This window comes from Sinohyriopsis cumingii, chromosome 11, assembly GCF_028554795.1.
Source record: "Sinohyriopsis cumingii isolate HCF-2022 chromosome 11, ASM2855479v2, whole genome shotgun sequence".
NCBI lineage: Eukaryota > Metazoa > Mollusca > Bivalvia > Unionida > Unionidae > Sinohyriopsis > Sinohyriopsis cumingii.
Window position 1 is genome coordinate 106243013 of NC_142971.1, and position 144179 is coordinate 106387191.

General features: G+C 37.2%; 1 protein-coding gene and 2 long non-coding RNA genes across 3 annotated transcripts; 1 reads left to right on the plus strand and 2 right to left on the minus strand.

The window, feature by feature from the left end:
• Window positions 1–24248: 24248 nt before the first annotated feature.
• Window positions 24249–25480, minus strand: LOC149789225 (uncharacterized). Its single transcript, XR_016424332.1, has 2 exons — window positions 25041–25480; window positions 24249–24689 (listed from the first exon to the last, which is right to left on the minus strand). It is a non-coding gene; the product is annotated as an uncharacterized LOC149789225 (long non-coding RNA).
• A 1014-nt stretch (window positions 25481–26494) lies between these two features.
• LOC149789226 (SCO-spondin-like) lies at window positions 26495–86263 on the minus strand. Its single transcript, XM_089973592.1, has 23 exons — window positions 86166–86263; window positions 83465–83551; window positions 83090–83127; window positions 74832–74969; window positions 73572–73766; window positions 71423–71626; window positions 70571–70762; window positions 69797–69988; window positions 68114–68308; window positions 64804–64995; window positions 63573–63761; window positions 62785–62973; window positions 62378–62572; window positions 60895–61002; window positions 55949–56096; window positions 38230–38325; window positions 35861–35898; window positions 32189–32383; window positions 30638–30829; window positions 29758–29952; window positions 29358–29552; window positions 28154–28261; window positions 26495–27251 (listed from the first exon to the last, which is right to left on the minus strand). The coding sequence occupies exons 1-23, from the start codon at window positions 86234–86236 to the stop codon at window positions 27097–27099; spliced, it is 3507 nt and encodes a 1168-aa protein (XP_089829718.1). The 5' UTR covers window positions 86237–86263; the 3' UTR covers window positions 26495–27096.
• Window positions 86264–86628: 365 nt separating this feature from the next.
• Window positions 86629–88777, plus strand: LOC149789227 (uncharacterized). The gene is made up of 3 exons (XR_016424331.1): window positions 86629–87137; window positions 87875–88123; window positions 88456–88777. It is a non-coding gene; the product is annotated as an uncharacterized LOC149789227 (long non-coding RNA).
• The last annotated feature ends 55402 nt before the right edge of the window (window positions 88778–144179 follow it).

Below are 144179 nucleotides of genomic sequence, written 5' to 3' on the forward strand. Positions count from 1 at the left end.
CAAAATCTAATCCTATACAAGAGGTAGATGATGGGTAAACAAAATCTAGTCCCATAAAAGAGGTAGAAGATGGATAGTCAAAATCTAGTCCTATGCAAGAGGTATATGATAGGTAGTCAAATTCTAGTCCTATACAAAAGGTAGATGATGGGTAGTCACGATCTAGTCCTATACAAGAGGTACATAATGGGTACTCAGAATATACGCTTATACAAATGGGTTTCTCCACTGATAGGAGGAGTATGACCTTTGTTTCCGCATCACTCATTCCCTCCTAATGAACACTTGAATTGCATTAAAGACCCTTTATTAATTTTTTAAAGTGGATCATATTTAAGGTTGGACATTGTTTACTCGATTCATACTAAACTGAATATGGAAACATAAAGTGTTGATACTTATAGTCAAAATTTATATCTACGGAACAGAGAACATGCAAATACTTCTAAAACGTATAATAATTTGGCCATTTTAACCACGTATCACCGTACATGAAGACATGCATATTAGCAATCAGAAATGCGCATGGAGACAATGATAAGAAGGCAACAAGTTGCCTGATAACATGGAGCAAACTGACTCTTGATCACGCAGACGTTATATGTGTATACTTCATTATAGTCCAAGTGCCCAGCGTGAAAAGATAGGTGAGACGTTACGTATAGGATTAAAATCAAAATTAATATAGTTTTTTTTTCTTCTCTATTACTTATAATTTCCGGAAGCAGAAATTTTGGAGTAGCGCCTACTTTTCCTATCTGGTTTACAACATTCTCATGTGAATCAAAATGATTTTTTCCTTTAGTTCTTGCAAGCTAGTCTGCCGTACTTGAACTGGTATATATGTCAACTTTAAATGATACATGCTTTCACACAAAGAGCAATGGGGAGCGAGTGGCCTTTGTTTATGGACAAGATTGATGCATAACTCAATGAATCAATCTCAGCACAAGCTTTAGTTTCAACCAAGTTTTCCCAAACTATGACGAACTTCTACTCTCTTAAGTACTAAAGTCTACAAACAATTACTTCAACCGAAATTACAACCGAATAGAATCTTAAGCTCTTTTGCTTTCCGATTATGCCATGATTTAATTCAAACCATGAAAATACGGCTATAGATCTCGATGCAAAGCTTGTCCTTAGTATAGGTCTCGATGCAAAGCTTGTCCTTCGTCTCAAGCCATGGGCGACAATTCGCTATCCTCGTTGCTCACCCATGACTGCCTGTGCTAAGATTTCTTAGTTTTTTATGAGAACGCGTAGACAAAATACACCAGAGCAAAACAATGTATCATATAGCACGATTACGCAAAGCATAGGGGCCGTCGAATTATATGTTTTGCACAATAAGTTAGGAACACATCGGTAGGCTTTGCATAGGGGCCCGCATAGGGTTCGAAATATCCTAGCTACGTCAATGTAAATATCTTATACACCTCTAAAGAACTGTGTGTTCCAATGACCGATGACTACCTATTTAGAAGACAAACAATGACTGCCTCATATAAAAGCGTGAAAATCATGCTTGGTCGAAGTGCCGATAGAATTTTATTTGCGCTTGCAATAATTGATTGTAGGCTTATGCATATTATTGTTGTTGTTGTTGTCGTTGTGGGGTTTAACGCCATTTTTCAGCACGATTGGCTATACATGGCGGCCAGTATTAATGGTGGAGGAAGAACCCGGAAAACCCCGGAAAGAACCACCGACCCACGAGAAGCTACTGGCAAGCTTTCTCACATGTCCACATTGGTTGAATCTTAGACTCGAACCGCCGCAGACAGAGGTGAGATGGCAGTGATCCGTAACGAAGAGCGCTTTAGACCACTCGGCCACTCGGGGCCTCGCATATTATTGAGAAACAAGTAAATCACACTACAGTTTGACACGAGTGTATATAGAAACGTAGCTGATTGCTGCCAGTGACTTGTGACAATGAACCCTGTATAAATGCGAGGCAAAATAAACTATTCAGCCTCGCATAAATAATAGATTCATCTTGGACTTATACGATATTATAATATTAAAATATGCACGTGAAAATATAACAAGAGCATCTGGAATATCGTTGCCCATGACTGAAGCTCTTTCTCTCGTTCTGTCTCTGTTTGTAACTCTCTCTCTCTCTCTCTCTCTCTCTCTCACTAAAATGATGTTTATTCGCCAGAAACTTTACCTGAAACTAAATTTAATGCAAAAGAAAGACAACTGCACTGGAGCTTCTATCGTCACATGGTACATTGGGTAACCTCCCTTTCGACAATGCACGGTGCCTTACATGTAAACTAGTAAATATTGTACAGACCATACACTTAATTAGAATCAGAATTTTCATATAGCGTGTGTGGTTTCTAACCTTTTCTCTAGTAGTATCTCGCTATCTAATTCCAAAGTATAAAAGGAGTTGACATGGACAGTTTATGTTTGGTTGGTAGTAGAAATGACTTTGGCTAATAAACATCGGACAGTAAAATACGTCAACAAGCCTCTTCAAGTGGATATTTATATTTACGTTATTGGGTTAACCTTCATCTATTGTTGTATAGTTCTCGTAAGTCACTTCAACTGTCGATCTAAACTACTCTTACAACATAGGCTTGAAATGATGTGCAGGACTTTATTTAGGAATTTGTCCCATTAGATGAATTGTTGTAGCAGAGAACATCTAAATATTGACGGACGTGAGGAGCGTGCCACTCTGCATACCAATCAAGCTTAGGATTATGCCCATAATGTGAGATAATATAAAAGGAACACTTAAACTAAAAAAATCAAACCTGAAGATATCACTGGTCGCAAAATCGACAGGAAAAGAAACCGAACAAATTACAAGAAACGTAGAACAAAAAAAGCTTTAAACACGATTTTAGAGCCATCATCATCATCATCATCATCGTTATTGCCATTTCATAATGGATGTGAAGAATACTTACATTTTCCAATAGGAGGAAAATGTTGCGGTGTAAATCAGTGGTATATTTTCTGTTTTGTTTCACGCTCGTAATAGAATAAAATAACGCTCCTTTTAGCTTAGTCACCCCTGTAGCTATTAACTTTACCGATTTCGCCAACCCATCAATATATATACAAATAAAGACTGTTATAGTATACCAGCTTATTTCAATTTCAGCAGCAAACGTTTGATTTACTTGGAAGTTAAATGAAATGATGAAAAATATTTTACATAAATATACTAACTTTTGGACACGGAATAATCTGTACTATTTGTCAACCTTACTTACTTAGCAGTAACCAATACTACTTAAGCGGAGACAGTGCCCACCCCCACCCACGGCCACCCCTAACGAGAGAGAAACAACCTAAACGAGTCCTAACCTAAACGTGGTTCACTGCTAGATGGATAAGAATATGCCTTGGAAACGCATAAAATGCAGGAGCTTCTGGGATCGTGGCCTTCTAGGACCCCAGATCACTTTTCAACTTGTTTATATTCCCACATCTTTCCTTAGCCCTTCTTGGGGTGCATACAAACGCAACAATTCTGAATAAAGATGGGAATGTACATTTGGCTTACAACGTATGAAAATAGGTTGAATATTAAAATAAATTTAGCAACACAAAGCAAAATTATGATCACAGTTTGAGACATTTAGCATCCACATTATTCAGTCCATATATGGTCCATTTGTGATACACACATCTATAGTAACTGCATGTAAATTCAAGAAAGCCTGTTCATTTCTGATATTAGCAAAAAGCTAAAATGTACATAAATCGCTTTTCCAATGGCAAGAAAGGCCAGACATAATTCCAAGCAAATCCATATTTATTTTCAAATTTTCTGTATCTAAACTGTATTTAAAAAAGAACATATTTAATTTTTAAGCGCTCATGAACAGATGTTTAAAAGCCTTACTTTCATTCAAGAATTCAACTAAAAGTCTACTGAAGGCTTAAACGTAATAAAATGCCCGTGACCGTTGACTATATATTTAGCCGCCATTGTGAATTGCAAAAATCACCTGGTTTTCATACTATTGAAGCTCTTAACGTCATGTGGGCCTTATATCACCAGAAAAATAAGAGTAGTATAGTGGGGCACCCTAAAATGACGTCTACGAATACCGGGACCAACAATGATAATTGCAAGCCGAGTGTAAAGTGAAGGGATTGACTCTCAATTATCGCATTAGTCAAGCGGTGAAATTTGGGGTATTGAAAGAATCTTTGCAGTCTGGACAGGATGGAAACTTTAAAGTGATTACCTATGAGCAGCACAAGATTGTACGCTTATCCATACACAAAATCGTCAGGGGGCCCATGGAAAAAGTGTTTCCGACTGTGTACAGAAGCGAGTACGGTTTCCCAGTCACTTTAATTTACCGTAAGGACGCGTCGATATTGGTCAGCATATAAAAAGGGAAAACGTCCAAGACCGATAGTTTATTGTAACTACCAAGACCAAGCGAGAAAGATGAATAATTTTAAACAGACATCATTCAAGTTCGGGGATTCTCACGTGGAGTGCGATGCTGTAACTTGCGATTGTATGTATGCCGTACGCTGTGACCTCAGCGATTCAGTATTACATCATGCGAACTTTGCACTGACTACTACTACCACTACACCTAATATGGAAAGTGATGCTATGCGTGTCAAACCTGATGAATGCGAAAGCGATGCCACTCGTTGCAGAAGATCTGGTCACCTTAATGGTTTCCATTGTCAATGTCATCCTCCACGTAAAACCATGCACCTATCACCCTACGGATGTCATCGAAGCCTGAGGAAAATCCTATGGATTTCACCGTACCCTCATCAAAATGAGCCTGTGAAAGTCGAATATTCGGTCCCTTTGCGTTTGCCTGAATACTGCAACTTTGAAAGTCGATTCCAAACCTTCAAAAGAAAATGGCCTAAATATCTGGGAGGACCTACCCCCGAATAATTAGCCTGAGCCGGATTTATCTACTTGGGCAAAGGGTATAAAGTCAAGTGCTTTAGTTGTGGTGTGTCACTTCACGAGTGGAAACAGAACAATTCGGGTTACCTGGAACATGCTTGATGGTTTCCGTATTGTACCTTTAGTAGGACCCTAGTCATTGGCTTGGCATACCATGTCGTTTAAAAATCCAGCTCGGCTAGGAGACAAACGATTGACAACACATTGACAAATATTTAAACCCCATTTCAAAAATAATAATCAATGATTACCAAACGAATTGCAAGAGGAGATCTACACGGAAGTTTGGCAGGGACTTGTCAGATCAAAATCTCAATAGGTGACTGAGGAACGTGTGTTTTGAGAAATTCACAAGAGGAAATTGACAAAACAAACTCTCTCAGATTTTTCTGGATAAGTCTGCGTTCATCCGATTATTCCGCTTTAGACCCTTGACATTAGAAAATATTAGTACCATTCTTGACCGTTACCCTGAAAGGCATTGGTCAGAAATTACTCACTATGTCCATTGCTTTCGCTTTAGGAGAACATTTAAAATAAAATAGACACAATTAGAACTGACCCCAACGTGGGTATAAATTCTGACTGACATGATCATGGATACTTTACAAGAGAGCAATCGTGGTTTTTCTGTTGAGTTGAGAGAACGCATTTACCGAGAGCTGGTTAAAATACAAGTGAAACGCAAGGAACAATTGCATCCGTTACGTCACCGATGTTTAAAGAACTGGTACCTGAATGCTATGAGAGGACTGATTCAGATGAAAGTATTCCAGTGGTCAGATGTTGTTACACTGGACGTGGGCGAGAACTATTGGTTTGTTGTGACGCATTCATTTTACTAAAAGTTAGATATACTGCAACGAATTCCAGAAGAAGAGTTAGAGGATTGCCAAAATATTTTACACGATGTAACCTTAGTTCAAGAGGAAATTTCTGAACGGAGTGATGTGGAAGTTAGTGACTAAACCTTTAGATTTGCCACTGGTGAACGATCATCTCTGTGCAAAATGTAAACTTATTGCCGCCTACAAAAAGAGGTATAAAACGGGCTATCATGCCACGACCTTTATCAGTGATGATATAAAAATTCCGTGGACGGAAATAAATTGGGTATTCAAACAATGGAGGATTACCAACACTTATTACGAGAACTGTGTCCCATGAATCGGGGTCGACGTATGGGCTTTCAGGAGCACGAAAACACTGATCCACATCCTTTACTGATGGTCGTTGTTATACTGGAATGTGTCGCTATTGATTGTCTTTACATCGTATTAACTTCATGACAGGCATGACACGTCGTAGAGGGGTTTTCAAAGCACTAAATCGGGACAGTTCGTGCTTGAATAAATCCAGTAATCTCTGTAACATGAACGATATCTCTTGGACATTGAATTTTGGGGTGGGTAGATTGTGAGCAGCTGCTACTGCAGCTAAAGATGTGGAGGGTGTCTGCTGGAGAAGTTCTTGGAGACGCGGGTTTCCATTATTTCATCAAATGTGGAAGAACGGGTGTCAAGCTGGGCCTGGCAAGCATCACCAGCAACGGACACGTAATCCAACGAACCCGAAGCTACTGGAGACCTGTTCACCGTCACTGCATGTCGCGGTTTGCTAATGTAAGCTTGCGTCCTAGCCGAAGGGCCTCTTTCCCGGGTAGAAGCTGTTTTCTGGGGTATTGTCTGGGGACTTATCTTTTTCTTTTTCTGTGCGCTTTTCTTTTGCTGGGGCTCTGACCCGGTCTTGACCCCGTTGCTTTTCTTTTCTTCTTTTGGGTCTGTTTGGCTTTTATGGGAGTGGCTTTTTTCTTGGGGAGGACTTAGGACGCACTAGGATCCCATTTTAAGAGGGAGCGAATGATGACATCTCCTAGAGAACCGCTACCTGCAGGATTCAAAATGTTTTTTTTCTCCACCTATGCGAGGATCGGCCAGTTGCGTCAAGGCTACTTTGTTTCTTTCAAAAACAATTTGATGTGGAATTTGAATGATGCCTTGCAGTAATTGACTTGCTGTCATCATAAACCATCGTAAGACTGTTTTGAGACTGGCTTCTAATACAATAGCACGTACTTTTGGAATTCTTTCGCGACTAATGCCGTACAAGGCACAAATCAATTTGATGGGAAGAAGAGACAGACGGAACGTCATGTTGACACTTTGTGAAACATACCCAAAGTGTCCGAGGTCTTTATAGATTGTTTTGTTAAGTCGACGACGGGACGTATACACAACAGGCCTTCCGTCTTGGCACCAGTGGTGAAACAGATGGATACGAAATCGCAAATAATTCAGTGGGTGGGGTGTCGTACGCATGAGTCAGCCAAAGCGTTCTTAACTGTTTTACTAAGACTTGTACTTGCGATTTATCCATAAGGATTTTTAACAAGACTACGTAATGAGAACTGAGACTGATGGTGCGATGGGCTTTATTTTCTTGAAACAGATTTAGGGTGATGTAAATTATACCGGCATTACAATGATACCCTTTGCGCATAAACCACAGTTTGAGTTATTATTCTTCTCCTAAGACGTCGTCGTAGATGACCAGTTGGTTCTGACCCTGGTCAGACACGACCCCGTCGTGTTCGTCAGGAATGCCTTGTACAAACACGATGGAGCCGATTTGACTTTCTCGCAAGAGGCTGTAAGCCAATTGCCACAATTCTTACACCACAATATCCGTTGAGGTGAAAGATCGATCAAGTGATGTTTATGTTCGATCAAACATTTAACAAATTCGGTTTTGCCTGAACCGCTGGGTCCTGCAATTAACAATTCCTCCCACGTCCCAACTAGCACGACCGAAGTGTTCGTCTATGCCTTTGAAAGTGGCGTAAGAAGGAGCAGAGACAGTAGAAAAAGCCACAGTGCAGGGAATGTCAGATTTGACACGAAAACATACAAGATAAAGTTTTTATACTTTTTCAGGACACGTTTATTGATTTCATTAAAGTGGATTAGCACGAAAAACAAAAATACATAAAAGCCAAATGTCTACGTACAGCTATAAAATACATATCAGAACGATCAAAGTGGAGTATAAACATGTCTCTGTATAACGTGTTTTTGGTAATAAAGGTGTAATGGGGACAGTGTGTACTGTTCGTACAGTGTCAACATTGGGTATAGTCATGCCGGTGTATTCCTTGAATGGCATTTCGGGTATGTCCATGTCAGTCATGTCCTGAAGGGAGTGGTTGTCCTCGGTGCCGGTTCTACAACTCGCACTGTCACTAATAAATGTTTTTAAAATTACCTTTTTCACTGGACGTTTGAATTTAGGTTCACAACTCTTCGTCATAATTGACCATTTCTTTCGTAGAAGTCTCTAATCCCCAATTTTTCCAGTCACGTTCATCTGTCCAATGATGGTGTAAGTCTAAAGCTACACACATCGTCATTCACATCTTCAGTACTTAAAAGTTGACGAATCTTTCTTTCCGAGGTCGAGAAGTATTCAAATAAAAATGCAGGGCTTTTGACAAAATGAGTCTCTCGTGAACATTTAATGGGATCAATTTCATGGTTTATTTGGTGGCAAGTACTGTTAGTAAAGAGTCAACAAGAACTCGAGTAGTAAACGAAGTCCCAGAAACCAAGTCAGTAAGACACACACCAAAGATGTTCCCTCAAAGAAGCGCACACCGTCTCGATCGACGTTCTCCTGTCCAAAACGGAAATAGAAAAAGACAACGACAGTCTCGCTATCAGAAAAACGTTTAGACAAGCATCGATGTCAGCCCCAGAAAAGTCCCTATCGTCCAAAGAAAGGGAGAAGTCAGCAAAGGGGAGGATGTTTTGGCATAGAACATATGGTCATTAAATTTAAACAAATCCTTGAATAACAACTTATATCGATAAAAAGATAAAAGAACTCGTGTCAAGCCATGAACTTCAGTACATTTTTATGTGTGCTTCTGAACGCCCAAACATGTCCCCTCAAAGTCGCGCACACCGTCGCCATTGTCGTTCTCCTGCTTAAAAAGGAAATAGGAAATAGAAAAGGACAGGCTTGTAATCCGAGAAAACGATTAACCACACATCGATGTGACCTCCAGAAACAACACAGTCGTCCAAAGAAAAAAAATGTGCAACCAAAGAAGAAAACTCTTTGGAGATTTTGGAAAACACTTCGTCACCTTTTTTCTAATCGATAGTCAAACAAAGATAAAAGGGCAAGTGCAAAGTAATCGACGTCAGTGTATTTCTTTTGCTTGCAGTAGAACCGACAAACAAAAATGTCAACCCATGTAAACATTCTTTTTCACTCCCTAAAGAAACGAATAGGAAAGGACTGCTTCCTTTTGTTGTCAAACATGGGGACATGTTGTCCGTCCTGTCCAAAGCTTCTCCACCTATACAGAAAAATCATTCAAACAACCTCCAAAGACGTTATCGATACCGTGTGCGAATGTTGTTTGAATGTCTTTAAAGGCACAATATCTTTCCGTCAAAAGAAAAAGATGGTAGTCCAATACGTAGGATTTTTTTTAACCCTGTTAGGGACTCTTGTCAAAGGAATAGTAGGACCCACGTTGGTGCTGCTGGCAAGTATTTTATCCATGCTTCCAGGAAGATAAAAGTGACCTCAGGAGTCAAAAGATATTAGATGTGACCATTGAAATCGAGTGGAAGGACGAAAACTGACTTTAGTGCCTTAAAAACGATGGATGGAATACCATCGTTGGCAAGAACAACGTACCGCGCATTTGCCTATCAATCGTCATTTGACCGAGATGTCCCAGTTACAACACGAATTGCAATCGTTGGTGGATCGCAACAGTTTGCCCGACTCAGGAAAATTGCAAAGGTACGGTCAACTATTGCAACGACTGCAACTCTTTCACCAGAAACCTGTTTACGAAACAGCTCAGCCGACTCATCCTATCTGAAGAGTCTTCGTTTACCTCAAGTGCAGCTATAGTTACAAGAACAAGCCACGTACAGTTTACACAAATCCATTCGACGAAACTTTTTCAGAAGTCGCACCCGAGTTGAGGGAATCGATCATGGATCATCAATGGCAAACAGATTGAGCCGATGTCTCTCATTTGGCCACCTACAATCGTGATTCAAATATTTGTTTTGTGTCAACGACGTCTTTTCAAATTTGCCTAGGTCGTGCCATTGACTTCCAAATCGAGCAATGAGTTTATGCGAGCCCTCAAACTGGTGTTGAAACAAAGTGGTTGTCACCCTCGTCGATGGCAAACCGACACAGGTACCAAAGTTATAAACCAAGCTATCCAAAAAGAAGTAATGAATCATAACATTCAGTTTTTCACCACCGAGAATCCGGAAACCAAAGTCAGCATCGTCGAGCATTTTCAACTCATTTTGAAAGATCGCATGTGGAAATATTTTACGCATCAATACACTCTCAAGTACATCGACGTCTTACCGCACTTGCTTCAAGCATACACCAATCTTACCATCGGAGCATCCGTGGTGCCCCAGAAAAAGTGACCTCCGACAACAAAGTGACCGTTGTTGAGCGCCTGTTTGGTACGTCACCGACGGTGGATGTCCTCAAGAAATGTGGAGTGTTTTCAGTAGGAGAATTGGTGCGCATCGGCAAAACCAAACGCATTTTCGACAAAGGTTGCTTACCAAACTGGACCGAATTGTTTCCTATCACTGGACGAGTGCGTAGTCGTCATTCTGCCGTATATACATTAGAAGACATGAACGTGGAAGTGTTCAAAAGTAACGTCTCACTTCCCCGTGTTACAACGCGGGACTAAAAAAGATGATGATGTTTACGACATTGAAAACATTCTCGAACGAAGAACACGAAAAGTAGGATAACGACATGTCAAAGAAGACAAAGTACGTTGGAAAGGATATCCTCCCAAAATTGATTCTTGGATCGACGTTTGGCAAGTCATCGACTACAAAAGAAATGACCATCAACTCCCTTCAACACAACCTCAGCTAGCGCTGCCACTGCAGTGACCACTCCTTCACCTAGTTCTTCTCTGCAAGATCTAGAAAAACAACCCTTGTTGGTGTGGTGTGGAGAACGTGTGCCTAAAATGCAAATCGTCTTTTTCTGCCAAATCTTTGTGCTGTATTGTGTGATCGGTGCATCCATTGCCAGTTTGCAACAAGGAGGCAAACATATGTCGACCATTTTACTAACCAGTTGCATCGGTTACCTTCTTTCCAATCATTCCCGGATATCCTCCTCGAACTGGAACAACGGTAGTCTTGTGTCCAACGCCAGTCACTCTTCCAAACAGTCGCTACTCCGAAAACAACTATCCTCTTTTAGACTCTTTTATGACTTAAAGTGACCCATAGGACATCAGAACTCTGGAATTTTGACTAACAACAACCAATTTTACGTTACGTTACCCAGTGACAGTTCCATGGAGGTGTTTCCCCACAACACTTTGCGTTGTTACACGGCCAAATTACCTCAGGCCATACAATTGCATCACGAAGTCAATTGAGAAGTGGAAATTATTCACCCTACACAAGTCCTAAATGTCTCCCCAAATCAGAACACTTTTAAAGTCGAAGTTCATGACTATCCAGTGCAACAATATTTCAATGAAAACCTAGCTACAAGTGACCATGAAAACATTGGACGCCAAAGCTAAAAGGTTCACCTATCTGTCAATTTCTACAGCTATCATTTTAGCGGTCAACATCCGATGAACGCGATGGCTGCCAGGTTCAGTGCACTGTTTGGCAAACCCTTGGACAAAACCTAAAATGTGTCACCCTCATGTACCATAAAATAGCTCGTCGCCTGCTGATGAAATTTTTTGAGGACAAAGTGTCGTCTATTGCATTTTGTCCTGAATTGTATGACATTTTGTGTGGATACCCCAAGATGATCATGATTAAAAACGACATATCAGCCATTAACAGCAACTTGGATTTCGTAAAGTATAAATTGCCATGCCGCCCACTATGATGACGATGTAAGATTCCCAATGGGTAGAATTTCATCCCGTCTCCTCTTTGACGGATTCACCTCTGATTGGGTTTTGTGATCAAAGGAAAGCCCGAAAATTACGTCGATTTTAATAGCACTTACTTGCACTTGAAAGTAGTAGCTGCCGTCAACCATTTCATGCATTCCTTGTTCAGCAAGGTGGATTTTAGCTGCGTAAGTCTGGACTTGAATAATAAATTCGTCATCACCAGCATGGATATTTACCCTTCTCGAGCGTACCTGGAAAATTTTTTGACGTACGAAAAAGAGGCCAAGAACACTCATACAGATGATTGCGTGGTATGGAAACATGGTTCAATAGCATTACGATTGCTACGACGAAAGAACATAGATAGAAGCCATAGTTTAGAACTGATGGATCGCTTGCATTTGCTGAATGATGTGAATGTCCTCCTGAGACTGAATCTCAGCAGTGACGCTTTCCATTTGAAGGCTGCAGGTGAGACCGCTTACAAAACTGTCATCCAAGAAGCAAGACTTTACGTGCATCGCGTGGAAGTGTTGCCTAAAGTGGGAAACGACACCATTTCCGCTTGTCATATGTCCATGATCGAAGATCATCTGTTTCAAGGACAGTTACCCAAACGTTTAATTATTGGTATTGTCATGAATTCAGTCTTCAACGGAGCCTACAATGAAATTCCTTTCCAGTTTCATTATTGCAAAGTAAACAAGATGGAAGTCAATCGCGATGGAAAGACCTTGTGTATCAAATCTTTCGAACCTAATTTTGCTGACAAGAATTACTTGAGGTCGTACTTGTCCCTATATGAAGCCAACAGAGAGTTAGGAACCAACACCAGTCACGGCATTTCGTACGAGGATTATGCAGGATCCTATGCTTTGTGGGCTTTTAATTTCACTCCAGACCAAGGTAGCGACGAGGGACATATCCACCGTACACAATCCAGATTCGTGCGGAAATTCAGTTTATAGACCCCCTAGGCGCAGGCAATACGGCAAACGTCCTCTTGTATGCCGAATTTGACAATGCCATATAAATCAACAGTTTGAGAGAAGTCATTATATACTATTAGAAGTTATGGAAGACGGTAATACCCCTCTTTGAATAGTGAAGAATATGTGGAAATGAAATGGGATGGTATCGTGGAAGAAGAATCCCAAGACAAAGACGAAAAAGACATATGATGAATTCCAGATGGCTAGAACAAGAACAACATTTAGTCAACTGTTTTGCCAAACACCTTTCAGAACAAATTACGGAATTTATCAAGAAAGATTGTTATGAAGATCAAAACGATCATCCCAGTCAAATTCAACAATATAAATACCTGATGCTAATCAAGAAGGAAAATTGGACGAGTATCTGTACGAAGCTTGGAGTCTCGTCTCGGAAGAAGCCGTGTTGCTTCTTGGAATCCTGTCGTGTGTGTTAAAGACGAACTGCCTCATCGCAAACCTCAAGACCATCAAACGTATGTCATCAACACGGACGACAGTCATCTCACAAGAACCCACTAGGTAGCCGTCTACTTTCCACGTGATGGTTGTGTAGACTATTTTGATTCGTATGGATTGCCACCTTTGGAAGACATCATCACTTTATGAGAAGAAATGCCCAGACGACACGATTCAATAATGTGAAATTACAAGGCACAGATTACATTGTAAGTGGACAATATTGTGCATATTTTCTTCATCAACGCAGTATTGGATATTCTTTAGAGCATATAATGACTTATTTTTAGCATGACTCTTCCAGAAACGATCGTAAAGTAAATAGATGTTTGTTATTTTTTTACCATTATGGCTATTTTTTGTCTTTAGCTAGGAAACGTAGTGTACATCAATTGCCCAATGACTTTCATCAGCTGATGTCTAGCTTAACTTCACAACGTTGTCAACCTTGTCAGAAATAGTTTGTTATTAGAACAATGTTTGTTTGAAAACAAAATGTTTCTTGGGTAATTGTTGATTGTTTGCTGTTTGAATAAAAAATCGTGTTTGAAAAAAAAGCGTCTGTCGCTTGTTTTAAATTTGTATCATTATACATGCTCTTTGACATCTCTCTACACCTCACTCTAAAATCAAACTATCATAGCGTTCCGACCCACCAAAAAATCGTAGGAATGTTTAATATCGCGTCCGCGCTTGAACCATATAAAGCGAGGTGGTCTACAGTGTGATCATACACTGTTGACTCGTCTATTGAAGATGTATTCAAGACTAGCCAAGCTGAACGAAGCTTACGTGAATTAACATCGTGTCAGGCAAAGCTTGGCACCCAAACCCGAGGAGATAGAGAATGACAGAATTTTGAAAGTGACCGAAGACCTGATAGAAGAGCTTTCAGTGAGGAAATAAAGAAGAAGCAAGAAAAATGGCCTGAGAAGTACAGACTTCAGAAGCAGAGAGAATATAGAGAACATCAGCAGCAACAGCAGGAACCAGACAGAGGATTTGTCGACTGTCGTGTAGACAAGAAAGAGTTCTCCTTTTTCCGAAGAAACAGACCCTAGCCTGTGGGGAAGACTGCCACCAGACGGGGACGCAATCTTAGACGATAAAAGATTGCCATAACTCCCCATCCACAAGAAACCGCCTTTACCTGTGTTACCCCACTACTCCTGAAAAGAGTTACTACTTCAATTGCCAATTGTATGTTAGCAAGATAAAAAAGAAGTGTGTCTATAAGCACTTTATTTCTTTGTTTTATGTAAAACATAAAGGTGTGTCTATAAGCACATCGTTTCGGTAGTTTTTCAAAGTATAGTCTGTGTGTTTTTGTTTGTAGTTAGAGTTTGCAATTAAAAAGTGAGTTAGTGTTTCTTTTACGTTGGCGCGTTCCATGTTTTTGTGATAATATGGGTCTTGTAAGTGTTGGTAACAGGGGATCTTTTCCTTCAAGTCCGCGCTTTACACAAATAAAGCGAAGGTACTCATCAGTCTGGCTACCCCGCGTTCGCTCGTTAACAATGAGGATGATTAGAATCAGCAAATTATTGGAGCTTCAGATGCACCTGGAATATGCCAGGCGCCTCCTGGACGAGCTAGCCATGGAGACAATCCAGAAAAGTACGAGGCTTGAAGATGAGGAGGAGAAGAAAGAGAGAAAATAAGAGAAGGAACAGAAAGGAATTATCTTACCTTACCTGATGCTAAGACAGAGCTGTGAAGTCAAAAAGCTGGTGAGGACACCTCCAGAGAGATGTACATCACAGCCACTACTAGCACAGAGACCCGTGGTCCCACAAATAGAGAATTGGGACCAATAATTGGAGAGGTCAGAGCAGGAACCTCAGCGTCCGCAGGAGGTAAAGAGGCTGCATCACCCACGGCTGCAGAATAGGAGAAGAAGGGAAGTCTTCAGGGTCCAGCAAACTGAAGCTTGGGACAATGAGGCCACTCAAGCTTGCTGCGCACTCACAGCAGCAACAGTCAATTGGGACAATGACTGAAGCGGCCCTTGTGTCTGTGGTGCCAGGCCTGGGAGATGTAACTATTAGCCAGGTTCAAAACAACAGCCATTTTCAGAGGTGCATATGAAGTTCAAAACAACAGCCCTTCTCAGGGCTCACCAAATCTCTAGAAAAGAGACTATTCAAGTTGCCAATTTGCGTGAGTGTGGAGTAGTGGGATTATAAACACTCACTTTTTTCCAGATGTGTGAATGTATGTGTGTGTTTGTGTGTGCGTGTGTGTGTGTGTGTTTGTATGAGTTCGCGTACGTTTGTGTGGATAGTAGAGTGTGTGGTTTATTCCCTTCCTTCTGTGTGGATAGCAGATATTGTGTTTGTAAAAGTTCGCGTATGTTTGTTTGGATAGCATATTTTAGGATTTTGTTTCCTCTTCCCGTATGTGGACAGTATATTTTGGAGTTTGTGGATAGTACATAGCAGCTTTTTTTCTTCTTCTTCTCTGTCTCTGTGGATAGTATATTTTGGGGTTTGTATGGTTTCACGTACGTTGGTCAATTAATCAGTAAATTAAAGGATTTAAATCGCCTACGCAACTAATACTTTCGGAACTGGTTAAGTCTCAAAGGTCGAGATTTTCAATTGATATGGTCTGTAGGAATGGAGCCACTACAGTCCCGCTTTTATGTGCGAATGTTGCACTTTTTTATTCAGGAACATGTCCGGCCGAGGAAAAGAGGCAAGGGAACCGAGGGACGCAAAACGCTACAGGAGAGCTGTTCGCCCAGAAACGGCAAAGTGCGTAAGATCAAATTAAGTCCAGTTGTACTAGTGGACAGAAATCTATTCCAATGGTGTGTAAGCCACTCGTGTAATTTTCCTGAACTTTTGAGTTGTGTAATTTTATAACTATATTTAACTAAAGTTGGAATTTGGTGTATATGGTGTACTTTTGAGTTTAAGAAATGTTGTTAATCAGCTGGGTGTTAAGCACCCTATACAGGTTTGGGTCACGCTGTGTTTATTTTTGGTTTTCACTTTTGATGTTTGTATACAAAAGGATCGAGTTAGGGTTGTGGGGATAAAGCTTTTATCGAAATAGGTCTTCAAGAGCCGAAGAAAGAACCTCATATAAATTGGAAATTTGACAGTCGATGTCCGTTTCCTTCTTTATTCCTTCTTCATTCTGTGTTACCCTCTTTCTTTCTTCTTCGTGATGTTGTAGTGTTTGGCTGTTTTGCTAGAGTTTGCTGTTCTGCTTTCACTCGACTCCCATTGCCTTTGATCTTGATGTTTGTGACTGGTCTTTTATCGCCATTATTCTTTGTGTAACAGCTATATTGAATTGGGAAGGTATATTGTGCTCTTTTTGTTGTATAAATTAGTATGTTTGGTCTGAGTATCAGTGTTGGATTTACATGTCATGTTAGTAATTGGGGATTGTTTTGTTGTTGTTTATTTAGTTCCGCTCTGTGTGGGGGCCTGGTGAATGGGCTTAGGTCACTTTATATTCCTAAAATGGTTAGTGCCTAAGAATTGTTTGTGTTTATTTATATCTTACCACTCTTGTTGTCATGTGGATCTGGGCCTGATGGGGGGGGGGGTGTCACCTTTATAATATGTATACATAGTTATTGGAATATATGTGTTGTTTTTCTCAGACCATGATGGTTAGTATTATGTTAGCTGAAGGCTACCCCCCCAAAAAAAACAAAAAAACCACACACACACACACACACACACACACACAACAACAACCGTGGGCTTGCTCTTCATATATCAGTCTTACATTACTGCTTTAGCCCTTCTATTAATTGTTATTATAATTACTTGTGAGTGTATGTATATGTTGCCATGTTTTTTAATGTGTTTAAGGTACCTTATTATGTTCATGTATGTGGTATTGATGCTTTTGTTGCTTCCCTTGTCCACAACTTCAGGGCATGTTGTAGGGGAATTTATTTTCTTTTGGTAATCTTGGAAACCCACTCGCTGATTATGGTGTCTGGGATAGGTGTTGAATACGTGGTCCAGTGTTTCTGCAGCAGGATAATGTGAACAGTTAGTAGTTTGGTTCAGTTCCTTCCTGAATTGTTTCCCAAAGCTGTTTCGGAGTAAAGTTTTTCCTGTTTTGATCCTATTGATGATTCGGATGTCCACGATTTCCAGGATTTTATGCGTCTTGATTACCCTTGTGGCCTCTTTTTGCAGTTTGTATAAATGTATGCCCTTGTTGGTATTGTCCCAGTGCTGCTGACATTTCTTGTTAATTTTGCTTCTTATCTGGCTATATATCTCATACACAATGTAGTTAAGTGGCTTATTGCATTGTTCAGGATATTGTATTTCGCCCTTCGGTCAGATTTATCGTTGCCAATCAGATTGATGTGAGAAGGTACCCATAGGAATTCGATGGTTTGTTGTTTATCTTCGATCTCCCTGGTGGATAACATAGTGTCGTCTAGCATATTTGCTCTACTTTTTGAGTCGCCAGTCTCTAGGAATTTGAGTACGCTCAGAGAGAGTCTGTTTTAATGACGTACAGTATGTGGTTTTGGTTCTTAATCCATTTGAGGGCTTCCTTTATTGGCCATAAGTCTGCTGTGTAGATGGAGCAGCCATCCGGGAATCTTGCACCAAATTCAACTTGTTGTTGCGGCACCACTATTGCAGCAGCAGTTCTGTTTAGTTCTTTCGATTTAGATCGGTCTGTGGATTTTAAGAAATCCAGAGTAAGTTTATTCGATGGTTTTCTGGATTTCTGTTAGTAGTTTTGGTGGATTTTGTAGTTTGGATCCTAAGTTCTGGGCAGACAGGTTTATTTTGGGCGTGCAGTTTTTCCAAGGGGTAGGATCATTGATTTTGTATTATTCTGCTTGAATTCCGGATAGTTGAATTTCATTACAGAGTGTGGGTATTTTCTTACCTGCTGGGTGGTTTAGAGCTCGTATTTGCGTGAACGGAATGTTGGACTTTTTAATCATCATTTTGGTTGGGTTGGTGTCTTGATGTATTGAGTTTCTGGTAGCATATCTCAACATGTACTCTTCTCGTCTGAGGTGCAGCGGTAGTACTCCCGTCAGTAGTTGTAGCTCCTCAAGTGAGATGTTACTTAGAGTCCCCGTACATAGTCTAAGTGCATTACATTGTATGAATTCCAGTTTCTTAAGCAGGTCCTTGTTTGCCGATGCATACAATTGGCAACCATAGTCCAGTTTAGCCCCGATTAATGATTTGTTGGGCATCACCATAATTTGTTGGTCAACACCCCACGTTGTCCCCTTGATATATTTTAGGAGGTTGATGTGTTTTTGGCATTTTATGATTAGGGTTGTTATGTGTGTTTTCCAATTAAGTGTTTCAGTAAGTAGCATTCCCAAAAAGTATGTTTCTTTTACGAATGCGATTGGTGTATTTTGAACGTAGATTTTTGGGTATGTAGTAGGTTTTCTGTTTGTTGGGGAGATACTACTGTTGTAGTATCAGATATTTTGAATCCATTAGTTCTCTGTTCATTTGCTGATGACGTTTATGCCTTGTTGTAGTTGCGTGATGTTGTTTTGGCTGTTGGGGTTGCCTGCCTCCATATTCCAATGACATCAACAAATTAGGACAGTTCAACTAGTTTGTTGTGAATATTGTTGCAGAGGTTGTTGATCATGAGGTTGAACAGTGTTGGACTTATTACGCTTCCCTGGGGAGTTGAGATGTCCAGAGTGTAAGTCGCGGAGAGTGCATCGCTTACTCTTGTTTTGATTTGCATGCCCGTTGGAAAGTTTGAGATCCAACGGTGCATTCTTCCGGTTATGCCGAATTGACTGAGTTTGGAGATGAGGCCTTTAGTCGGAACCATATCAAACGCTTTTTCGAGGTCTAGGAATACCACAATTAAGTGCCTATCGTTTTCCGTTTGGCATTGAATGCAAGTTTAATGCTGGTTTCTAGTCGAATCAATGGTGAAGCGTTTGGTTCTAAATACACTTTGATTTTCAGTAAGTATGTGGTTTTCTTAAAGGTGGTGCCTTAACCGGTTGTTGATCATTGTTTCCAATACTGTGCAGATGGTATTAGTCAAGGAGATGGATCTATATGATGCTTTACGGTCTTTTCCTGGTTTGGGTATGGATATGACCAATGCTTGTTTCCATAATGTGGGTGTGTTTCCAGTATGCCATATTAGGTTTATCATGTCAAGTATGATTCTTTGCATATTTATCGGGAGATGTTTATAAATATCATAGCCGAGGTTGTATTCACTTAAGCATGTGTTTTTCTTTTTTTTTTTTTTTTTTTGTTTGTTTGTTAAATAGTGTTTTTCTCCATTCATCGAGGTTGAATGGGTCATTTAGTGGTGAGTCATTGTTGGTTTGGTCCATGAATATGTGAGGGAATTTTTCATCGAGTGCCCGTCCTTGCTCCATAATTGTTTGTGTATGATTGTTATTACTGCTAGAATTAGCAAAATGTCGTGCCAGCTGTTCTGCTTTGTTCTGGTTGGTGTCGGTTTCTGATATTTTTGGTGATGTTATCGGGACCTTCCCTTTCATGGCTTTGAATTTTGCCCAGACTTCTTTAGAGTTGGTTTGATGGTTGAGTGTGGAGCAGTATGCTCGCCATGAATTAGTTTTTGCTTCCTTTATTACCGTTCTTGTGTTATTTTCTTTTTGCTTATATATTATAAAGTCCAAAGCTATTTTTCTGTGTTTAAAACGTTTGAAGGCTTTCTTATTTTCCTTGATGGATATGCGGCAATTGTCTGTCCACCATGGTATACTATTGTTGTTGGATTTCCCGCTTGTTTTAGGTAGAATGTTTTCTTCCGCTTCATTTATACCCTGGGTTATGTTGTGATAGTATTGATATGCATCGTTACTTGGAAGTTCGTCAAGTTGTATCTTGCTCAAGGCTTCTTGGAAGAGGTCTCAATTGGCATGCTTTGTTTTCCATTCTTGAATGGTTACTTGTTGCGTTTTTGGACTTTGTATATATATTGTTATACATAGCGGGAAGTGGTCACTACCAAGTGAGCTTTGTTGTAGCACTTGCCAGTCAGTGATAAGTGTAAGGTTTGGTGTTGCGAGTGTTAAATCAATAGATGTCACTTTTCCGTGGATGGGGTCTATTCTGGTGGGTATGCCTGTATTTAATATTACAATTTGATTCTCTCTAGCATAGTTTTCGATGCTTTTCCCTCTTGTGTCTATATGGTCACCACCCCATTCAGTGTTTTGTGTATTAAAGTCCCCACAAATTAGGCTATTTATAAACTTCCCTTTGGTGCTACAGATATATATCGTTAGCTCTGATTGGTGATAGTGGTATTTAACGGGTTTGGATTTTTCTTTATGTTAGTATTCTCCATATGTTGTGTTGTTATTTCCCCTTGATCTTAGGTGGCTGATGTTGTTATTCTTGTTTTTTTGTGTATCCATGTTGGTTTTATTGTTGTCCTGTCGTTTTTTGACCGGTTGCTGTTTCTCATCTGTTTGCTGTGTGTAGTTTGTTGTGATTGTTGTTTTTTTTTTATATGTTGAGTTCCTTTGATTGGTTTTTCCCCCTTCCCTCTGATGCTTGTTCTTCGTACTTTTTTGTTGTCGGTTTTATAGTTTCGGTCCAATATTTTCTATGTTCAATTCCCAGAGCTGCCCAGAGTGATTTTAAAAACCTTGAGGCTAGAGTTGCCCAGGGGTGGTCTGTAATTTTGTTTCCCATTGAGGTTAGGGTGTCCCACTATATTAATAATACGGACGTTTGTTGTTGGATTGTCATAAAGTGTGATATTTCTTCGTTGCGATTCACAAAGTTCAAATTCCCTTTTCAAGCTTCATGTGCTTCAATATTATAACAGTGGACGTTTGGCGCATTAAATTTTCATTTTTCACCAATGTCCGAATCCAAGACAGTAAGAGATTAGACTTTTCTATAGACCGCCACCTTTTCATTCCCATAACTACGAATGTGTTAATTTAGATCAAACTTTATTTTTAAGAAAATAAGGTCTACTACGTGATGCACGATTCATCAAAACAAATATATAGCTCTATTCATTTCGAATATTTAATGAGTATTTTACATCACGGTTTACAAAATCAAAAGTCACCTAAGTTAAATTCGTATCAGCTATATAACCGGTCTTATGTTAAGTACATATGTTTATGTGTATAATCTATTCAGCAATACTTTATTTAAAGCCAGTTAAAGACGATAATATTTGATATCATACACATGAATATACTTGAAAATAGGTACTATACGGAGTTATTTCCCTTATCCCATGCACTTTGCTTTCACCATAGTGGAATTAGTCATTTTGTTCATCCACAGTCAATATCCTCTAGTAGTGGAGTAACAAATTATTAACTATGTCGCGGCATAGGAGGACTTAAAAGGAGAGGTGCGACATTGTTACTTTTTCTTAAAGAAACTCTTTATATATATATATATATATATATATATATATATATATATATATATATATATATATATATATATATATATATATATATTCCAGATGCGCATTTTGTTAGGAATTTATAAATAGAAAACTGAAATTAATAGTATTAATATATTTTCATTTAATAATAGAATGATAACAAAATTTACTATGCAGAAACGATTTGTAAAAAAAAAAATTTTGACTTATCATGACCGTGACCTTTCTTCTCTCGTCCTATTATACAATAAAATTTGTTTTTCTCTTAAGTGCATGTCATTCCAAAAAGTTTGGTTCAGGAACTTACTGTAGAACAAGAGTTATTATGCAGAACTCATTGTCGTTAAGTCACAGCAACCTTTTTTTATGACCCCCAAATCACTAGGCCTGTTCCACGCCTTAACTGCAAGACCCCCACAAGGTACATGGTCGAGAACAAAAGCTATTATGCAAACTAAATTTTGTTTCTTTTTCTAGCTTTAGTTTAATGATTTTTTCAAAATCAATAGCGTCTTACTTACCCGACGTACAAAATAGACACTTCTGTGAAGACTATTTGTTTTATTTCATTCACTATACTCCTTACGTCTAACATTTCCACACCTAAATTATTAGAATTCATTTTATCTTAAATATAAGTCAATCATGACGTTGGTCAAGATCAGTTATGTAGAAAAGAACTGACGTTATTGACGTTATTGTGTAGAAACCACTTTTAATTTTTCAGTCACAATGACCTTGACTTTTTCAACCACTTGTTTTCGGCAGCAGCACCAATTAAATAATATTTACTCATATACTGATAACATCAATACAAGAGAAAACCTTTTTCATAGTCATTCTCATGGGCAACTTTGTTAAGCAAGGAAAAGACTTTCAAATCCAAGTTGACAATCACCGGTACCATGAATTCTGAGGATACACGTTTATTGCCCAGTACCATGACACAGATTAAAAAGGTATTTACTTTGATGCAAGAACAAACCAAACGTTTGGAGATACATATATTTGCATCCATTTCGACAGCTTATGCCTTTAGAAAATTACAAGTCACAGTAAAACAACCATAACCATTTTTCAATTTCTGTAACTATGCGTGGACATTATGCATGTGCCTACTACGATATACTGATATCGCACATTTAAGTTGTATATGCTAAAGCAAGTGTGTAAAAGCTCTACAGCATTGAAGGATCAGAATTATCTTTAACGGTTTAGGCCATGGTATCTCACTGACAGTTTACCAATGAATTGTGGAATGTACAGTTCGTTTGTGTCTCACATATTAGACAATCTACTATCCCGGCTTCCTGCAGTAATATATTTTAGAACGTCTTATGTTGAACCGACTCTCTTGACCTCACGGAAGGTCATCTCAGACACATATTCACTCGAAAATCAATCATAATATACGGGTTGAATAAAATAACGGATTTGGCATCTTATTCATTCTTATACTTTATTATTTCTTTCAGTAAAATTTGATTTTAATTATAGGAGATGGTAGCTCAAATACCACATTGTTTGTGATAAGGAAACATGGGTCTTGAACACTGTACATATTTTGTTTTCATGTAGTATATTCTTGTAACAAAACAACACAACCAACTAAAATCAGGGTTTCAAGCACTAAGTGATCGACATTAGATATTTAATATGCACATAATACTAATGTGAGCTATAAATGCAGCTTTCAATGAGATTTCCATACGGAATTAATTGATTAAACTAATTATATATATATGTCCAAATATATATATATATATATATATATATATATATATATATATATATATATATATATATATATATATATTGCGATTTATGAATAAACGTGATCGTGGACAAATAGACTAATTAAGCATGGTTTCAAGCCCTGTGCACATTGGTGTACCCATTTATAGAGACAGTTTGTTGTACGATGTTGACTGTTTGGTCATCTCAAGTTTGTAACAGAAGTTTGAAATGTAAAAACATTTGCTCATGTAGGTAGTGCATCGTTGTGTCCAATTAATGATTACTAGTCGCAATTCAGTTTGGTAGGATAAGTTTATGAATATAACATTATGTTATATGCTACCATTAAGAACAGGGTTCAGCATGCTTCTCCTATTGTAAGGATTGGATCACACGGGTAGGGCTAATGGCTTTTATTGGACTCGCACACAGAAATGAACAATACAACGTTGTATTAGTGAATAAAATGTAATGACAAGTGTCAGTTAAAAGATCTTTAGTGTAATTAATATTAGAGAAAAAGATCACATTAATATTGTGACAAGCAATATTTCAAGATAGATGTTTTGTGTGCATGCGTTTGGTTGAAAGTATATATTGATGGATAGTGAGGATAACCTTTGTCACAAATTAATTATCATTTAAACTTAAAACATCCACTTCCTTAATTATTTCTTTGAATATGCCTGTCAGGATCCAGGTCCTGAGTTATAAATAATCCTGCAGATGATTTACATTAATACATTTCAAGCGCAAGTCAGCGAACCTGATATCCTAAATACATAAAACAACTTACGATTGAATACATACACGTTTTATTGGATTTAAAGAATCAAATTAATAAATATATTCGCCTAATGTCTTCCATTTATGCTCAGTAAAATCGACAGTGTCCTGGTTTATCCAGTTCTTATTTAAAAAGTCAATAATTCAGTCAGAATTTTATGATGCACATAATACAGAGTAATTAAACTTTTTGTTGTCTCCAACTCATCTGCTTCAGTCTTTCAAAGCCTTCCTGTCTTCCTTTTTTCTTCCGTTTCCACCTCTTCCTCTTGTCTCATTCCTTCCAGATTACTTCATTTTTTCCTACTCAAATATTTTCTTCCTCTTTCATTCATCTCTTGACTTCCCTTTCTCCGTCTTCTACTATTGTGCCGTCTCTTGCGCGCAACCTGGAATCAGTGAATCTCTCACAGACCTTCCGTCGGATTATTTGGTTACCAACCTTACAAGGTCCCATCTGCAACATCAATTCTCAGCTTAAAAAACTCATGCTTGCATTGAGCTATTACCTGCGAATAATATTACTTCCATGAATATGGTAACACACGAACACCATAGTTAATTAAGTAATTATTCATACTGCATACATCATAATAATTAAGAAATATATATCTAACTCGGGTCTAACTTCGCATAACCTTCAAATCGTCGCTTACTAGATTCTAATAAATACAGATCCGCATCTTAACATAAGCATTCTGATAATGCAAATACACGTCATAACTCAATTAAACATAACTAAAATAATTGAATGTAACAAAACGCTAATTAACTCAAGTAAAACATCCAGACAAAGATATCATCTTACCATTCGAAGCCTTTGAATCCAATTATAATTCCCCTTTATGAGATAAGTCACTAAGAATTTCTGAGTGTCCTTTCTTCTCTTTAACAGTTTCCCTTCATAGGACACTGAACCATACTGATGCGTCTGTACCCTCCATAATCCGCAGCATACTGAACTCTTAGTGAAGTCTTCCTATACAAATGATGACCACACACCCCATTCTGTTTGAGCCCTCTAATCAACTACAGTTGACTGGTCCGTTCTCCCAACATGACTGAATTATTTATCTCAGTGTCAAACGTCCCACTCTACGCGGATATAACACGGAGAATATAAGACACCGACAATACCGACGACAATACTACATGCTAATCAAAGGATAATGTTCCTCTGAAGCAACCGACTAGGTACATATAAATTAAAACTTTTGACACAAACGGAGTTCGTTACATTGTCCTCAAACACGCTAGACTGTATAATGCACATGCTTATATATATATATATATATATATATATATATATATATATATATATATATATATATAGAGAGAGAGAGAGAGAGAGAGAGAGAGAGAGAGAGGGAGAGATAGATATAGATACACACACACACACACACACACACACATACATATATATATATATATATATATATATATATATATATATATATATATATATATATATATATATATATATATATATATATGAATCATTACTTTCATTACATGGTCATCGGGACAAAAACTTTTAATAGTTGCTATTTATGAAATTTATGCGTCCATTATATTAGGCCAGTACATATTGTTCTCGCTTCAAAGTCGTTGAATTAGTTTGTATTTGTTTTAATTTCGTATCTTATACAATCTAAGATACACCTTTCAATTAATGTTTAAAATCACTTTAAAAAATGATTATTATTTTTTAGAGTATTAATTTAAATGATTTTTAAACAATAATAGTGAACTATTAATGGTCAAGATTACTCACGTGTACTTCAGTGTCGCTATTCCTGTCATCAAAATACCACACGATCCAATTGTTGCTTATTAATAACCTTTTTAAACAACGTTGTAAATCGTTCATTAATGAAGTTAAATTTACATTTACAAATAAGGTAGCTGATATTGAGAAACCTCAAGGCTTCATGACCTGTGATCTTTATGGTTTTCCCAATTAGGTTTGTTTTTAATCTATTGAGCTATTTGTAATTAATTCCATTAATTAATCCGAGAATGTATGTGAAAGGAGAAACTATATGTGAAGAGAATAGTTGTTTGCCAGCACAGACGTTACGGAAGATGTGCATTCTAGTTTGACACTATACAATTTCAGCGCTAAATGGCCCATGAAGCAAACAGTAATCACAAGTACTTCAAACTATAAAACCATGAACACTAAACGACACAATATTGCTACAAATACCGGACAAGCGCCTCAGAATTGATATAATACTATACACAACGAAGCAAAGCATATACAGACTTCAATTTATATTTCGCTTGCATTATTTTGAAATAGGTGCGTGCATGAAAAAATGATGACATTTGATTAATATTTCTATCTTACAATATATCAAATTGGCACCTGCTTTAAATCATATAATACGCATGTACTTTATTTGATAAAAATCCTATTGTCACACCGTCACACATTAAGTGCATGTAAATTATAGACACCATGTGTCAGGATGGTGTTAATATAAAAAAATTAAATAAAATATGCATTAATGACACACCCAGCCTGAGACAAATGAGACAAATATAATACGTTTCTCAGATTATCCATGACAACGATATTTGCAATATATATATATATATATATATATATATATATATATATATATATATATATATATATATATATATATATATATATATATATATATATATATATATAAGGGAGCAATAGATGGATAGATATATATAGATAGATCGCAAGTTGTGGACATCAATTGAGAAATAAAAAGTTAAGTTTGGGTATTTCATACAGAGTATTAATTGCACATGAATGTCCAATTACATTTCATTTCTCGTTCAAAAAAGTATTCATTCAAAAATTATTTGTGGCGACGGATTGTTTAACAAGAGCCTTCTTCACATCTCAGGAGGCTCTGATCCCAGTATGTTCCATTCTCACATGTGTAAACGAACGTCGTGTTCCATGCACACAGGACGAATTTCGTGCAATAGGTCGGATGCCTAATGTATCCATACAATATATCATCACAAGTACCTATAATTGAGAAAGAAGAACGAGAGTATATTGTCAGTATTATAGAACAATGAGTATTTATATTTCTGAGTTTTTTTTTTTTTTTTTTTTTTTTTTTTTTAATCACCGTTATACAACGTGTATTTGAAAACTATACGTGTCATCAAGGGAACAAACTTGATTACAAGGACATTCAATATATGTGTCACTGGAGGAAACATGTATGTTGGCTGAACATTAGAGATCAATATTATTGTTCTCCAAGAATTAGAACTCTAATGTGATTAATGCAGGGGATGTGAACAATTAAGACAGGTGAAAAATAGAACAGTAATTGTGAAATTGACAAGAGTATAATATCAAGGAACACACCGTGAGCAGCATCTGCAGCCGTAATGACAGAATAAAGTTTTATCACATTTACTTGTAAAGGCTACAGCAAAATTGATTTTAGGCATTACAGGTGCCTATTTGTATTTCTTCATGTAAACGCATAATGTGTTGTCGTAATTAAAACAGGCTCAAGAAAGTTCCACTCCTGTCAGACGATATTAAAGTTATATCACAAGTTCAAAAGGAAGAACAAACGTGCAGAAGTACCAAAAGTTTATGATATGTCATAAAAGAAATAGAAAGAAATTCAACATGATCCCAAACGGCTACTGTATTCAAACATACAGTGCTGCAAAGGTATGTGTTTATTATTAACATTGAAAGTAAAGCACGCATTAAACATGTTTATAACCCTACTTGAAATGGAATACCCGCGCCAATATAAATACATAACCGTCAATATTGACAAAATGGTAACATACAGAAGTGTCAGTTATATGGTTATAGTATTACCCAAACTGGAAGAACAACAAATGCTATATGGACTGAGCAATACATAGATGATATTTAGATGGATCAGATATACTCACAGTTTGACGAATTGCAATCGGATCCACCGCTTCTAGAAGCCTCAACAGTTCTTGTCATTGCACTAGATTGAATATTGCAGTTAATAACGTTATCAGTCCAGCTACATTCTGGGGAGAAAAACAACATCTTCGAATAATTTCAGAGTAGTCTCCACGCACATTTAGGCACCCTCAGAGAAAAACATTGACACATGACTACCCATCCTCAGTCAATTTAAAATCAATACATTTCGCTACTAGATTTTAATACGCTTTTGAACAAAGACTTGTTAATACGCTTTTGAACAAAGACTTCTTAATATACTTTTGAACAAAGATTTGTTAATATGCTTTTGAACAAAGACTTGTTAATACGCTTTTGAACAATGATTTGTTAAGCCAATTGGCAATTGCTTTTTCGTCTAAGCTGCATAATACCCTTGCATCGGCTTTCATTTTAAAAGAATGTCTACCTTGTCCACCTCCTTGTGTAAAGCGAAAATAACGATACAAATTTGAAACAAAATTAATTTTGCAACTTTTATATTGACCCAACCAAATCTATCTCATACCAGCTCAGTTTCAACCGATTATTTGTTTGCCATACCTGACGTACCCTATCGGTAAACCAAAAATTGATTCTTAGCGGTTTCCGTACTATACCTACATCTTTTAACTAGGTCAAGTGAGAAAGAAATGTTCAACACAAAGAGCCGAATTATCCATGTTTTATCCATAAATTTTATTAGTTTTTATGTTTTCTGTCATTTTAATGTTGATATTAAACCCAATGCTATTTGCTTCCGCCACTTCGTCATTGGAAGAATTGGTGTCTTGGAAGAACAAGTTGTAGCAGGATCTCTTACCCTGAAGACATGTTTGTGTTGCACTGAATGGTTTTGTATTCCATTAAATTGCCACCTGCACTGTGGTTCACCGTTCTGAGGAATATGATAGGTGTAGTCTTTACCTCAATTATCTGCTATTAATCGATACTATCTGTATTGTTCGTTAATATATCCAGCTTGACTGCATATTGTTGAGAAGTCATACAATAATTCGCATGGGGGGGGGGGGCGCATTTTATGAATGTTGTTGACTTAGAACACGGCAAGCAAAAGTTGATTTATGCCACATTCTTATTTTATATAGTTTTCTATACGACTGATATTTACTCTAGAGGTATAACATACCTTTAAATTTGATGTAGGGCAGAATACCTTACCTGGAGGACAAGTTTGTCTGTTGCATTGAATGATTTGCGATTCCATTTCATTTCCATTACACTGGCTTCCACAGTTTCTGGGAATGGGATCGGTGCATGACCGAATCCTGGTTTGATTCCTTGTACCTCTCCCACACGTGCCGCTCCATTTTTCGTTAGAAGTCCAATCAGTCCAAGCATTCCAAAGTCCGTCCACTAGTTAAAATCAGATGAAAACGTATGGAAAAAGTGAGCGTGAATAAAAGAAAACATCACTGAGAAAATATTTCAAATGAAGAAAGATAATCAGGAAAAATGCATATGCTACACTAAGTAACATTATTTGTTTTGTCGCATATCCTGCGACAGACAGGTTTTCCCCTTAGGTAGTTGTAGTAGTTTTAATAGTAGCATCACTTACCTCGAGAACAGTTTTGCGTGTTGCACTGAACGGTTTGAGATTCAGTCGAAATTCCATCACATCGTAAACCACCATTGTCTGGATGAGGATCTGAACATGACCGGGCCCTTATTTGTGTCCTAGTACCTCCACCACATGGAACACTACAAGAACTGATAGACGTCCAAGGAGACCAAGCACACCATTGACCATCCACTAAGTTTCCGTATGGAAGTAAATAAACAAAATGCAAGACCAGATAAATGTCAGAAGATGAAAAGCAATTTCCCGCATACATAGGTTAAATAATTTATGTTAGACTGTCCTGAAATGAAGATGGAAATAATCGTTGAGTGCACGGTTATCATTTTCTTTTCATTTAATATCGTAAATTATGATACTAATTTTAAAATAAATATTTACAAATATTAAACTGACCTAACAACAGTTTTGTCTGCCTTGCCTGTCTCAGACCAGTGTTTCGTTTGCTACACCCTCTTTTCAACTTTTCGACTATATTTGTATTTTATCGCAGTTTATATCCATGCCTTTATCGTTAAATCAGTTTGCTCGGGACATAAATTTGCATAACTTCTCAAATTCACAGGGCCAAGTGTGTTCACTCTATACAAACGCGATCAGGTTTGTTCTATCTAATCATATGTGACTGGTTATGTTTGCGATATCTGCAAATCTCCAGGTAGTTAAATACATTTGCAAATGGTTTGTATGTGCTGTCTACACCATCAAAACATTCTGAAGAAAACAAAAATTTGTCTAACTTTACTTGAAAAATAGCTCCATGTGATCAGCTTTTTGTTTCTTTTTTATGACTGGCGTGATTGTTCACACTAGAACATTCAGTCTTCTTTTCAATTCAATTATCAGCAAGAATCCTTACCTTGAGGACATATTTGTGAGTCGCATTCAATGGTTTGAGATTCTGTTGAAGTTCCAATGCACAGTTTTCCGTTATTTTGGGGCCTGGGATTAGAGCAAGTCCGGATCCTATTTTGAGCCTGTAAACATCCACTACATGTTTCAATACAGGTTCCATTTGATTCCCACACTCCCCAAGGGCTCCAATTTCCATCTGCGGGTTACAGTTACAAAATATATGAATATAATAGGAATACGAAAATAACAATTTCGCTATGTTTGTTAAAAACGCGTAGTGCATACGGTATATTACAAATTGTAATGAACAGATCGTAGGTCGCTAATTTAGAAGAACCCTTTCTATGAACAATTGGACTATCAAACCATATTTTAAGCGATTGCTTAAAATGAGGCGTGTAAGCCATTTATTTCAGCTGCAGCGTCAATAGTGCGTGTGTAACAAAAAAGCATCTGACTGATCTAACAGCGAGCATATAAATATATAACTAACAGATCTCGGAATTCAATAACTGAACTTAATGAAAAAATAGTGTTTTATTCTAAAGTTTGTAAAATAAAATATGGCACTGTACCTTGTTTGTCAAACTGGGTAAATCTACCTTTACAAACCCAGGCATTTATTGAGGTTGTGTGATCGCTATTTCTTCGATGAATTATACTGATTCTATAACAAGGCAATTTATTTATAATACGTTTGTTATGCGTGTCTATAATTCGCATTCATTTTTACTAGTGTTTGATTTTACTACAATATCATATCTTTCTGTTACATTACAATGATGCATTTGCTCGAGGAATGGTTTGCTTTATATGATGAAAACAGTATTTAACTTTTGGATCTCATCAACACCTAAATGGATTGGTTTATCGTTCTAACGTGGTAAAAATGTAAGTCTGTGATGAGAGAAAAGTAGATTCCAAGATTTACTTCCTTTTTTAAGGCAATGACTGTTCACGCACACCTTTTTTATTAACATATGTCAGGCATAACCCTCTAAAGGAAGAAAGACAAATGATACCGATTAAATATGAGCACATTTAATGATGCTTGGATAAATGCAAACCTTTTTTAATGTTTTTACTTGCACTGTTAATAACTGTCCTGGATTACGTCCCGTCATCAGAGCCGTGTTGCAATTTGCATGGCATATCATTATAAAAAAACTAGAATATCTGTTAGGGATATATAACGACATTTCAGAGATATCTTGATTAGGTTGTGTTCTTTAGGTTGCCAATTTTCATGTCATTCATCTGTACATCTCCAACCTGTTTACATGCCTTATAATTTTCATACATGAATTTTACCATCTACAAAAGGATCAAGGCTATTTCCGTATTACGTGTAGACATTCTGTTCCTACATACACCTTCAACACATTTTGCAGAGGAGACATATTTGTATTACTTTGTTGAGTAAAGAAACACTTTTAACTGCAATATTCCAATCGTTCTTATCTTAGCTATTTTTCTTTCTGATAATTGACTGAACTGTTTATTCTACAATGCTGATATATTTCATTGCTCTAGAAGCAGCAAAATACTTCCTTACCTATTGTGCAAGTTTGATTGTTGCATAGAATAGATCGGCATTCCGCTGTTGTTCCACTGCATTTAGAGTTACTTGGCGAAATTATATTGATGCATGTCCTGTTTCTGCTTTGGGCCTGTGAACCTCCGCCACATGTGACGCTGCAGGTTCCTTGTGAATTCCAGGCATTCCAAACGCTCCAAGTGCAACCTTGGCCTTAAAAGTAGCCGAGTAACAGAGACGATATAACAGTATGAAAAAGCAAACAAACTGTGTATTAAGTAAAATGTAGTTGATACGGTATATTGAAAATCATATAGTCCTCTGATTTGCTGAAAATAATTAATGCGAATACATTTCATGTAACTTTGAAGAAGTATCGTGTACATGGGTCAATTTAATTTAAAACTAGGTATCTAGAGAACATAGAAACCTTGCTGTCTAATGCAGTTTTCAACAGCATTTATATTCATGAGCGTCCCATCGAACATGTATGTTCTAAATTTGAGCAGATACATGTATAATTATTAATTCTCGGTTTCACAAGTGGCGCTGGATAATTGTAATTAACAAAGGCTAAAGTTTAAACATTGGACAGTTTGAATGCTAAAGTCTGTATCAAGTATTGCCTTTTCCCCTTTTGTGGCACACTGAGTATATCCACACAGACAAATGCAAGCCACCAAATCAGGCTGCATAATCACAATATGAAGGTTTCGTATCTTCCTTCTTTAACATCGCAATGATTTGATAACACTTCTATGTGCCACGTTTCTATCTTTCTCATTCTTAGCCTCAAGGTTTTAACTGATTTTATTATGATCATAGCTCTCTCTACCCCGCTACAATATCCCAAATGTTCCAGGAATCATCTTCCATTCATGAGCGATACAATGTCATTAACACCGAAATAGAATGACTTGCTTTTCAACAATGGTGAAACGTCTAGTCTGTGAAGAAAAATGCGCAAATTCCAGGATTTACTTCAATTCTCTAAGGCGAGCATATAATGCGCACACCTTTTTCATATACGTTTTCCAGACAACGGCCGCTAAGGAAGACATGTAAATGATACCATTATTTTATGCAAACACATTCAAAGACGTTAGGTAAAATTATTACCCAGATGACTATTAATTGCCTAGATATTATGTTATAAAACGGGACATTAGAATGCAGTTTGATCATTTCTTTCGTTTCTAGAGGTTTCTTCGAAGATATTTCTTTGCCAGGATATAAATGTATTTAGCATATCTTACCTCGAATGTACAGTGATGTGGCATAACTTTTACGTTATGGTCAATGTAAATACAATTAGTTGTATATATTTTTGAGCAAAAGACACAAATAGTGAATAAGGACCAGGATATAATACCCACAATTCCTTTTTCATCGATTTTTATCCATCATTTAGCATGAATTTGTACATTTAAAACTATCTGCTATGTACATTTTAGACGTTTTTACTTACATAACCAATTTTCAGAAGTGCTTTATGTTGAACACATATATCCTAGTTATTATTGCCGAATGCATTTTGGCAGACACGCTCCAAAATAATCTATTCGTTGTAAATTCGAGCACATTAATATGTACTAAAGAATTATTGTTTGTTAAAAGTGGAACCGTCTCGGTTCTATTATTAAAGGTTTTTGAAGAACAGTTTTTATACGGATGTTTGTCTACAAATATTGTATTTGTTCCTATTTTCTCAAATAGGGTACATCTAACACTCGACCACTAAACGAGCTAACATGATCACTGTCAGATAACTTTGGAATCATGGTTCTGTAACCTAGTAGGTTGTCAAATTTTGCTGTCTTCCAATTTCTGATAGAAATCACCATATTGTAATTTTGGTATTACTATTTACGATGCATCTAAAGTATGAGCTAATTAGAAACTGGTACAAAATACATTGGTTCCATGGGGTGAATGGTCGGTACTGTAGGTCGCCATGTCATTGTCAATATTTAACTTACTATTGACGCCCTGCAATACCGGTCCATTTGTATCACAGTTATGCAAGTATTCCGTAATTGCAATGGTATTACAATTATCAGAACCGCTTTGGAAAATACGAAAGGACTCCTTGCCAAGCTCAACTGAAATATAGCATTGGTGTGTGTAATTGTTCTAGAAGCACCGGGTCAAATAGAGAACTCGTCGAGTCAGCATTAACATACATTCTCAGCAACTGCTTTTTATAATATGTCATTTATGCTAGCACTAGTGCAGAGCAGCAATATTACTTGCGCAAGTACTTCGCAAGGATACTTTCAAAATCATGGGATTCTAAACTAGGTGCAATGTGCTTCTTCAAACCAAACAGGTGGAACACTCTTGAAAACCGCATCGACACAGTCGCCTTTAGCAACGGATTTAATAAGGTGTTTTAAGCACATTATTTTTGTACCTATAATATGTATATCATTTTCATAATAATAGTTTTTATTTAGTTATTGACATATTTAATGATAAAATCATATGATTGTAGGTTGTACTTTAAAGACGACTCATATATCAAATAGGGTGATCCATTTAATAATAATCTCCAACGCTAAGTCACACTATAGAGGTACAAGTACACGTCACGTTATGTGAGTGGAGGTCGTGGAATTTCTGGAAAGGGGTTCTTGTCCTATTCCTGATCACCTAGCGTACATGACCTGACTTCCATTCTGTAAAAGAATATCTCGAAATGCATATGTGATTCATGCGATTCTTGTATTGCGTTTTATTCTAAAGCGCAGTGACAATTTATATAAAGGACTTTACGCGGAATTGTGGATTTTTAATAGAAACATCAGTCTTGGAGAGGTAGACAGGACTGACTGATTTATTTTTTTAATATAATCATTCGTTGGAATTGCAGTGCTCTAACATTAATTTTAGGACTATATGAATTTATAATATCTCAAATATTGTGAAAATAGGTTTTTGAAGAAAGAGAAGCTAGTTGGATGCTTTAATTCCCATAAATATGGTTATATATATATATATATATATATATATATATATATATATATATATATATATATATATATATATATATATATATATATATATATATACACCACAATCAATGTCGTTAAGTAGTTGTTTGAGAAACGCAATATGTGTGAAAATTAATATCAGCTGAGAGATACAATGCCTATCCATTTAAAGAGCGTACATACTCCTTTTTGATATATTAAGAATACTCAGAAAGAAGATATTTTCTTGTGGAAAATGTTGACAGTTTATCATAACAGCAGGTTAGCAAACTTTTAATAAATCTATCGATATTGTGAAAACAGCATTTGGGAGTCAACTATGCTTTTGTGGGATGTTTCGAGGGAGATTGCTGTTGACTGGCAATATTTATTGTGAAAGGTCATATGAAACTAATTGTTTTATGAGATATAGAACCAGTCTATGTGTGGTTTTATCATTAAAACCATATTTTAAAGAAAGCAGGTCATTAATTCGACAAAAAAATAATTATTGGAACATTATTGCACAATTTTCAAACAGAGCGAATGACACAGAGAAAGATGGAAAAGATGATATAAGGATAAAATGGATACAGAATACAACAACAATGGTCACCATCGTAAATTATATCGTTCTGTAAAAGAAATATGCACATGTATATTAATGGTGATGTACAGGCACAATGAGGAGAAATCGCTATTTGACTGTAGTACTTACCGCATACGGCTACCTCAGAACAGCCCGATGAAAAAGCTCTGGAATATAAAGAACAAATGGAAAGACACATTTGGTAACTTCTTCTATCAGACCACTTTCTTACTCAAGATTATATAAATCTTATATGACAGTGCTGAACAATCAATAAAGTGTAACGGGTTTATTAATGTCGGTATTTATTCAGTATTAAGGGGCGTGGATTAATCATCTGAGGAAAACATTGCAATTTGTTTGAGAAAAGCAAAAATTCGGCGAAAGATAGCAAGAAATTAAATCCCTTACAAATAGGCAACTTGCTCATTCGGAACTTATAAATTATAGCAAATACAACTTACTATTTATTGGTGCTAACAAACATGCAGTAATTGCAAATATTTCAACCCCATAATCCACATGATACTTCGTATTATTTATAGCTGGTAGAACGACCATGTGTACAAGCAACTGTCACTAAAAGTTTTGAAAAATTAATAGCATGTATCACCTTGCGAAAACTCAACAAATTTCTATTTTCAAAATATACAAACTTACAGATTGAAGTTAACACTGTTACCTTGACTGAATGTGGAACAAATGCCCTGCGCATATCCAAAACATTGTCAAATAAAAAATCCGTTGTAATCAAGAAGCCAGTAGTAAAAATACAAAATACAGCGCATTATTCAGAGGAAAAATCTTTAGGAAAAAACAAAGACGAATTATATGTTTATCTTACATCTTACACAAATTTAATTCCCTATCTTGAATGAAAATTTGACTATATTAAATGGAAAATATATTGATGGATATAAAGTGTAATGAAAAATATAAATATGGAAAGTCTTGAAATCTAAAACTAGAAATTGAAAATACAAAAATTATATTTTTATCTTATGTTTTCTTTACGAAGAAAAAAATAGATATAGGCACACATATAGCGTATATATGTTGATGACACCGAAATAAGAAACAAAACAGGATGTGTTATGCATTCGTTTCTATATATAATAATAATTGGACGTTATTGTTGTAAATATTAAGATAAATTGTTGATATCATGCAAGCGATTTTTAATTCAAAATATTGATGTCACATGCCATAGTGTTAACATCGGAATTAACGATCGTTCAACGAATGTAACAGCTAATTATTAGATGCGTGTATTACTGTTTACCAAGTACACATTTTTTCATCTTGATTGCATGTATTTCGTTCGTTTTATTTATTTATTTATGGTCGATATATATATATATATATATATATATATATATATATATATATATATATATATATATATATATATATATATATATATGGAATGTTTCAGAGTTAAATATTATATAAGATTAAGGTTAATCAAAACGCCATGCGTCTTTGAACAATCTTATCAATATTTAATTTTTGGCTGTAATATGCTGTCAATGTTCATTTCAGAAGGGTTTGCTCTATATCAAAAAGCAACTGTGTACTGGACCTTTTACATCCTTGTCAGTGGGCATATCTGGTAATTCATTTTTGTGCTGTTGTATTGGCGTATTATTTTACACGTTTTGGAGAATATTGTTTTACAGAAGCAACAAGCGCATACATTTTAATCAAAAGTTACTCTTTTTCCATGGCGTATACTAGTTTTAATTGAAGCTAATTATGTCAGCAGAGACATATACCGGATTGTATGGTTGTTATTATTATCATTACTATTAATATCGTGCATGAGTACATGCATGCTTACATGCATACTATGTTAAGTCTGCTCTAAGGTGAATCTTGGCGTGTAATGAGCAGGCAATGCCTTGAAAGCATATCACCAAATTTGCCAAACAAATTTTCAACGAAAAATGTATAAATCTTCCGTAAATGCCAATGTGAGAAAAGCAAGCTATTATGTGAATGAATTCAAGCTAAAAAGACATGTTTTTATTCTTTTACAATCTTTCGTCATTTCTCTGAGGATTTAGTCTTTGTAGAGTGCACCCTGATTGATATCATAATGAAGATAATTAATGGAAGATCGATGTTACAGATCTTGACTGAACAACCGTTCAGTAAACACTATGTAAAATATATAACACTATGTAATATTAATACATGACGTTGGTTTGAACAAAACATGAGGCTTATTTAAAATCAAATGAACTAATGAGAACAGTTTAAGTTTCTGGTATTACTAAATATAGTTTGTTCTTATTAAGCAGACAATATATGTTTCGTCTTGTACAATAGATGTTTCGTCTTGTACAATATATGTTTCGTCTTGTACAATATATGTTTCGTCTTGTACAATATATGTTCCTCGTCCTTATCATTCGGTGCAAATCTATAACCAAATAGCAGAGTTAGAAATTGAAATGAAAACACTATAAAGAATTTATAAAACTTTGAAATCTTACCCATGAGGCATGGACACAAACACTGCCCATGCAGCAAGAAAAGGTATGCCTTTCTTTGTATATTGGTTCATGTCTGTTTGTTTAGTGTAATGCGATTATTACAAATAAATAGTCGACTGACTGTGATTCTACATTTTTCTCGTTTCAATATTATTTGTATATATGTTGCCACTCCTTGTTTGCCTTATATGTCTTGAAGGACAAATAAACGTCAGTGGAACAATAGGGAACATCCCACTGCTGATTGACAACCTAAGTAAACCGCTATGTACCAGTTCTTTTCGGATTGATTTTGAACACTTTGAATCATAGGTATACGAAAAGTAGACATTTTCATAGACTCTGTTTTTCAAGAAGTTAAATAGTTAAATATGAATTCAAGAAAATTAATTTATTTTAAAGTAAACTCAATAAAAAATACATACTTACCTAATGTAACATGTGTAGCTGAAATATACATATTCAACTGTCAACTTTACTGTAAGACTTTACAATATAATTTGCACACCTCATTATCATGTGTTGGTCCAGTAATTGAAACAAGTACATCGATGAGATTATACACAACTGATCTAGCAGGCAATCAAAGCCCCTGACAGTATACTATTTAAGTCACTTGTTACCATTCAACTAATGATTGTTTAGTGCAATAGTACTATTACATTAATTCTTTAGCTTCGATCAAACAATCGCTGTGAATAAAACTGATATCAAAAAGAACTGATCCACCAGAACGAGCACATCAAGCACAACAAAACGTGAACAACTGACACAGGTTTTATTTCAAACTGTTTCTAGAACATACCTGTCATTTTGTTGTTTCTTTCTTCAGCAATTTGGCAAATAAGAGTTCAAAAATTACTGAAATAAAATATGTGACTTGTTTTCATCTGCATCCCTTTAATGTTACGTGCGTAAAATCGAATTAGATATATAGATCACATCGATTTAGACTTTATTAAATTCATAAAAGATAAAACAAATATACGTTAAGAAGTGGATATAGATCTTAATTTATTATCATTTGTTTGCAAACATATTGAGTCATTTGATTGACTGATTAACTTTAAAAATATAAACGCTGGACTGGAGCCTATAGCTTAAAGAGAGAGAGAGAGAGAGAGAGAGAGAGAGAGAGAGAGAGAGAGAGAGTAATGATGGAGATCTGATATAACAGATATAAGTCAACAACTTTAATAAATGGTAACGCTAGGAAAGCAGAATACCAGAACCAATATGTCGTGAACAATAAAATAAATTTTAAGAAGTGCACTGTCTTTTAAATCGCTTTACAAAACGTTATATTTTTCTGTCCTTTTCTCGGAATCGTTGGAACAGTTGCAGCAAAACTGTTGATGAATATGACGTTGTTGATAGCAAGTGGGTAAAATTAATTGTCATGAATATTGATCTTGTTATGTCTTCTTCATTTTGTCAATATTAAAAAATTGCTCTTTTAAATATAAGTACCTGTATAGTAATAATTGTGGCCCTGTTATTTTGAATTCCTATTCATAAATGCAAAACCTTACATCGTTTCTGCTTTGTATTCAGTATTTTCTTTCTAGCTTATGATCCATAAACGTATTCAGGTAGTTTGACCAATATGATCACAAAAGTATGCCAGTTATACAAATATTGATTCCCAAGAAATAATGCATTTCAATAACCCACATTAGCACCCACATACAATATTCGCAAAAGAGAATACTGTCTTAGAATATTTGATGATAATTATCTCCAAAAACAAGATATCAAATGGGATGGGAGGTCTCTATTCACTCACGCCCACAGATATCGTTTTAGCAGGATAGTGGGGCATAATAGCTCGAAAAACAAGATATAATATAGTAAAGGAGGAGGACATCACGTGACACTTGTGGCTAGTGACATGTGCAGAAGGAAGCAGATTGATCTTTCCATACGTGGCAACATTTTGATAGATATAGAAAATCTCTCTAAAGAAATCACTTGTGATGATGCTTAATCCCATATACCTAAATATCGTGATGTTTGGAAATCTTTTATTAGTGGAAAGTATTACCATAAGTCTCTTCTAATGAACTTTTATTATCATTTCAATAAATATAATAATAATAATAATAATAAATGCAGTGAGTTGGCGGTACGTCCATATTTTGTCCTGAATACATGCAAACTGTACGTGTCTGTTTACAGAATTAAATAGTTAATTGCTATTTCGTGATATAGGCACCTGATCTCGATAATATCAGACACTAATCTATCTTTTACTCGTCCACAAGTATATCGTATGAATGACCACGACAGTCAGGTCTCTAAATATATGACTCTTAAATATTAGTAATATAATATCTGATATCTAATTTCTTTTACTATGAAAAGCAACATTAAAACTGTGCGTGTACAATGTTGTTCTGGCATTAAACGCAAGAACTAATTTGCTCCAAATACCGCACCTTCGAAAACCTACTCGGAATGCTCAACCTCACGCTGATAGCGTGCCAGTATCAAAGATCAATACTTCGGACGAGATTTTGATGTCGTATTTTGGATATTTAATATCATACTTCTTTGTGTTGAATCGGGTCAAAATTAAATAGAGACAAATATTTGATAAAACCTGGAACATCTTATTTAAAGATATTAATTGAAATATTTGAACATATATAAAAACTTGCATGATCATGACAACTAGTTTAGTCTTGCGATAATCGTGTAACTTAATGAGACCGACTTCTGTACGCATTGAAATTTTCCGTGACCGAGGGGTTTACCTATCCAGATGTCCAGATTTAACTGATATGAACCTCAAGATCAACGGGTTGTTATTTGTCTTCAGTCTTTCAGGAATATAATACTATCTTTTCATATATCATCTCTTGCTTCATTTTAAAACATATTGCATGTAATGTATTGTTTGATCTTCTATAATTTATTGTTACATTCATCAGAATCGACGTCTTGTTTTTTTGTATACTAATCACCTGAAACAACTGAATACACGCCAAATGCTAGCAAAGCATATTTGTTTTTATAAGTAGGGCGTTTTGAGTGGTTGCTTCCAAAATAAAGTATTGTCTCTGATTTACAAAACGGTTGGGAATACATCTGAAACTATGTGACAGCAACGCACACATCCTCACCACCATAATCAGTATGTGAGACAACTGGAGTTTTACTTTATTATACATATCTTTAAATTGAGAATGCTTGTTTTAAAGCATGATTTTAACAAGACTTTCTTGCCTTCAAATTCATTTAATGGAAAGAACAAATTAGAAAATTAAAAGAAAGAAACACATTACGATTACTGAATGCATATTTTGACACACACACACATACACACACACACAGACATACATACATACATACATACATACATACGTACGTACGTACGTACATACATACATACATACATACATACATACATACATACACATATACATATACATACATTTTCGAAAAGAATAGCTGGCCGCAGAACAACCAGATTTAAATATAATCTTCTCCGGCAAAGTCACCTGGTAGTTGTATTAGGATTCTTTACGATCTTTCTAGCTTCAACGTTGATTAATCTTTTATTGCAAAATTAGCTTTAGATGTCCTACAGATTGTGTGACTGCAAAGTCGAAAAGCTCCTGTTTTCACTTTTCGTCGTATTTAGACTGTTGAATTTTCCTTACAGTAAACATGCTTATTTCATCTTTACGATAGAAAACCTGGTTTTCCGACTGGTCTTTGACCTGGCGTCAACTTGTCTGCTCAGTATTTATTTAGGTTGTCCGGTACAATGGATTATTCTATTCCCAGACACACATGCACATACAAACATGGACACAGACATCTACATTGAAATTCATTAGCTGTAGCATTTATCTGCTCCATAAACTTTTACATTGGTAGAGTTTTAAATTGCATATCAAAATAACGTGTGAAAGCGTGCATGTGTCTTATTATTTTACTGAATAATCCATGTTATGGTGGCTTCTTTGTGTTTCATTTTTTTTATCTTGACCATCAAATTCGGTAAACTCCGGGATATAAATGTCAGTCTTTCTTTATCTGGAGAAAGTACACGTTTTCTTTCCCTATATATTCAATACTGGGGTTTGTTTCTGCACTGAAATACCTTGTGCGTCCAAATTCAAATACTGTTAAACGATGTGTTATTCAAACTTATTTTAATTCAAACCTACAGTGAACTCTTTACATTGATTTGCGTGCAGTTTAGTGAATGCTTTATTGGATAATGCTCCTGTGGTAATAACTAATATGTTGAGTCAAGCTACACAAAATTATATTGGACGCTTCAAGTAGTAGATATTATATACAACCTGGAAAAGATATTCTATCTTCGCATTATTTAAACGACATTTTTTAAAAATTTAAATGGAAAGAAATGTTTTAAACAATCATATATTCTACAAAAAAATTATCTGGACCGCGTTGTGAGGCTGTGAATGAGACTAAATGGAAGAAGAATAAATTTTCAATTAAACATACGCGTCTAGCACTTTTTATTAGGATTATCACTTACACACACATTGATATATATATATATATATATATATATATATATATATATATATATATATATATATATATATATATTAATGTGTGTGTGGAAAGTTCAATATATCATTAGAAATCGAATTATATAATAAAACTTGATGGTGTATATAATACGTATAACTAACTATACATACATACATACATACATACATACATGCATATATATATATATATATATATATATATATATATATATATATATATATATATATATATATATTAGATCAGGTTCGTTTGCTCATGTAACATGTTACGCAAAAAAAGGAAGACATGACACCAAATGATGATTTGATGATGCATACATACAAAAATGCATACATACATACATACATACATAAATACATACATACATACTCAACGATACAAACATTAGCACCATATTTCTTTGAAAATATGACTCTGTGGGTCCCAAAACCTCTTGTTTTCAGTTTTCGTTGTTTCAGTTGATTTTACTGATTTTCCATACTTGCATGCATGCTTGCTTGTTTTACCTTAATGTATGCAAACCGGTCAGTCTTAACGAGACACACACACACTCACACACAAGCATGGACACACACATACACACAAGTTCTTCGTTATTAATTAGTTGTGACCTTTCTCTTCAGATTTATTTAGATGGATACGGCTTTTAATTCCAATGCAAAATAACAAAAATCGTTTACTAAGTATAAAATAAAGTCTTTGTAGTTTGTCTGACGTATAAATTTGAAAACCAGTTTAATGCTTTCTTCTATTAAGCGGAAGGTACTCAACAAGCTTTGATATAAACCAAAGGAAACATCGTTTTGAAAATAGACATACATAAATGATCTGTTAATGCACCTGTTGTTGGAATTGTAGGCTAGATGTTTCACTCAGTACCTGCATTTAAGAGGGACATTTTATTCTGTTAGATCACGCTTTTCCCAGACATGTTGTGTCAGCAAGCACGGGTATACAATATATTTGAACTAAGAAAATACTAGAAAGTTTGTTATGATAAAAGATTCTGCTTTTCCAGCGGAAATGTCATGCAAATATATTTCTAATTATTTATTTGCTTTTAATTTAGGTTAAATAGAAACTGCGTACATTTTAGCAGAAAGCATAAATAAATTGGACATTCTAAACAAGTGAATATGCACCTGACAAGAAGAAAGGCAGCCATTATGTTCCTCACGGAAATCTGTACTTGGAACGTATATTTTAACGTTTCCACCGAACACTCCTACAAAGAATCTACGGGCACTTCTTTCATGGGATAACTGCAATCTGCGTAGGTTTTATTTGTGGTTTACTAGTTTACTTGCATATGCCACACACAAGTGCCCGCATTGAGAAACCCGATTTTCGTAAGCTCCCTGGTCGTTCATTTCACCATAAATAGGGTACTTAGTGCAAACCCTAGTAGTTTATCATAATACAACGAGTTTTGCCAGGAAGCATTCTACTTAAAGCGTGTAATCTTCAGCTGTAGAGGTATATGGGATATAAAGTTGCATTCTCTTTGGCTATCAGAATTAAGTGATACAATTGTTTTGTTTTATATTTCGATGATTCATAAATTATTTTCACTTTTACAGATGTCAGACTTATGCCATATTATCCAATGATATCAGATAGACTCTAGTCTGACTTAAGTTAGTCTTTTTATAAATAAACAAACTGAATCCATTTGCACGTTGCTTTTGTTAAAGGATGCACAAATGCACAAGTTGCTATAATTTGGTATGATTATTCTTGTCGGATTCATGTACGAACCTACCGCTCCTGTGGCCTGGTGGTTAGTGCGTCCTTTTCCCGGATGCGTTCCAACATCAGCAAAAGTTAATAAAAGGTTCTTTGAGCCGACGTCGAGAAGTTGGGTTCTAAACACGTGGACAGATGCGGGCTTTGATGTATATTATGGGCCGTTGGGGTATTAAATTGTATGCATAGAAAGAGGTGATATTATCGCCTCCGTAAAGACTTTTGCCATGAAAGCTTCCTTGAGATATTACTTCCAAGCATATTTTCGACTAAAGAAAGAACATTTGACGAGTTTTCTCTAGAGAAATGAGAGAAATAATAGTCTACTGATGTGTATCGGGTATGCAATGCAGGTACAATACCAGTCGAATCAATAAATGCTTTTGGACTAATTGAATGAAAAATTAGATCTTGGCTTCAACTCCTTTTGCACAGTTTCTAGCTAGGCATGCATTTCAACATCAAGTTGTAAGTGCAACAAAGCCCACAAGGAGATTATCTCTCATGTACATATATTGGCCTTACTGTACACTAAGGAAACAATTCTGACATGGATTTTTCTGTGCTAATTTGTATGTAGGCTATCCAGAGCATTATGATAATTAGGAAGGTTCTTTATTGATACTGAGACTTTTAAATTGTTACAGTTTGACCTTCCATCTCCCTGATTCTTTTCAGACAGAAGTGTTGTGCGTTGTTGAGCTGCGTGTTAAAGCTCTTCAGTGGGTAGAAAGACGTCAACTATGCAATAGGCACGCACCTCTAGCAGCTGTGAGGAGATATAATTAGATTACATGGCTTCCCTAAACTGTTATGACCCCTGTTGTGACAGATTCGTCGGAGAGGTCAGCAACGAAATTGGCCAGGGTTAAAGCCATAAAGCTATCTATTCAAAACGGTGGTGTTTATGGCCAAAGAGTTTCATGCGGCACGAGAAAGAACAAGAATTTCCGGTCTCTGATGTGCGGGAAAGTGGAGTTCTCGTGTCACAAGTACAAGAGCTGAATTCCACACTGTGTTTGAGATGAAACACCGTTTGTTGCAGCAAAATCACGGTAATCCTCAGTATGCTGCGGGTAGTATTTATGAGCTCCGTTTTCGCCAATGCTCGATGAGAATACGGACTGACCGCGCTATCCCGTTTTTTGGTTATGACAATCTTGCACAAGCAGCTTGTATCCGTTGCTCGTGTCAGGCGACCCTAATGCTAGCTGCTGACACGAATCATCGCCGCAAATGCCTGGTCAGTTCTTCACAGCTTTGTTGTTACGTAAGCACGGTCTACTTGCGGAGACGGAAAGCGATAAAAGAGGATAAGGTACCGGTTCCCTGCTGAAGGACATTGACGACTTTTTCGGCTCTGCTTCCTGACCTACAGTGTTGTATTAGACCAATAATTCATCATTCATGCGGATCGAATGGGGTCCATCCTCCATGGTGATTTACTAAGTGACATTCCACAACCGTGACGGTAAAGTGTCGCTTTTGTTGCTGGGGAAGAAATCGCTAACGTTCTGCCCTGCGTCCCTCTAGCGAAACACCCTAAGCTTTTGGCTTCATAGATGGACCTCAGCAGCATTTGCAGGTAAGTAAAAAACCGTATCTCTTGGCGCTACCTGATGTGCCAAACCAGCGAAATCGTCTTGGATGCATACTGGAATACATCACCAGGCAGGCGACCAGCTCTTTGTTAGCGTCCATAGATGTCTACATGCATGCTGAGAGAAGCGCATTGATATCGCCGATCTGTTTAGTTCACAGACGCAATTGTGGGTACACTCTTCATTCTTTGACTTGGTGGTGGTATTTATCTTATCTAGACCAATATTATGATAAGCAGCGAAAGCCCGAAATCTTAGGTATTTATATCAGAGTTTGCTCGACTTAGATATAATTACCGGTACCTGAGTTTGGGGGGCAATTAATAGCCACCATATAATAAAAGAAAATGTCATCCTTTGCCTTACCTGGCTTTCTTTTGGAGAACATAATGATACCGCCATCGCCTCTTGCACTTTCACGGCACATGCTTGAATTTTTTTGACTCGTTGCCAGCTGAGGAATCCATGATCTAATAATACACATGGATTAAAACATAGTAGATCTCAGACTAGGCCCCATCACTCGCATCAAATAAATGTGTGTAAAGGCTCTCTACTCTTTCTAAACGAGGATTCCCCCTGGAGCACATCAAATAGATCACGATATTTCTCGTCCGCGTAAGAACAGTATTCGTAATAAAGAAGACTGCGAAGTTGGAGCGTGATGTAACCCAGTTGACACAAACATTTGTTTCCAAGCCTTGCTGGGTGTTGGGGTATGCCAAAATGTGGTCGCACTTCTTGGTAACTATTATTCTAAGGTCACACCCGCATAATAGAGTTTTCGTTTCGTAGCCGCATTGCGATTTCTGATAGGGACACCCAAGCGCATTTATATTCTTAGATGCCATCTTTATTTCACATGTTGATAGTTGTGGAAACTGTAAAGGCAAATTATTTCTCGACACACTCTGTTGCAATTTAAGCTAGCCTCAGAAATGTGTCGTCTGTGTTTAGTTTTCTTTCAGCGTTCTGGTCGAAAGACTAATTTCTTTGTGTCCTAATCATATCAGTAGGCATATATTTTGTCTTTGATATTTTCACAATCAACCGCTTTGCCTAGAGCCCTCCATACGACCTTCTCAGCCTGCGCCTATCAAACGGTTTTGAGCCCCATCGCGTAGTGTCTTCAGCGTTAACATATTTAAGGTTGCAAGGCTCCTCACTATGACTCAAACGCAGCGAATAAACGTCTACACCAGAGCTGCTTATGTTTCAGCAGTGTCGGTAATAGAGCGAGGTCATTAAAAATACTTGTAGTTCACAAACAGAGCCAGCACTGTCAGGGCCATCGTTAGGGCGTACTCTTTCTGCTTGCGTCAACAACTGTTCTCGAGTAAGGCGCTTGTACCGTAAGCAAACCTGTTTCAGACAAAACGGAATCCGAGAGTCATCCAGGACACCTGACATATGTTAGCTTCCAGCTTTCCTACACGTCCATCGACAAGTGGCCGTAAATCGACCCCATAGCTTTTATCCAGACATGCAGTTGAATTCAGGTTGATGAAACCCATCGGCTTGCGTTCTTGGGAGTTCGCTCGTTGCCCTTTCAATAAGGTCGCGACGACGTGTCGTGGCGCTGAACGCTGATCTGCCAGGAGAACTGTTCCTTTACCGTGGTCATGGACTAAAAGACTGCGGAGTTAGTTATCCCTTACATAATGTTGATGTTAATGTTGAGCAGGTCGATGACCTACTAGTAATTTCATGGCTTTGTGAATTTCGAGTGTTGTCTCCAATTCTGACGCAAACTCGACTTTGGTTGTGCTGCTGACAATTTTAATTTACTGAACCAGCATAAATGACACCTATTTTGATTATGTTATCTCGCGATACAACCTTCTCCGCCAGAAATTGAACATATTTCTTTGTCTGTGGCGTGTAACTTCTATGCAGCAGCCATCTTGCCTCCGAGTTTTTTCTGTCTTTGTGTACCATCCCCCCCACCCACATACCTGATACAGACTTAGCAACACTAAATAGTTATGCCCTCTACGTCGGGCAATAGACCCAAATAAATATCTGGTGACCATATTTTCATGTTAATGCTTTTCATCGGTCAGAAAGTAATAATATGGTTAGGTCAAGCTGCTTTCATTAATATACAAAGTGAAGAAAAAAACATTTTTTAGAAACAATTAACAACATTTATAAATATAATCAAGGGCATAAAGTAAACGCAAACACTGCAAGAGAAGGCAGAGGCACTGTTTGCCTAAAAATAATATAAATATTGAAACAGTCTATTATGAAAAAATAAAAGGAATATATAAAATCAAATAATTATTTTATGCTATTTATTTTAAATACAACCGATCCATTACTTTACTCCATTTGAGATAAATCTTGATCTAAATGTTGCAAGAACGCTATGCTAGGGTAAGTGTTTGCTGGCTTTCTGCATCGAACCGCAAAGTCCGGTATGACCGAATTTAAGGGGTTTTAGGTAAATGTGTCAGTTGCGATAGATGTCCTACACTGAGGCACTAAAGTATTGACCATTCGATATCTGACATACAGTATTATTTGGATGTCATATAAGATCCTTTATCATATATATATATATGTATGTATGTGTGTGTGTGTGTGTATATATATATATATATATATATATATATATATATATATATATATATATATATATATATATAATAATTATAGACGTTTGAAGAGGGTTGGTGATACTAACTGTATTCGAATAATGAATGTTGCACAACACATTACAATTTTAATGTGTTAAATTCGGCAACTGACAATTTATGTAACGATAAACGCACACAAGTTTGAACTCTTAATCAGCCATCTCAAAGTTATAAACAAATGTTTTGTAGACACACCTTTTACGTCGTATGGAAGCGTATACTTCGTCGTTATTATGTGACTAGTTCAGGTAGGGAATGTGATTTGCTTTTCTAAAAGCTTTTGTTTCATATCTACCTCAACACATCTTTATCTTGTACTAGATTATATTTTGTCCTTTAAATGTTAGATCGGAATTTCGTAATGACTGACATTTTATTTTTCCATTTACATGCTAATTAAAACATTTTGGTTTTATAACATACCTGAGGCAACTATACCCCACCCAAACGATGAAAGTTAAATTGTCGATACCTTACTATTCATAAAAAGAAAATCCAGGAAAATGTTTCTGAATTGTAAGCAATTTCGGAATACATTAAGAACTACGACTAATATGTAGATCTCAACTGGGATAACGCACAAGGCACTAAAATCACTCGTTATATTTATTATAGGGAATAATGGATGCGCCCTAGTCCATTATCAGTATCATGTATCAGTTGATAACGTATAGCCACAGAATAGTCTTTATCTCAACAGCTTATGTCAAGCTACGGAGAACAATTACAAAAATACGTCGATATATGAGCTCCCAAGTTTGGCAGTTTATTCATCGCTAAGATAATTTTGTTTTGTTTTATTTGATTTTTGTTGGATTAACGCCATGTTTTAGAATATCCTATGCTATATATGGTAGACAGTATATTTGGTGAAGGAATAAACCGGAAAAACCACTAACCCAAACGAAGCTACTGGCGAACGTTCTTACACACCCACTCTGGAGCAGCCGACAATTTAATCCACGCGACAAGGATAGAGGGGACATAGGTGCATGACCTGGAAAACTAGCGTTAGCCAGTTTTGCCAGCTATCATCGATTAAACAAAGAAAGGTAGTATAAGCCATAGTACGCGTCAGGTGTCGAATGATGCATTTATGTACTTGGAGCTGTTAAATTGCTTCATGAACAGATACAGGAGATGGAACGTAATCAAAACAGACGTTTAACCTAAATAAGTCGAATCGACTATGTGGGGCATACGTGAACTTACTTTGGGACGTGATACAACTAAGTCAGCTTTGGCTACAATATATCTCGTCTCAGGCTAAGCAACTTCCCTTTTCAGATACACATATCTTCAGAAATCGAAACACTACTACATATTTCCAAAGTATTTCCATTATTTCGTTTTTGTATGCAAGTGCATGTAAATGTCTTTACCTGAAACTGTTCTCAGTTTTGTTTTACGTAAATTACGTAGCGTAATTTTATTAAATTATCTGGACAAATTCTGTTGTTTTTTTAATTTATTTTATGCCTAATTTATATAATTTGAATTTCGTTTACGTTATAAGAAAGTTAGACACTTGTAGAAAAAATATGATTATCGTAGTTACAGCTAAATCACGTCGACTCATGAGCGGAATTTTCCGAATCTGCCATACTCTTAACAAGAAATATATTTGTGCGTGTTTGCCACACGATAAAATACAAAGGAAAAAAGTAGGGAAAATATCCTTTAGCTAGTTACAATATTGCATTATCCAATTTAATTTAAGAAATACTACATTTCAAATGTATTTTATGTAATCATGAACAAAAGTTTAAAAGTCGCTTCCATTCAAGTACTCGTGACAGTCTTCTCAATGCTAAGACGTCATAAAAGTTAATGAACTTTATTCCTATATGTTTGGCCGCCATATTGAATTGAATGTTTCCCTGCAAAAAGTACTTAAATATTTAAAGCTGAAGGCTTGTAGCATTCAATTCTCATTGATTTCACATCGGTGACCCAATCCATGACGGAATGCAAGTAGACTTTTCCATAGACCACAGTCATTTTGTACCCATAACTACGATTAATATGCACACGTAGATCAAACTGTCTTAAGAAGAAAATGTATATTACTAGATAACATGACAATTAACCAAACGTGCAAATTTATTTTTGTCGGATATTTAATGAGTATATTGCATCTCGCGTTACTACATCAAAACTCATTCAAACTGAAATCGTGTCAGCTAAATAACTTTTATTGTCAAGAAATGAGTACTGGTCATGGAACAGCATTATACAACATAATATTCTCAATTGTTTTAAACAGGCGCAGTGAATTTTATAAGAACACATAAATAAATTACCTTTTATTATAGAATGTATTGTTTTCTCCCATTTTACCTCAGTGTTGCTGCCCATGCTTTCGTTTTTCAATGCAGAACATGGAGAATAAACTGACAAAGATACCGTTTTCCATCTTTCATAATATATATATATATATATATATATATATATATATATATATATATATATATATATATATAGAGAGAGAGAGAGAGAGAGAGAGAGAGAGAGAGAGAGAGAGAGAGTGAGTGTGATATAGATTTTTGACGTAGCTTTCACAAATGTTCAGTCATATCGATACGGTGTCTGCAGCGTGGCACATGTTTTGATGTCTAGCACTGGGGCATCATGCCGCAGACATGTATCATGATGTCCCACTCAGTCACATTATCCTGAGACCAGGCTGTCAAGTCCTAACATTAACCTCTTAATGCTGAGCGCCTAGCGAGGCAGCTGTTAGTACCATTTTTGTAAGTCTTTGGTATGATTAGGCAGGAGAGAGAGAGAGAGAGAGAGAGAGAGCTTTGTTAATGTGAAAAATATCCATGCAACTCTTAAGTGAGCAACAAGAGGATCCAGTTCAATAAACTAAATGTGATGTTCGTTCGAGCCTCAACATTAACATTTTGTTTCGCAGCAATATGTTTATTTCAACGATGCTTATGTTGCGTCATTTTAAAATATCACATATGAATTATAGCACTTGTTTGTATATCTGATTCAGTTCGTTTTCCGGCGTATTGCTTTTACGACGGAGTATTATATTTTGAGCGAAGATTTGTATGCATGGTTCTTGATGAGGTATCTGATAGTTTTTAATGTCAGAAGGTTTATTCACCACTTTGTGAAGTTACAGCCCCTATTGGTCACTCATTCTAATTTTGATTCTTTAGCATATGTTTACAATTTATACAATTAAATGTCAATACTTTTCATTACGTAAACTATTTGATCGGGAAACGGGAACACCAGCAAGTACATACTCTTATCCTACCCTGAACATTTAACAATTATGATCAGAAAACAAAAGGAACTAGACTGCTGCTTGCAGTTTACAGAAACTATTATTTTGCTAGAGAACTTATGAATATGTCTAGCAGTTATTAGAATTAATAATGCATCCTGCAAGAGTTGCTCGGCTTTCGTGACCAAAATCTTACCATTTATTCGCTTTAGTTAACAATATTAAGTCGACAAAAATTCTTTGAACAGGATTGCATAAGTCTGAGGAAAGTTATTCAGTTATTCATATGTTGAAGATAGATTTGTCTGTAACATGAATTATTTGGACCTTGGCAATCCTTGGATATAAATATAAGATGTGCTGATTTAAATTATAATTGGTATGTTGATCTTTATTTTCTATTGAATTTGTCTCCATGATTGTAGATTGCAATGATCATTTATAACAACATATTGCATAAATAATTTTTTTATCCGTAAGTAAAGATTCTATTTTTCAGATAATGTGCTGAAAACAGGTTGTTTAATTTGGTTGGAGTTATATAGCCAGCCTTGATCATAATCGTAGAGCGCTCTAGAAAATGAACCTGTGTTCAAGGTGGAGCAATTTTCCTATTTGATGGTATTTGGTATGGATGAAATATGATTGGATTGTTGAAATATTGCGACATATGGCAAGCGGGGATGTAATGTGACAGATACAGGAGTATTGGACAATAGAGTCGTGGGATGTACATAGAGGGAAAGATATAAACCGTAGTCCTGTTGATTCTCTTGTTTTTATTTTAATAGAAGTCTTTTAGTTTTGTTTAGTAATTATTAGAAAGCACATCTTATTTATTCATTTATTTATTGTCTAAAAATTGCAAAGTGCTCATTGATTTAATACTAATCACTATATATTTGGTGTTGCTGTAAATACCTTCAGGAAATTCCAGATCGTCTTTTTGTCATACATCGCGAATATTAGCACATTCGCACAATCGGGGCTACACGTACATGATTACTTTCAAGATTGGGATTCGTTCGGAACACCACTTGAATTCCCTGGGAACATTCCAAAATCTGGACTCCTGATAATTCTTTTAGGACTTTAATTGACAATAACTAAGTTCCAGTCAAATATTATCCTTGTATTCTGTATTCTTGGGGATCAAATTATTTGTTCAATTTTTCAAAACGTGTTGATTTTTGATGTTTAGTTTAATACCATAGTATTGTAACATAATTTTCAGGTTATAATAATATGGTATCCGTCGAATAAACCGATATATATATATATATATATATATATATATATATATATATATATATATATATATATATATATAAGTATTAGTACAAATGATTTAGTATCGACCTTTGGCTTGAATACAAGATTGTGCCCTCTTCACGTACTGTTATATATGTGTTAAAGTTCATTTCATTCTCGCGCTTATTCAAGCCTGGACGTGACACTTAATTCATATAATATGCTAAGTAAATTAGGTTTCATAATTTGAGTTCTAGTATAACAACGGATGCTAACCTTAGTAGCATGTAATGATATAGCACATTTGAGACGTGACTGTAATAAAGTAGTTACAACTAAATGAAATAATTTTAACATACGTGACTTTCAGGCATTATGCTTTAGAACTATGTGGGTAGGGGGTTTGAAGAAGGTTTCTCATCACATGTTTATCTACTTAGTTTTAGAACCTAATTGCTAACTTGCTTACTTGCCGTTATACTTACATTTATTTAAACACTATGCCTTGCTAATTAGTATTCGATTAAAACAACATGCACCTAAAGGCAAATAAAACCTTGCCTGGGACCACTTACTGGCCGCTACGTCATGGTTTACAAGCAGTATAGTCCCTCATTTTCTGACTCAATCCCTTTTGTTTCTTAGCCAAAATCAGTTATGATCATTGGTTTTCATCCAAGACTTGCAGTCCACTTTTTTGTGCTGATGAGCAAGTGGCTAGATTTCAAAATCGGTCTTCGTTTGGGAAAGAGGTTGACTCTGATTTACAAACAAAATCAATTTCTATTCCGCACAATATCTCCAAAGATAGTATTGACATTCAGCCAAATAGTCTGCGCCATATATTAATGAGACTGGGACCGAGTCTGAGTTCGATCGTGATCATTCAAGGTCGTGGTTTTGCAGAGTTATATAACCAGATTATGAGGTTAAGCGTCTTTCTTTTGACTACAACCAAAATGTCATGATGCTTGATATTGATGAACAATTGCATGACGACGATTGTCAGCATTCCGCGTCATCGTTTACAGCCGATAACCACTTTAGTTATTAATGGAGTTCAACCAATATCTGTATTGCCCTTATAAAAAACAAAAAAAACCAATTGTTTTTGTTTCTACACAATAACGTTCTTAATTAATCTTAAATTGCAACCAAATTATTATTGTAAACTTGTGATCGACAAGCGCGATACATGAATTTGTAGAATTTGCTTTTTTATGTAAGCTGGAAAATAATGGCTGTTCCGTAATTAATTTATGTTGGAATCTAATACAAATCGGATATAACATAGTCTATATTCTTTAAGACAAAATTTAGCATCTCAACCACTTTGATGTATAGTAACGGTTTACATTATTGCAAAGTAAGTAACATTTGAAATTGTAATATCCATTTCGTTAACCATAATAAACATTGGTTTGAAAATGGCATTGAAACACGCTAGACTGTATAATGAATCTGCTTATATATTTCTGCCTTACCGGTTTGAATCATATCACATATGAACTCAGCTAGCTATTTCCTGAAATTTACTTTCATTTCGTACATTTCTATCGTTCTAGACACAATATATTCCTGGTTACTCTTTAAGAAAAGAAGATATATTAGTTTAGACTGAGTATAGTCTGATTTCGTTTCAGAGTCATTGAATTAGTTAGTACTGGTTTTGATTTAGAATTTAAATTTGTGCCATATATAACACTTATAAGCATTTGTTGTTTGTCTTATTTCACCAAAGGCAGTATCATATCAATTTTATTATGTCACTTGTATTTTATTTACAGTTACAAAGAATGTAGCTAATGTAAAGAAACATCAACGCATCATACTCTATAAATCTGTGATCTTTTCGATAGTGTCAGATACGTTTCATTTTCATGTCATTAAGTATGAGTAAGTAGTTCAACTAAATTAATCGGACATAATAAATATGTGACAAAGGAAACGACATATGAAGTGAGAAGTGGTTTAAAGCATCTTCCTGGTCGGTGTGCACATTATCTTGACACTTTACAAATGTCAACGTAATTAATTAAATTTGCAAATAGTAATCGCAAGAAATGTAATTATAAAACTATCCAAATAAAACGGAAACAATTGAAAGAAAAATTAAATAAGACAGAAAAAACTGATACCATACTTCACATGACAAAACAAAAATTAAATAAACCCTGAAAATTATATATATATGTGTGTGTGTGTGTGTGTGTGTGTGTGTGTTAACGGAATTATGCATTTCGTCTGCATTATTTTAAAACAGGAGTGTACATGAAAACTTAAAAATATTTTTTGCATAATAATTTTATAAAATATGAAAACATTTTCACATAACTTAGATACTTTGAAATGACTATGTAATTTGGGTGAAGAAAAGTCCATTCTTTGCACCGCCCACAGTTTTAAGCAATTATAAGAAAACGTGGGTTCGCATTGTACTAATATGTTTGTTTACATGAAATATGGAAAAGGACTACCCCATGCAAAACTAAATTATAAATCATTTCTAAGCTAATACATAATAACGAAAATTGCAATTTGTATCGCAACGTATTGGCGCTAATTGAGCACAACAGAGCGAATGCTGAAAATTGCATGGAGAGTTTGAATTGCACTTTTATATACAGATAAGTTTTATTATTTTTAAAGAGGCTTAAATTAAGACTTATTCGATGCGTCAGAATGCTTAACACGTGCCACGTCTACATGTTTGGCGGTTTTGATCCCAGTAGGTCCCCTTTGGACATGAGTACACGAACGGCGTGTTCCATGCACACTTGATGTATTTCGTGCAATCAGCGGGGTGCATAATATACCCGTGAACGATCGCATCACAAGTACCTGTAATTGAGAAAAGAAGAAAAAAAGCGTATATATTCGGTATATCTGGACCTTGAGTATTCACGTTTTGAAGTTGCCTTTCTACGTCACGTATGTACAATATTTATCAAATTTTGCCAGTTGTATTTCTTCACACAAGAATTTTACTGCAAATTTGTCATTATGGCAATGAAAAGTACATAGAAGTATATTTTGTTGCGAAAGATAATTGATGATAGAGGAACGAAACAGACTTTTTGCTGAACATCGGAGATCAATATTGTTTTTTTCCAAAATTTAGAACTCTAATTTGATATATGTAGCGAGGAAATAATCACTGGCAAATTTCCTAATAGTCCAAAAAGAATAACTTCTTTAAATACTGAATACAAGTATAAATATAAAAGGAACACGTTATGTTTAGCAGCTACTTCCGCAATGAAAGTATATTTTATCACATTGATTTTAGGGCATGGACACCTGTGGATTCGTTTTATATTCATTCGTTGAGGTCTCCACACAGGCCAATAAATAAGTTCTTTTGCCAACGGCCTTGAAGAGTAGAGTTCCAAGGTCTGCATCATCAGTAACAACATCAATAACAATAATACAAATTGGTTCTCATAACTCTGCGTGCCATAGGTCGACAATACAGGCCCCTCCGTATCAACTCTAAATACGTTAAGATCTTTATCCGCTGGAGATAAAGGTGTGATGGTATGCATTGATTGTGCATGCTGGTACCTTTCCTGAATAATGACACTATGATTTATTCACGCCACTCGTCACAAAAGAGAGAACGGATTATATATAAATTATGTTCTTTCCATACTGTTAAAACTATTCGAATTACAGATGTATGTGCCCATTGTTATTCCTTGTTATCAACACATAATGTGTTGTTAAAAAATATACAACTTTGAACAGTTTCAAATATCTGACACAACTTTAACAAATATAACTAATTATTTATTTTAGGAAATAGACACATTGAATCTTTTAGGAATGTTGATAAAAGACTTTGTTAACAAAAACCCATTTGGTCGGTCTGATCGTTCACAATATTCTACAACAAGAATTAGGAATTTATGGATGTATAACACTAACCTTCTTTTAGAATCTTACATGAAGAAATGATCTAAAACATTTGTTTTATTGGTTTCTAATTGATCATTATATGTTATTTTTTTATTTCTTTTAAGGTTAATTTCAATATCACTTGTCATTGTGCTGTTTATCCCTGACCTGACCTCCCCTAGGTATCTGACCAAGATATATGTATGTGGATGACACAGCTGTTAAAGTTGTGAGTTTAAATATCTATCACATTTAGATCAAGCAAAGTGCGGACATAATGTGTGCATAAAGTCTCAAAACTCAAAGATTTTATTAATTAGCACTACTCAGCATAATACAATAGAATGCAAAACTATATACCCATATATTAAAAAGATGACACGCTTTATTATTTGGAGTCACAGTTTGGAATAAAGAATTCAACTCTGGACGTAAATAAAATTATTTCAAAGCGCCAAAAGCAAGAATTATGTTTTACAATTGCTTCATGTTGCCTCATTTTAATCACATTATTATTCGAATATTTAGGGATATTGCTAGGTTTATCTTTTAAAATACATCGCATGGCTGCAGAATGTTGTGGCCATAACTCTTTCGGATCATACATATCTAGTACATAGTAAATGTGCGTATAAATCCCTTTATTTATTAAATAAATGTAAGCGGGTTTCGTTGTTTTTGTTACAACGATACCCAAATTTGATTTATATATATGGCACAATATGTCGAACCAATGAGTTTGGTTCATCCTTTGCCGCACGTATGAAGAGCTTTCGATGTGACAAACCGAATACATCAAGACCACAGGTAATGTAAGAAGGCTACACTGTCGTTGTATTAATGCCTCAACGTAAGAGGAAATCTTTACATTACAGAACGTTTTGTCAGTGAGTAGTCCACGCAAGGACTTGCACATAGTCAGTTGTAGATGTACGTGAGTTATTTATTAATTTCTAATGTATATGTCATAAATATTAGTACTACCACGTTTTGTGCATATTTAGATGTAACTCCGGCTTGCGTAGTGTAATGCAAATATTTTCTATTCTTGTATGTGACTTAGCAAGAGATTTATATTTGCAATATAAACTTTCATTTTTAAGAAATGCTCAGTACTATAGGATTCTTATCGGACACAGGTATGTTCACTTCTGAACCTGTTTATTGATTTGTAATGTGGTGCCGATAATGTAATTCGTATGGCTTACCGTACATAACGGCGTTACGTGTTATCGTATATGCCTCTGTCAATCATAGTGCACGGTGTTAGATTTTTTTTCAACTGATCGGAGCTGACCTTGGTGATTATAGCTGACCGTGGCAGCTGTGGAGTTGATGTATGGTGATCAGAGCTGAAGGCAGCTGTGGCGCTGACCATGGTTGTGACGGTTGACGGAATACCATCTGTAGAGCTGACAGGAGAAGTTGACCATGATGGCTGTGGTGTTGGCTATAGCGGCCCTGGAGATGGCGACCGAGCTGGTCAGACGTCGGCCGTGCAACGAAGTGAACAGTGTTTCTGGTCGAGTATCAGATGATCGGCTTTGCTGACCGATTGGTGGGCGCTGATTGCTTGATTGACTAAGGAATTGTATGGTGGTCGGTGACTACCTGTAATGCTGACTGCTTGACTGACCAGTGTGACTAATAGCCAAGTATTCTGGAGACGGAATATTTTTGGTAACTTACATGTAATCTTTTAGCTGTGTGCTAATTTTTGGGTTTGTTATACCCATTGTTTTGTGACTATAAAGATATTTGTATGAAATATGTCCCTTTGTTTTCATTTTACCTGAGTAAAGTACCTTAATTTTAACTGAGTGGATACATTTTACTTTATGAGTAAAGTACATTATTTTTACGATTTGAATAAAACGCATCATCCTTTTCGTCATGTGAAATTACTGTGAATCCTTAACCTTTGTCCTTGTACTGTGTAAGTTTAGTTATTTGTATTCACATTTATGATTTATGTTTTGCATTTTTAGGTTCGTGCGGATTGTATTAATTTTTCCAGTTTTTGGATCTTATACACGCAAGTTTTAATCATAGATAGTTTGTTCCTTCGAGTCATTCATCAGTAATCATTGTATTTGTGTCACCATCAAGTGTTATGTTACAAATCCGAAATCCAACCCTGTTATCTTACAACAATTACCTTTTAATAACGAAGAAATTCTCCAAGATTCAGTGCTCATAAGATGGGGTTAAAAACAATGTTACACCAGCTTACCAGAACATTTTAACGTCATTCTAAGAACTTCATGATTGAATGACGCGTTCGTCTACTAAAATTGAAAGACGTAAATAAATATGAATTTCCATGGTATGGTATTTCGATAAAAAAAATGTCTTAATCGATGATATTAAATCATATTTCATCTATTTTGTTTTGAAGAAGAAATGTAAAATATTTGTTTTAGTCCCCAAAGGAACTTTTTAATTGAAATTCTTGATGAGCTTGTATTTTTAATTCCCTCCTATCCATCACAAAATTGATCTCGTGTAGCTCATTTTTTTATTGTGCCAAATATTAATACTGTATATTTTATTACTACTTTTGTTTCAGACAATTCTTTGGTTAAATAATCCATCGAAATAGAATAAAATCATGTATTAATATTAATAGTAGTATTGGTAGTATCATTATATATAAGTAGTAGAGTTCTGATGCGAATAACTTTATTCTTCCAGACAATGCACAGATGTTCATCCACATCAGTACCTTTGCAAGTGAGCTAAAGTTTATGAATATTGCACAAAAGATCATACTGATCGATTCGTATAAAAACACTTTTTATTTGTTTCCCCACACTGATGAACGTGTATCTTAAGTCATTTAGGCATTTACTGTACTGTATGGTGAAATTACTATTAGGTTTCAAGAAACTTGACAATAAAGTTTGAAAGGACTATTGGTAAGAGGTTATGACTATTACCCATACAATTTACAAACATGCATGAATTCAGGAAAACTATATTCAGAGCTATAGGTATAAAGCAATATCTGCAGACTCAGATGTGTGTTAAGGACTCGCCATAGCAATGCCATTGTAATAGTTTAAATGTTTGGGATGAAACATTTTAGGTCTCAGTAAATTCTATTACATTTGTTTAGAAGTATTTTAACACCAATGTATCAGTACTTTATTCTATATTTTTGCGACCTATGGCTAAATGAAAGTTTGGATATATAATATATATATATATATATATATATATATATATATATATATATATATATATATATATATATATATATATATATATATATGAAGAACGAACAAATACATATTCTTCAAACTGTTACTGACTTTGTTATGACTATTATATTAGATTAGAGATGAAAAACATGCGCCTATTCTTTGTAAATTATTCTCTGACCCCTATCTTTTTGAAGTTGTTAATACGTTTAAATGAAAGATTTTGTTCTAAAGGAAGACAGTACCGCTTGTTTTTGTAGTGTCCCTAGACTGATATGTTCCAAATGTATCTATCATCGGACTGAAAGGAACCATTTGAACAAGCTTGAAGCTGAATTTATAAACCCAAATAATGACATCAACACATGATAGTTTGCATCAAAGGTCCAACTTACTATTTGACTAAAATATTGTCAAAGTGCTGAACAGACTTGTGTGTATGGCATCTGCATATTCTCATGGGACCCAAGCTTGAAAAAACAATTACTGGTTTCCCTAAGCAATACATGGATGATATTAGATTTGTCATCTACACTCACAGTTTACTGTATTACATCCTGATCCACCACCGCCTGAAGCCACGACAGTCTTAGTCATTGCAATAGAGGGAATACTACAGTTGACAAAGTTCCCCGCCGATTTACATTCTGGAAGAAACAAAATGTCGTACACGATTATCAAAGTAATTTCAATGCGCATTATAGCTCCCATCAAAAGGAGCACTGACTCCTGACTACCTATCATCAATCAGCAATACATCAATAAAATGTCGCTTTTAGATTTTAATACACTTTTAGACAATGCATTGTTGAGCCAATGTAAATTGTTCTATCATTTGAACTGAAAAGACCATGGCTAAGGAAATCGAAGTATTTTTAAAACAACACAATGCCCGACCACTTTTGTTGATCTTCCTGCATAGTAAAAGTACAAGTTTTAAAAATTCATTTACAACTTGTATCTTAAGCAAACAAAACCGTTTCCTTATCCGCTCCTTCTGACCGTTTATTCATTCAGTATGTGACATCCACATGTAAAATACAACATGATTTTTAATAGATTCCTTCCATTGCCTTAATCTGTATAGTAGTTGAAGGCAGATAATTTATCGTTGCTTAATCAAAATAAACTGTATTATTTTACTAATTTGTCATTTGTATTCTGAAAACCAAGACCATTGTTTACTCTGAAGCATTCACAATCATCAGAATGACAACCTTGAAGACGAACATTGTTTTTTTTTCTTTCCTTTCGTCTTTGTCAGCTTATCTTCTTAGAAAGTCTATTTTTGTGGCAGAATCCCTTACCTGGAGGACATGCTTGTGTGTTGCATTGAACGATTTTATATTCATTAAATTGCAACGGCACTTTTTTCACCGTACTGAGGAATATGGTTTGTGTCCGCTTTGTCTAAAATAATTATCCTACATATTTGTACTGTTTTTTAATGTTTCCAACCTGTATGTTTATTACTGCGCATGCATTAATTATGAGAAAATTTTGCGAGCCATTGGCTCTTAGCGCCTCGTCTTATAGCGTCAGTGTATTAGATATTGTTGTGGCCATTAGGAAATATAAGTATGAATCTGTATATAAAAGACATCAAATTAAGATTAAGATTGGGCATACGAAGAAGAAAAGTTAGTTTGTTTTAAATCGTCTAGCATTCATCTATTGTATTGTTCATATTATGTTCCAAAGATGCAAATATCTGTCCCTTTAAATTTATAATTATTTTATATTTCTGGCTAAAGTGTTTACATGAAAGTAAATATAGTTTCATGCGTTTTATCTTTAGGAAAAATCCTTTGATTTGTACCGTTTATATCCTGTTCCTTGACATTTAAGGTAGTTCGCAGGGAAAAACGTTTATAACTGCGTGTTGCTAGATAACGGCAAGTTATGAATAATTTAAGCCAGTTTACTTTTACATTAGTTTTATTTTGCGATGACAAGCCATGCTGTTTACACTTGAAGATACATCTGCTCCTTTACAATAAAAGTAGGAGAAGAATCTCTTACCCGGAGGACACGTTAGTTTGTTGCATTCAATGGTTTGAGATTCCTGTGAATTTCCATTACACGGGCTTCCACAATTCTGAGGACTGGGGTTGGTGCAGGACCGGGTCCTGGTTCTGGTCTGCGTACCGCTATAACACGTGACATTCCAGCTTCCGTTTGAAGTCCAGGCAGTCCAGACAGTCCAGCCTCCGTTCACTGTTAAAATGGCGTGATAATATAGACAAAAAATCAATTCGAATATAGGAAAGCGTTTTGTTTAGGAATAATTTTAAATGGCTAAAGACAAAATTAGGGTAAATTTTTATTCCAATGAATAAATTACTTATTTTATTCGAAAAGAAATAAATTAGATTTGTCCCCTTATTTGGGAGAATTGTAATAGCAGTTTTAGTGTTAAAATCACTTACCTGTAGGACACGGTAAAGTATTGCACTTCTCTTTTTGATGTTCCGCCGCACTTCCATTACATTCTCTCCCACCATATCTTGCCCCACTACAAGTTCGCGTCCTTGTTTTTGTCTTAATACCTCCACCACAAGTAGCACTGCAATCGCTATTATATGTCCATGGGCACCACTGACTCCATACTCCATCAACTATTGTTCGATTAGGAAAGAAAATCGTGGATGATTAACAAGTGCAAATGTAAGGAAATGTTAAACATGGAAGATGATCAACAGTTATCTATCTACATGGATGAAATATAATACTCGTTCGAATATCCTGAAATGAAAACGCAACATGCACGATTGAATGCCGGACTATATTTTCCTTTTTATAAAATATCGTGAAAGTACAATACAGATATTTGAAAGATGTGCAAATGTTAAACCTTTTGGATTGTTATAGCTGTTCCCCCCCCCCCCGTCTCTCTCTGTTCAAATATAGCTGCGCTTTTAAATGTGTATGCCTTGTCCCCTAATCATTTACGAATGTCCCTGCCCATCTCTAACCGATATAAATGATTGTTATTTGCATACTTTTTATATTTTTAATCTTCACCTTCAAAACAGTCTGCAAGGAAACCATCCTTGTCTAACTTTGTTTCAGAGATTTGTTTCATGCTATCGGATGATTGTCTAAACTAATTTGGATCGTTTTCTTAGATTATTTTCCTTTCCAACTAATCACCTAATATCCATATTATAACTTCCTCATTCTTATTTGCGATGAAAGTAATAGCCGGAATCCTTACTTGGAGGACAAACTTTTGAGTCACATAGAATGTTTTGAGATTGATTTGAAGCTCCAGTGCACTGTTTGCCACCATTCATGGGACTGGGATTGGTGCAGGACCTGTTTCTGCTTTGAGGCTGTGTACATCCATCACATTTGTCATTACAGGGTCCACTAATCCAGCTACTCCACATGCTCCAGTTTCCGTCTGCAGGTTAAAATGAGACAAGAAGCGAAGACAAAATAAAAATGTGGAAACAATGAACTAATTATGTTATTAAAACTTTGCAGTAGATGCGATATATTAAATATCGCATTAAAAAGAATGTAGGTGTTTGATTTCGCAGTAACTATTTTTAGCCAATCATATTACTCTTGGAAGGCCTCTAGAATATGGGTAAATTGGATTGTCAAGCCAAATATCCAGGGATTGCTTAAAAAATGCTATGTAATTAACATGTTTAGCAGCATTATTAACAATGCGTGTCACCAAATCCTGTCTGTTGTAATAGAGAACATGTACATGTATAATTAACAAATTTCGGCATTCAAAAGAGGAACTGGATTATATAGTTTTCTGTAATAACATCTGTTTGAAAATTATCAGCATTTCACTAGTCTGCGTAAAAATATTCAATTTTCCGAAGTGTTTATGACTGGGTAAATCTACAAGGAAAAATCAAGGTCACAAAATGAGGTTGCATGATTATTACCTGTAATGTCTTATATTGATATTGCTTTATTAAATGTTTGACAGATTTATTTACGTGTTCTTTCTGCATTGAATACTCAAGGAATTTTTTCTCTTTAATAAAACAAGCATTTAACTTTGTCGATTCCAACATTTCTTTCAGTTTCTACTGTATTCATTGTGCACTCGCATCTTTCTGTAAACAGTTGCCCGACATCGTCCCCTAAAGGAATTAAGGCCGATGATACAAATTTTATGCAAACACATTCAATTAGGATTCGAGAAACGCAAACACTGAGTAATTGATATCACTTGAGGTGTAAATAATACTATTAGAGTATTTCACTTCATCAAGGCCATGTTGTAATGTGCGTAGACGTTCATTCCGCCCAAAATGCGCATTACATATCCACGTCCAAAACATGATAATCCGTTTTGGATTTTTTTGAAATTTCCGAGTTATTATTCTTATATTCTCATTGTACAGATTTTCATGTCATTTATCCGCACATATTCAGCACGATAAAATGGTTTCCTTATTACAGTTTATATTCTGTACCTATAGGACAAGCTGTTCTGTTGCATATATTTTGTAGACATTCTGTAGAAGTTCCATTACATTGTCTTCCTTCATTCTGGGGTATCGGATTGTTGCAGGTCCGAGTCCTGGTTTCAGTTGTTATACCTGTACCGCATGTGACGCTACATGTTCCATCTGAAGTCCAGCCATTCCAAATGCTCCAGCTTCCATCTGCAAATTAGAGTTAGAGGAATTACAATAATACGTTTAACAATGCGTGACCGAAAACACATGCTTGTCCTAAATGTGCTCACATACATATAAATCATACATATATATGATCAAAAATTATCAGCTTTCAAGACTCAAACTGGCTTATTCCAATTAATAAATTCAAGGGTATACACAAGCACTCGCTATGATAACTTTTGCATTGAAATATTGCATTTTGTCTCTCTTATTTGTTAGTCATCGCACAGGAAAAATCTAGGCCACTGCATGAGGTTGCATGAACACTATATCAGACGGTGTCGTATTTTGCAATTGTAATCAGACAATTTATAATAATAATTTTGCGTTCTCTTTTTCTATAGGTTTTATCCATTTTCTCAAGTGTTTGGCTAAAAATAGTATGAGTCGATCTCTAAATAATTCGGGCACCGTAGTTTTACTTAAGGTACACAACATTTTATTTTCGAAGTCATTAACACCAAAGGAGATAACTTTGTTTCTCAAACGTTGTGAAAAGTGTAGTCTGTGAAGGAGACAATTCCAAGATTTACTTCAATTTTCTGTAGCAATAACTGAATACATAAACATTTCTTGTAAATATTTGTTAAATAGTTCCCTCTAAAAGAAGAATGGCAAAACATACCGATTTAATTCGAAAACATTGACTTAGAATAATATTTTGGGAAACGCAAAAATTTCAATATTTTATTTCAACTTGCAGGCTATTTAAGAACCATTGGCTACCTCTCTTTGTTATAGTTATAGTTGAAAATCATTTAGCCCAACATATTCATACATATCAACACAGGAATCAGAATACTTGTTTTGGGACAAAGTATACAATTCAGAGTTTGTTTTTCTTTTTTTTTTGTGTTCTTATGTACCAATGTGCATGTTATTTATTTACATAACACCCACATGCTTCTATTTTAATTAGTTTTCATAAGAGTCTGACTTTTTCAATGTGTTTCCATCTCAGAATGCTTCGTTATTACCTTTTTTTACTATGTGCCAACACCTTTAAAACAGTTCGCAGAGGAAATATATTTGCATTACTTTGTTATGTTAAATAACGGTGTGAGATTAATGATTACGCCAATTACCTTTTATTTGTTTCTTGGTTGCCTTTTCTTTTTTAACTTGGCATTTTATGTATAATCATATTTGTACTTGTCTATAATTTTCATCCATTTTATGAAGTGTCGAATAATCATCTTCCTTTGTTAATGAGAAAACTTTGATTTCACTAACAATGAAAGGGACCGATTTATTTCTTAACCTTAATCGAAATTGAAATCTGCAAAGGAGTCCATTCTAAGCTTACATACATTTTTCAATTTTCACCCTTGTACGGAAATTATCAAAGGCTATTTGAAGTAAAAAGGGTAGTTTTGTGTGACGTTTCCACACAAATATTGCATTCCTTGAGCTCATGTCAAACTGGGTACATCCACTCAGACAGATTCAGGCCATTATTCATGCTGAATGCATGATCACTACAATACTGTCAGGTAATTCGGCGCACTTAAAGTTACCGTCTCCATAATTGAAACAAGACGCATACCGAATTCGACCGATTGACTAAAATAAAATACAGCAATGCATACCATTTGAAAGAAGGCAATTGTCACCAGAATATTCTGTTCAAAATTATATTAATTTTGGACACAGGGGATACCACCCCCGTGTTTTCCTGACTCGTGAAATGTCGGCCTATTCTGCGCACAACTTTGAAAAGATGTAATGTTTATCCATCAGGCTATATAAATGAAATACATTACTTTGGACTGTTTCTGTCAGCATTTCACTCGAGTAATTACGTCAGGTTTACAGCTAGTTTTACAAAATTCAACAATGCCAATAAATGGCAATCGATATTAAGCCAACTAAACCGATCTTGTAAAAAGGAATGTAAAGTTCAACATTTTATATAAAAAATAAGCTATTATGTGGAAGAGAAACAACGAAGAATAGTATGCAATGTGTTTACAACGTCTTTTTGGTGGGGAAACATTAATAAAGAATTTAGAAACAGACTATACGTCGGGAAATTTCTTGATAATTTATGTTCTAGAGTCAAGTTGATACGTTGGGTAGCAGACGATTTTGTAGGTTTTTGACAACTTCTTGGAAAATTGGAAACTTTGATTAAAATGCAGTATTGTTTAAAGGTATACACTTCCATCTTTTATATAATGTATTTATTTGCATGATTCTAACAGATACATAGCAAATTGGATTTTCTGGGTTACCAGTTCAAGAAGGTCATGGAGTTGGGTCTTCATGTTGACATTTAGAAATCAGTTTCATATGCATTTCGAGTCGAAATGCGGGATATTGTTTTACACTTTATGAATACCACTTTCCTTACTTAAAGTACGATCGTTCTTTCTTGATACAAAATGGATTTGCTAACAAAAATAACACGTGACCCGACGTTTACAGAAATGACGTATCGTTGCGCAGATTTACCCGACGTGCAGAATTAGCCGACATAGTGGTATAAGCAAAGTTACACTGTATGCGCACATATTTTATTATGTAAACATGTCCCATTAAAGAACAAAAGTCAACTGAATAAGATTTTATGTTAGCATATTCAATGCCGAAGAGGTATGGTTAAATCAAAAGAAACATTGTGAATATTTTATATCGAAATGCAGAAATACAAGGAACCCCTGATTATCTACGTTGTCACACTCGTGTTGTAATTCCGGATGACCTTCGATTAGTTTAGATATACACACCATATCAACTTTACATGGATGGAAGAATATTTATATTTGGATATAATACGAATTTCCAGAGATATCATTTTATATATTCGTTCACTGCATGCTTCGTGCCATTTATTTACATATCTCCCACCGGTTTACATGCCAAATAGTTTTCACAAGTATTATAATATTTTAATGATTTCGCCATCAAGAGAACAGAATCAATACTGGTTGCCAATTAACTGTTCATAGTTGTGTTTTTAAACTTTTAAAATAGTTCGCAGAGGAATTATATTTGTTTAGCTTTGAGACGTTAGGTCAAAGTTGATTTATGCCACTTCACATTACTGTTTACTGTAAGACATCACCACCTTCTTTATTGTCGTAAGAAGATTCCCTACCTATAGGACAAGGTGTTGTTGTCAGGCATTGTGCGGCTTGAGATTCCGTTGAGATTCCAATACATTGTCTTCCATCATATTGTGGACTTGGTTGAGTGCAAGCCCGGTTCCTGGTTTGAAGCAGCACACCTCCACCGCACGTGACGCTGCATATTCCACGTGCTGTCCAGCTATTCCAATCACCCCAACATCCATCTACGTTTTTAAAATTAGTTGCATAGCAGATAAAATAGAAATATTACAAAACGAACGCATTCTGATTTATAACATCATATCAATAATGGTATATTAATTATCACATTGAAAATAATGAAGGCTGCTGACTGGCTGAAAATAACTACAACGGAATACATTTGTTTACGTTCTGGGAGTAAGCTTTCATGTGGGTAATTTGATTTTACAAATCGGATATTAAATGACTACTTGAAAATGCTGTCTAATGCATTGTTTCAGCAGCGCTATTAATAATTCGCATCCGGAAAACCTGCCTGTTACAAACATAAATGCATACATGCATACTTTATAACTATGCTTTCAGCTTTCAAAAATATAACTGGATGAGGAATGCAATTTGGTGGTTAAGAGATATGCAGTTGTTATACTAATGTGTCCATAACATTTCGCCCTATCTTGTGAAACTTGATAAAATCCCATGCCACTAAATCTGTATACGTAAGACCCCATTTTAAGCTACTTTAACTTGGCAATTTATTTGCGACAATTTGTTTAATCTTTTCTTCAACTATTTTCTAAAGTGCTTTATTTTAGTACGGATAAATATCTCTCACTCGGATAAGATAACCCAAATCGAGAAATCATTATCCTTTAATTATGTGTACAAAATTTAATTTGATTATATTAACACTGAAAGTGACAGGTTTGTCTATCGATCATTTCCAAGCGTGTAATTTTTTCTTTTTTTCGAGAACTATACACCTTTGATACAAACATTGCCAGACATCATCTTCTAGAAGAGGGAATGCAAATATAACTGATGTATAAACGTACGATCAAAGACGTTAAGTTAATGCTTGGGGAAACACACATGTTTCGAATATGTTATGTTTACTTGCAGACTATTTAAGAACTACGGATTACGTCCTTTTCCAGATTCATATTGAAATAAGCTTTGAAATTATACCTACATATCCACATAGGCAATAAATTATGCGAGCTTTTGGACATATTGTAAAGTTTTAGAGTTATATGTCATTGATATTTTTGTTTCGAATGTGCATGCCTATCTCTCGCCTGATGCCGTGCCAAATAGCTTGAGAACGCGTTAGAATATTTTTAACCCATTTTGCTGTCTGCAACAGATTTCGTTTTCAGTACAATCTTTATTTTATCGTATATGCGTGTTAGCAGTGCGCATGCGCAGCTATCGCCGGCTAACATGACAAATAGTTTGTAAATGTACTAAAATATTTAAATGCTTTTTGCTATCTCCATTATAATCAACATAATCTCAGCGTTACAATTACGTGACTTCACCTTTAAAACGTTTCGCAGTGGACTATTGCTGTTTTTTTTAAATTAGAAAACAGCATGTTAAACCAACTAGATTTATGTCCGTTCATGCGCATTTTACTTAGCTGCTTTTATTTGCGATGCTTTGTCCGACGTTTACTTTTCAACATCCAGAATCTTCTTTACTGCAAAAATTGTAGCTTGACTCGTTACTTATAGGACAAGCTTGTGTGTAGCATTCAGTGCTTTGAGATTCCGTAGAAGTTCCAATACACTGTCGTCCACCATACTGGGGATATGGATTGTTGCAGTCCCGGTTCCTGATTGCAGTCTGTATGCCAGTACCACATGTGACACTACACGTTCCAATTGATATCCAACTATACCAAGAGCCCCAGCTTCCATCTGCGAATTAGAAATTATAGGAGAAAACAAAATATAAATATGAAGAAATGAACGCTTTTTGTTTAGACGAAAACATGTAATGGGAACGTTTATGTTAAACAATGTATTGAAAAGAATATTGGTCAGTGAATGGCTGGAAAAACTGACTGCGAAATCAATCATGTAATTTCTCAGAAGTCCCGCGAATTTTGTTCAGCTAGCTTTTCAAAATATGTAGCTTGAGATCCTTAAAACATGCTGTACAGTACATTTATTTCACCAGTACCAATCAAACTGCGTGTCACCAAAAACAATTATGTCCCACATGTGAGCCCATACGTGTATAAATACCAATTTCGGGGTTTCAAAAGTGGAACTGGATGATTGCAATAATACAGACAAATAATTAAACAATGTGTGGCTTATATACAAAAGTAAATTGTTGAACAATATTGCCTTTGTCCCTCTTTTGTTAAACTGGGTAAATCTACGCAAACAAATTCTAGTCTTTAATGAGGTAAGGTGTTCACGTATTGTGAGGTGTCCTCGCTTCCTTCTATAACTTTATGATTGAGTTTTAGAAGCATTATTAATATGTCTTACCTATAGGACAAGTTTGTTTGTTGCACTGAATGGTCTGTGATTCCGATGAAACTCCAATACACTGTTGCCCACCATTCTGAGGAACTGGATTGTTGCAGGTCCGTTTTCTGGTTTCAGTCTTTATACCTGTACCACAACTGACGCTACAGGATGCATTTGAGGTCCACCCATTCCAAGCGCCCCAGCTTCCATCTGGGATTTAGGATTTTAGGAGAAATCAAAGAAAAAATAGAAATATGAAGAAACGAACGAATTTCGTTTGGAAAAATTGACATGTAATGACAAAGTGATATTAACTACCACATTGAAAATAATGTACAATGAAGAATGTTCGAATTTCATGATTTGAACATAATGATTTCAATAATAAGGGCTAAGGATTATATAATGTACTTTTCATAGTAAAGTTTGTATTTGTCCGTTGAAATCCCTTCTATTTCCAGATACAAACTGGTACATTTTGTTATATATAAATTAATAAGTTTCAAAGCAATATTCACCATAGTATATTCCTATGTTACCAATTTTTATTCCATTCATCTGCACATGCCCGACCGGTTTACATGCCAAATGGTTTGCATCTGAGTTGGAATATTGTAATGTTACATTCTACAGTAGGATCAATAATTTTCCTTACTATCGTTGTATACTCTGTGTTTATACCTTTCAAACGTTTCGCAATGAAAACAAACTTGTATTACCTGGCTTGGGTAGGAAACGGCAAGCGTTGATTTATGCCACTTCATTTTTATTTTATTTAGTTACTTTTTCATTTCGACTACTGGCCTGATTGTTTATTTAAGAACTTGTATATGATCCTTTACTGTTCAATTATGAACAAGAATTCCTAACCTATAGCACAATTTCGAACTTTGCATTCAATGGTCTGAGATTCCCTCGAAGTTCCATTACACGGTATTCCACCATTCCGGGGAATGGGATTGGTGCAGGTCCGATTTCTGATTTGAGCCTGTATACCAATACCACATGTGACGCTACATGTACCATGTGGAGTCCAGCTATTCCAAATGCTCCAACTTCCATGTATGGCTTCAACTAAGTGGAAAAACAATTACAAAATAAAAATATTAAAACGTGAGGGCAATATGTTTATCAGAAAATATGTGATGAATGCGGTATATTTAACAGAGTGTGTATTAAATATCGTACTGATAAAAAATGTAGGTCGCAGATTCGCAGAAACAAATTATTCTGAACACATTTCATTAACATTTTGTGGGAAGAACAGCGCATATGAAACAATTGATTAAAAATAGGTATTCAGCAATGATTTCTAAATTTCCTTTATAATGACTGTCCAGAACCACCATTAATAATGTGCATCCCCAAAATGTATGTTCTAAATTTTAGCGGATTCATTTATTATAACAAGTCTCAGCTTTCACAAATGGAATTGCATTGTTGCAATTAATAAAGGCGAGGGAGTGTACAGTTCGATTAATAAAGTTTATATAAAAAAATGCATTTTTTCATATTTTGGCAAGCTGAGTACCTCCATCTAAATACAACATGTCAATTATATCATAGTGCATGCTCACTATATCGCAAGGCTCGTATCTACATTCAATAAGCTCGTAACTTTCTAATAAAACTACATTTTGCTTGTTTTTTATATACCAGTTTCATCCATTTTCTCAAGCTTTGCGATTGACTTTAGTATTCCCTCTCTCTCTCTCTCTCTCTCTCTCTCACCATAGTATTGCAAATGGGAGAGGAGACAATATTTAACTTTGGAGTTCATGAGACGAAAAGGAACCGCTTTCTTTCTAAGCCTTTGAGAAAATAGGAGACTATCAGGAAGCGTCGATTTCAAGATATACTTCCAATCTCTAAGTCATTCATTGGAATCATACAGCTTCCTTATAAACCGCTTAGCCTAATATGGGACGACATATCCAAATAGGATCCAGAATAATTGTTCTTATATATACTGAGAAATTTCAGAATTATCTTTCGTATATTGCTCTCTTATCAATGTGCATATTATTTATCTGCATATCTCTAACCAGCTTGTATTCCAGATAATATGAATAACTGTTTGAATATTTTTATCTTTTTTGCAATCTACACGGGACTAATACTCTTTTCCTTTTGCTTCTTTACATTCTGCACTAAACATGTTTGCAGAGGAAATCTAATTTTTATTATGTTTGTTTAATGAGAAAAGGGGAAACGATAATTCATTTATACCACTTTATTTTATGTTTTTCTCTTTGTTTCTTATGATTGGCCTGGCTATTTACTGTAGATAAATTCACATTTTCTTTTTCTCTAGAGGTATTACTTGCATATAGGACACATTTGTGTGTTTGTACAATGAATTTTCTGACATTCCCTTTAAGTTCCATTACACTGTCTTCCAGCATTCTGGGGAATGGGATTGGTGCGGCGCCGATTTCCGGCATGAGTCTGTATACCTCCACCAAACGTAACGCTAGTAGTAGTAGTGCTTTTTGTAATAATAGTATGAAAAAGGGATACTAATTACTGTAGTTGGTGTAATAGTTCTTGTTTTCGTCATTTTACGTGTTATAAAATAGAACAAATTACAGTTGTCTCACCTGCTGTTATGAATGTTGAAGAGCATAATAAATGCTCATTTATGTTGATAACAAAACCAATAATATAATACTCTGCTTAGAAATCAAATTCAAGAGCATATTGTCAATATAGTTTCTCAATTGTTGTTACTTTCAGTGAATACGTTGACTTCTTCCAAACTGATAAAAGATATCAGAGACAAAAAAGACAAAACCATAATTACTAGATTTTGATCGCCGTTATTAAACATGTAGAGATAGTATCAGTTGTAGAAGTAGTATTAGTAGTATCAGCAGTAGTGGTAGTAGTAGTAGTGTCAACAATTTTAGACCAAAAAAAATAAAAATTAAGTTTAACAATATTAGTTACTGTTGACGATGCTTTAATAGAAGAAACATAATAATTATATAGCAGTTTGTACTAGAGTTAGTAGACTCACCCACACGACAGGGTGCTGGACTGCAGGAAAAAGCTTGGTGCTCTATTGAATTGCCGCTACATGATGTTCCACCATACTGAGGCTCAGGACTGTTGCATGACCTTCTCCGGGTTTTCAGTTGTGTACCGCCGCCACACGTGACGCTGCATCCGCATTCTGAAGTCCAATCTATCCAGGGCCCCCATCCTCCATTAACTGGTTTACGTTCGGTTTAAAAAAGATGGAAAATAGATTGTGAAATAAAAACATGAAATAGATTGTGAAATAAAAACATGAATATGGGCATCAAAGGTGTTTATATACGTCAAGAACAAAAGTAATAATAAAAGGCATCCCTGAAATTAAAATCAAAAAGGATATTGACAAAATATTAAGTCAACCTTTCCATGATAAAACTTTATAAATATAGTTCTTTGAAAACTCATGTAAAATACTTTGATATTACTAGACTACAAAATTTCAGATCTGATGAACGTTTGGTAATGCAAATACTACGTTTCCCCAGGTGTGCCGCCTTAATGGACACCTTTGTACGAAGACTTCGACTAGTCAACGAAAATGCCTCTCGAAATAGTAATATAATATTATTATTTATACGTACTGACATATGTAGCAGACACAAACAGACGATCGATCGTACACACAGTGCTCCTTCACGTACGAAAACATACATGTATACATAACGGGCGATATAGAAATTTAGAGACTTAGCGGATTTAGAATGACATTGAGAATAAAACTTCCGTCAAAATATATTATCCGTTTAAAATGTCAAAAACATTTTAATTGTTGCGTAACACTTGGTGGTTATGCTGTTATTAGGGGTGTGGGTGCGGAGGGTCACTCATATTGATCACTGGGAATGACATGATAGTCTTCTTCGTCGGCATACAAGTTAGAAGCCGAAATAAATAACTTTCTTTCATTGGTCTCTCCTTGCATTAACTGAACAATACAGTGGATTTTAAATCATGCAATATAATTGTTCTCTCTCAAGAATGCTGAGAATAAAGCTTTCAAGTGACTGAAACATAACCCCTGTTTTGGATAATATTAAACTTTATCCACGTCATACAACTGACAATTATGAACACATCAAACAAAATTAATATTATTCTAACATTCAAGAAAACAGCCCTCTATTAAGTGTAAACATAATCAGTATATCTATATAGAAAGACAAAAACACAGAAGAAAAATAACGAAGTAATTCTGCATTTTCGTTTTCTTGTGTACAGTCGTAAAGGAATGATATATTACCAGCTGGACAGTTATTTGCATTACAACTCTCAATCTGGACCCTGGCAGGGAGTGAGCAATATGTGCCGATGCATTGGTATGTACAGGATTGTGTTTTATTTTTGCACGAACAGTCTCCACAGGAACTCTTGGCGTACGCTAAAGGCAAAAGAGAAAAAGACTAAAAATATGAATCCGTGTCGTTTGCTGAAAGCACAAAAATACAATTACATACATTTAATGCAAATACGTCCACTATAACATAGACAGCCTATGTAACCAATTTATTTCGATAAGCGTAATGACCTCTTAAGATAACGGTTGAAGTTAGTTTGATTTACCTTTCCTGGATATTGGAATCTGTCTAAATGTAAGCCTCATCATCAGCAGCACTATACCCACCGACATAATGTTGACATGATCTGTCTGCAGGAGTTCCATGAAGCAGACCAGGTCTAAATGTAAGCCTCCTTCAACCAAACTTCACTTAGCTCTTTGAGATCTTACGTGAGTCATTTAAAAGAACTAAGATATACTTACAATACCAGAGAAAGGAGTTTGCAAAATTTAGGAAATTATTTAATATTAGATGATTAATAGATCGTTGTGGTGATAGGATGACCACAATGCTTGCTTACAAATTGACAGTTTCACTGGCTGATTGAAAATCATATCATGCAAAACCAGCTATGTACAAAATAATATATAATGATGTCTTTTAATTATACAATATAAATGTTTGGGTTGCATGATTGTAGAAAGTACATCTAGATAAATTCGGTGAGAATCACTTCTTCAAATTTTGACAAAAGCACCTTGTATTGGTGTCAACAAAGCAATGTAAGATTTACTAATCATTAGTAGAGTAGCTTAGAACAAGACTGCAATGTTAGAATTAATTATGACATGAATAGTAATTGTTAGCATGCTACAAAATGGGTCATTACAGAGTTGTTATCTTGCTTGTTCATCGTTTTAAACGGGAGCATCGATCCGCGTTCACGTCGCGCTCCTCGTCAGTACTTACCCAAGGCTCCGTCCAAGGATGTGGAAACAAAGCCAAGGCTCCGTCCAAGGATTTGGAAACCACCCAAGGCTCCGTCCAAGGATGTGGAAACAAAGCCAAGGCTCCGTCCAAGGATTTGGAAACGAAGAATCCAACTTGCAAACCGAATTCAGCAATGAATTCCATTTAGGTGCCACTATGAAGAGCACCCCCGACGTGCCAATGTCCGCGAATTTTTAAGCCATTGGACCGGCCATACGAATTTCGCAATTTAACGTCGAGGGTCTCTCAGCAGACAAACGAATCATTATCAGCACTATAGCCACCGACATAATGTTGGCAAGATCTGTCTGCAGGAGTTCCATGAAGCAGACCAGGTGACGGCACAATATAACATTGGTGGCTTTGACCTTATTACATCAACCTGACTCCAAAGTTGTCCGTGCTACGTAAGCACGGTGTGCCATTAATGATGCCTTTCCAGTTTCATCTACCAGAATCAACGATGTGGTCCAGGTTGGAGGGTACAAGATTGATAATGTCTACAAACCACCCAGGGCTCACTGGGATAACAATATGCTTTTAAATCTTGAACACCCAGCAGTTTATATTGGCAACTTCAGCAGTCGTCATCCTGGCTAGGGCTACTCAGACTCCCGTGAAGACGGAGAACACTTAGTAGAGTGGGTAATGAAAAATGACCTCATTCTGACCCACCACCACAAGCAAAGTGGGACCTTTCATTCTGCAAGATGGCAAAATCACTACTAACCGGACCTCTGCTGTGTCAGCTCCATTGGTGACTATCATCAGCCAGCCAGTTAAACTGTTTTAGATGACTTCCCACACAGTCAGCACAAACCAATACTTATCCATATTGGACTTCAATTGCCGGCTATACACTGCTCTTCAAAGCAGCGCTGAAACTTCCGCAAAGCAGATTCAACCAAGTGCGCTGAACTACTGGAGCGTAGCAAAGTCACCATACCATCTCGCTGCATCCCAATCAAGGAATCCTACCACCACTTCAAAAGAGCCATATTCAAGGCAGCTACTCAGTCTGTCCCTCGTAGTCGTCGTCTAGTTTATACACCATTTTTGGATGAAAAATGTCAGGATCTTCTCAAGGAATATGAAGCAGCTGCAGGACCAGACAAAGCAGATCACCTGATCGATTCCCTGGACACGACCAGCTGCACTCGCTGCGAGGAAACTACAGGACCATTCTACTTTACGCGCTCCAGCCTAAAATGCTGAAACTTGATTTAAGACTTGGTACCGCACAACAGCCGCCAAATGCTGTAACTAGCCACTTATTACAAGTGGCAAAAGCACCCGTGGAGAAACAGCACCGACGTCAAGTACGAAGTCAGTGGCGACAATACTGTGTCGAAAGGCCTCTGAACTAGATAAAATCACCCCAGAGGCATTTACAACAATAAAACTTGAAACGGTGCTATGCAGCATCAAATCAGGCAAAGCAGAAGGATACGACTTCCTGCATGGGTTCCTGAAGCATCTTGTCCCGAAGGCAAAATAATGGCTTGCTGTTTTTTACAAGCTAGCTGTTATGGAAACGTGCATGCCGACTTTGTGGCACCAGACAAAGATCATTGCGACACCAAAGCCTGTAAAATGATCCCAACAATGCGGCGAATTATCGGCAGATCTGCTTGCTTTCGCTCTGTTTTAAGGTAATTGGGCGCCTGATTCTCCAGAGAATTGATCCTGACTTGGAGAATATCATAACTTTTGAACAGGCAGGCTTCAGGTATGGCCGTAGCACTTGCGATTAGGTCCTTGCCCTGACTACATTTGTTGAAAACGGGTTGCCGAGTAACCTTAAAACTTTTGTTGTTTTAATAGATCTAACAAAGGCACGTGACATAATTTTCCATGCAGGGCTGCTGTTGAAAATGTCCAGAATATTGCCGCGCTGGATAGTTGAGACTATTTAAATGTTCTTTAGCAACAGAAACTTCACACTTCACATCAGAGAGAATTGTAGCTCGTGGAGGAGTCAGAAAAATGGACTCCCACATGGTTCTGCTCTCTCACCAAGTTTATTCAATGCTTATATCAATGACTTACATGTAACACAGTCGTACAAATTAATGCATGCAGATGGTATTGCTCTCGAGACCCAAAGTTACTCGTTTGTTCAGCTTGAGGGGGGTACTGTACAAGGACCCAGAGGATATGAATGACTTCTTCAAGAAATGGCGTCTACAGCCAAGCGCAACAAAGACAGACTCCAGCGTATTTTACCTTAAAAAATGCAAATATGAACCGTGAGTTTTTCATCCTCATCAATGGGCAGCAAATAAAACACGACACGACATCAACATACCTTGTTGTGACTCTGGACAGATCACTGACATTCTGCAACCACCTGAAGAAAACTGCAGCAAACATTAGCACTCGAAACAACCTACTCTGCTAACTGGCTGATTCAACTTGGGTCGCTAGTGCTCAGACACTCAAGACATCAGCAATTACCTCTATTATTCGACAGCCGAGTATTACGCTCCTATCTAGGCTTGGTCATTCCATACCATACTAATTTAATTGTTGTCCAGCTCAACACAGCAATGCACATAATCTCTGGAACACTACGTCCTACTCCTTTACCATGGCTGCCAGTACTCAGCTATATTCTTCCTCTACATCGCCAGGAAGCAACCATAAAAGTGTTGGCTAAGGACTATGCCAGTGAGTAACTTCGACAGTACATGGACATCACCTCACATCCAGCAGTCCGCTTGATTTCGAGTCACCCAATCTGGTTAGGTCCGTTGCCGGAGGATATGACAGTTATTTCGATTTGTCTTCAACAGATGTTGTAAACCACTCCCTCTAGCTGAGCCATCTGTCTGCCCTCATGGGTTCAGTCTTCCACATCATCTGTGGACCACACTGAACCACTTCCGGACAGGACATGGTCGTTCTGCAGTCAACCTTGTCTAATGGGGCCAGGCCGCTAACCCTTCCTGTTGCTGTGGAGCTCTTCAGACCATGTCACACATCCTGAACAACAGTCCACTGACAAAGATCCCTGGTTGACTGCATGATCTACATGTTTCTGATGATGACTTTGTTAAACGGCTGAGCACGCACTGCACACGAGAATAATAATAACATCGTTTTTAAACACTCCTATTATTCAACCTATTTTTGAAAACAGGCACTCTGCTAATTATTATCGGGTTTAGGACGAATATTTATAAGTTAAACATAATAGTAGGAAAGAAACCATTTTAAATTTATAGCTGTTGACGTGTACTACTGGGTGCATATCTCCAGATTGATTAGTTTAGCGGATACAGTTCTCATTTATAAACGTGGAACGTGATGATTCCACGTATTAAAGGTAATATAATAAAATTGAATAGTATTTATACTAATGTTTGCAAAATATTTTGTATTTTTCATTATTTTGTCAGACCGGGTATATCGAGAAGGACCAAGTTAGACCACTAAACGTGATTACATGATGATTATCAATTAAGTTTGGTATATTCATTCTTTAACCTGGCAATAAATTTATGCTTGTTAAAAAATGATTGTTAAAAAATGATATTTTCTTAATTTTCATCCATTTTTCGAATGACTGATTTTATTACTGGTGGATCTCTCTACTCACAAAGGGCATATAAGTGGACAAAGAAGTACTTCCTTTGATTAGTAATAAATTATATAACTTTCATTTCTATTAACACAGCTTCGTCTCTAAAAAAAATGATAAAAAAGAGGTCTGTGAGAAAGACAAGCCGGTTAAAATGTTTATATATATATATATATATATATATATATATATATATATACGTTTTAATCATGGCACACGCATGCATTTCATAAAGCATTTCCCAGACATGTCCATCTGACAGGAGAAAGGCAAATAATACCCGTATATATAGACACATTTTATGATATTGCGTACTTTTTTGAGCAACGCATAAATGTTTATGTTTTATACCGATTAGGAGACTACGGTATGTTCCAAGATCACCTCCCATTTTCAAAGTCTTGCTGCAATGTGCCTCAAAATGCATATCATTTGGGATGTACACTACATATCCACATACAAACCAACATACCCAGAGGGAAACTGTTTTCCTGTGGAAAGTGTTATCAATTTAATAGTATAACAAGTTAGCGATATTCAAATAAATTTATCGATATTGTCAAAGCGATAATTAAGAGACAACCATGATTTTGAGGGATGTTTCGAGGAACATTGCTGCTGAACACGACTAATTTTGTTGAAAGTACAGTCTGATTTTAGGTCGCAGCAAACTAAATAATTTATGAGCAAAGGGAATAAACTATGTGTGATTAGATGAAAATAAGTACTGAAAATAGTCTGCTATTTTCCCCGAAAAAGCCTATGTTTAGTTACATTATGCCCAATAATCTTGACCCTTAAACCATCTTAACGTAATTGATGTCGCCGCACAGGTACTACGGGATGTAAACGGCAAGATCCCACAGAGATTGTTCTTTATCGTAGGTACCTACTGGGGTTTACAGTCAAAACGTAGCCAAATTGAAACTTGACCCACACTCGCTTTAAATAATGGTATAATTTGACTGTATTGTGTTTCTTGACAATGACCAGCCTGATCAGTAGTATCAATCGACAATGCAACCATCTTGTCTTATAATCTACCTTCAAAGCACATGAAGAAAAATGTCTTTACGTTAAGAAGTATCATTTGAATATATTCAGGTTGTGTTTTCCCGCGGAGAATATTCTACCAAATGATCTGAACCATGCTTGACCATGGTTTCATGTGTTTTAACCAGTAATCAAATGTACATGTTTCATACAATTATTAGGACCAGTTTTTAAAAATAATTTCCATTTTTTACTTCTCTAAACAAACAGTTATGTATGTATGGATGTATATATATATATATATATATATATATATATATATATATATATATATATATATATATATATATATATATATATATATATTATGATTGCTAAAAGTTTACTTTTTACTTTTTATAATTAAGAATTAATAAATAAAACACAAAACTAATCTCCATTGCCTCTTTAATTTCGTTGCTTTCCATTTTTCCATTTCGTATTTAATTTTATTTCCATTGCGTTCCATAATTTCCATTGAGTAGTTAGCAGCTTGAAACATCAGTAATACTCGGTTACTGTGACAAGTAACTGCTCCTGATCGAAAAATGCCGAAAATACCAAGAACACAAACATCATAAACTTAATTGGATTTAGGTGATTTTTTCATGTGAGTCAGCACATATTTCCAGTTCACTTGTCCGTACGCGATACATTTGATGAATGTAATAATTGAATTGTATAGGGCTTCCGTACAAACAGATGCAAGAGCACCTAATGCAAGAAAATTGTTGGCCAGTGAACTTTTGTATGATATTAGAATTTTTGTCGGATGTTACATTGGATTTGGGTGGATTGCAGGTGTTGAATTTATTAAGTTCAGCTGATCTCGTTGATCTAAATGTTTGTAGGAATACACGGATTTTAAAGCAGATAACTATCTTATAACACTCCTTAAAATCATTAGTATTTAACAGAAGGAAGTAAAATATTACTGATGATTTAAGCTGGTATGACAAAAATAAGCAATGTAAATATGGTGCGCAATAGAAATAAAATAAAATACGAAATGGAAAACTGGAACGCAATGAAAAATAAAGACGCTATTGAAGCAGTCATCAATCATGGTTGAGATACATTGGTAGAATTTTCTCGATGGGACAGCTTAAAATAAATATACTGAAATCATAATTCGTAACTTAAACGTGTAGTTCTTAATATGCGTTGGACTAGATCATAAGTTAAAAGATTTCCTTTGCGTCCGCCGATTTTTATTGATCACCAGGCCAGCCGATGTTATATAAAACACAATACACTAACAATATGGCATTAGGTTTTTCTTACTTGGGTACGTTTTGACTTGAGTATGTTTTGACTTGGGTACATTTCGGTTTGGCTACGTTTCGGTTTGGGTACATTTTGACTTGGGCACGTTTCGGTTTGGGTACGTTTTGACCTGTTCCCCTTACACGGACATTGTTTTTATCAAGAATACGGTGAAAGGCAGCCAAGTTTCATTCTTTCGTCCTCTTGGATAGCTGGTTCGCTGGCTGTAAATCTAGTTGATGATCTTACAACAAAGGTACAAAAAATTGGAAATACATTTAAAATACAGCCAGTGAGAGTTGAATTGTCTATGTCCCTACAGTGTAGGGTGACCCAAAATAAATCCTGATATTGAGTACATTGAAAGCAATTCTGAAAGGCTATTGTGTCATATGAACCTTAATAATTAGTCAGCAAATGGTATCAAAGCATTGTAAAACCCGAACTGTGTAGCTCACTAAAAAGCCGATGACTATACATGATCAAAAGAAATCCGTTCTCAAGCATTTAATACAAGGAATGGGTTGGCTCTGAAGTAAATCAGATAGATATTGTATGATAAGGGTCAACAGCAAGCGCTTATCGCGGATGCGCCTTCTCACGAGAAAATTTACATGATAATTGAGAAGGTAAACATCAAACGGCGTTAATCCTTTATTTTGGCACCTACCTCTCACCGGTACTTTTCCATCAACATGAATAAAAGTAAAGAGCAAGCGACCCCCATCTTTTATATTGTCCCCTCCTTTCACCAGAATATCATTATTTTTACTACGAGCCAGGTGCAAAATATTTTGAACAATTTTTTAATTTTTTTTTTTTTTTGGGGGGGGTCTGTGTTTAGTTTTTCTACTACTTGGTTAGCTCTTCACCTATATTAGTTGAAGTTCATTGAACTGTTTTTGCTGTTATTAGGAGTAAGGAGCCAATGATTGCCAGCCCTGCCAGCTGACTTCGTTCTATTCTAACTTCACCTGTGGGGTTGAAAATTTCGACTGACCATGTCAATGAGTTCCAGCGTAGAATTACTACAGAATGAAGCATTCAATTAGCACAGTACAAGTTTATAACCTCACGAAGATAAATTCTGTCCATGAGGCATTATTGAGATAAGCCACAGGAATAGGAACCACAGAACTAAAAAGGCAAAATAGTGCATAATGGATATAAAGAGACTATGGAGATATAAAGAATAAAATTAAAATGATCTCCATCGCAAATTGTCTAGCTCTACAAACGATACATTCGCATCTACGTTATTGGTAATGTATAAATTGTAATTTCAGGAAAATTTTCATTACATCTTACAGACATACATATGATGAATAGTTATTTGAAAATAGTACTTACTACATATATCCGACCCAAGACAGGTCTTGGTAACAGTTCTAAAATTTAAATAAAACACAGGAAGAAACATCAATAATATTTTCTATCAGATTTTTCGTACTGCACAATTATAGAAAATTGTATACTTTTAATAGAATATGATGAACAATTAATAATATGCAACTGTTTTATTTATTTATTCCATATTAGGCTTGTCATCGCAATTCAATATAGCAGATTGGGACACTTAATTCTATAAAGAAAACAACAATGCAAGTTTTCTGAAGATAGAAATCCAAATACAAAAGAAAACTAGATATAAAACCAAACACAAACGGTCAATTTGCTTATTCTGAACTTTTTAAGTAAAACGTTATATTTATAAAGTTAACAAACCTGTAGTGATAACAAGTGTTCCACCATCCACAGGATTCGCCGTATTTTTCAGCCTCGCTGCATGTGGTTTTGAAGTTACACACTTCACTAAAATTTGCATAATGTTAGAGCATTTATTACAATGTGAAAGCTCAACAGGTTACCATTTACAAAATGTGTAAACTTAAGATCGATGTGTACACTCATACCGTGATTGGGTGTAGGACAAACGCAGAGTGCGAATCCAAAATATTTTCAAAGATAAACCGCTTCTGTAAAAGTACCGGCATTAAATTAGTAAAATAGGTGCTTCGATATTCGACGGAAAACACTTTTAATCTCATGCAAACTTGATTCTGAATCCTTCATGAACATTTGACTATAATAAATGGAGAAAGTACAGATAATTACTATGTTTGATAAATTAATACATACACTGAAAATAATTCTTAACGTAGATTTCGTTTTTAATTCACTGTTATTTTGAACGTTATTATCGTAAATGTTGTGCGTGAGAAATGACTAAAAATGTCACTAAAGCGACTTATGCCTCAAAATATTGATGTCTCATGTCACTCGTGTTGCTTACGGTAGTGAGACGACTGTAAAGAAAAACATGATAATCTGCTTATAATACCGTTTACTATTTATAACTTTTTTCTTATTTGTCATATTTATCAGTTTCATGATAGTCCACGTAATACTTCTTGTTTCCGCTGGATGTGTTCGCTATATGTTGCTAGGCCTCACACACCCACACACATGCATACATATATACGTATATATATATATATATATATATATATATATATATATATATATATATATATATATATATATATATATATATATATATATATATCGCAAATATTCAATACCCTTTCCGAGTGCAAGCCACAAACAGACCTGAATTCATTCATCATCCAAACCAAATATCATGCAAGACTGAGCATACATTTGATTTCGTTATCCTCAAAAAATCAGCAACATATATACGTATATACATGCACACGTATACATATAGACCTCATGATTGATATTTTCTTCTCGATATCTTTCACAAGAAACAATGTTGATTTATATTTCTACGTATGCGCAGCACACATGCTGATAATTATACGTACTTCCAAAAAATATTTAAATTTAAAGAAAACAAAATTAAAAGGTCCATGATTATCAAGCCAGCACAGAAACCCAATCTAAATAGCTAAATAGTGTTTCGTTGGTTCTATCTTTCATAAATCAAAATAAAAATATGTTCCCAACAACAGAACCAAATTAAAACAACATTTCAACAATATCTGATAAAATGTCTGACTAGCAGAAAAGTTATACCTATTAATAGAGATAACAATTTGAAGAAATTTTTTTTTTTAAGTCTTGGAAGTTAATTTAATATTTATTTAAACAAGCACAAATTTTAGGGCAGTATTAATTAAAATTTGTTTATATTTTTAAAACATACAGAACCTTATTCTAAGACGTTCCTCATTGGAAACATTCAACTATTTGAATATTAATCTTTTCTTACGCCACTGAAGATGTTTTAAACAGTTTGCAGCATGATATTAAACAAACCGCTAATGTTTGCACTCTTGAGACTTTATACCTCTGCAAATGTTACAGTGATTTTTTTGATAGAATTTGATTCGTACGTGGAAGATGTGGAATATGTTACAGTTGTATTCGTTTGCACAGTAATGGCTAACCATGTATATATTTACTACTTACATGTATGTTAGTTATATTTAACGCTATTTATGATACCATACGTAATTACAGGATAATAGTAGTAGCATATATGAGTGCATGCATACATAAGTAACTAAAATGTTTTAAGGGTAAGCGAATGAACCTCTTGCTGTGTAAACAGCAGGCAATGCTTGGAAAGCATGTCGCAAATATATATAAATGAATAAATATGTTGTCAATACCACTGTGGGGAAAAGGCAGGTGATTTTGTGAATGATTCAAGATAAAACGATAATGAGATTATATTATTTTCTTGCCCTAGCACTTCTCCTTGTCTGAGGATTTAGTCACGCGCCTGCGTGTGTTTGTGTGTGTGTGTGTGTGTGTGTGTGTGTGATTTTGACTTTTAAATAGGTTTAACAATTTTTCAGTCGTATCGCTACGATATCTGCAGTTAGGCAGTTTATAGTGATGTCTAGCCCTGGTGCATCATGTCGCTGACATGTAGCAAGATTTCCCATCCAGTCACAGTATCCTTACACCAGGCTGACCAGTCCTAACACTGTATGTGTGTGCGTGTGTAAGTGGGTGTAACTGAAGTGGAAAAACTGTTTTGGCCTAAAATAATACTCTTAGTATTTCCAATAAAACATTTCATATAAAAGTTGCAACTGGTAGAATAGTATTGACAGGTTTATAGGACTTGACTTCACCTATTCTATACAAGCTTTCTCGCAAACGCATACAATGTGTGAAGGCATTAAGACAAGATATACGCGTAAAGAACAATAGGCTTCTTTAAAACAAATGAGCTTATTAGAACCATTTAATTTCTCTGGTATTACAAAAAGCATACTGCCGAAACAATCCTCAATAAAAAAAATTGTTCTTATTAACCATAAAAAACATTTCGAATTCCTGAAATATGCTTTCTCATCTTTATAATTTAGTGTAAAGCAATCATCAAATAGGTGAGTTATAAACTGACATCAGAGATTATAAAGAAAGCATAGGAACGGTGAAGCCTTACCCATCGACCCAGGTGGCAAACACTGCACATACAGCAACAAAAATAATGATGTTCTTTGTTGATTGGTTCATGTCTGTTTGTAGGGTAATGCGATTGTGATTGTATACATATAAGTAATCGACTCCTGAGATTGTAAGGTTTCCAGTTTCGACTGATGCCACTCCCTGATTGCCTTTTATGTCTTGAAGGACAGCTTATGAATCAATGGAACAATACGGAAAAGTCACGGCTGATTTGCAAACTGTAAGTAAACCGCTATATACCGGTTCTTTCAGGATTATTTTGATCAATTTGAATAATAGGTCAGCGAAAATCACGCCTTCTCATACACTCTATAATGTTAGAACTTACATATTACTTCCAGGAAAATTAGTTATTTATTCTTATTTCAACACAAATACATGTGTTATATATGTAGCAGACGTGTTATTTCCAAATACCTACATAAGCTGTACGTTTATCATAAGACTAGTACACATATAACAAATCCATTATCATGTTTTTGTCCAGTCATAACAAAAATGACATTTTCGTTTCACAAATATAAAACGATTATTGATATTGAAGAGATTACGTACAGCCAAACTAACTGGTAAACAAAAACCTTGACGAAATAGATATACACAATTGAGTCAGTGGATTCAGGGCTAGGTCGGATTCACAACAACAACCCATTGATTGCAAATGTGAATAGTAATGTTTGTTCAATGTGGAAAGTATATTATTATTATTATTATTATTATTCACATTGTGTACAGGATCATATAATGTAATATAAGAAGAATTTAGCCTTTAATAATGTTTATGATGTAAACTTCTAATGCTGCTCGATTTATTTGTATCTTTTTGTTAGGTGTTGAAAGAGATTTTTCAGAACCAGCAATCACAGAGTCAACAGTAGATGGTGTGACGTATCCTGGTGTGCATATTGATGTCACCGAGAAGTTTCTATGCATTTCCAGTGTCCAAACGGTTGGTATAGCTTCAGATGATTTCATATGGCAACATACATGATAGCATACTAGTAAATCAATAAATAAACGTCATTGTTTATTGCGGAAAACCTCTGCAATGTGTTGGATCTATGTCAAACATTATGATCAGCCATAGCTTCTATACGTAACGAAAGAGGTTTGATGCATTTATCATGTACTGTTTAAACACACATAAAACTTAAAGTATGACCACGTTATCTATAGCAAATGTATTCACTTGAATTTGCCAAACACATTATTCATGCATTGCTTTCGTTTCTGGGACCAGACACACCGGTATTGCTGTTGAATGTCTGACTGACAGGATACTTAAGAGATTCAAGCATTAGAAACAAGACAACAAATTGATTTTGGTAGTAATAATAATGCTAGTTCCAAAAATGAATGCACACTCCACTGCGAGATATTTCAACTCATCAAGTTTAGTAATATCCTTCATTCATGCTGTGCATGCGTACTGTTGTAATTTAATGATGTAAAGTGACTCATTGTTATAATCTCACCATCAAAAATTAACAAGCCAATAACGCAGGTAACATTTTATTAAGTTCAGTATGATCGTGTAAGCAATTGGGTCAGTATACCAAGCTCTTGTCCACTTTTTGTTACTGAAAAATAATACACTGTTATTAGTAAGTATATTCATCAGAATTACTCTCTGTGTGAAAATTATGATAATCAGTATACACATGTATGATATTTCACATTTCACAGGTTGTCAGGTAAATGTCCGACATGTACAGAGAAGGAGCAAAGGCATTCGGTGTTCATTAGACATCCACACAGACAGTGAAATGGAGGCCAAATAAACAGTTTTGATGAGCCAGACACAGACCCTGGTACTGATGTTCATGATACTGATGATGAGTGTTCCATGATAAGGGAGTCCGATGATTCAAACTACAAAGCAGATGAGAGTGACCCAATGGATTCCAGCTTCAACTCAAATACATCTGGAAAAGGGTAAGGTAAATGCATGTCTTCAGCATGTATGTAATCATTACTGATTTGATGGTGCTATAAAAGCCTTAATGTTATTGTATAATCAAAACAAGGCCCTGGATTTTAATCAAAATAAATATTGTGCAGATTTATATTTGTTGCACACATTCAAAATCATATATTGTAACAAAATAATAATACATTCATATACTATTTACGTCTGTTAAAATGAATACCATTTTAACTTTTATTCCTATTTACAAATTTTTTTTATAAAACGTTTCAGCGTGCATATAGGCAGTGGAGGAAATTCTTCTTTCTTAAATTATGGTGGGAACCATTTCCTCTTTCAGAATATGTTGAAGAGTTGATGGCAGGGCTGCAGGAAATGGTCAGGAAACCATTCAGTTGATGGTTACCACCATCTCTATGTAGCCAGTCCCTGAGTCCAGAAAAGTCGATGACTGTCCAGGCTCTCACATCACGATTTGCAAGATAACTACAAGTGCTTGAAACCTGTGTAATTTCCACCTTCACTTGGGAACTTCAGCCTGATTGCATCTACTGCACAGGATGGCAAAGCAACTCGGATTTCACGGCCAAGATATCCCAGCACCATCTTACCAGCTGAATGTATGCAGTGTATATATTACAACAATATGCAACATGTATTAGACTTGAATAAAAGTATATTATAATACCTATTCTCGTTTTAACGTATTTATTTCCAATTTTCAGAGTCAAGACCTTTAGCATAAAATTCTACTTTTCTGCAACCAATGGTAGGAAGCTAAATGGATCTAAAGTGAATAGGACCAGAAAACAGTATGTTTTAAATGTCATAGTGCAGAGTCTGTTCAAGAAATGAATGCATTGTTCAATGCAGTTACGAGCTTTTCATGATAATTTCCAATATAACAGACAAATGATGCTAACAAGGTTTATTCTAGAAAGGTTTGGATGAAAACTCCACATAAGACATAAGGAAAATGTCACATTTTCTCAATGAAGGGGAGATTTCATGAATTAATGAATGACTTTGTTCTACATGTAAGTGTATACAGCAATAACTTTTCCCAAAAGGGACCTGATATTAGCGCCATAACTATTGTGAGAACATTTTGCCTAGAATTGTTTAAATACTCTGACAGAATATCCTTGCGGTTTGCATTCTGCTGTCGGTAGGCATAGTATGCTGCTTCCAGGACATATTCATCCAAGCAAACTCTCTAAAATCCAGGATGATCGATGATACAATTCACACTGAGCTCCTCTGCCTTATCCAAAATCGCATTGATATCTTTATATCTTTACATCTACACTCTTCAACTGTTTCTTTACTGCTGTAATTTCCACACGTACACCTGAATATATTAATATACGTGGTAAATACGCTCTGTCATAATTATTGTGTTAGACAGCACACTTGTAGCTCTTGCATTATCAAGTGCAAAAAATACATAGATATATATATATGGTGAGATTTTTCTTGTACCTTTTGTACCACAATACTGAAGTGCACATTTCATTAGAAATGTATTATAATATTCTCATTATTAGTTTCCCCATAAACATTTATGCATTATTTGTCACTAGTACTGTGCACCTTAACCGACATGGAAAAATATGCTGATAAGCATCTATCCATGGGGGATATAAATATTTATACCCTTTGGGTGGATTAAAAGGTACATTCAGGGTCTGCATTTCATCGTAATTTAAAAGAACAACCATGAGTCATAAAATTAATAAAGAATTTATTTATACACCTCTCATAGTCCAAGTCTTCAGTGCTAAAATGTAACACCACTAGTTACTGATGAACCAAGCTAAATTTTCTCTGAAGTCATCCAACAAGATTTTGCTCTAATTCGCTTACTTCTCTTTTCATTACGAAATTTAAATAACATTAGCGAAATAATAATAAGATTAGTAATAATTGCAATACAGGTCCTTGATTATCGTCTCGTTCGGGCTGAAATTGATACGGCCTCACTTCACAGTGAGCAGAATCTTCTTCAGATTCATGAAGTTGGCCATCTTCAAGGGGTTCACCTACCTCAAACGACGAAGATGAGCATGACAAATTTGCCACACATTCGCTAGTGTCGTCACTATCAGCCATTATCATCACATACGCTAAACTTGAGGGACTTTTCGACTGTGCGTCACTTCTGGAAATCCAAATTTTCACCGGAAGTGTATAAATATTTCCGGAGCATTTTCCGTAATACATCGATGTATGCTCACATAATCTTACTTTTCTCCTCTGTGAGTTAAAACCTACATCTAAAATGCACAGTTCTGAGGTATATAGCGAAAAATGAACATTATGGTATATGATGTGTATTTGACTCTAGAAAACCTTTAACAAAACTATTCGAAAGCAGTTTGGCATAAAGCTCTTTCATATTTAGGAACATTAAGATGAACTGATATACTATTTCACCAAAAAAATAACTTTAGTCTTAGTAACTACTCAAAAGAATCTGATCAAATTTGATTGGGAGTATAATGTAATACAGGCCTTAGAAGCCATCCTGCTAACCTCAGATTTGGATCAGAAGCTCTTGCAATTGGTTCGTATGCAGATGCTAGCTAGATTATTAATACCATGCCCACTTTGGCCTCTTCTTGCATACTATGATATAGCAGACATCCGTATCTAACCAGTGTTCTAAAAACTATGTTACGCTTGTCTGTATCTAACATAACCATACGTAATTCAGAATCAATAAGGCGGCCAAGCGTTGATACTGTCCAGGTGCTATTACGATTCCATAATTAATCTAACCGAGCTTGAATATCTGACCTGTCACTGTAAATACGATACATATTTCTGCAACGAACTGTGGCCGCTAGTTATCATAACGCCATTTTTGTGGATCATGGTTTACCATCTACTTTCCTAATGGCCATTGACTATTATGCATTGGCTATTGGTAAGGATCAATTCATAAAATAAAAACTTGATATAATAATGTTTATGACAATAAACAATTCATTTTTTCTGATAACTATTAAAATGACAATAATTACAAAACGAAATTAATTTTAAACGCGTCTCTTTAGCGCCATTTTTCTCTGATTTCATCTTATGTACGTGTCTACTTACTTTTATATGCATGTATATATCTTAACACTATCGCACTATCTTGTCCCATCTTCCCTCACAAATGAATATATTGTCTTGATTACTATTTTCAGCCCATATATTTTTCAAATTAGGCGTCTCGTGGACGTTATGTTCAACTGTGCGAAAATACAGTTTTATATAATGACCACTTTCATTGTTACTTGTCTCTCACAGAACATGAAGGTCAAGGAATAGCACAGTAGTTTCGCTCCAAACGTTCTTATTTGCCAAATAGTTTAAATCTAGCAGGTTTCAGGTATATTTGGAACATATAAAAATGATACTGTCAGTTCGTGGGCAGGATTATTTTGACCTAAGACAAACACAAAGACACACATATGGCTACATTAATATAACTTGTCAACTACACGATAAAGCTTGTGATATTCAGAAGGGTAAATCCACGCCCCATCCTTTCTATGCTAAGATACGACACAAGTAATGTAATTCAATATAAAAGGGTACTTAATATTTGGATGATGAAAAACCTTGGTTATGCTTATGGATTTAGTATTTCCAAGAAAGGGACAAAAATCGGGAATTTTATTATTTGTTCAGCTACATAAGGTCACATTCTATACACATTAACTCTGCCGAAATAACTTAGTCACTGACACTTTTTTTTATCTGATCACGAATAAAACATTATACACACAAAACAAGTGCAACCGTGATCGAAGCGTGCGGAATTCGGTCGAGTTTTATAGCAAAGTGATTTGTTATTTCACGCACACTCCCCTCTTCCACATCAACTTAAAAGACTGGCCATAAATGATCCTCATGTTTATTTATGGTCTGACCTTTTTGTGCCACACTGGACTGGATTGGGAGTTCTTGATCAATAGAAGACGCGCTGCAGCTATGAAATGCATGCTGCTAACGCTTCTGCACTGGCTCTGTGATTATTTCATAGTCTGTAGCTCTTGTATACATTAGGCGGAGCCAGGTAGAACGACCATGTGTGATATGCTACCAACAATCAGGTTTGAATTTGAATGTTGTACAGATGAACTGTGAAATTCTTTGAAGCGTTTGTCCTGACTTCCTTATGATCGCTCTCCCTACTTTTTGCTTTATATATTGGGTAATCTCTGATAGTAACTTGTCTGGCATCTTGCTGGCGTCGCTTGATATTTAATCAGCAGAACGTGTGTGCTTGGAACACATGCCTGCGTTAGAAACTTAATAACCTGGCATTTAGTCTCATTATTTGCCTCATTCATCCCAAGTAAATATGGTTCAGTTTCTTGGCATGTCGTATGTTCACGGTGCGGATTTCGCATACATACAGCGGGGTCAGTAACAGAACGGCCTTGTTGGTCTTCAGTTTTCTTTGTACACTGATGTCTCTTAACTCCTACAGCGAACACCTGCTTTGTTATTATGGGGTTGGTGTAGACTGAACTGGATAGTGTACTGACTAGGTTGGTGAACGTGACCATTGTCTGTTTGGTCTGACCGTTCATTGTAAAAGTGTTCTTTAAATAAGGTTTTCGTGGTGAATTTCGGAGCATCATCTCTACCTTCTTCATACGTATTGTGAGACCGAAATGTGCATAAGCTGAAGAGAAATGCCTATACAATCATGCATGTCGGACTTCGATTTATCTTCGCCCGTGTCCTCCTCAGATTTAAGAGCTTGAAGCCATTCTAGTCGCTGATGTCGATCGAATTGTCAATAGTCACGGAAGCGATCTGCACCCATGGCAGAGAATACTTTACTAAATAGGTCTGGGGCCAAAATGCAAACTTGTTTAACTCCATTTGTGACTGGAAATAGTTAAAATGGTTTCCCATTATTAAACATATTTTATTTTCAAATTTTAAAAATTCAAATCATAATACATAAATAAATTTTAAAAAACCTGCTTATCGGGCGAAATATTTGTATGTGTCAATATATGTTCATGAACATACAAAAAATAAAAATTACCTGAAATCAACAGCGTTGGAGGTAATGTGTATATGCACTATTCTACTTACCCCAATTTTTTATTAGCTATCATCTCTAGCATTTGCTTAATAGGCAATGTCCGCCAAACGGGCGATCTCACGCCAGCTAGGGCCTTGTACGTAGACTTGTGGCTGTTATGAACCATAAACTTAAAGAACCAACAAACAATAATATACACATTAAAATAACAGGCATCTTCCTACTTCCGTCGTACTCTTTCCTATCAAAGAATTTACGTACGATCTTACATTTCTACGATTGGAAATTGTTGTCAAGATAATAAATAAATTTACAGTAAAGATAATATTACCAGTAATGTGCCCAAACGTGCCTCCCCATTTCTTGTGGGACAATTCCATCTCCACTTTAATACTTTACAATGTTAGTCAGTAAAAGCTATTATATTTTAGAACATGCAAATGAAAAAGAATGTCTTGGTTATCTGTGCAATTTATGTATTTAAATAATCTTGGCTAACTTAGAAGAGAAATGCAAGCTCGCATTAATACTATCTAACCAAATATTTCATAGGCATGGAGATACTGTTGAAAGACAAAATATATCTTGTACAAAATGTTTAACTCATCTTTAGCAGCTCCTGTTTGTTCTTCCCTATGTGCTCCTTGGCGCTTATTTTGCCTAGAGTAAATATCAACATAAATCTGATCATATTTCACTACCTTATATGCATTGTTAGTTTCAGCAAGGATGTGTATTGTTACAAGAAAAGTAGTCTGAAATGGGTAGCAATTTTGAAAATTTCTGCAGATAAAATCAACTGGAAATGTCGTTCGAAGGAATGAGTGTTATGTGCATTTCCCAAAGACACACTGAGACAATAGACCTTGGCCGGTGGTGGGGCTTCGATTACCGAGAGCCACGAAATACGAGGCTGATACTCTCGCCATCATTTGATTCTTCAAACAATAATTTTATTGTGGTATGGTCATTTTTATGTAAACACGGAGTGGTATTTGTATATTTTAGACAGTTTGTCATGCAGTACAGCATCATATCAAGATTATAACGTGCAGCTGAGACTGAAATATAAAGATTTTTGTCAGATACGTTTGCAATTTTGCAAATATTCTTCATATAATAAAAGCGATTTGTGGAAACGCTCTGCTTATAATAATGGTGTTTGCTGTAAATTTACAAGGAGTTTTTGTAACCATAATATCCTTTTTTATCCCAAGTTACTTTTAGAAAAATGTTTTATCACTCATAATGTGAAGATATGTATTCATAATTTTCCCTAAACAAATTACTGTCTCAAAAGAAGTCGAAATTGTATAATACCTTCGATATCAAAACACGTATACCATTGGCATGAATGTCTGTGCACCTAATCAATAATAGATAATGATATTATTATTTTGGTTGTACACTGGACAATTAGAACGTTACTTTAAAGTTTACTCTTACAGCAATAAAATCATGATTGCAGTCATTAACTTGATTCCCCTTCCTGAGAATTGTTTGAAACAGATAATTATTTCATTACAATAAAGACTATCCAGAATTATTTTAATCTTCTACCTGCCAATTGACTGGTAGGGAAGGACAAATTTATACCTTCTAATCAATGATCAAGCTGTTAAAATTACATTAAATCTCTTTCTCTCTTTCTCTCTCTCTATACTAGATTTTATATTATTAATTAAAGTAAAACAAATAATAACCTCATATCGTATCAACATCACGATAATCATCACAATACTCAGCATTGACAATTACAATGAGTAAATTATCGTCATCACCAAGCAAGTAATCAGAAGAAACAATTACACAGTGACTTTGCTACTATCATCTTTATCATAATTAACTTAATCAAACAAGCTAAAATCTGTAATATAAGAAGCCACCATTTACTTATCCAACGGCTCTATCTTATTTTTTCTAATTCTGGCCTTCATATAGCTTGAACAAATACTCTTGCTCAGATTTGTAACAAAATCTAAATCCATCATATTTTGGTGGAAATGTTTTATGTTTTATATTCCTGCCACACATAAATAGTCCGTTCCTATCTATTAGCACAAGGCCAAAATTGAATATGCACGTATTCCTTTATGGAGGTTAATAACACACTGAAATAAAATTACAAATATAAATATTATATCATTTATCAAACGTACCACTTTGGCTGGAGATTTTGAAAGGGTTATTTTAAGATTTGCCCGTTTCGTCATAAAGCTATCTGGCGATAGGAAATCTGTTTGCTGACATTTTGGGTTATGGGTTGAGACAGGAGTTGGAAAAAAATCTCCGAGTTAAATTGGTATCTGCCCACACACAATTTCATTGCCAATTTTCCTCAAAGTAATCGTTAGCAAATTTATGTTATCTCGATGCTCGAAACGACCGCTATATGTGCCAACATCGTGCAAATCGTCCATTGACATGACAGCTGTGCGTGTAGATAGATTTTCCTTCCTTTTCCATGCATTTGTTGTCTCTTCATTAGAGATATATTGAATATTAAAATAGTGAACACCCTCCGACCGTTTGTATGTTTCTCTGAACATGCTCCTATGGCACACGATTGACGTACCATTGTGTATATTGTAATGAATATGCAGCTTCTTTTGTGAGACTGAAAAGATTGTAACTGACAGACGTATTTTGATATCTTTTTTTACTTACATCAAAATCATAGCATTTGATTTATAATAGAGGCAAAGCCACTATACGCAAGTCAAAAGACAATAAAAGTTATGATTGTCCGTACTTTGCTCATCATATAAGGAAAACCAATTGAAAGCTTCCTCTGAAGTTTAAAGTACATTTAAAATACATTAAAATCAAGGTGGGATATGCCGCTAAAAAGACCTTACTTGACACCACCATTTACGCTTGTTTTAGTGAATATTTGAAATACAAAATACGGAACAGTGTACACTTTTGCTCCTAAAATTCGTTTGATTAGTGACCCACATTACATCCTTTATGACAATAATCATCGAACGCAGGAAAAAGTAAAATGTTTACACAATGCTAAATGTCCATTATTCTTTAAAACAGCTACTATAAACTGTGCAGCTCTCTCTCTTTCTCTGTCTGTCTGTCTGTCTGTCTGTCTGTCTCTCTCTCTCTCTCTCTCTCTCTCTTGTTTGCATTTAAATTCTGACAGTATTCTCTGCACTTGGATACTCTTCGGTGGGTTATGTTAAAGCTCAAGTTTCCTCGAAATCGGTTCCGTGAATTTTCTATGAAGGCTTCGTACATTATGAGCCTTTTGCAACCCAGAAGCTGCCATATAGGTATTGAAATCTAAATAGGCGAATCAGGGGTTATTATAGTCGACCTGTATTGTACCTGCTTTCAATACTGGTACCCATAATTCCCCCTTATTTGACCGATCCATTCGAAGAAATTTTGGCAAGACATCTTTTGTGGGCCGAGTACATCTCTAAATGCCACATCTCAAACAATTGTATATGCAAAAAATTCTTTTCAGGAGGACGTGTTAGGGTCCATATGCATACTTAAGATGTATTTCGCTCACAGCTTAGGTTATTCGCCCAACCATCCCCACCAGATACATTTAGCACCATTGTCCTCAAAAATTGTTTGTATGAGTTTTACTGATCTTTTAACTTCTCTTTTAACTAAGTACTCACCAGGAATTGTCAGACAGGCGTTCAGTCATAATTCTCTAAGTAACTGTTCACGCTACAGCAAGGTTTATATTTAACTGGTCCGCACTATAGTAGCACATTATAGACAGTAACCATCAAATTCCTCTTACTTCTCTGATTTCTCCAGACGGACATCGTTAATAACTCTTTTGGTATCAAATCTATCGCTAGGTACAAGATATCAAAGTAATTTGCATTTCAAAATCATTTTAGAAGACGACGTTAAGGTCTGTATTTGGCCTTATCAAGTAATCTCAATGAAATTTTCTTTGAACCCTTTATTACTGTTGGAGAAAATCTTCAATTAGAAAATGTCTAAGAGGCAGTTTTTCAGTCAATTCACAATATACCTGCATTTCATACCTGGTACCCTTAATTGCTACATTGCATTGCTGATTTCACTCGACCAGATTCGTCAATACTTCTATTTTGGATCGGAAATATCTCTCCACATGTAATCTGAAAAGAGTCATTTACCGAACAATTTAAAGGAGAGGTTTTTAAGGCCCATATGCATAAGTAAGATTTTGAATCAGTTTAATGCTTGTGTTATACACGTCCCCCGATATTATTCCTTCTATATCCCGATGATGTGTCCCTAAACTTATCATGTTGTTGGAACAGATGTATTACTAGAACCTGTCAAACAGGGGTTGAACTAATTTTCATATTTTGTTATCGAAAGGTGTTCACGTATTGCTCAATTATGATGTGGGTCTTCGCTGTATCAGTGTTATATTGTCTGAATCAGTGAAAACCGTACTATAATCAGTGTTATATTGTCTGTATCCGTGAACACAGTACTATATCTTAGTGTTATAATGTCTGTATCCATGAAAACCATACTATAATCAGTGTTATATAATCTGTTTCCGTGAATACGGTAATATATCTCAGTGTTATATTGTCTGTATCTGTGAAAACCGTACTATATCTCAGCGTTATATTGTCTGTAACTTTGAAAACCGTACTATATTCAGTGTTATATTGTCTGTATCCGTGAACACCGTACTATATCTCAGTGTTATGTTGTCTGTATCCGTGAACACCGTACTATATCTCAGTGTTATATTGTCTGTATCCGTGAACACCGTACTATATCTCAGTATTATATAATCTGTTTCCGTGAACACCGTACTATATCTCAATGTTCTTTTGTCTGTATCCGTGAACACCGTTCTATGTCTCTGATTGCTTTTGACAAACATCGTTAATGATTCTCTTGGAGGTCGAATATATCCCTGTCAAAATGAACTGTGCATGGACTGTTAGAATTCGAACGTGGACTTAAAATCTTCCTTCTTACTGGCTTTGCTATGTCTTCTATTTATTATACCCCCACTTCTCGAATACCCCTTTTCTCGAAATCGACTCCTCGAACTTTTTCTTAACTACTGGAACAGATCTTTAGCTACAAACTAAGAGTGTTTGAAATCAAAACCTCTAAGAAGGGATTTAATTGATGAAATGGTCGATGAAATAGGTTTAATTTGTACCTCCTTTGCATAGCCGGCAGCTATATAGACCCATACGTATCTGATTACTGTCTACGAATTTCGTCAAGATATGTTTTCGCTTATTTTGTGGGTCGTAAATAACCTTATTGCTGAAGTTTCAAATATGAATTTATGTCAAAATAATTTAAGGAGCGAATGTTCCATATGAGAACGTGAAAGGTAATATTTGTACTGCCATCTCACGCAAACTGCTGGACAGATGTATTGTTTTAAGTTTTCCGTCTGTTATATGAGATTTTAACATTATGAAACTACTTTTAAAAGGGCTCAAGTCATTGAAACATTCAATATAACCGAGTCATTTCTCTGAATCCAGCTTTATAAAGCTGATCCAGTAAGAACACTAGCAATTCATTGATAGGACTAGAATAATTATTTCGACTGAACATATTATATGGGTGGACATGGATCACTAGCTATGAATGCCGGGTGGAGTGTATAAATGTGCATCATGTTTTGAATCGGCATTAAGTTAGCGATAATCTTTTTCTCATTGAATGTGTAATTAGAAGTATTTAAAAACCGATGTCACTATATTTGAATCGGAAAAAGTAACTGGGTACATATTCTTTACTGAATCGTTAACTGGTTACTTGTTCCCTATTAAATCGGTAATTAGGAAGAAATAACTAACGTAATTTTACTTGAATCCACACAGATTAGTGAATTCATCTACATTTGACAGTTAACATCACAGAGGACAAGGACACTTTTCCACAAGGCTACGTTACGTCACATGTTCCCTTTGCACTGGACGACTCCAGTGGCCTAGTTGTTAGAGCGTCCGCCTCGGATGTGGGAGGTCGTGGGTTCGATTCCCAGCTGAGTCATACGAAAGACTTACAAAAATGGTATTAAAAGCTGCCTCGTTTGGCGTTCAGCATTAAGATATTAGTGTTGGGACTGGTCGGTCAGGTGTCAGGATAATGTGACTGGTTGGGACATCATGCTACATGTCTGCGGCACACTGCAGACATTGTAACGATATGACTGAAAAATTGTTAAAGCTACGTTAAGAATCTAAATCACACACACACACACACACACACACACACACACACACAGAGTTTGCACTGATTTCTTAACTGATATGATCTTACTTCATTCAGATTTGAAAGGGTTTCTTCACGTCGATCTGCACCATACTGATAAAATTCGGTATAATCTTACTAGTTTTCACAGTTAAAAATCTTCACATATCAAGGAAACATTGTTTTGGTTTCACCTGCTACTCGACGCTTACATTTTAAGTGCAGCATTTTCATTCTTAAATTAAATTTTGTTTAAAGGAAATCACATTACCCCAAAGGCACTCGAATTGTTTAGCATATTACGCAAAATCGAGAGTCATGAATGATCGATATATCTAAAGTTCAGCAACAGTACTGGCTCTGTATACAAAACACACGTGTCTATAAAGCCAGTTTTGTGTTATCCGTCGAGGGTTTATATACAGGTTTCACTATAATTGCGATCAATGTTATTTTGACACACACACAGCCCAAGTCAACCTCTTTGATCTCTCTGATATGTGATTCAACTGTTTTGATACCAGAACATGCCTTCCATGTAGTTAAGAAAAATCAGTTTGATAAATTCTTCTTTTAAGTTCTACACTGAATTAATGTTATGAAAAAAGAGAGAATGAATAATGGAAGATACCTATACATAAGCAAACAGAAAAAACGAATACTATATACAGAAATAAGCAGAATGATATGATGTGGCGTTGTCACGGATCGACAACACTTGTACCCTATGGACAATATGCTTGTGTGCCTAAGCTTTCATTTACTATATATACTTGAGAGGAAAAAAGAAATAAGAAGGAAGATAAAAAAGAAAGGTGGAATAAAATGGTTATTACATCGATTGTGACATACATACATACATACATACATACATACATACAGCTTTTTAATTCCTTACATACTTTTCTCACTTATCCCTTCATTTTTTTACATTCTTGCAAAATATAAATTGAACAAAATTGCATTTACCCCATACATGGCATAATGGTATTTTCTCCAAAGTAAAATTTGCTTTCGCGTTTGTGATTAATTGTTGCTATTAATTTTAGAAATAATTACTGAAGTGTGACCAAGAAAAAACTAATTTGCAGATATTGATAATATCAGAAGAAAGATTATTCATCTGATAATCGTGAAAATAAACTGATTCTAATCGATAAATATGTTTTCTAATTGCAGTAATTACGCTTAATATTAACCAAGACAATTTAGTTACATTTGTATAAGTTACTACTTATTCTCCTTGTGGTAAAATTACTGTAAATGCATTAATTTTCGTTAAGCAAGTAGTTCCTTTTTTGCCAGAAAATGAAAATTACTTCATTCGATACTTTCTTCCTGTGTAAGCTACTTTGAGAGAAAGTCTCCATTTTCTTTAGAGATCGTTTATATTTCCATATATTTTTGGAAACCGTTTTTTGTTTTGTATTACATCATTAGTTGTAGCAACCACGGCATATTCAGTGAATTTGAACAGTTTCAGCAGAAAAAAAGTTCATTGGCCGTGTTTTTCGTAAATATGCCGCTGTGTGAGGAAGTGTCCTTATTTTCGTATAGATCAACATTTTGCTTGCTCGCTAATTTCATGGTTTGATTGCAACCATTAAATGGAATGAAATCACACAAAAATTGAAATCACAGCATTAATTTCAAAATACAATTAATTGATGTTAAATCAGAAACTGCAGTGCAAAATAATATCTTTTATTATAGACACAACAAGAATTGTGTCAAGATTTATTTACATCAAAATCCGTTGTCATGATTTATCTTTATGTGAAAGGGACTCTTTAATATCTTTCTGTTCTAGTTAATGGTCTTAAAGAAATCGAAGTTCAGTACAGATAGGAGACCATCTATTCACGGTGGCAGACCACTGCGACTTGCAATTACCGGCACAATTTTAAGAGATAAACAAACATGACAAACAAGTGTTTTGCTACATGTACATCGATGCGTAATATCTCTCTAAAAATACTTATTATTTTCAACGACTATTTTATGTTGTGCTCCCATAGATTTTGAGAATCTGATAGGTAGATGCGTACCACGACATATGTCTACTAGGATGTTGTTTGGGTAGCCTAATTTATGGATTCCGAACTAGCGGTCTAAAGGCTTTTCATAGTATGACGCAAACAAAATGGGAAAGAAGTACCCAGAAGGACAGTCAGATATCGCCACCTGATGCGTGCGAATCAATATATATATATATATATATATATATATATATATATATATATATATATATATATATATATCTCCAAAATTTTTAACATTAGCTAGACATATAATTTTTTAAGTTTCTAAATTATGCCTGTATGAGCATTTTAGAGAACAATTTCGGTAAATTTTAGGGTTTATCATGAATATGGGGACGTATTCCTCGTTTTGAGTCCCTAAAAAGTAAATACTTCCATTGTGACAATGGACTGAACATACAAAGAATCAACTAATGGAAATAATGTGTGTATTTGTTTTCTTTTGTCATGAAAGATAATTTGGTATCATCTATTTACGTTGAAAATAATACATGTTCTCTTTCAAGAAGAATATATCGCAGCGGATTATTTCGCAGGTAAGGGTATTGATGTTTAGATTATTATCGATCGCATCGCCTTTCCCTAAATTAAGATATTCCTTAAAGTGTTACGAAATTCAAATGATGATGATGATGATGATGATGATGATAATAATCAATGCGGATGCAACTCAAAATTACATATTTTGTCCTGAATACATGCATATGTGAGTGCGTATGTGTGTACTTAAAGAATAATAGTTCAGTGCTTTTTTACATATAGGCCCCTAAGTTTTGTAATAACCAAAACTAATCTGTTGTTTTTTTTTTCTTCTCATCTACAAATCTTATATAAACAGGTATTCCGATGTGAACAATATTAACCTCAAGTATAGTTTATGAGTGACTACAACAGTCTAATCTCTAAATACATAACTCTTCAGTGTCAGTAACATGATATCTCGTATCTCATTTATCCGTACGATAAAAAGCTACATAATGAAGTGTCCATTGTTGGTCTGGTATTATACGCATGAAGTATATCGCTCTATGCACCGTACGTTTGACCACCTACTGGGAATTCCTGACTTAGGTACAAGCGTGCCTGTATCAATGGTTAATGCTGTAGGCGAGATTTGAATGCAATAATGTTTGTCATATAATGGCACACTTATTGTATGTGTTGAATAAGGTCCAAAATAGATATAGACAAATATTAGATGCAAGTGGGAACATCTTATTAAAACAACATTAAATGAAATTTTTGAAGCAATAAATAAAAACTGCATGTTCATGACAACCATTCTTAAGATAACCGTGAAAAGTAATGTTCACCTACTTTTGTACGCATTGGGATCTCCACTGTCTGTGGGAATGATATACCCAGCTTAACAGATTCAACCGATACGGTTTTGGTATCTTTCATCTACCTCTCATACATTTAACAATATCGTCTCATAACACATCTCTTGACTGATTTCAAAACGAAATGCACGTAATGAAGTACGTGAACATCTTTGATTTAATGACGTTCTGTAGAATTTACAATACATAGATACATACATGCTAAGTTTAAGAAACGAAAAATAGAAGGAAGGGTAAAAAGGGATAGAAAGAAAGAACGGAGAGAGGAAAACAGACAGCGATAAATGTTGTTGTTGTTGTTGGGTTTAACGCCATTATTCAGTACACGATAGGCTATGTATGGTGGCCAGTATTAATGGTGGAGGAAGAACCCGGGAAAACCCCAGAAAGAACCACTGACCCACGAGAAGCTACTGGCAAGCTTTCTCACATACCCACATTGGCTGAATCTTAGACTCGAACCCATGCAAACAGAGGTGAGATGGCAGTGATCCGTAACGGAGAGCGCTTTAGACCACTCGGCCACTCGGAGAGCGATAACAAAAAGAATGATCAGAAGCTAGAAAGAGACCGTGGAAATGAAACATTACGCCTACTCCTCACTGCCACATCGTCAGGAATAACCAGCTCTATTCCTTAAAAATTACCACCTCCTCTAACCCCCCGCATAAATGCTACACCTACTCATCCTCACCCCTACCAACAAATTTGCCAATAACACCCCTACTCTTACTCATATCCACTCCACACTAGGAATTACCATCCCTACTTCCTTCACACCAACCCAGGGGAATTACAACCCGAACAAATTCCCACCCCACCCCAAAACGGCCATGTATAATCTTTTCCTTCCCACATTCAGGATTCACCATCCATAATTATTCACACAAGACCTCAGAAATGATGACATCTACACTTACTCACACCATCACTCAGGAATTACCATCACTATATATTCACATTCTACCTTCAAGAATTACCATCTTCTCAACCAACGCCACGCCAACCATTCACCAGTAATTACGACTCCTAATTATTCCACCCGACTATCAGAAATTACCACTTATATTCCTATTCAACCATACCTCTGAATGAAATCACGCTATTTATTATTTATTTTATAATAAATGCAATATTGACCTACATTTAACAGATGTGATTTTCTGGACGCTTCTACACACTGCGACTTATTGCCAAATCCGCAGGAAATGCTCGAGAAATTTGCCTAAATGAATACTGCCGGCCGGATGTCAAAGTGCTGTTACTCGCGGTTAGTCAAGGAGAAAACGAAATGATACCTTAAGAATGCTTACTTTGACCTCCAAGCCAACCAAATTCGGAAGCTAGAAAGACTACCAAATCGGTAAATGGATACCAAAAAACGTTGGTGATAAACACTGAAAATATTACAAATGAAATTTATAGAAAAAGTTCGGTTGATGTAAAAAATAAACAAAACAATATGCTGAAATAAATCAACCTCTTCAAAGAAATATTTTACTCCGAGTCTTTAGAAAATACATAGCAACAACTTATCAAACGGTTGATGAGTTGTACTTGTAACGGAAGTGTGGATCGAGATATATACCAAACGACAAAAATGAATACTTTATTACAATAGTATATGTTTGCTGATCATTTAGCCATTAAGAAGGTGATATACATACCGACATAAAGCATGAAAGACAAAGAAACAAACTTTGCATGGAAGACAGACATATAGACTTCATTCTTATAATAGTTAAAGAATATATTCATACTCTGGTTCATTATCTCATACAAGTATATCCTTAATCTTTGATGGTGTTCATCCATAAAATAAACATCCTCCATGATATAGTCGTCAGTGTAACACAATATTTTGACAGAAAATTGCAATAATACCACGTATATATGTAATATAAATAAAGTAAGGGTCACTTTAAAATCACTGTCTCAATCGACTTTTTCGATGGGTTCGTTCGAGATTGTTTATTGGAACCTTGAAATGCTCATGCCTGTTTTCTTCAATAAATGATCACGTGATTCAAACGGCGTTTCCGAGATAGCAAATAAAAATAAAAACGATTGCGCATTCGAGATCGAGAACACACAATCCTGTTTTCTCCATGCGAGATAAAGTCATTGAAACCACTCTTCCTTTACGCGCCCTTTGAGAACGCGAAATGTTTTCATGTTATGATCCTGTTGGCTTGCCAGAGCTTTCGATTGTGCAATGTTTCGTGTCTCTTTTGGAAATTGGAGGTTGATTATGTGAGTTGCAGAGAGTATGTAGTTAAAAGTATCGTCTGACTGGGTCTCTCGAGTTGTATAATTGAACCTCGAGTTCGCGAAGTGTTGCCACAATGACCCCAAATTCTTGCTGTAAAATTCATATATCATGTCATTTGTATTGAGAAACGTCAATCACCGTGTCTAGCCATTACCATGAGCTAAATGCTGTCTACATTCGACACACTCGGTAATCTTTGGTGGTACACAACCTAAGCGAACATATTCTAAATCTAAAAACGTTTTGCGCCTAATGTCCAAAAGAAAAGGTTAACTTTGATTGATAGCACTGGCACCCACTGCGTCGATAATATCGAGATAAAGTTTACCTCTCATTTCAAACACACAGCGAATTTGTTTCTACCTAATGACTAAAAGCGGAAAATGACAGTTATGTGTACAATTGTAACAGGTTGTCCAAATTTACCTGGCATCCGAAATAACCTGACTATAAGGAGCATCATAATCGCAAGAAAATAAATTCAAAATGAATGAAAATGAAAAGCAACTTGAAACTTTCCACAAGCGATGGACAAATACACAAAACAGTAACTAAACGCAGGACGGGTAAAATACAGTTCTTCAGTCGATGATAGAGATAGGCGAATGGAATTCTCTGTGGGAATCAGGTAAAACAAATTAGATTCCAGCATGCAATCCCATAAATACCCGATTTTGGTATTTTGAGAGAGATTCTCTCTCTCTCTCTCTCTCTCTCTCACACACACACACACACACACACCGTAAATTCTGGAAATAAAAACTCTTTCCGTACATGTTAATCAAACCCTTTACTTGTTATCTCTTATGTTCCCGTGTACATACATAAAGACACATGCACCCAAACATTATTCTTCAAATTAATGAAATCTTATTAAAAGTGCCCAGTACAAATCTTTATATCTTTGTCCATCTCTCACTTGTTGCCTCTTTATCAACACTACGTAGAAAGAGACAGACAGACGAACAGGGGCATAGAAACATAGATTATATCTAAAGATATGAAACTAATATTTTGATTCAACAACAAAGCTTGTACACCGAGGTGTTCAGATGTGAACAATATTAACGCCATTGATGTCTTATTACAAGGGGCGACAGACTAGACTTTAAATAATTAGTCTTCAACAAATGTAAGCACATATGTCTTATCTCATCTCTCTTTATTATGCAAGCTTCATAATGAAAACTTCTGCTCTTATTGAATTCAAATCAACTGTGGAGACACACTGACATATACTTTGTTGTTCTGACTTACACTAAGCCACTCAATATGTATCGAGACAAACAAATGTAAACAAAGTAAATTAATTAGGTTAATTATTTTTTCTATCAGATTCTATTTAGTTTAGTCTTGTGATAACAATAAAAATATAATGTTCACCGTCTTTTGTACGGATTGGGATCTTCATTATCTATGGGAATAACATTCCCAGATTAACGGATTCAATAGACATAAATCTCAGGACCAACAGGTTGTTATTGTTTGTTCATCATTCTTTCAGGTTTGTCATACATCTTCTCCTATCACATTTCTTGCCTCTTGAAAACAAATTGCACGTAATGTAGTGCGTGATCTTCTATAATTTATTATGAGATTCAGTAGAATAGACGTATTGTTCTTTGTATACTAATCATCTGGAATATCTGGCTAAATGCCACGTATTGGCAAAACATTTTTTTCTTTACAAATAGGTTGAGAATAAATTGAAACAATGTCACATTACCGCATACAGCCGATCCAGTATGTGAGAAAACTAAAGTTGAACTTAATATTTTAATCTTTAAATTAAGAAAAAAATCTTTCAAAATCTTTTAATGAACGATTGAAGCAAGACTTTCTTGATTTCATATTTCCTAAAATAGAGTTAATGCAAAAGAAGGAGATATGACAATTCGTAAGGTCAACGCACATACATACATACATAAATGCATGTATACACACAAACATACATACATGCATACATACATACATACATGCATGCATGCATGCATGCATGCATACATACATACATACATACATACATACATTAAAACAGTAATTCATCAATTATTCTAACTTTTGAATAAGAAATCTTTCAAATTATGTGTCTGAGAGATCCAAAAAATCCTATTTTAATCTTCCATTGTATATAGACAATTGAACTCATTGATTTTGCATGCCGTCAAAAATCCCTATTTTACATTTAAAATTTAACATGGTTGTCCTGTCATAACACACACACACACACACACACACACACACACACACACACACACACACATTCTTTGTAATCCATTAGCCGTGACATTTTTCTTCTCCACTAGTTGTAGATTTAGGCAGTTTCTAATTCCCAAACCAAAGCGATACAAATTAGTTACTCATAAAAATTATGTCCCTATTCAATCTAGTATGTCGGAAGTACACACCAGAAAACCAGTTTAATTCTCTCTTCAATCAAGCATCTTAAAAGATTATTTTTAAGACTTGTCGGCCTGGTATCATTATAGCGTTAATGGATTGGACATAATGCTACATATCCGCGGAAAGATACCCCAGTGCTAGACGTCATTATAAACTGCCACACTTATTACTAGGGGCGACAGTCTAGCGATATGACTAAAACATTGCGAAAGGTATGTTAAAATATCCAAATCACTTGCACACACACTCTATTAAGCATCAAATGTTGGTTTAAACTTTTTGGAAATAGGAACTTGAATATATTATAGTAAAATTTCAAATAATGATTTAACTTTTGGATTGTATTATTGTGGTCCAATAATAGACTGTTGGTACGTAATCAATTTAAGGACCACCACTTGCCCATCAACACCTTCAGCGTTAGTAGTAAATGGGGATAGATTAGCGTCAATGGGAATTAGCATTACAGAGACCCCTGGGACAGATTAGCGTCAAGGGAAATTTAACATGGAGAAAAATCGTGGGTCAGATTAGCGTCAAGGGAAATTAACATGGAGAAAAATCGTGGGACGGTTTAGCGTCAAAGGAATTTAAACAGGGTGGGACTTTATAGCGTCAAGGGAAATTGAACATGGGATTTTTTTTTTTTAATTTTTTTAAAAAAGGGGTAGGCAATGGAAAGGCTATCTCTTTTCCAGAAATATGGCTGGCCCTGAAAAGGGCCTTTGGGTTTATGTTAATATTAATATTACATAGATGGCATCTGTCACATCTTCTTCTTCTTCTTCTTAAACTCCTTCTAACTTCCGGTCCATACACAAGTACCCTCTTGAGACATCCTTGTCTTTCTATGTAAACTCTCCTCATCCATTGACTAGTATCTGTCCTATCAACAACAGTCCACTTGGACCTGACATACATGAGCATGTCCGTCCTAAACATCATGGAAGACACAAGGGTGGATGACTCAACTGTGGTCCACATCTTGAAGCGACGAGAATAGGTGAATCAATGCAGTGAACTGCGCTTATTTATAGGTACAGGAAGGATTGAAACGGATTGAATTCATTCACCAATCCGAACAAAATTCAGTCAGCTCGCATCCAATCCGAAGAGAGCAGTCTGTGACGTCACGTGGTCTATATAGATTCGTTAGCGCTTGTGTGCAGTCAATCTATGCGACAGTGATTCAACATGACGGAAACTCAGAAAACGATCCATTGGGGTGCACCAGCAGGGGAGACTGCCCAAGGGAACCCGGACTTACTTTCAGAAGAAGTACATTGGGATTTTGTGGATTTTCTTACCTCGCAAGAATTTGTTCCGGAACCTTCGTTACCTTCTTCATTACCGCAAGTGGAGAATTTTAAACAGAGACAGAAAGAAGAATTGGAGAAATTTATGCAACGACAAAAGGAAGCGGAACAAGCTTTTCTCCTACAGCAACAGCAACAGCAACAAGAAGAGGTAAGAAAAAAAACAACAGCAACAACAGCAAGAAGAAGTAGCAGCAAAGAAACAAGAGGGTGAAAATCAAACGGCTACGGTACTGTTGGACATTTTAGCGGAGTTAAGAAGTCTGAAACAAATGTATCAGACTTCTTTATCACGACCGAAGAGAATACGACCTTCCCGAGCTAAACACGCCAACCCTGTGACTAAGCCTGTCGTACCACCCTTAGTGATTTCAACCCAATCATCAGAAGTAGGCCTTGGCCGTGGCAAAGGCTTAAGGCAGTTAAAGTTGATTGGTCAAACTCACTCCTACACCATAAAGAAAAAAGGCCCTTTTCAGGGCCACCCACATTTCTCGAAAAGAAATACAATTTCAATTTGCCAATAACTCAAAAATAAACCCCACCCATTTTACCCTTATAGTACGTGTCTGTGTATGAGTGCGTGAGTGTAACTACTTATTTTAAAATCAAAACTCAAAGACACTTACCTTATATCATTCATGTATTCTTTTATCCATTTTTTACAATCCAATTCACAATTCACCACAGAACACTTTAAAAAGTTCGTACACTTCTTCTTTCTCATTATTTAGTCTCTCTGTTTTTTGAATTTCTTCACCGTTTTTTCCTCATTTTCTTCCCTTCTTTTCTTCTCCTGTTTCTTTGCCTCTTTTAAATAGAATTGTCTTCTTTCTTCCTCTTCTTCCTCTGAAGAATCCCTCTCTTCTTTCGAAGAATCCCTCTCTTCTTCCGAAGAATCCCTCTCTTCTTCTGAAGAATCCTTCTTTTCTTCTGACTCCTCTTGTTTCTTTTTTGGGCAATCTGGAGACCAATGTCCTTTTTCTTTACAATAATAACAGGTATCTTGACTTTTGTCTTTTTTAGCCCCTGTTTTTTTTTCTTTTTTGACGGTCTGGACACTCTGAAGACCAATGCCCTTTCTTCTGACAGATATAGCAAGTATCTTGACTTTTATCTCGAAAGGAAGGAGAGTAGTCCGTCGGCTGGTCTGAAGAGAATTTTCTAATGACCGCTCGCAAAGCTCTGACGAAACGTTCCATCTGGGTAGTCTCTTCCATCGTTGTGCTCGGCTTGAGAGTGAAATGAATAGTGAAAGGACAAGACACACACCCTTTTTATATACGCTGGTTTGCCATGACTATAAATTAGTCTATGGTGTTTAAACTTGAGTCATTTGACGTTTTGCACTCAAGATGAAACGATCCCATTCATTCGAGAAGAAAGAAGAAGAAGAAGAAAGTAAGAGGCAGAAACGTGATCTATCGCCTCGTACCAGGGCTGAAATCTTGGCACAAATTCATGCCAGTGATTTTGAAGAGGACATGAGTGAACCAGAATCCGAACCCTCTAAACCAAGTTCACCACCCTTAGTCAACCCTGAAAAGTACTATTCCATTCGAGAGACGGAAAAGCGCTCCTCTAGAAAATTTAGAACCACGGCTTGCACCTACACGGTGAAGTTTAAAGATTTCAAGGCCGACGTACCCTTGGAGAAAGCAGAAGGGTTTATCACCGAGATGTGGGATTCTTTGCTCACCGCACTCAAGCGACAATGTCAAGCCAAAGAAGACGATCGCTTGACACTATCCATAGATCACGACGGTTTGAAATCCCCTGTTTGGATCGAGTTTAGCAGACCCGCAGAACTGACCCCTTCCAAAGTCATGGACAAGATACAACAGGTGCAACAATCTAATGACCAGTTTGACATCACCGATGGTAAAGCCACACTGAAAATGGCCCACGTCTCTCCTCCTCAAGGAACTGGATGCAAAAAGATGTTATTGGTGGACGACCTTCGCAACACCAAAAAGAGTCTCGTCCGAATTAACAACCCTCAAGACCAGATGTGTTTAGCCCGTGCCATCGTGGTGGGACGAACCTATGCCAACAAGAACGACACTGTAGAATGGAAAAGAACCTGGAAAACTATTCAACAATCCGACCGAGCCAAACAACGAAATGAAGCAGAACTCCTGTTACAACAAGCCGGACTGTCCAAAGACACACCCTGTGGCATTCCTGAGATGCAAAAATTGCAAGATGCCCTAGCTCCACGCTACACCTTGAAAGTGCACCCTCAAGAAATGCGTGGAACTCTGTTGTTTCGAGGCCAAGATTTTAAGGACGGAAAATACATTCATGTCTATCATCACGATGACCATTTCGATACCATTACCAGTATCACTGGATTCCTGGGATACGGTTATTATTGTGAAAAATGTGACTATGGTTATAACAATCGAGAGCAACACAAGCATTGTGGATTGAAATGCCCAGGATGTTTGGCCTCTCCACCCTGTCTGAGCGAAGGACCAGTGCCTTGTTCGACTTGTTTGCGCACGTTTGCCAGTCCTACCTGTTACCAACAACATCTGAAGACGCAAGGTTCACAGCAGAAATGTGCTTGTCAACTCTTGAGATTGTGCCCTACGTGTAGACAAGGCATACGTACCAATAGTACCAAGGCACACGTATGTTCAGGAAAAAAAAATGTCACATTTGTCACCGCATCGTGGACTTGGAACACCAATGCTACGTGCAAAAATACCAACCCCCACCAGAGAAAGAGGACGGTCACAAGAAGAAAGGCAATTTCATCTTTTTCGATTTCGAATGCATGCAAGAGACCGGCATTCACATTCCTAATTTCTGCGTGGCTCATCGAGCGTGCGAGAAGTGCATTCAAGAACCTATCTTCAGTCATTGCCCTCACTGCAGCAAGATTCCCGGAGGGCGTGAAAAAATCTTTCGGGGACCAAACACGTTAGCCGATTTTGCCAAATGGGTCTTAGACCCCGTCGACAAGACGTGGAGCCAAGAGGACATCGAGCGTTACGGAGATTGTCATCGTCATGCCACAGTGATGGCTCACAATTTCTCCGGATACGATGGACAGTTTCTTCTCAGATACTATACGGAACAAGGCACCGAACGTCCTAAAGTCACTTTGAACGGAGCCAAAATCATTTTCATGCAAGTGGGACAAGTGCAGTTTAAAGATTCGATGAATTACTTGGCCATGCCTTTGAGTCGAATGCCTAAAACGTTTGGAATGACAGAAATGGCTAAAGGGTACTTTCCACACTTTTTCAATACGGAAGCCAATCAACATGCCGTTCTACCCCATTTACCTGAGGCTCACTATTACGACCCCGACAACATGCGTACCGAACAACGAGAAGCTTTCTACGCTTGGTACCAGGCTCATGCCTCTGACCCCTTCGACTTTCAGGAAGAAATGTTAAAGTATTGTCGTTCCGACGTGGACATTTTACGACGTTGCTGTGGAAAATTTCGAGAACTGTTCATGGAACACGGAGGGGTGGATCCTTTGAAAGAAGCTTGCACCATTGCCAAAGCGTGTTCCTTAGTGTACCGCCAACGATTCATGCCTGAAAACACCGTGGCTGTCATCAGTCCTCAAACGAACCACTATGTCAAGCGTCAATACTCGATCAAAGCCCTACGTTGGTTACATTACTTGTGCGAGAAGGAAGACAAATGGATTCAGCATGCCCGCAACGGAGGAGGCGAAAAGACCATCGGAACGTATTCGGTAGATGGCTGCGACTTAGAAAACCCCAAGATCGTGTACGAGTTTAACGGTTGCTTATTTCACGGATGTCCCGTCTGTTACCCTGACCGTGACACTAAAAATCAGTTTTTGCAACGAACCATGGAAGACTTGTACCAGGACACTTGTCAGCGACGCCTAAAGTTAGAACAGCAAGGATACCAAGTGGTGGAAATGTGGGAACACGAGTACGATCACCGTTTGAAAACCGATCCCGAGTTTAAACGCCTCGTGGAAAGTTACCAGTTCATGGACCCGCTGAACCCGAGGGATAGTTTGTACGGAGGAAGGACCAATGCCACCTGTTTGCTGTACCAAGCCGACGAAGAGGAAGGAGAAGAAATCAAATACTTGGACGTGTGTTCGCTGTATCCCTACGTGTGCAAATATTGTCGCTTTCCTGTAGGGCACCCGCAATTGTTGACGGAACATATCGACCTGAAAAACATTCGACAATACGAAGGCTTGATCAAGTGTAAAGTTTTGCCTCCCACGAACCTATACCATCCCGTCTTACCTCACCATTGTCAAGGCAAACTGATGTTTCCATTGTGCCGTACTTGTGCCGAAACGTGCAACCAGGACCAACCTTGCCATCACAGCCAGGAAGAACGTGCCTTGACGGGAACCTGGGTCAGCGTGGAATTGTTCAAAGCTCTGGACATGGGATACCAACTGTTAGAAGTGTACGAAATTTGCCACTTTCCCAAGACACAACAGTACCACAAGGGTGACCCTACTCAGAAAGGCATTTTCGCCGACTACGTGGATGCCTTTTTGAAACTGAAACAAGAAGCCAGCGGCTATCCTTCCTAGTGTCACACTCCCGAAGACCAAATACAATTCAAAGAGAAATACTACGAACAAGAAGGCATCTCTTTAGACCACATCGAGAAAAACGAAGGTAGGCGATCGTTTGCCAAAGTGATGTTAAATTGCTTGTGGGGTAAAATGGCACAACGACCGTGTTTACCCAAGACGGAATATTTGACAGAACCTTCCCGCTACTTCCAGATGATTCACGACAAAACCAAATACATGAAACACGTGGACGTCGTTCGAGAGAATTTGATCTTGGTCAATTACGAAGAAGATCTGGACTTTGTACAAGACGACCCTTTTGGAAATGTCATCATTGCAGCTTACGTGACAGCTCATGCTCGCTTAAAATTGTACGAAGCTTTAGAACTGTTAGGGGAACGCGTCCTGTACTTTGACACGGACAGTTGCATTTACATCCATCACCCGAGTCAACAGCACCCTGACATCGAAGGAGACCGTTTAGGAGCCTGGACAGACGAGCATCCCGACGACAAGATTCTAAGTTTCGTCAGTGGTGGTCCCAAAAATTACGGCTACGAATACCGGGACAAACAAGGAGAAGTGCACACGACGTGCAAAGTGAAAGGACTGACTCTGAATCATCGTACCAGTCGAGTGGTCAACTTTGGGGTATTGAAAGAAGCCTTGCAATCGGGAGAGGATGGAAACTTTAAAGTGACCACTTATCAACCGAACAAGATTGTACGTTTACCCACTCACCACATCGTCAGTCGGCCCCTAGAAAAAGTCTATCAAGTCGTGTACCAGAAGCGAGTGAGACTTCCCAATCACTTTACGTTGCCGTACGGTCACGTCGGTATTTGTCTGTATATAAAAAGGAACCCTAGGCAAGATCGATAGTTCATTGTTCATTGAAGTAACTTACCATGTCGTTGACGAAGAAGAAACCAGATTGGTTAGGAGTCAAATGTTGGACATCACCGAGACCAGGGTTTTGAGGCTTGGACACAAGAGGTGACCCAGTATGCACGAGAGTTATTCAAGGAAAAAAGTTACTTTTCAACCCGTGTTAGTGACGGTGCCAGAAGAACCCGTCACCCAGGACAGGACTGTCGTGGACAGGCCTGAAAGACCCTTTCGGAAGGACACTTGTGTGACCTTACCCCCTACTATAGAACTGGTTAGAACTTTACCCAAAACATGTGGTTGTTGTACAGACACTTGTTTTTTATTCCACGTTCATGGTTATCATGTGCCTTTTATTCTTGTACTTAAGCCTTTGGCTTTTATGTATTTTTGTCTTTCGTATTCATGTTTGAAAAAAAAAACATTCAATAAACGTGTTCTGAAAAAAAAGTATATAAACTCTTGTCTTGTTTGTTTTTCGTGTCACAAGTGACATTCCTCACACCATGGCTACCTCTACTGTCTCTGCTCCCTCTTCCTCTACTGTCAAAGTCATCGACGAACACTTAGATCGTGCCAGTTGGGAGGCTTTGTATCTTCGCCATCCCTTTAACATGCTCATTGCTGGACCTAGCGGTTCTGGCAAAACCGAATTCGTCAAACGTTTGATCGAACATAAACATCATTTGATCGATCGACCCCCTCAACGGATCGTCTGGTGTTACAAAGAGTGGCAATCGGCGTACTGCCTCTTGCGAGAAAGTTAAGGCGATTCCATCGTGTTTGTGGAAGGCATTCCTAAAGAAGACGACGGCATCGTCTCTGACTCCCGTCAAACCCATTTGGTCATTTCCGACGACATGTTAGGAGAAGACGAAGAAGAAATTAAACTGTGGTTCACGCGCAAAGGGCATCACCGTAATGCCAGTGTCGTTTACATCACCCAAAATTTGTTTCAACAAAGTAAAGCCCATCGCACCATCAGTCTCAATGCGCATTACGTGGTCTTGTTTAAAAGTCCTCGAGATAAATCGCAAGTGCAAGTCTTAGCCAAACAGTTAGGAACGCCTTGGCTGACTCAGGCGTACGACGATGCCACTCAAACGCCACACGCCTATTTACTCGTCGATTTGAAACCTACGACTCCCGAGGATTTGCGATTTCGTACCCACTTGTTTCACCACTGGTGCCAAGACGGAGGGCCTGTCCTGTACACGTCTCCGTCCTCGACTTCATTTCACTCCCCATAAAAAAATCTATAAAAACCTCAGACCCTTTTTCGTCTGTCTGACTCTCAGTGCGAACATGACGTCCCTTCAGTCGCATCTTCCCGTCAAATTGATTCGTGCCTTGTATGGCATCAGTCGAGAAAAAGATCCACAAACACGAGCTCGTGTCTTAGAAGCTAGTCTCAAAGAAGTCTTACGATGGTTCACGGTGACGGCACGTCAATTACTCCAAGGAATCATTCAGATTCCTCATCAAACCAAACGCTTTTTCGATCGAAACAAAGTCGCTTTGGTCCAACTGGCCGATCCCCGCATCGACACTCAAACCAAAAAACAAATCATTTTGAAACCTGGAGGGAGCGGTACTCTAGGAGGGGTCATCATTCGCTCACTCTTAAGATGGGATCCTAATGCCCCCAAAGTTATCCCCAAGACAAAAGTCCAACGAAGCCCCAAGAAGAAAAAGACCAGGTCCCCAAGGAGAACTTCTCCAGTGGCAGGACCCTCCTCTGACCAGACACCACCACCACCCCGGAAAAAGAAAAGAAGCCCCCAGAAAAAGAAACAGAGAAAAAGTCCCCAGAAAAAGAAAAGTCCACAGAAGAAAACTAGTCGCAAGAGAGGCACTTCGGCCAGGACGCAACCTTACACTCGCAAACCACGATCTGCCACGGCAGTGACTACGTCTCCTGCATCCTCACGTTTGTCCACTTCTCCGTTGATGACACCAGGAACTGAAGAGTACTTGGAGACGTTGATCACACCAAGAACGTCTCCGTTGATGACCCCCAAAAGAACTTCCCCAGTGGCAGGACCCTCCAATTTAGTGGCAGTGGCTGCTGCTCACAAAGTACCTTCTCCCAAAATCAAAGTTCAAGAAAGATCGGGCATGTTACAAGGTTTACTGGATTTGTCCAAGCAAGAACTGGCTCGATTTAGTCCGTTACGTACCCCTGCACGACGTGTCATGCCTGTCCTCAAACTGATACGACGTCAAGACAATCAGTGGCGACGCGTTCCAGTATAAAAAAGGCCTGTGACCAAGTCGGGTATCAGTGGGTTTTTTTTGGTGTTCCTGAAGACTCAAAGATGTCACCCTCCAGAAAACCCCAAGGAAAGAAAAGGAAAGGACTGCCACCACGTTTAGCCAAACATGGGGACATGTTATCTGTCCTGTCCAAAGCTTCTCCACCCCTACGAAAAAAACTCATTCAAACAGCCTCCAAAGAGGTCATCGATACCGTGTGCGAATGTTGTTTGAACGTTTTGAAAGGCACGATCCCTTTGTCCAAACACCAGAAACAATGCTTAGGCAAACATCGTCACGTTCTTCGCCAAATGGTTCAAAAGAAAATTCCCATTCGTCAAAAAAAGAAGATGTTAGTGCAACGTGGAGGTATTTTACCTCTCTTGTTAGGCCCCATACTGAAAGGAGTCTTGGGAACCAAGTTGGGAGGACTGGTGGGAGCAAGATAAAAAGGCCTCGGAAGTTCCAAGATCTCAGAATCGACCCCTGACAACCCCATGGAAGGACGAAAACTAGCTTTAGTGCCTTACAAACGATGGATGGAATACCATCGGTGGCAAGAACAACACACCCCGCATTTACCTCCCAATCCAATTTGAGCGAGATGTCCCAGTTACAACACGAATTGCAGTCCTTGATGGATCGCCAAGATTTGTCCGAAACAGAAAAATCGCAAAAGTACGGTCAACTCTTGCAACGACTGCAACTCTTTCACCAGAAAGCTTTAGACGAAACAGCTCTACCCACTCTGAAAGATTTTAAGACCTTGATGAAAAGTCCAGCACCATCACCAGTACCAGTACCAGTACCAGTACCACCAGTACCCGTGACCAAGACAGAAAAAGGAGAAGAAGAGGAAGGGTTTCAAACTCCACCAGAAAAAGTACGCAAGTTAACAACACCACCTACCTCCAGAATTGGATGGATTAAAAAGATGATTGCCACCCCTTCTTCCTCACAAGAGAAAAAGAAAGTGAAGACAGAAGTGAAGACAGAAGTGAAACAAGAACCGATATCCCCCGCTCAGACATCCTTCTCCTCTTCGACACCTATTGCTGGCCGCACACGCAAAGCATTGCAATCCAAGAAAATACCCCAAGAGAAAAAGAGTAGCATCCTCCAAGAGTGGGTGTCTTATTAACACACCAACCAACACAAAAAAATGGAAAAAGTCTTAGCCAGCATTTACTATACGATCCCTCCCATCCTGCAGGTTACGCAGGAGTTCAAAAATTGTATCGTGCTGCCAAAACGCGACTGAAAAGTCTCCGTTTACCTCAAGTGCAACGATGGTTACAAGAACAAGCTACCTACACTTTACACAAACCCATTCGACGCAAGTTTGCAAGAAGTCGCACCCGAGTGGAAGGCATCGATCATCAATGGCAAGCCGATTTAGCCGATGTCTCTCATTTGGCCAGCTAATTTCGTGGCTACAAATATTTGTCTTGTGTCATCGACGTCTTTTCCAAATTTGCCTGGGTCGTGCCCTTGACTTCCAAATCGAGCAGCGAGTTAGTGCGAGCCCTGCAACGGGTGTTGAAACAAAGCGGTCGTCACCCTCTTCGATGGCAAACGGACAAAGGCACCGAATTTCTGAACCAAGCTTTCCAAAAAGAATTAAAGAAACGTGACATTCATTTTTTTACCACCGAGAATCCCGAAACCAAAGCCAGCATCGTGGAACGTTTTCAACGGACTTTGAAAGAACGCATGTGGAAATATTTTACGCATCACCACACTCTGAAGTACATCGACATCTTACCGCACCTGATGCAAGCGTACAACCAATCTTACCATCGAAGCATCGGACGTGCACCGCAAGACGTGACTCCCGACAACGAAGTGTTGGTGTTTGAGCGTCTGTTTGGTACGTCCCCGACGAGGGCTGTCCCCGAGAAAAGTGGAATGTTGGCCGTAGGAGATTGGGTACGCATTGGCAAAACCAAACGCACTTTCGACAAAGGTTACTTACCTAACTGGACGACCAAATTGTTTCGCGTCACTGGACGAGTGCATGGCCGTCATCCTGCCGTCTATAAATTGGAAGACATGAACGGAGAAGTGCTCAAAGGAACGTTTTATTCTGGACGACCAAATTGTTTCGCGTCACTGGACGAGTGCATGGCCGTCATCCTGCCGTCTATAAATTGGAAGACATGAACGGAGAAGTGCTCAAAGGAACGTTTTATTCGCCCGAGTTACAACGTGTGACCAAAAAAGAAGACGACGTGTACGACATCGAAAGCATTCTCGAACGCAGAACCCGTAAAGTGGGCAAACGACGTGTCAAAGAAGTCAAAGTACGTTGGAAAGGATATCCACCCAGTTTTGATTCTTGGATCGACGCTTCGCAAGTCATCGACTATAAAAAGAAGTGACCATCATGCCCTTTCACACAGCAGACGCAGCTACGTCGACCACTCCTCCTTCACCTAGTTCTTCTGTGCAAGATTTACAAAAACAACCCTTGTGGGTGTGGTGTGGAGAACGTGTGCCTAAAACGCAAATCGTCTTTTTCTGCCAAATCTTCGTGGTGTATTGTGTCATCGGGGCAGCCATCGCCAATTTGAGTTTGCAACAAGGAGACAAACAATTGTGGACCATTTTATTGAGCAGTTGCATCGGTTACCTGCTTCCTAATCCCTCCCTGAAATTCTCCTCGAACGGGAACCCCGGGAACCTTGTGTCCAGTGCCAGTGCCAGTCACCACTCCAACCACAATCAGAGCCCCATTTTAGACGGAGACACGCCTCTGACGTCCAGTAATATCCCCTCGGACAGCCACAGAACTCTGGAATTATGAGTCACCAAAACCAATTTTACTTAACTTTACCCAGTGACAGTTCCATGGAGGTGTTTCCCAAGAACACGTTGTGCTGTTACACGGCCAAATTACCTCAAGCCATCCAGTTAGATCACGAAGCCCATTGGGAAGTGGCTTTAGTAGAAATGATTCACCCGACCCAAGTCCTCAATGTCCTTCCCAATCAAAATTTTTTTGATGTGGAAGTTCATGACGAGCAAATGCAACAGTGGATGGATAGCAATGTCAAATATGACAAGAAAACCCGTACACAAAAGTACACCACCTATCACTTGTTCATTCCCCCAGGCTATTATTTTAGTGGTCAACATTTGGTCAGCACCATAGCCTCCAGGTTTAATGTCGTGTTTCTGAAAGCTTTGGAGCATGTCAACAAAAGTGTCACCATGGAGTACCACAAAGCAGCTCGTCGCTTCTTGATGAAATTTGAACGAAGTAAAATCGTGTCCATTTTATTTTGTCCTGAATTGTTTGACATGTTGGGCGGAGACATGGACATGAGAAAGGCCATGCTCAAGAAAAACGAATTACCCATCGTTTACGACAACGAGTCTTTTAGCAAGTTATTTCGTGCCCCGGTAGAACTGAACCAAGGACTGACTTTGATGTTCGTGTATTCCGATGTGGTGGAGTACAACGTGGTGGGACACACCTCCGTACCGTTACTGCGTGTCATTCCTTTCAAAGTGGATTCTGTCACGAACGCTGACGAGGAAGCTGGAAACACTTACCACGTCCACCGCGAATTTGTCCATCCTCACTATTTGCCTGTCTGCAAGTCGTATTTGGACACGGTCAACATTGCTATAAAAGGAGATCTGGGACAAAATATTCCATTCAGCAAAGGAAAAGTCACGTTGAAACTCCATTTTCGAAAACGGTTCTCTCACGACTCGTAAGTCATGTATCCAGTGTACCGAGGGGTTGCTCGACAGCGAGGACACGGCTTAGGAGACATGTTAAAATCGGCCTTTCGTTCGGTGGCCCCAGTGTTGAAACCGATGGTGACACGCGGATTGCACGCCTTGAAAGATGCGGCACTGACGCAAGGCAAAGAATTTCTCCAAAATGTCATCATCGACAAACAAAACCCTAAAGAAGCCTTCATGAGGGCAGGCAAAAATGTCTTGCTGCAAACGGGAAAGACATTTTGGGTCACCGAGAGACACCTATAAATGCCCTGCACGCTACCGAGTCAGGCATTCAGCAAGGACAAGGCAGAAAGAGACGACGAAGAAAACACCCTTTCACCAGACTTCAAGCGAGAAAGACCAAGAAAAGAAGAACCGTTCGAGACTTAGACGTTTTCGATTACTGAGAAAAGAGACAAAAAAAATGATGCACCGAGAATCTTGCGCTTGTTCCAAGACGGAACTGGATCTGTTTGCCATGCCCCCCACGATGATGACGATGCAAGAATCCCAATGGGTGGAATTTCACCCCGTCTCCTCACTGACCGATTCCGCTCACATCGAGTTTGAAATCAAAGGACAGCCCGAAGATTACATCGATCTGAATAGCAGTTACTTGTACCTGAAAGTCAAAATTCTAGATAAGACTGGAGGTGCTATAGACGATGAAGCAGTAGCTCCCGTCAACAATTTCATGCATTCCTTGTTCAGTGGAGTGGACTTGTACTTGAATAACAAACTGGTCAGTAGCAGCATGGATACTTACCCTTATCGTGCCTACCTGGAAAATCTCTTGACGTACGGAATAGATGCCAAGAACACTCATCTCAATGCCTGTGTGGTATGGGAAGCTGACGAACCTACCAAGTTTGAAATATTGGAAACTGATGAAAAGAAAGACAACAATGATGGATTTGTAGAACGAAGAAAGAGAATCACGGGAGCCGACACAAGTTTAGAACTGATGGATCGTTTGCATTTGGACATGTGGTTGCAAGAAAAGTATTTGCTGAACGGGGTGGATGTCCGCCTGAGACTGAATCGTAGCAGTGCCGCTTTCCATTTGATGGCTGATAGTGACGGTTACAAAACCAAAATCCTAGAAGCCAGACTCTACGTACGCCGTGTGGAAGTGTTACCTAAAGTGGGAAACGACATCAGTCAGACGTTGAGCAGAACGACTGCCAAGTATCCCATACGACGCGTGGAAGTGAAAACCTTCACCATTCCCAAGGGACAGCGATCCATGATCGAAGATCATCTGTTCCAAGGACAGTTACACAAACGTTTGATCGTTGGTATCGTCGAGAATACAGCCTTCAACGGAGCTGCCGAAAAAAATCCTTTCTACTTTCAACACTTTGGCGTGTCCAAAATCGAAGTCAGTCGCGATGGCAAGACCTTGTGTACCCGACCTTTCGAACCTGACTTTACCAAGAAGAATTACTTGAGATCGTACTTGTCCCTGTACGAAGCCACCGGACAGTTAGGAACCAATACCAGTCACGGTATTACGTACGAGGATTATGCAGGAGGCTACGCTTTGTGGGCTTTCGATTTCACTCCAGACCAAGGCAGTGACGAGGGACATTTCCACCCTATAAAATCCGGCCAGATTCGTGTGGAAATTCAGTTTAAAGACCGAGACCCTGATGAAACGGTGAACGTCATCCTGTATGAAGAATTCGATAATACCATTGAAATCAACAGTTTGAGAGAAGTCATCCTAGATTACTAGAAACCATGGAAGACTGTTATCCCTCTTTACCTAGTGGAGAAACTTTAAGTGTTGGATTATTGTTAAAAAATGTTAGAGTTGTTGTTGTTTAGTGTTAAGTGATTTTTGAATAAAAAATGTTGTGTTTTGAAAAAAATGCCTTTGTCTTTTGTTTAGCTATAAGAATGTTGGATTGATGCTCTTTCATTTCTTACTATCCCTCTCATGACACTCATTGAACGTTGCGACTCGAAAACCGTGGGGATGTTTTCCTTCACGTCCGCGCTTTGACTTTAAGAACCGGGTTGTTTCCAGTCTAACCATCCATTGTCGACTCATCCTCCTACGAAGATGTGCTCCAAACTAGCTAAACTCAACGAAGCCTACGTGAATTTGCATAGGGTCAGACACAGTCTGATACCGAAGCCAGAAGAAATAGAGAATGTGAGAATGTTAAAAATCACTGAAGACCTGCTTGAAGAGCTCTTCAGAGAAGAAATGAACAGGGAGAAAGAAGAATGGACGGAGAAGTACAGACTTCAGAGACAGCAGCAACAGCAGCAACAACAACAACAGCAGCAGCAACCTGAAGCTGACAGAGGCTTTGTCGATTGTCGTATCGACACCAAAGAGTTCTTCTTCTCTTTTCGAAGAAGCAGACCTATCGCCAGAAAGTCTATCCTCAGAGGACATCGCATTCTTAGAAACTAAAAAAGAATGCCATAGCAAACAAAAAAAACAGCCCTTTTCAGGGCTACCCAATACTCTAGAAAAGAAATAACAATCGATTTGCCAATGTGTGTAGGCAGAGTAGTGTGAAAATAAACACTACTCTTTTTTAAAAAATGTCAGGGTATGTGTTTGTGTGTTTGTGTTTGTAAGTGATTAAGTAGGTTGGTATGGATAGTAGATTAAAATAATGTCTTTTTTGGTGTTTGAGGTGTAGATTAGGAGTTAGATTGGATTGCTTTGCGTATGTAAATAGTCTATTGAAGTGATTTATAAAAAATTTAAAATAGTGTTGGGTAGCATAAAAAAGTGAGTGAGTGTTTCTTTTAGGTCCGCGCGTTGTTGTTTTTGGTCATGATGTAGGTAAGATCAATTTTATGTTTTTAGGGGGATGTTTTCCTTCACGTCCGCGCTTTCACTATAAATTGAAACTCGTTCGGCAGTCCAACTACCCTTGTTGATTGATCAACACCAAAAATGAACACGAGACTGACGAAACTGTTGGAACTTCATGTGCATCTGGAATATGCCAGGCGCATATTAAATGAACTGGCCGCGGAAGCCATTGTGGAGGAGGGAAGGATAAGAGAGGAGGAGGAAAGAAGAAACAAAGAAGAGGAGGAGAGAAGATATAAAGCAGAAGAAGAAGAAAGAAGATACAAAATGGAGGAGAGAAGAAACAAAGAAGAGGAGGAGGAGGAAAAGGAGAGAAGAAAAAATTTCAGAATCCCAGAGAGCGAAAATTGGGATTCTGAAGACACATATCCTGCCTCTGCTCTCTCCCCCAAAAAGGTAAAAAGTAACTGGGGGACAAGATGTGTATGCGGCGCCAGGCCTGGAAGGTGCCACCATTAACCAGGTGTCCATGAAGTTCCAAAAAAACAGCCCTTTTCAGGGCTACCCAATACTCTAGAAAAGAAATAACTATCGATTTGCCAATGTGTTTATGTAGAGTAGTGTGAATATAAACACTAACTCTTTTTTTTAATTGTGTGAGGGTATGCGTTTGTGTGTTTGTGTTTGTAAGAGCTCAGGTATGTTTGTGGGAATAGTAGATTATGGGTTAATTTATTGTTTCTTAGCGTATGTGGAGAGTATAGTTTGGGTTTGATTATATGAAATGAGAAAAGTGGGGGATGTTTTCCTTCACGTCCGCGCGTTGTTCGGTCATGATCAAGGTAAGATCAATTTTATGTTTTTAGGGGATGTTTTCCATCACGTCCGCGCTTTAACTATAAAGCTAACAGTTTAGCCATTAGAACCCATTCCAAGGAATAAATACAAAGAAAATGGTGGTAGCAACAGCGTTACTGAATCATTTGATAGGCATTTATTATTGGATAGTAGATGTTACGTTTGTCATGGAGAAGATAGAGAAAGAATTCAAATTAGAAAAGTGTCTCGACTCTTTTAATAATTTGAAGGAAGCAAAGGAGATAATAACAGGAATGATGGAAGAAGAGGAAAAGAGACTGAGAGGATTGATTGACCCGCCTTATGTAAGAGTTGGAAGTTTAAAGGAAGCACTTGAAAATGTCATCGAAGTCAGGTGCTTCTTAGAAAAGATATTGAATTGGACGGAGTGGCGATATGTAAAATGGGGGTTGGACCAGCTGACAAAAACGGAAGAAGTAATGAGGAATGTGCTGACCGAGGAGGTCAAGAAGATCAAAGAAAAGTGGTCAAAGGAAAGAAAAGAAGAAGAAAATAGAAAAAAAAGGATGAACTGGAAAAACTGAACACAAACTGGATGAAAATCCAAGAGAAGTTCCGGGCCATGGGCCACCCGGACTGGTTGCCGGAAACAGAAAAGAAGAAGAAAGGAATGATGGACAAAATAAGAGGATGGTGGAAAAAGTTAAGAAGTTAAAAGAAGAAGAAGAAGAAAAAAACCCAAAGGCCCTTTTCAGGGCCAGCCATATTTCTCGAAAAGAGATAGCCTTTCCATTGCCTACCCCATTTTTAAAAAAATTTAAAAAAAAAAAAATCCCATGTTCAATTTCCCTTGATGCTATAAAGTCCCACCCTGTTTAAATTCCTTTGACGCTAAACCGTCCCACGATTTTTCTCCATGTTAATTTCCCTTGACGCTAATCTGACCCACGATTTTTCTCCATGTTAAATTTCCCTTGACGCTAATCTGTCCCAGGGGTCTCTGTAATGCTAATTCCCATTGACGCTAATCTATCCCCATTTACTACTAGCGTTGGATTTAATTTGGATTTCCACTAATCTAATGTCTATTGAGAACTTTAATAATTAGAACTGATGTCTATATTTCAAGGATTATTTGAAATTTAATTCACAATATCATATGTTTGATTTTTACATTTTCAGCTTGTATTATGTTGAAATAAAGTATTCGTTGAATTTTGCAACGCTGCTTCTCACCCTTGTCTATTACTTATTCTAAGACTACATAATCGTAATAAATGGATATATATATATATATATATATATATATATATATATATATATATATATATATATATATATATATATATATATATATACGTGTGTGTGTGTGTGTGTGTGTGTGTGTGTGTGTGTGTATATAATTTCATGCTCAAACTAGACGGACAATATCAAGGTCGTGTTTTTTCTCTGTGGTTCTTGTGCAATTTGCTTTATAAAACGAAACTTACGAAACGAGATTGTGCAATTTGCTTTATAAAACGAAACTTACGAAACGAGAAAATTGTCGGCCAAATCTGCTTCGTTTTCTCTGTACTTGCAGTGATGTGGCTACCAAAAGCGTCTTTCGCAATTTCGTCTGCAGGGCACCGAATGTAGCCAACAGATCAATGACTAGACTGCGACTCTTACTCTGTCATTATTTTAATGTTGTCTGTCAAGATCATTTTTTTCAGTGAGCTGTCAATCGTACTGCAAGTTTACATCACTAAGCACACCTGTCTTGTCTCATGTCGCTAAAGAGTCTCAGGGTTAATCTGACGGCAGGTGCGCAATTTGCGACGATGTATGTGATTTACGAACACCATTAAGAAATGCTCACTTTGCGTGAATTACGGCTTGCGGAACTTCTTCCTTTGTGTGCAAGTTATTTCAGTATTAGTGAATCCACATGGTAAAGGTAAGCGTGAAGATTCCGTACCACAAGGGCAGTGGCCGAACTCTGGACTTTTCTTGAGCTGATATACACTTTGTTTTTGCAGCGAATGCGTTGGCTGCTCATGTTGGACCCACTGCTTGATAATAATCTGGACCACAGCCTCGTCCCACACCATTCGAGGCTGGTAAGAAACGACCCGGGTTTGGTGAAGGTAATTTTACACCGACATGTTATACCGCATGCCGATGTCAAGCACCATTTTAGTTCTAGCTGCGACACATGTCATTCTTGGGGATGCTTGACTAATAAGCCATAGCTTTGTTAATGTTGACATTTACCTTAATCGACTCATTTGATCTTCTTTAGGCGAACTGCAAGACACCACCAGCGTCTCTTGCACTATCACCACCACCAGCGTCTCTTGCACTATCACGACGCATAATTAAATATTACATTCATTGCCATATGAAAATACAGGACCCCATACCCATTGACTGAAAACCGGTAGACTCCAGAATAGGCCCAATCACTAACAGACTCCATCTCAAGGACCCTTGCCAGCCGTCGATGTGGCCTCGGCAGGCTTGGAGAACTGTTCCAGTTTTTTTGCAAATTCGTAAATTGTTGTTGTTTTCTTTTCAGTGCAGGTTTATCTTGACTTTCTCGCTTGTTATCTTCGCAATATGCATGAAAGCAGGATGGCGGCAGAAAGGCAGACGCCGGCTCGTTTTAATTTACCCACGCTAAACAATGAAGTTGTGTTTGAGTCACTCCAGGTAGACAGTATAATGGACTGCATCGACGTTAGAGATAAATGTCATTACGCCTTCGAGATAGTACATCGCTGTTTCGAACGGTCGCACCCATCAGCGCAATCTTTTCGCAATGGGCATATGTCGCTGATGTGCCGCCACAAATCATAAATATTTTGTGGCACACACTCTGTCCATGGGCCTGCCGTAGGCTTACGCCTTGGCTGCTAACATGTCTTGGGCAAAATTAAAGTCGTTTGACGCGTTATCATATGAAATGAAAGTAGGAACGGTGGAGTCGCGCCTTCTATCTGTCACGAAGTTATTGGAAGATGCGGAAGTTGCCAGAAACAAACATGGATTCCGCAGTCAGGATTCCGCAAAATGCCGCAAATTGGTGGCTAAAATTTAGTTTGTGTGTCTGATTGTTCTGCCTTCTCCTCGGCTCAAAGCCTGTTATTGTTATGGACGGTATTTCTGGACTGATCGATTAGCCACATGGTGATCTCTGAGATCGCGTACGTGTTGGGGATGGTATAGTACATGAAAGGATTCAGACGAATCTGGATGAGTGAGCCTGGAGGCACATTAATGGAGATGGAATAAATAACGTTCGAGGCTGAGCATACGGAAGACTAGGATTCATGTGCGATCAAGCAGTTGATGAGGAGGATGTTAACATCGGTGATATTGACTGGCAGATTTCCTTCGTACAAGTCATTTTGAGTCAGAGACTTTCCCGCACTAATCCTCAGGAGAGATTCGATCGATCAAGCAATGTAATTTCGAGCGACGATGTGAGATGGAGTGTGGTAGTAGCGGATGCTACCTCCACGACGGAGTCCTTTTCCTTGTTTGATCTCCTACTGACGCCTTAGCACATCCAATTTTTTAAGTTTTTCCTCTTTCGAAAGTTTTCCCATGTTAATCACGATGTCAATATATTCACGAATGGGATTTTTTGGTATCAACAAAGACACCAATTTTTTTATCTCAAGATCCTTATTAGATAGCCGACTGTAATTTGTGCGTCACTTTGAATCCAACAGGTTGAAAATTCTGCTCTGTGTCGCTAGCAGATACGCTCCTTGTGGATCTGGCGATGTTTCTACCTGAAGATGCCTTATTTCCTCTGTCCTGTCCTTGAGCTGTTGTTGTTTCCGTTGTGTCTTGGGTAGCATATATTTTTTCACGGAAATGAGGTATTGGAGCTCTTAACTCCTTAAGAATTTGGTGGGTTTTTTTCTTTCTTTTCACCAGTGCAGTCCGATACACCACACCACTTTTGTCTAATTTATCCATGGTGACCGTCTCGAGAAGTGTTGTTTCATCTGGGGTGATATGGGTGTATCCACTGAGGGATTCGGAATATTCAACCATCAGTTTATCGTATTCCTCCTATGAGGCTCCTTTTTCATATGGTTGAGGGTCTGGTGGATCTACCGTCATGGGAAACTTAGGTGTATCTCCAGCGCGGACGGTTAAGTCTCTGGTCTTGAGCTGATCCTTCAATGTACGGTTAAACTTTTCGACTTTTCAAGCAGCGCTCGCGCGTTTTTAAATCCTCGCCCTTGTACTTTTTAATCCACGGTCCACACTTCTGGGTGGTTTTGCTCACTAGGTCAAGTGCAGAAAATGCCTTAAAGTAATTATCTTCAGCAGATGATCCTAAAGCTGTGTAGACACTGATGGATTTAGTTTGTGATTCAAAAAGTTGTCAAGCCATTATTCGCTAGGAGGAGATTTCTGATTACCGATTGCAGCAACTAAATCAGCTGGGACACAAGCAGTCTTAATGTCCTCAAGTTCCTTTTCCGAAAATTCCTTTCGAAGCTTTGATTTTTCTTCTTGAATTATTTCTTCATCTTTCTTGAACGTGTCAAGAATGGCCTCGGTAACCATCGGTTCTTCTTTAATTATTTGCAGGGAGTCAGCTGTATTTTTCTTTCTTCTTTTTTAAGTTCAACCTTTTTGGCTTCTCCTTTTTGCTTGGCTTTTCCGAGTCTCATCATCTTCGAGACGGCGACTTCAGGGGTGGGTGGCGTGAGTTCCTTCAACAGTCGCTGATGTAGTTTTTGAATCGTTTTGAGCATATCCAGTAACTGATCGTGCTTGACATAGTAGGCGGTTTGGGATTCGTCCATTTTAGTCTGGAGAGGATTGAACAATCTGCGACTACATCGCGTGGAAATGATTGTTGACATACTTTGAGATCAAGTCATTGACATAACTCCGCCCATTGATCAATAAACTTCTTGAAGACATCCTCGAGCTGACGACGTGTAGCCACTTTGTCGAACGACACTGAAGAAAAAGAATTTCTCATATACAAATCAGGAAGGTACAATGCGCCAAAGCCTTTACGACACCTTTCCCGGACAGTCTCCGCATCGCGATTAAAGATCACGAAATCACCTTTGGAGCTGTACGTCGCTGAGAAAGAGTAGTATTTGAACTGTATCGGTTGTCCAGCCCTGAACACAGGACAAATCATCCAGTGTTTCGCAGAACGTACTTTGGGACGTCATAGTACGACTAAGTCAGATAAAGTCTGTTACAACGAAAAATACTCGTACATTTTGTTCATGTCATCGCAATCAATTTTAATGTCATCAACGACAATGATTTTGTGTGGGTCTGACTCCAGGTCTTTCACAGGCTGAATCTCCTCTGCATCGGCGATCGTGAAGAAGTGGTCAAAGGACTCTCTAAACTCATGCAGCGTGTGGTATTTGTCCTGATGAGGATTGAAAGTGTAGATGACCACTCGATCGTCGTGTAGCATGTTATTGAGAATCATGTTTATGAGGAGATTTGTTTTTCAACGACCCGTCGAACCAACAAACATGTAATGACATTCTGGCATAAAAAATGATGTTGGTGTCCTTCGTTTTTTCCTTCGTGTCAAAATTAATGATATTCATTTTTATGTAACCATCTCATACACAACTTCTGGTATGCTGATCGGATCGTGAAGCAATTTTTTGTCGGGGACTATGCTGTCTATCAGGAGGAACTGGAAAACGTCAGCCCCATAGGAGATACCATGTCGGGTTTTCTCAACATGAGCGGTCACACTCTGACCAACCTTTAAGACATGTTTGATCCACCCCGGATGCCTGTGCCCGCGATGGTCCCACGTGAATAAGCTCTTAGAGACTAAATCATCGCTGGCCGGTGGAAGAATGACTGGAAATCTCAGCATGGGAGTCATGAGCTTGTACGGACTTCCTACGACGACGGTGGAACTTCTCAGCATGTGAGAGCCTCCTACAATGAGATTTCATTGACTGGAAAATACAGTGAGACGGGAGAAACGATCAGTGGCAATGTGGTGGTGACTGTTACGTTATCTGTCGCAGGTCAAGTGATGAGCGATATGTTGCTGTCCTCACCCACATCTGGAACTACGTCTCAGAATCCACGACGTGTGGGAGCGTACAGCGGGCGTAATACGCGAGCAACCATGGTCTATCATCTTGCTCTTTCGATCGTTCTATCTGGGTCGATCGAGAATGCGAGTGGCAATCACACACAGATCACAGTTCAAACTGTAGAAAGATTTCTCATCAATAGCTCCAGTTAATATGACCTAATCGTTGTCAACGATAGTCAAATTGTTCTCTACATAACGGCCACGATGCAAAACCAAACGTTGTATACTGGTTAGTCTCTAAATTTTGTAACGATCGAGAGTCTACGCGGTTAGTCAAACCATTGAGAGTTTCGTTGAGAATATCATTCAGGAGTTACATCCATACCTAGTACACGCCATCGTGAGAACGAGCTTGGTCAAGCGATGAAGGTTTGTTCGAAAGAAAGAAGATGAGGCTCACAAGAAAGATAAAGAGTGCATGGACAAAGTGTTCTCCCCAAAACGCTTTCTAGGGAGTCGAATCATGCGTGAGTCTATCAACAAATGCAAGCTTTCGTTACCAACAGGTGGAAATGGAATACGAGGACGTAGAGACGATATTGGCCGTGATGGATCTTGACGACCGCTCTGGAGTAGGTGAAGCTAGCGATGAAACACGTGTTTGAAATTAACAAGGCCATGGAAGCGCTTTTTAACTTGATCATGTTTCGCGTGAATGGGAAGATCGAACCCGATGTGTCTGCAGCCTCCTACGTGTATCTGGAACATTTATACGAAGTGAAATCGAACAAAAGCTGAGTACTGCTATTTAAGAAAGGAAGTGTTCTTCCACGAGGATATTTTGCCCATGTTCCAAAGGCATCTCAGGAGCTTTTGAATAGGATAAACGACCGAGAAAAATAACGAAGAAAATGCTCGAGTTTGTGGGTTCAGAGATATAGAAATTTTATATTTCTAGCGTAAAAGACTTCAAAAATGTCAATCTCAACGTAGGAAAAATCGCCCTGGTGTATTATTATCTTTACTGGTATCATCTGAAAATAGCTTCTACGGACGAGATGTTACACGCCAGAGAATCACAGCAATATCTTGTCCATGTGGAACTGAAGCGATTCATGATATGCGGTCTGATCTTGTGAGGTTCAATAGTTGTCCTTGGAGTGCGGGTGACGTAGACGTAGATGTTTGTAGACGTAGATTCGACAATGATACAAATACGAATCTGGTTCGCGACGTTGTCTATAGGTAAGTTTTCATCGATGGAGTTAAAGTCGAGGATCATTATGGGTTGATTAAACTCTTCAGCAGCAAATCGGCTTGTGGCAAAGACTTCAGTCGATTATGTCGATCTTAGTACACACAGCATAAGAATCAAGGGTATTTCTGCTCTCAATCCTTACAAAGCTTTCCTCAATCCCAACGACTACAGGATGACGTCTCGTCGGGATACTGCCAAGAATTATAAACCGTACAGATGCCACAGTTCGAACACCACTAAAAAAATACACGCACACGTTTTACATGGTCTTTGACTTAGAAGCGATCCTAGAAAAGGTACAAGGACCTTCTCTTCATCCCATCCATTCTTTTACGCAAGTAGAACATAAGCACATCCCATGCGTGATCGGCTATAAAGCATGCTGCTCTAACGACGAACGTTTGTCTTCGTCGTATCAACAACAACTAGGCTATGAAGGCGGTGTCTGGTTCTTTGAGCATCTCGTCACGTAATAGAAACTCATCTATGAACACCGAACAAATCTAGCACACCTCATTATCCTCACCTCCTCACAAGTCAAGCAGCATAATGCAGCACAGCAATGGCACATCTGCGAAGAGTATTTTCAACCTAATGATAAAAAAGTGAGAGATCACTGTCATGTCACTGGTCACTGTCGAGGATTGTAACCAATGCTTCAAAGATCCAGACTTCTTTCCAGTTATCGTTCATAATCTACGAGGATACGACGGACACTTCATCATCGAAGCACTCATCCATCCACGAGTCAATGCTCTTCTCGCCGAGTTAGGAACAATCATCAAATGCATCCCCAACAATTTCGAAAAATACATGTCTTTTTCGATTGGTACCTGGCGTTTCATCGAGTTCTTCCAGTTTATGAAGTAGTCGCTAGAATTACTCGCTCAAACCTGTCCTAAGTTCATGCATCTCAAAAAAGAATTTGAAGATCACGCCCCTCTCCTGCAACGAAAAGGAGTTTATCCCTACTAATTCATCGATGCGTGGTCCAGCTTCGATGAAACCTCATTGCCAGCTTTGGAGACCTTCTATTCTCCCTTACATCTTTCCAATATCAAGCAGGAAGTGAATCAGGACGCGAATAAGATATACAGCTCGGGTGTCACCTTGTCGGAGATTATCACCACCTTCATCTGAAGACAGACATGCTTCTACTCAGAAATGTCTTCGAAAATTTCAAAAACACGTGTCTACATCATTATCAACTCGATTCAGTCTGGTATTTCACCTTACCAGGTCTGTCCTATGGCACCCTTCTCAAGACGAGTCAAGTGCTACTTGAACTCTTCCAAGATTCAAACATGTTCATGTTCACCAAGAGCATGATTCGAGGAGGCATCTGCAATATCACCCAAAAACACGCCTTCGCCAGTATCAAATATATGTCCAACTACGATCCCACTCAACCATCTAGATACATCCTCTACCTCTGTGCCAGTAATCTCTCTGGATGGGCCATGTCGCAATCTCTCCCCGTAGGTGATTTTCACTGGATCACTGGAGAATAGTTTCTCCGTGAAAGACAAGCAGGATATCAGGATGATTCATGGGGCTATTTGGCTGAAGTCGATCTGGAGCATCCACCCCATCTTCACGACGATCATAACGATTATCCCTTTTGCGCTGAGCCAATCCGCATCACACCTTCCATGCTCCCCCCACACACAACAGCTCGAAAATAAAACACAATTCTGAATTGGAGATGCAAAGATCAAAAAGCTCCTACCCAATCTCCATCACAAAATACACAATTGATACATTATCGACTGTTCGAACAAGCTCTTCAACATGGACTCTTTCTTAAACAAGTCCATCGAGCTGTAATGTTTAAACCTTTTCCATAGATGAAATCTTACGTCGCCTTCAATACCCAACTACGAGCTTAAACCACTAAGTACTTCGGTAAAAAAATTCTTTAAACTCATGAACAACAGCGTCTTCGGAAAAACAATAGAAAACATCAGAAGAAGAAAGAAAATTGAAATTGTCAATAACTCCCGACGACGAGATTAATCCGTAGCCTTCTTTAGCATGAACGTTTTGACGAAGAACATCCAATGCTCGATAAACCCATCTACGTCGGTCCAACCGTTTTCGATCTCTCCAAAGTGCTCATGCTAGAGTTTCATTACGACTTCATCAAACGACTTTACGGAGATAGGTCCAGACTACTCATGGCCGATACCGACTCGCTCGTCTATGAAATTCACACTGAAATTCACTACGCAGATCTCTATCAACATCGAGACTTCTTTGACCGGACCGTAACGATTATCCAGAAACGAAACCATTCCACTGCAAATATAATAAAAAGAAACTTGGAAAGTTCAAAGATGAAACTTGCGTAATACCCATTGCATAATTGATAGGACTTAGGTACAAAATGTATTGCATCACATCGATGATGATAATATCAAGTAAAAAGCCAAAGGAGTAAACAAAAAACATTTATCGGTCACATTGTCATTATCGATCATTATAGACAGTCATTACAGGGACATCTACAATACTACTCCATGAGAACTTTCCAATCACAAAGACATCAACTCGCCATCCTACTCATCAACAGAAAAAGTAATTTGCTCCTTCGACGATGAACGATTCTCCACAGAAGGTATTCACACACTCACCCACGGACATTATCGCGCGCAGTCAATAAAAAGTGAGTGCAGAACACCCCTTTGAACACAGGTGATGAAAAGTAAGCCAGAAACCACTTCGAGCATAGGTGTACCAGAACACTCATAACACATTAGTAAAATTTTATGAAGGTTCTCACTCACCGAGACCACGTAGTGGGATAGGTGAGACAAAACTCCCATTTCTGCTACTACTAGAGTGGTTTACTGACGACAGTGAAATATGCTCAATACCTAATAGAGGTATGAAAGACAAAAACAGCCGCAGCAGACACCATTCTTGACTTTGAACGGTCAGAGTTTTTTATTTTTCAATTTGGGACATTTATTTGCACATAATTTTACTAGACTTGCAGCCCATGATAATGCAACAATTGAGGTAAATGTAGCAAACGCAAGTCATGCAATTATTGTTTTAGTGAGTAAAACAAACAAAAAATGAATATCATTTTGCCAGTTTACGGGACTGAAGTTCGGCGGCACAGATGCATAATTAACTCAACCAGTACAAAGGGGAAAACTAGTCATAACACCATCCTCTACTCCAAGTCATCACAAGGTAACTAACTCTCACGGTTTGAAACTTGCCTCCTGATGACTCCATGCGTATTGTCTTATAATATATGCACATTGCGTCATTCATAACTTACACCATCATAAAGCAGACTTCCAAACCTTTCCACATGGGCAATTATGTACCTTACGAAGTTTTAAATGACAACTTGTGCTCGAAGTTTCAAGGTTACTTTCTTATCATGTCTACTTTATCACTCCTTGGAGGAAAATACTTCCGGCCTGCCTCGAAGGGAATACATGGAAGAGATGGTTCAATGTCTTTCAAATTACTAATAATCCTATTTTGCTTCACATAAAGTGGACTAGTTTAACAGGGTGATTCGGGGTGGAACCTAGCCATATGATAACATCCTGCCCCACCCTACTGTATCTAGATTTATGTAATGAATTGAGGTAAAAGTATCTAAAATCTATGGGAAATATAGGAAGATTTTACTTCATATTGGAGAAAACGGCTTGGAAAGATTCTTTATCCTAAAAAACATGCACTTCTTTGAAAAAAGCCTGAATTTCTTGAATCTTTTCTTAGCGATACATTGGATATGGTCCAGATCACACACCCCCAAGACTCCTTTATTTGTTCTGTATGTAATTAGTCATGTCAGTGAAAGCAGTATGCTTCGTTTACCGAAGGAGAAAATGTAACAAATTTGATTTCCCGAACCAGACTTAAAATAAAATATGTACCTGCTTCTTTTGGTCAAGGCGAGCCACACATTGGTCTCAACAAATATAGACCAGCTGGTAACTTTTGATGATTTCAACAATGGTATTCCGTCCGTGTACCACATATAAGGAATTCCTGTTTGATTGTTTGAAAAAGTTGGCAGCATTGGAGTCTTTGCAATAAAGTTTACCATCATAGTATCCTCCATATTATCAGGGTGCGTGTTTGTATGTTGTTTATTTGTCCTACTTAATGCATGCAACAGCATCTGATGAAATCACGGTCTTTGAAAGAATTGTTCTGTTTGGTAAGCTAATGAACTCTCAACAAAATGTGACACAGTATTCTTCTCACGCAAACCAGAACACGATGGACACATTTAAGTTGTTTCATTCAGGAAGCATTCATAATTAACACATTATTTTTGACAAATCAATGGTACAATAAAATTGCTGAAAAAGCCTTAATCGTGTAGAGGGGTTTGTGAATAACAATTGTTGTCCGATCGTGCACAAAAATTAGTTTAAGTAGATTAGCTAAGCATTTCGAGTGATATTGTACATTAACGCATCAACAATATGAAGATTGCACCTTGAGTCATTACTTCTCAGTTGTAAGCTGGCTGGCTTGCTATTATGATCTATATTTATTTTACCTTTTTTTTTTTGCTTGGTTGCTTTGATGTTTTGGGTTTATCTTATTTTCACTTTTATAGCATGGTTTTTATTACAAAACCCTACTGATTTCGAACTACGTATGTTTGGGAATGAATTTGCTTCAGAAATTATTTTTTTTTGTTTACCGCATATTGATATTACATGTGACATTTTTAATATGCAACGGAAACAAATTTATCGGTCAAAAAGGCTATGTTGAATTGTTTACTGTCACTTTTGCATCCAATAGTTTTCGGCAATGAAGCCTGCGTAAGTTTGCATTTTAATTTGATAGCCTGAGAAAGATTGTTTTCTACCTGAATATGGCTTGTCCAATTTTATTGAGTGTCCATGCAAGCTTCCATAAGCTTGTGGCCGATCCGGTGACCTGGTGGTTAGAACGTTCGACTCGGATATGGGAGTTCGCTGGTTCGAACCCAGGCAGAGTCATACCAAGACTTATTAAAATGGTATTTATAGCTGTCTCTCTAGACACTTGGAATGGTCTAAAGCGCTCACCGTTACGGATCACTGCCATCTCACCTCTGTCTGCGTGTGTTCGAGTCTCAGGCTCGGCTAACGTTGGTACGTGAGAAAGCCTACCAGTAGCTTCTCGTGGGTCGGTGGTTATTCCGGGTTTTCCAGGGTTCTTCCTCCACCAATTATACTGGCCGCCATGTATAGCCTGTCTTGTGCTGAAAATGGCGTTAAACCCTACAACAACAACTAGACTCTCAGCATTAATTGGTTAGTGTTAGGACTGGTCGACCTGGTGTCAGGATAATGTGACTGGGTAGGAAATCATGCTACATGTCAGCGGCATGATGCCCCAGGGCAATATATCACTATAAACTGTCACACTGCAGACATCGTAGCGATAGAACTGAAAATAATTTAAGCTATGTTAAAAATCCAGATCACACGCACACACACTCCCCATCAGCTTGTATGTTAAATAGTTTAGAATTGGACGAAGTTCGTTAGCTCGTACGTTGCAATATCAGCGATCACGCGAGGTTGCCGGAATGTGATGCAAGTTGTTCAAGCTTGCAATAGTTCCTTTTTGTGGATTGCGCAAGTTTGCAATAAACAACTATGCACGCTTGCCCGTGTATACAGTGCAGACGTATGCAGCTAACCGCAAGGATTGTAATTCTAGCTGCACAATAACATTTTGTCTAAACCTATTGCAAGATTGCATGAAGATCTGGCTATTTTGGTTTGAGTGGATTCCATATTTGATATAATTGTGTCTGGATAATTGTGCTGTTGATAATTTCAGTTACTTTGTGAGATTTTTATTTGTTAGTGGATTTTTGCTGATATTTTATCCACGTAAGTACAAAAACTTTCTAAGATCTTTAAATATTTTGTCGATAAATACTTAAGTCGATGATTTAGTGTCACGTGATATCTTTATAAGACTAGACTGCATGTTTCATGTTCACTGTTTATAAATTGTGATTTTAAAATTGACAAAAAGTTTATATATTTATCCGATGTCTTCTCTTTAAACTGATTTTGTTTTCATTTTTATCAATTATTACCAAGGTGATGTTAGAATTAAAAAGCAATGGCATAACCAACCACCACAGTATAGTAAAATCTACACCTGGCTGTTTTCATAATTATAACCAACAGTGTGGAATGTTAAGTATGGCAGTTTTTAGATTTACACCCGTTTCTTAAAAAAACGTATGCCCGTCATACATAGGGCATGTGGCCTGTTAATTTTCATGCATATAATCATTGCGCCACTGATGCACATATTACGCCTCGAATTCCACAACCCAGGCTTACACTTATTTTTTCTAAATGATTTGGAAGGAAAAATGACAGCGAGATTTACATATCTTGACGCCTCTTTTTATTCGCGGAGTATTTCGTACAAGAATTTCTTCCTGCATACTAACTTTCATTTTGAGAGCATGCACGCATTAATGTCGATCTCTAAATAATCGTTGTTGTGATTTTTGTTCTCATCGTTGCAAAAATAGATAAGCCGGTACTGATGATGATGATGATGATGATTACCGCTGATATATCATAGTCACTCCTATTGGCAATAACAAACAACGACTAGCTGCAATTTTCCAATCAGGAATCCATAACCGCTTGCCCATTAATTGCTGAATCGGGAATATGACATAAAGAATAGCGAGAATAAAGCGTTGTTGAAGAAGTCGTATCGTCGTGTTGGCACTAGCTCTAGTCCATTTACTGCTGCTGATGCTACCGATGATGAGTGCTACTACTCATGTATTACTACCTGTAACAACAAACAGCAAACAGCAAACAATTTTATTTTTAAAGTCATTGATTAGTAACTGACCACCTATTCATTAACTAATAGTGGATACAGGTACTTCGATGATTACAGGTACTACGCCTGACTTATTACTATCGGTAGTACGAAACAGTAACTAACAGCATTTAGTAATCGGGGACAAGTAACTTATTAATTATTCTTTATTAAATAATGAATAAGGAATAATAAGTAATCGAAAAAGTAACTGGGTACTTTGGTTTCTCTTCCTTTGAGTCTTCACCCCAAATTTTATGAAAACTTCTGCTCTCCGTAGAATTGTTTAGATAGTCAAGTTCTTGAAGAAATGCAAATAATCCAAAATGTACCGACTGCTTAAATTAAAGATTTCACGCCCTGCTAAATCAACCGAAAAAAATATTATAAGTAAATCACTATTTCTTCTGAACGATTCTTACTGATCTGGCATAGACTGATGTTTAAAATACGAGGTGAGTGTATTCTCATTGCATATTCTGTATAGATGCACCAAATAAAAAAAATCTGGTTCACTAAAAGATTCTCTAACACTTAAGTCGTATTATTTTGAAATAACTCGTCATGTTTTGACCTTCCCAAACTATTGAATCAATCAACAATTAGGGCGTGCATGATAGTTCTGCAGGGCAAAGGCACTCCATTGCGACGTATAGCCGTAATGTGTATATAAAAACAAATAAGCGGACAATTGCTTAATTTCTAGTTCATATGCTCTTGGGTTAAATGAGTTAGCAGATGTACACTGCTGTCGGGCATTTCTGCGCACCTAAGGATTTCGTTTCCAATACTGAAGCAAAACGCTGACCGAATTCGAGCAATTGACAATACAGCAATGCTTACCATTTGAAAAGATGCAATTGTCACCAGAATATTCTGTTTAAAATAATATTAATTTTGGACAAAGAGGATAACACCCAACCCCACCTCACCCCACCCCCTGTTTTCCTGACTCGCGAAATGTCGGCCTATTCTGCGCATAGCTTTGGAAAGATGCAATGTTTATCCACCGGGCTACAGAAATGAAATATATTACTTTGGACTGTTTCTGTTAGCAGTTCAGTCGAGTAATTAAATCAGATTTATAACTAGCTTTACAAAATTCAACGTAAAAATGGCAACAAATCTAGGAACTTTAACATCTACATTTACAAGAGTAGAGTGAAATAAATTGAAAGAGTTGTCTTGTGAATATAAGCGCTTGTTTCCAGATATTTCAACAAGAAAAGATCAAATTTACCATGATGTTGAAATTGTAGATTCTACCCCTGTGAAACAAGATGCTTCCAGGTTGAAATTCTCTCAAGCAGGAATATTTGTAAAAAGAAATTCAATATTTGCTATAGAATGATTTATTGAACCAAGTAAAAGTAACAGAGTTCGCCGAGTATTCTTGTGTCGAAACCAGATAATACTTTCCTTATTTGTATTGACTATAGAAAAGTCTTTCTAAACTTGTTGGTTTTTGCTTCGTTCCGTTAATGTAATACCATTGAGTCGTAAACGAAAGGGTTTGCGTATTGCACAATTTCAAGCTGACCGTTCCTCTGTGCACATACTTAATATTGCCGGTATCAAAAATGACCCTCACATTTATCGGATTCCTCTCAACTAAGGATGTACCATACTTCTTATGGTAGATCAACATATTTATGCGTATAAAATATCAAAGAAAGATCTCTGTCAAAATTGTTTTAGGAGTGGAATACATGTATGCACTTTAAAGGTAATCTCCTTGTCGGTTTTGCCATTATTTTATAAATTCGGCTTCAGGAATTTTCATTGAAATTTTCCTAACTTTTCAAAAGATTCTAAACAAAAATTTGTTCAAGAGGGGCTCAACTCAAAAGCTTCAAATTAGTGGTACAGTTAGCACATTATGTTGACATATTCAATCGACATTGTACCTGCTTTTCATGGCCTGTATCATACCAGCACCCAATTACCATCAACCAGTCGTATCTTTAGCCCCCCGTTTGCCCAAAAGGGATGTACCAATATTGTTCGAACTATTCGACTGCTGGAACTGATAACTAAGTAGAAAAGGATAAATACGGGTTAAAACCAGTACTCTCTAACCAAGGTTTTACGCTTTGTATATTTTGGATATAATTTTTTCATGCTAAAGAAGTTTAAGATTGGCAGTATCCATAAAGACCCAGCAGCAGGGGGGGCGAATCGGACATTTTGTCCAATCGTTATTTTGCTTAATTATTACTTCTGCACTCAGCGGATCCGGTGTAATCAGCGCTGGTAAAAAAAAAACGACGTCGGTCCATCTTACACGATGGTGACGTCATTTGGTTTAATTAATCTTTCTGCGAGCCGATCCCAGCGTCGTCAGCGTCCGGTAAGCACAGCGACGACCGCGTCGATGTCATTGCCCCCCCCCCCCCCGCTGCTTACAATGATTTAACAAACAGAGTGATCACTAACTCCTCCTCTTGTAGATCAATTAGGTTATTTGACTGATCGGTAAGTCTAAAATTAATTCTCGTTAAAAACCGATTATGGCATCGCATATAGACCGGATTAATTGGACTCTCAACGATTAAAAATCCCGGAGGGGCCGTTGGTGAAAATGAATAAAGGATATACCCCTGTTGAGCTTGATTTGATTGCTTGGTATCTACCTGGTAACTCCCTTCGATAACATCACACACTAGATTGATTGCTATCACCGATGCGATATTTACGTTGTATGGAGCAATATGCCTACCATCATCTCCGTTATCGTGTTTGAGGATAGTTGATGGACCGAGAAAATCATTAAGAGACTTTCTTAGTTCTGGCGCGTTGTATCCTGGAAACTTGAAATCGGGTAAATCGGCTTCTGTGATATTATACTCGGTTAGGAATTTTTGTTTATTACCATCGCTGTTATCGGATATCATTTTAACGATTCGTTCATTGATATATTCCATGTCTGATATAAGTTGATTTAACACCTCAACGTGTTTTCGTGCTTTTGTTTTCCGTAGTTGTTCTAGTTGCAATTGGTAATAATGATTAATCTCGATAAAAGCATTAGTGATATCATTTAAAATAACTGTTAATATGTCGATCGATTCAGTGGTTTTGTCATACTGAAAAAACCACTGCATGATATTCCTGTTTTGAAATAAAAACCAACTGGGTAATAACGTGCTTTTTATAATAGACAAATTATCTCGATAACTGGGAATAATTTCATGATACGATTGCGCATTCGTGTGCAAATACGCGGGGATTTCATTAGGTGGATTCTCGGGCCAACCTAGTATGGTTCTTATTGAACTGTTATAAATATCAACCATATACCCCGGTGTGCTTATTTCAATCGTCGACGATAACGTTGGCTCATGAACCGTAATATCGATTTTTGATTCTTTTCCTGTGATCGATTTTATCCTGCGTTGAAATTCTTTATTGATTTGTTCTACTTGGTATGACCCAGTTTGTATTGTAACCTCATTCCAGTCTGGGGTCCCATCGGGTTTATTTGTCCATGCAAAAACCAGCGAGTTATTAGGTTGTTGTCCGTTAAATGCTTCCGCTCGGATATTAGGCCAACTGTGATATATTCGCAATTTTGCCAGCGCTATTTCCTTTACTGGAATCGGAGAAGGGAAGTTTACATTGAATTCTGGCTTCGTTGACGTTACCGATATCATACTTGTTTGTACCGGAGTGGTGTTCTCCGCGATCCGTTGAAGCAATTGAAACCCTTCGGGGTTCAGCGACATTATTATTATTCGTCGTTTCTAGTGTTTAATTTCAACACCGAATATTAACAACCTGCTTGTTTTAAGCCCATTGAAGTTGTTTCAGGAGAATGTTTTACGCCCATTGAAGTTGTTTCAGCCACGTGGTTTCCAGCTTCCAGTTGAAAATCCTCGATTTTTGACATCGCGGAGTCATACAACTGGACCATCGTGGAGAATTCATCATCGGATATAAACGAATTATCTATCGCCAACGAGATCAACCCGGATAATTTCGAGTACGCGTCGGATACTATTTGGTGGCGAACTGTATACTCGCTGAGTTTTTTCTGAGCACACGATGATATCTTTCTAGTGATTGCGTTGGCGACTCCAGCAATTGTTGTCGCCGCGGAGATAGCGATTGGAACAGCGATCGGGGCTATCATGGTCACCGTGGATAAAATAACACCGGTACCGGCTACTATACCTGACACCGAGTACACGACCGCGTCGATGGTGGTTATTTTTCGACGGTATTTTTTTATTTTTACACGGTATTGTTCGGAAAGCGTTTTCAAATTCGCGGAGAATTCTTTTACGGTATTGAATCGATATTGATGTGACGTCGGTGATACTTCTGATTCAATTACCTTGGTGGTCATTTTTATTTTAAAAGAGCTAGTGTTTTTAATTACTTAGATCCGCTACAAATTCCACATACCATGTAATGTTTGACAAGGTTAAATTTCTATCAACGGCTCTAATTGTAAACTGTTCAGTTGCGTCCTTGTCTATAATTGTTGATATTATATTGTTAACCCCGGATGAACTCGACGATAATATATTAAACTGCATCATTGAAACCAGTGTCAATCGATAAATGCCCTTAACAGTTGCGGTGATATTTACTGTATTATTCGTAGGAGTCCAGATAAATGTTTCATGCCGAATTGTGTATACCGAGTTGATGATGTTTTCATGAGGGATTTTTATTTTTGTCATTTCCGGTAGTCTTTTTTTAATCGCTGCAAAATCAGCTCTGATTTTTTCTGTTTCATATTCATATGTGTATACATTTCCTTTGATCGATTCAACGTTAATTTTGATTGTTTCTATTTCCCATTTATGCGTGTCTATACTCCTTTCGTTCGCTTCAACATCAGTTTTGATTGTTTCTATTTCCCGTTTATGCGCGTCTATACTCCTTTCGTTCGCTTCAACATTAGTTTTGATTGTTTCTATTTCCCATTTATGCGCGTCTACATTATTTATGATCTTTGCAACATCAGTTTTGATTGTTCCTATTTCCTGTCCATACGTAGTGATATCATTTATAGTTATTGTAATTTCTTCCGGTTTGGTATTTTTTTTACCAAAGAATTTATCAATGGTGTTATCAGCCCTGTTAAAATTTTTTCGTAACGTGTAAAATTGGCCCGACAGCGTTGTAAACTCCGAAATAGTATTTTTTATCCCCACAAGATTCGGTTCGGTTACCGTCGGGGTTCCAAAAAAACTAGCAGTAGTGAGTTGTATACCGGTGACAGACTTTTGTATCCCCTCGAACTGATTTGCTTGCGCGTTAAATTTATCATACAAATTTTTTAACGAATCCGACACGGATATATAATTGTTGCCAAGTGTACTTATTTTTCCATTTATCGTCAAGATGGATTCACCTGATTTAAGTCGTCCGTCGCCGGTATACAGCGCGATAGTGTCCTCGGAGGCATCATTATTTCGTGTTAAAACGTCATTCAGCGACACATTACTGGATTTCAGTTTACCCTGGCGGTCTTGAAATACAACTATTTCGCCCGGGTCAACACTGGTTAAATTTAACGTATCAGCGATTTCATCCTCAATTAGTTTTTTTATGTCATCGGTGGCGAGCGTTTCCGTGGGCTTTTTCAGCGCCGAAACCGGTCGTCCCCAGATATCAATCATTATTATTGTAAAAAAAAACAGCGTTTCTAATTAACCCGCCGGGCCTCTACGACCCCACTAGTGTATTCGTTTACAACCACATGAGGTGGTTTCCGCGATGATGAAATCGCCGCGAGTACGTTCAATACCTCACGGCCGCATATCGGTGGGTCACTTAATTGTTGTGTTGGCAGCGTGGAATAAAAAACCGGGGCGGAACACGCCCGGATATACCGCATGAACTCGTTTGGCGGGGCTAACCCGTATGAATCAAAATAGACGATCGCACGCGGATCAATTGCGTATGCAACCCAATGAGTTCCCGCTCCGGAGGATTTATCGAGGTTAATTATACCGGTTTCAATATTCCTTGGTTTTGTCGGTAATTGATCCCTCATGAAAACACCTCTGAAGTTTTTTATCGCTAACGCGTTTGCGGCATCTATTAAATCAAAATTAGACATAGGAGTCATTAAACCGTTCCCGGTAGTCTTAGACCCTTCCCCGAGTACCATGAATACGGGGTTCCCGGTAGTCTTAGACCCTTTCCGGCTACGGGTCGTTTTTTTTATAGCCTTTCCCGGTTGCCTTCTTCAATGCCATTCCCGCCGCGGTACCAACGGCTCCTAACGCAGCCGCC

What these genes read in the sequence shown, in the direction of transcription:
- LOC149789226 (XM_089973592.1), bottom strand. Translation starts at nt 86,236, where the DNA reads ATGAACCAATCAACAAAGAACATCATTATTTTTGTTGCTGTATGTGCA. An exon ending in AACAACACCTTGTCCTATAG is followed by an intron (nt 64,996 to 68,113) that starts GTAGGGAATCTT and finishes TCTAATTTGCAG; the next exon opens with ATGGAAGCTGGAGCATTTGG. An exon ending in CAATCAAACTTGCACAATAG is followed by an intron (nt 30,830 to 32,188) that starts GTAAGGAAGTAT and finishes TGTAACCCGCAG; the next exon opens with ATGGAAATTGGAGCCCTTGG.